The sequence below is a fragment of the Fringilla coelebs genome (assembly GCF_963513975.1).
Source record: "Fringilla coelebs genome assembly, chromosome: 2".
NCBI lineage: Eukaryota > Metazoa > Chordata > Aves > Passeriformes > Fringillidae > Fringilla > Fringilla coelebs.
In genome coordinates this window covers 89,080,851-89,218,585 of record NC_140029.1, presented here as the reverse complement: position 1 = coordinate 89,218,585, position 137,735 = coordinate 89,080,851, and the positions used below count along the sequence as shown (strand labels likewise).

General features: G+C 42.2%; 5 protein-coding genes across 6 annotated transcripts; 1 reads left to right on the top strand and 4 right to left on the bottom strand.

Moving 5' to 3' along the window:
* Positions 1-18,254: 18,254 nt before the first annotated feature.
* CASP2 (caspase 2) lies at positions 18,255-36,629 on the bottom strand. 2 transcript variants are annotated; one of them, XM_084226783.1, is made up of 10 exons: positions 36,413-36,629; positions 30,856-31,023; positions 29,288-29,363; positions 27,824-27,912; positions 26,247-26,423; positions 25,016-25,144; positions 24,518-24,608; positions 20,895-21,044; positions 20,693-20,802; positions 18,255-20,078 (listed from the first exon to the last, which is right to left on the bottom strand). In XM_084226783.1, the coding sequence occupies exons 1-10, from the start codon at positions 36,560-36,562 to the stop codon at positions 19,944-19,946; spliced, it is 1,275 nt and encodes a 424-aa protein (XP_084082909.1). In that variant the 5' UTR covers positions 36,563-36,629; the 3' UTR covers positions 18,255-19,943. The 2 variants fall into 2 exon arrangements, 1 of the variants encoding a protein (XP_084082909.1); XR_014617017.1 differs by lacking the exon at positions 18,255-20,078 and adding an exon at positions 24,342-24,403 and having other exon boundaries at positions 20,711-20,802.
* Positions 36,630-39,379: 2,750 nt separating this feature from the next.
* TMEM139 (transmembrane protein 139) lies at positions 39,380-41,425 on the bottom strand (the record flags this gene model as incomplete). Its single annotated transcript, XM_084200982.1, has 2 exons — positions 39,380-39,854; positions 41,178-41,425. 2 exons carry the CDS (start codon positions 41,423-41,425, stop codon positions 39,380-39,382), a joined length of 723 nt encoding a protein of 240 aa, XP_084057108.1.
* A 19,334-nt stretch (positions 41,426-60,759) lies between these two features.
* LOC311151040 (rap1 GTPase-activating protein 1-like) lies at positions 60,760-100,718 on the top strand. Its single transcript, XM_084201132.1, has 24 exons — positions 60,760-60,887; positions 65,747-65,840; positions 66,294-66,329; positions 71,494-71,541; positions 72,660-72,698; positions 72,823-73,014; positions 78,011-78,114; positions 79,573-79,651; positions 79,939-79,992; positions 80,083-80,166; positions 80,484-80,584; positions 81,225-81,354; positions 81,599-81,754; positions 83,973-84,044; positions 84,219-84,305; positions 84,985-85,119; positions 86,477-86,623; positions 87,827-87,930; positions 90,190-90,303; positions 95,015-95,141; positions 95,227-95,329; positions 98,373-98,458; positions 98,593-98,662; positions 100,614-100,718. The coding sequence occupies exons 1-23, from the start codon at positions 60,844-60,846 to the stop codon at positions 98,614-98,616; spliced, it is 2,160 nt and encodes a 719-aa protein (XP_084057258.1). The 5' UTR covers positions 60,760-60,843; the 3' UTR covers positions 98,617-98,662; positions 100,614-100,718.
* A 738-nt stretch (positions 100,719-101,456) lies between these two features.
* Positions 101,457-109,041, bottom strand: GSTK1 (glutathione S-transferase kappa 1). The gene is made up of 8 exons (XM_084201133.1): positions 108,877-109,041; positions 108,237-108,318; positions 107,340-107,468; positions 106,892-106,992; positions 106,449-106,484; positions 103,654-103,770; positions 103,073-103,166; positions 101,457-101,757 (listed from the first exon to the last, which is right to left on the bottom strand). Exons 1-8 carry the CDS (start codon positions 108,940-108,942, stop codon positions 101,717-101,719), a joined length of 666 nt encoding a protein of 221 aa, XP_084057259.1. The 5' UTR covers positions 108,943-109,041; the 3' UTR covers positions 101,457-101,716.
* Positions 109,042-111,295: 2,254 nt separating this feature from the next.
* LOC311166290 (antigen WC1.1-like) lies at positions 111,296-129,306 on the bottom strand (the record flags this gene model as incomplete). The annotated part of the gene is made up of 17 exons (XM_084226187.1): positions 129,179-129,306; positions 128,869-128,939; positions 124,279-124,593; positions 122,526-122,834; positions 120,971-121,285; positions 119,849-120,160; positions 119,235-119,552; positions 117,727-118,041; positions 116,732-117,046; positions 115,802-115,864; positions 115,401-115,715; positions 115,166-115,201; positions 114,738-114,875; positions 114,341-114,436; positions 113,696-113,779; positions 112,522-112,674; positions 111,296-111,393 (listed from the first exon to the last, which is right to left on the bottom strand). The coding sequence occupies exons 2-17, from the start codon at positions 128,936-128,938 to the stop codon at positions 111,296-111,298; spliced, it is 3,252 nt and encodes a 1,083-aa protein (XP_084082313.1). The 5' UTR covers position 128,939; positions 129,179-129,306.
* Between the last annotated feature and the right edge of the window lie 8,429 nt (positions 129,307-137,735).

The following is a 137,735-nucleotide window of genomic DNA, read 5'->3' as shown; positions in this document are numbered from 1 at the left end:
GTAGTCAGCTTGAAGATGTTTTTAGCAGAAAGGACTATCTAAGAATACAGACTCATTTCTAACTATCAGAATTTATTAAAGATATCTCTAAGCTAGTAAATTTGCTATTATTTCAGCACAGAGAATTTGTAGCTTGTGCCTTTCTTCCCCTTGTCCCTGTGGATTGCTTGTTGCACAGGTAAAATGAATGATTGCCTGTTATGTTTGTCAGTCATGCCATGACTCACAGCCTGACCAACACCACGAGGGTGGAAAGAAAGTGCAGTGATGAGCTGTGCAGAGCTGGCCTACCACAGGGTTTGAACTGGATTTGGCTAATTTCAACTGGAGAATGATGATTCTTATGCAAAATGTGGCCAACTATGAAGATGTGTGGCCATAGCTGAAAGGTTTAGGAGGAGAAACTGACTTGTGAAGGGAAGATTTTAAGGAAAGTTTCAAGGACATGTTTGTGGTGTACATGAGCTGAGGTTGGTCAAGAAGAAGGAGCCATAAGTATGGACAGACTACCTGCAGGAGGCCATGGCTAGGATTAAAGGTATGAAAGAATTTTTTTTTTTTCCTGATATACGTTCCACTTTCAAATGCCTGAAAAGTAATTTAGTTGAAGCCCTATGATCTATAGATCTCTATTAGACTGATCACATTGCCTAGTTTAGGGCACTTGAGGAGCAGACTTGTTGAAAAGGACAGTCCTAATTTTTTTTATGTACTGGAACTAGTGATCAAGAAGTTTGATGCAAGGAAAAAATTAATTTTCAGCCAGCTCAGCTCTCCATTCCTGCTGATGCATGGCCATGTAAATGTCAGTAAAAAAGGGATCAGGAACACACCTAGAAATGAGAAAAGGGACTGTCTTTTCTGATTGCGATAGAACCCTCATCCACCATAAAAATTTTCTCAGTAACACTTGGCTCTTGCTTACATTTCAGACTCTTGACATGGTTAGAGCAAATTCTATGAACTGCTTGCATGAGCCATGGTTGCTAAGTACAAGTTGTTGGCAGCTGTGGCTTGTCCTGTCCCATCTCAGACAACTGAGATACAGGATGTCAATAGAAGGGTTGTAGCACAGATGTGTTATCACTACCATTGAAGATCTTTAATATACTCATTTACTAGGACAGTTGTAAATCCTGAAAAGTTTTGACTAAGCTTCCTGTTTTCCTTCTCCTTCCCCTATTTAAATGCAGATACCAATACAAAAACACCTAACACTCCAGCACAGCAGGGGTCTTGCCTGTTTTCCATGAAACAATCCCTGGTGGTAATATGAGATAAAGACTAAGGTAAACAGAGGAAAGATAATATTTCTCTTGGCAGCCTGAATAATAAATCCGTCCCAAATGAGGGCAAAGAAATTCCCCTGCAGCAATAACCTTTGCTGTTATCATTGGCTGCTGATACAGGGATGATTGTGAGAGTCAGCATGACATTCACTGGACTCCCTCCCTCTTCTGTCTTCTAGCCCCTTGCTTTGACTTGCAGGAAGGTGCTGGGGGAAGGGAAGAAGAACTGCATCAAGCACGTACATCCAGGTTGAAGTACTGGGCCACTCTGTGGCACGAAGGCTGCAAAAAGTCTTTTCTCTGTCAAGCCTTATAAATTAGAGCTGCTGCACACCTATTAGCAGGAGCCAAGTTAGATTATCACGAGGGGGAAAATGGTGCAAGAAGTACACCAGAGCCATGAGGGGATCCAATCTCCTAGTGCCAAAGAGACAGGTAGCTTAGTATATTAAGCCCAGGACAAGATAAATCAGCAGAAGAAATTGCAGGACATTCCCCATAAGTGGCAGTGTCCCAGGGCTGGCATTTAATGTCTATGACATCTAAAAATATTAAACCTGGAACAGGAGTGCAGTAAGGGGCTATAGGTTGACACTGGAAACTCTTGAGTAAGGTCAGGAATGGTGGAGAGATGATTGTCCAATGTAGAGGAAAGTGCTGAGAACAAATGGTGGAAACTATTCTTACTTTCACATTTGTTGGGAGCTGAAATTAGTTCTACAAGGTGCTAAACTTGGACTGTTCAGGAGAAATTGCAGATTTTCGGATTTTGTGTTTGTTCAAAACCATTGCTCACAGTCATGCTCTTGCATTATTAGGTGTTCAGAATCAACAACAGTGCCCCATAGTACTTGTGGTGTCCTGTTCAAGCACTGCTTTTGGTCTGGGGTATATATCAACTTTTTCCTGTCTATATCAGAGCCAGATTCTATTCCACATTTTGTCTGCAGTATATTTTGAAAGGAATGAGTCAGTGACAAATAAAAAAAAAAGTAGAGATGGAATTTGGGAAATGTTTCAAATCCCACTCACTCTGCTCGGTTTTCTTGCATCAGGAAGAGAGTTGTTGGTCTCTGGCAGGTGCACTGGCTGGGCTGGGGACATTTACTTGGGAGGAGAAGGACAGAAATGCCCCAGACCACTGGCTGTTGGGCACCATGAGGACCACGAGCTCACACAAGTCTGCAGGCTCCTCAGACCCATCATGCTGACAGACAAGCTATGTCATGTGCTGAAGACTCATTGCTCTGGGAAAAAGATGCAGCTGACCCTTGCCATGGCAGCTTTCAACCTACCCTTCATCAAAGAGGAAAGGGATGCAGAGAGTATTGCTGTGGTGCTTCCCTGTACCACAGGGACCACAGTTCTGGCTACAGAACTTGCTGGTAGAAAGCACAGCTGGTCCCAGTGGCTCCACCACTGCCAGCCAACAGGTTCCTTACCCTCCTTCCCTCTCGCTCCAAATAAAACTGCTACAAATGGCATCATTAAATCCCATGGGATGGCAGTGAGGTCTCTGCAGGGGCAAGGTAATCTCCTTGCTCTGGGCAGGAGGGTTCTCCATTGTCTTCCTGCGGGAGATCTTCACCAATCTAACTGTACTTTGTGGAAGGACCATGAGCAGACATGTCTGCCTATACAATTTCATACAGAGTTTTGCCACACTGATCATTACTGTCCTGTCCTCCCTTGACCTATAGTCTTGTGTGCTGGGGAACATGATCATTGCCCTGAATCAGCTGCTGAGCATTCAGATCTGCTCAGCAGTGCATTAACATCTTCAATATCTGTGTTCTGATACCAGGTCTGAAATGACATTTCCTCTGTTTCCTCTGCAGTCCACAGTCTGTCCACAGGAGGGTCTGGACCCAGCTTTGAATTTTTGTTACAGTGCTGCATTGGAAATAAGAGGCATGTATCACTGAGAAAGCAGGAGGTCAGCACTCCCTAAAGGATTCCTAGTACACCCTCCAACCCAATAATAAGCATATCACCTGCCTCCAGGCAGGGGACAGCACTCATGGGAAGGATCTGAAGCAGACTAAAGAAGGACTGAGGCCTTTTTGTGTGGACCTGTTCTCTTTCGATACCAATCTGGTATCCTTCAGTAACCTTCATGTCTTCTGGAAATGTTTCTCTTTTGAACACTTCTCTTAACAGATTAAAAAGCTTCTTTGTTTTAATGTGGCTTTCCATTTGATCCATTCTAGTTAATGTTTTGACCCTTGCTGTTTCCATGGGGGTATTGACTCCAAGCACATTGTGGTCACCGTGAAGTCAGTAGTGGTTTCAGCTAAGAAGCTGAATCGTGGCATATCAGGTTAAGCTGAAATACTGTTATGGAATCAGTTGTGTCAGTCCTCCATATTCAGTAGCAAAAAATCACCAGATGGTGATTGTTCATTCTCTTTAGAGAAGATCCATTTACTACAGGACCAAACACACTGATCTGGAAAAGTGGAAAGAAGAGAGAGAAGCCTACGCACATAAAAAAGAGTCGTGGTTGAAGTGGAAACCACTAGAGGTTCTGAGAGTGAAAAAACTGTGTGGAAGGATTTGGAAAGGGTATCTTAGCATATTCTGTTAATCCACTACACTATTATTACACTACTTATTTGCTACATAGCATTCAAGTGGTTTCCCCCAGTGCTGGAAGAGTAAAAGAGAATAAAGGTAACATATGGCAGCTCAGGGCTAGAACTAATGGGGAGTGAGAAGTCCCGTGGGGAAGGACTAGTCCTTGTAGGTATTCTGACTCTTTCTGAGGCTTGCATTGAGGGGCTACTAGTGGAGCAAGATGCCGTAACTGAGCTCTGCACAGAAAAGGCTGCGTGTCACACTGTGCACCTGCCTAATCAAAAGCCAATGATGCATCAGGCCCTGACCTTCTTAGTCTCCCTTGTTCCACATTTCCAGACAAAGTGTCAACACTAGTCTTTTATCTTTTGGTATGAGGTAGTCATAAGGAAAAAAAAGAGATATTTTCTAGGGTCATGGCATAAGAGTAGTTGGTACTGCTTTTGAAATACAGCTGGGTTAAAGAAGAGAGAACACACAGAGATTCAAGATTTTTCAGCATTGGCCTGAACTGTTACAGCTGTCTCAAAACTGAGTGCCATGAAGAAAGGATGGTCGTATTCCCTTCCTTGCACCAGCTCTGATATGTCTGTCTGGGCAGTGTGAAAGGTAAACTGATGGAAAACACTCATGTCTTCATGCAGTTAAGTGCTCAGAGTCATGCCCTGAGCGAGTTCACTGCAGGTCAGGGAAGCAGCATTTAAGAACAGAGCTGTTCGAGTGGCTGTCAATAGATCATGTCAGCCAAAATGTTCATGCTCATACGCAGCGCTAAAACACATGTGTAGGCAAGAGAACTTTGCTTAGCCCTGGCTTCATCTTCCCAAGATTAAGATTTCCATGAATCTCTGGAATAAAGTTCCTACACCATGCTGACTGTTTCTTCTGCCACTACCCTGTTGCATAGCTGCCATGTGTTTAATCCTGCTTTTGCCTTTTCCATTCCTGGAAAGCTTAGGTGAACCTGCAGCTCTTCTGCCCTTTGAGCCTGGAGCATTATGGACTTCAAAACTAATGGAAATGAGGTTTCCAACATGCCCTATTTCTATATGGAATTGGAACTAAAAGTGGCCTGCCCTCAGTACCATGTCCCCTACGGTTGATAACAAACTCGATGCCAAGAAGAATTAATATCAAATAGCTCTCTGGTCTGCATAAGGGCTCACAGGGTGCTAGTAAGCTATTCAGAGGAATAAAAACAGACTGACTGAAGAATTGTACAGGGCTTTAACAGGATGATTGAGCAATAAAATTACAGATGAAAAGTCACAATAAATCTGAAGTGATTAAGGAGGAACAGACATTCTAGCTTTGCATACACAAGAACTGTTCAACTATGTAAGCTCTCAATATGTAAGAATAAGATCTTGGGGTTACACAGAATGATCATAATGACCTCTTTAGCATTTATTTAGAATTATGATTAAGAAGTAGGATAATAATACCTAATTAAATACAACGTGCAAGTACATCTGAGTAATGTTTGTTTTCTCTTTCCCCAATTCTCAAAAAGAATACAGTAGAACTGGGAGACTTTTAGTGGATGATCAGATTATGGAATAGCTGATGTATGAGGAACAGTTAAATGGACTAGAACCTCCCAAGCTGGAAAGGACAATGAGGTCTGGAAAATATTGAGCAGTATGAAGAAAATTAACTGAGAAGGTTAATTTGGCTGTATCTCAGGAAGTAGGGTCTTGTTCTATTGAAGTCAAACTCCTTGGAATTTGGATGCAGGCAAACAGCTTTAATTTGCTTTTCTGTAATAGAAGTAAATGACAGTTTTGCGTGAGTCATTTAACAACAAGGGTAGATAAGAGAGTTCATTACAGACAAAGAATTAAAAATACATTCTGTGTCATATTTAGAAGAGAATAATCTTGCAGACCAGTAAGTAATTTGCACTGCTGTTGCTTTGAGTACTTAAGTTAATCACAGAATTACAGAGTATTTGAGCTTTGGATGGGACACCTGCTGTCTTGTCCAATACCATGTTCAAGCTGTGTCAGCAGGAGAAAGTTGCCTTGGGCTGTGTCCAGACAGCTTTTGGATGTCTTCAAGGATGCAACGATCACTCCAGGCAAACCTGTGGCAGTGCTCAGTCATGCAAAAGCCTCTTTCTTTATGTTCAGACAGAAATTCCTCTGTTTCAATTTGTGCCCATTCCGTCTTGTCCTGTGACTGGGCTCTGCTGAGAAGAGAATGGCTCCACCATCTTCAGTCTTCCATCAGACAATAAGACCTCCCCTGAGCCTTTGCTGAACAATCCCAGCTCTTTCTGCCTTTCCTCAGATGTGAGATGCTCCTGTCCTTTCATCATCACTGTGGCCTTTTGCAGAACCCTCTTCAGTAACTCCATGGGTTTTATAAACTGGGGAGCTCATTCCAGGGCACAGGACTCCAGGTTTAGCCTCACCACAGCTAAGCAGGAGGATGTGCTGCTGATCACAACCTTTGGAGCCCTGCAGTTCAATCAGTTTTCAATCCACTGCAAGGTCCACTTGTCCAGCCTGTACTTAATCAGCTCACTATGAGGATATGGTAGGAGACAAAAGCATTGCTAAAGTAAAGATAAACATAATCCACTGCTCTTCCTTCATCCACCAGGCTGTCTCATCTCATCACTGAACTGTATGTTGGTTAAATGTGATTTTCTCTTCACAATTCCATGCTGGCCACTCCCAACCATGTTTCTGTCCTTCATGTGGTTCCCAGATCCTTCAATGTGTCCTTCAATGGTTCCCAGGATGAGTTGCTCTATCACGTTTATGGGAACTGAGCTGAAGTGGGTCAGCCTGCAGTTTGCTGGACTTCTTGCTCCTTTTGAACATAGGAGTGACATTTGTTTTCTTCCTGTCCTCAGTAACCACTCTGAAACCCTATGACCTTTGAAAGATTAACTAGAGAGTGGCCTTGCAATGAGATTGACCAACTCCCTCATGCTGGTGGGTGCATCCCATCAGGTTCCATGGATTTGGGCATTCCCAATTTGTTTAAATGTTTTCTGACCTCATCCTCCTCCAGTGAGGGTCCTTGGTCTTCATGATCTTCTTTAGAATCAATTTGCCTTGATTCTTTAGAAGAGGGCCCACGTTTTCCATTTCCTTAATTTTGCTGCTGATACACCTGTAGAAGCCTTTCTTGTTGCCCTTCATGTCCCTCACCAGATTAAACTCCAGATGAGTTTGATTTTCTTAACCTCATCCTTTAACAGGTGGCTGGTATCCCTAGATTCCTCCCAGGTCACTTGTCTGAGTTTTGTCAGGATCTCCTTTCTAATCATGCAGGCCTCCAGCTGCCTTTGCTTGATTGCTCATAAGGACGGATCATTCCTGAGCTTGGAGGAGATGATTCCTGTGCAACAACCAGCTCTCTCACACCCCTCTTCCCTTCAGGGCCATTTCTTATGGGATTCTTCCAATAAGATCTCTGAAAAGTCAAAGACTTTTCTCCTGAACTCAAGGATTGAGCCCTTATTTTGAGCCCTCCTCAGACACAGAAGCTGTCCTGGATGTTCAGATCCCTTATCTGTCCTTCCTCCTTTGTAAGTATCAGGTCCAGCAGAGCACCTCCTCTTGCCATCTCTTTGATTATCTTGTTATGAACTTGTTGGCAATGCACTCCAGAAGCCTGCTGGATTGCCTGTGCCCTGCTCTTACTGCTGCGGCAGGTTTGCTTCCAGGGACCATGAACATGACCTCTTCCAATGGTCTGAAGAAAGCATCATCTAATTCTGAAATCTGTTTGCAGGACTGTGGGCAGTCCTGGGCTCTCCACACACTCAAAAATGGATCATTACTTTTCTGTAGCTGTTAAAAGCAGTGTGTTCCTCCTCACAGTTAAATACTTTGTCAGCCTCTGTGATTGGTCTTCAGGCAAATTCTCTTCAGTGTCCCAGTAGAGATGTGGGTAACTCCCAGCCTCAGGGTATCGGCATCCCTAGTCACTATAGTAGTTTACACGTAATCAAAGGATGTGTATCCTAGACTATCCACAGGTAAGACTAGTTGGACAAACTTCCATCTGAAACAAGCTTGGGGGTGCACAAAGTAATGTTTCCTCACAGCACCAAATCAGACAACAACATACTGCATGTAATTTGTCAGAGTTTTTAGAGCTACGGGTATTTTACTTCCTTTTAAAAAGTGTGGGTGCCACTCGCACTCACAACAGCACAGTGCAGTAGATGAAGGTGCTTTGTATTTTTATGTGTTTCTAGAATCCACTCTCAGTGAGGATAGATGATGGGCAAACATTCCTGATCCATGACCTTTTACAAATAGGTCATGGAAATGGATGGCTAACAATTCCAAAAGCCACTTGGTTCCCTGAAGAATGAGTAAGAATCAATTTCTTCACCAAGAGGCAGGAATTTGTTGAAGAGATAAATGCCTGAGTTTTAAAAACATGAGCAAATCCTTTAACTCCAACTATGTCCTTATCAAGGTCCAAAGACCAAAGTGTTTGTTGCAGTCACAATGTGTGGAGGATCTCTTTGCTGCCTCTATGTTCAGTACTGAAAATTGTGTGATTAACAAATACAAAAACATGATATGCCTCCCCATGCAAAGAAACAGCAGTGAAATCTGGTTCCACCAAGAAGCTCTATGTCACTTAATAGTAAATATGAACACTTAAAATAAGCAGGTTCCAAGAAGGTAGTGTCCAGCATTATTAAAATTTCTGTCTGTCCTGCCGCTGCATTAACAAGTTAACAGTGATCATTTTCTCATACAGGTTCATGGAAGCTGTTCCATTGATACTGACAGAAGCAACTGCCTGCTACTTTGCTAAAGTACACATTGACAAAATAACTTATTTTTATGTCACATTTACTGCCAGCTTCTCTTCTGCATGCACAGGTTCTCTGCTGTGATTGTGTAGAGGTTCACAACAGTAGTTGACTTTACCCTGAGGAGTTTTATTTGCTGTGCATTTCTGTATTGATGAATTATTTCTCATCTACCATACTTTGTATGCCACCTGCTGTACAGCTGGGGCAGTAATCTCTGTACTCCAGTTGCACCTCTGTTGCCATTGTTGAGAATTATACGAGCAACAGGTCTGTCTTTTTCTAATGTTAGGAATTCTTGTACAAGGTCTTCCCACACATGTACCCCCTACCCCAAATTTGCCTGAAATAATTTAATCTGCTATATTGCCAAAGCAGCACACACCAGACATCAAAGCAATCATGTATTTTCTTTGTTCATATAAAAAAAAAAAACAACTTATAGCACGCAGCTGCCCTATTCGGTTTCACACAAATGGGGGATACCCCCATGTGCCATTTACACATTAACAAGTTTTTTTATCTTTTACAGCACAAGATCAATGGCAACGTGTAGACTGATTGGCATGCTGCCAGCCCTTGGAATTTATTTCTTTGGGCAGGAGGCCTGTACAATACATGGAAATGTAATTCTGGACACCTTCACAACAGAGCCCAACACCTGAATGATTCTGGAAATGGGTTTTTAAAAACACTTTTTTGCAAGTAGCAGAAAAGGCCCCTTGCCCTCCCTGCCAGGATGGTGCACCCCAGGGCGTGGTGTCTGCAGGCAACCTGCTCCTGTGGGGCTGTAACTGCTCCCATAACCCAGCACCAGGACAATGTGGGCAACAGTCAGGCAAAGTAAAGCCTTTGGTACCATTTCTGTTGCATGTGCTACTGCTAAATTGAACTTTCTCCATGGGAAAGGTATTTAAGTCAGGAATATACAGAACAGGTGTGCAGCTGTGGGTGTCACCTCAGGAAGCCTTGCCCGGGTGGTTGAGTGGAGAAGCTGAAGGAGCAGGGTTTATTCACCCCAGAGGAGAGGCTGATTTGCAAACAGCAAATGCAAATACACCCAGAGGGAGGGTATAGGCAAGGCAGCACCAGGCTCTCCTCTGAGAGGCACGAGGAAGATGCAAGAGCCAACAGCCATGACTTGAAACAAGGAAAATTCATAACTAAGCAGAGGGCTGGACTGGATACTGCCAATGTTCCCTTCCATTACAGATCCTTCTGTGATTCTTGGGTTTTTGCTTTGATGGCAACAAAACCAAAATACTGGCAGGTAAATTTCAATTACTAATAGAACGATGGAGACCAGACCCGCTAGCTATACAAACAGGAAATGAGAAAATTTCCTCAAGAAGCTGCTAGTTCTCACAGCAGAGCTTAAGACCCCAGCAAAATATAGCAAAAATTCCCATCCCCATCTTTTAAACAGGTAGGGTAGCCCTGAACATCTCTCCCATGCAGAGATGGACTGAAGAAAGAATTCCTTTTTTTCTTTTCCATTGTCATTGTCAGAAGCCTACATCTTGCCACGTACAACTTGGCCCCATGTTCATCTGCATCTTTTGTCCTCTCCAGCTTTGGAATTGGCAATACAAATCTGCACAAGTGATCTTTCTCATGACCTCAGTTCCCCAGGTCTCTTCTGCCTTCTAACATTACTTTCTGTATGATTGACAACACCTTCAAAAATAAAAAGAGGAGAGGGGAGCTGGGGAGAATCCCCCCTCTGCCTTGGGACAGCACAGGGAAAGGGTCACATGGGATATTTTTAGAACAGAATCCAATGGCAGGGATGTGAGGAAGGCACAGAGAAAAACACAGCTGTGAAACCTAACACTTGGCCTCATGTATGCTGAGAGCAAGAGAAGCAGAGAAACAAATTGAGGAGACCAGCAGTGCACAAGAGTGAGGAGAAGGTATGTGAGAGCAACAAGGGAATGGTAAAAAAGTAAGTGACTAAAAGGCATGAACACCTGGGAAACAAATAGTTAAAAGAAATTATTGGAAATGGCAAAAAAAGAAAAAAAAAAGAAGAAAAAAAGCCAGGAGCAGAAACAATAAGTAAGGTGGCCACAGTCTATAAACAAACACAGATACTTCAGTCATAGAAGGGACTTAAGGACAAGAAATGGTCAGTTGACTCATCAGCACTCTCATGTAGATGGTTTGTGACCTTGAAGGCTGGCCAGCAGCTACCTCACCTACCATCTCTCCTCATCCCAAGATGTACAGGCTTCATAAGTGACTTCGCCCGTGGACTGTGACACTGCAATAGATTTTCTAAATCAGAGGAAAATAGCAGTCATTCCTACATCCTTTGGAGCCAGGCAATGACCTACTGTCTGTCTCTTACAACCAAGCAGAATGCCCAGAGAGCAGTGGTAGCTTTATGTCTGAAAACTGATGTGTGCAGCATTAGTTCAGAAATGCTCTCTGCTTCTGTTCACTCACTAAGCAAGAACGAACCAACATGACTGAGTACATGGAGTGAACAGATGCAATGCTGATACTTGAGAGGAGCCTGCTCCTAAAGATAGCATTTTAAGGTGTAAATTGCTAAGATACTCAAGTCCTGAGAGCGTCTGGCAAAAACACTTGAGGCAACAACATCCAGAATTACAGTCCTTTTTTCATTTGCTACATAATCCTTGTAAATGTTCTTAATTTTGCTTGTTTTGAGAAATAATTTATCTCCAATTGAGATTAGTGATTCAGTGCCTTCTTAGCACTAATGCCTGGATTAGATCCAGCAAATAGCTTCTACTCTGCCTATGATCCCTAAGGGCTTCAGTATATATGGTCATTCTCAAAGAATTCCTAACTTTAGAGTCATCTCAATGAAACAGGTCCTAGCACTGCTGCCTCCTTGTCAGAAAGCTTATCAGGGATGGGAGTGACTTGAGTTCAACACAGAACTAGTCATCTGGGGATTACTAATGCAGGTACTCAAGGAATCAGATATAATTTGTTACACAATCCTGTCCTGTACAGAAGCCTAGAAGAGCTCTCAGAGGCAAATATATGGGATAAATTTATTAATAAATTAATATAATGCAATACATTGTATGTCTTTCTCTCACAAATAGCTATTTAGTAATGGGCAAATATTTTGTCAAAGATTTGCCTTAGCTCAAGTTATACAAATCATGCTCTTTGAACTCAAGAAATTTGGTGCTAGCTGTGTCTTCCCACAAGCATTCAAGAAAACTCTCATTAATCTATTTACTCTGACGAGTCTAGTTTCACACCAAAAACCTAAAACTGAAAATTGTAGAGATCCATGAGTTTGTTATAGCTGCAGAAGAAATATAGCCATTTTATCCAAGTAGTGTGCTCACTTCTTGTGCATCTTGTGCTGGTTCATGCTCTCTTCCTTACCATTGCTTTTGTTTGGGTTTGTAGTATTTCCTTACAGTTCAGTACCTCATGCAATCATTACTTGTCTGTTTATAGTGCAAACAGGTCATGGCAATCCCTTTCTGTCCTATATTAGGCTCAGCCTCGATGCTTTACTGTTGATACTACTCACTTCTGACATAAGGATGTTTCTTTTTTATATTTGAATGCAGAAAATCAGGCCAAGAGAGATGAAAGACATCTTAATCCTTTCACAGTACTGATTGGCTCCTTTGGCAATGCTAATACTTGATATGTGATAAATAGCATTCTTAATAAACCACTGTTGAGTTGAGGGTGTGTGCTTGTGATGTGCCTACATGGATCACTAAGAAATTTACATTTATTGCATAAGTCTGGATTTGAAGTTAAGATTTCAGTCATAAAGAGCTATATGGTCACACTGAAGATCCTACAGTCTTCATTCATCTCTAAGGTACTCTGTCATAAATGCAAGCAGTATTCAGCAGCAGAATATTTTTGACTGAAAGCTACTCTCCAGTTCTTCACCTCAGCCTACTGCTCCCAAAGACCATCCCTTCCTTCTCCATACCTTCTCCTTACTCAAATGGGTGCTCTAGAAACAAAAACCAGAATGTGTGGCAACAGCCCGCATCCAAATACCTATAGAACAAAGCAGTGCAAGACCCTACTCAGATATGCTCAAGAGATATCAGAAAGCAACATGTAAAATAGTCTCCATCTTTCTTTGCAGTAGCTCAAAGAAGATGAGATTTATTTTTTTCCTCAGCCCCAACAGACTCTTACTTCTCTCTAAACACTGCTACCAAAACTTTGCATGCTCAGGCACAAAGAGGCTGCTATTCATTTTTAAAGGCTGGGATTTCATTCATGCTGTTCCTTAGGCAATCTGGACTGTATGATGCCAATTCTCACTTCAGGGACCAAAGCAAGAGGCTTTTGAGGCACAGGACAAACTGCTGCCTCCAGTTGTCCAGTAAAGTCTGAGGACTCACAGACTCGCAATGAATCTCATTTCTGCTAGTTAACTCTTTAGAGCAGCTGCAGCAGAAAGAGGCTCAACAGTCTGCATCCAAACACCTATAAAACAAAGCAGTGCAAGACCCCACTGAGATATTCCCAAAGGATGCCACAGAGCAACATGCTCCATGTTCTCACAGCACCTGTAGACACCACTAGGGCAGAATCCTAACTGCTTCTTGTGGGAGCTGTAACAAAGGGCAGGGAATGGCTTCAGGGCCTTATCTGTGGTTGTCTTGATAAGAGAAACCCATTCACAACCAGCAGTTGCATTTCTGTGTAGCTCTGCAGACTCAGCTCTGAATCATGCTAGCATTTTTAACCTGCCTGGTGTTGTAAATTTTTCACTCAGGAGGATTAGGAATTCAAGGAGAACATGGCCACATTCTCTCTTGAAGGAAGCCACTATTGGAGCATGTGCTCAGGCACATGTCTCAGGCAGTTTGTCTAATGCAAGTAGGGGAGGATATTTGTAGGCAAAGAAAGTTTTCAGCCCCTTAAGCAGAGGAGGGAAGCCAGCTCTCACGAAGGAAACATTCTGTGCTGCTGCAGGTATCGTACTCACCAGAGTTTCTTGGTATCGGAAGGCTTTCGTTGGAGAGGCATCCCCAGTCATATCCCCAGAGACCACGTCCTGTGGAGCAGGGCTTGTTCAGGGCAGTGTCCTCCTGTCTGCCCTCCTCAGCAAAATCATGGAGTGAAACGGGCACAAGGCTTCAGCTGAAGTCCCTCAGAGCACCCTGAGAGAGAAGGTTACTGGTGAGGGAAAGACACAGAGGGAGAGTGTAACCAGAGACTCCCTGCCCCCTCCTGTTCTGTCTGCTTCCCTGCTTTAATCTCTCTCTGCTGTCCTGGCAATGGGACAGCTCAGTAAATTAACAGGAGGTAACGTTTCCTCCTCCTCTCTCGGGCAGTGTCATTCTTCACTCCATTTGGAAAGGGTGGGGAACCACAGAAAGAACAGGTTCTGATGGCAGAGAGAGAGTAAGGAAGAAAAGGATGGAAATGACAAATTACCAAAATTAGAGACAAGAGAACCGTCTTGCAACTTTGAACAGGATTATTCCTACAACCTGTTTCAGGGACAATTTTGTGAATTGTCAGCATCTGAGAGAGGAAGTTCTCTAGCAGGCCTTGGAAGACGATTCCTCACATGAATTACTGTTATGTTGTCCTCACATTTAACATCATTTCTCTTCAAGCATACCCATTATTGCTGGTTACCTCACCACAAATAAACAGCCCTCCTTGCAGCCTTCGTACCTTCGCGAACCCTCATCCACTGGCATAGCTAACACGCGAGATCTTTTATATCCAGAATCACAGAATGGCTGAGGTTGGAAGGGAGCTCTGGAAGTCGTCTGGCCCAATTTCCCTGCTCAGCCAGGGCCTTCTAGAGCCAGTTGCTCAGGACCATATTCAGATGGCGTTTGAGTATCTCCAAGCATGAAGACTCTGCAGCCTCTAGGCAACCTCCTCCAGTTCTCAGGCCCTCTCATGGTAAAAAAGTGTTTCCTGATGTTCAGATGGAGCCTCCTGGGTTTCAGTTTGTGCCTTAACCAAATTTCTTATACATAAAACCAATTAAAGCTGCTCAAGAGCATAGTCAGAAAGGGTTTGTGTGCTGTTGAGGATCCTGGAACATCTGTAGGGGTGCAAAGTAGAGAGAGGTCCTGCCCCCTGCCCTTCTGCGTGTCCTGGGCCTTTGCCACAAGAAAAACAAGGAGGAACTAACAGTGTAGAAAGGACAAAATCAGGGTGCTGCTGTGGGTTGCTGCCTTGAGACACAGAGCACTGAGCAGCTGTGGCAACAGCTACGTCCTCAGCTGAGTCACAGCTACTGTCTGCTGTACCCTGAGGCAGCAGCAAGCACAGAAGTTTCTGGGGAATGGAGCAGATAATGTAGGCCACACTTCTTTTCACAGACAACTGGTTTTTTTGGGTTTTTTTTCTATCATCTGATATCTGTAAAGCTTTTCATTGAGGGAAAAAGAAAAATTCTGTATCTACAAAAGCAGTTACTTAGTGCAACATCATCACTTCCTAAGCTGTTTCTCCCACTAAATAAAAATGAGTTATGTAAGAGCATGTGAAGGGTGCAAGTGTTGCCTTTATTAAGGTTATCCAGTCAGGGAGCTTTCCAATGCAGATGGGAAGCCAGAAATAAAGCCATCCACGACTCAGGGACAATGGGGAGCAGAGATCATGGAAAAGACCAAATGACTACAGTCACTGTTTGACAGGCCATTAATAAAGTACATTCGCAGCTTTGGAGAGGGCCAGCTTGGAGTTTGTAACTATGACAAAGAGGGAAACATAAGGATTTAAACTAGGTCTGTGGAGCTATGCAAAACTTGTTAAGGAAGATGCAGAGGAGAAATAATGAGGGGAATAGATGGAAAAGGACAGGCTTCATGAAAACTGAGGCTGGTCAGTGTCTGTTCTATCATCATTTAATATGATATTATGATATTCTTCTCAACTACCTTTCCATGAAATCTCATTATCCCACATACATGTGCTGGAAGTTTGAGGCCAAATTCACTCATGCCAGCTGGTGAGACTGGCATGAGTGAATCTGGCCCAGCAGCTGCAGTCAGGGACAGGAGCTGAAGCAAGTGTGGCCTCAGCAACAGTAGCTGGAGCAGCCCCAGCTCTCTGGACCAGCTAAATGAGTGTGTGGCATGCTGCAGTTCAGACCTGTGTGAGGGCACTTGGCACCAGGAACTGGTCACACCAGGGGTGTTGGCACCCTGATCTTAAAAACAGGAGCGGGGGAGCGTCTGCTCCAGCCTCTAGGATGGGACCAGCACATGTCCTGGGTCAGCTGCTAAGGCATGGAGCCCAGGGTTTCTGGGCTGGCCAGGAGGAATAACCAAGCCAGACTCGCAAGAGGCAGTGGCAGTTTATAAAATTCCTTAAGTGTTTATTTCTGTGTGAATCCATTTAGAAAACTAAGCCTATGCTCAGTGTGACCTTTCCCTCTCACTCTTTAAGTCACTTTACAAGTGACTGAATACCAACAGCTACTAAGTTTGTGCTTTCTTTACCACCTGCACCTAACAAATCCAGATCCAGATCCAAATTCAGATCCAAGTATTTTATCAATGCAGTGCGAACTTTGCCTTTGTCCAAACATGGTTTTTATGGCAGGTGTTACTGTTGCTCCTTTTTTTTGCAGCTTCAAATAAAAGCTTTTAGGAGTGCCAAAAGAAAATTAAAATTAAAAAACCAAACAACACAGCCTAAACCACAGCAGTTCCAGCTACTTTTCTAAGTCAGAGAAATCTGAGTGCGACTCTGAGCTCTTTGAAATATGTAGTAAATTACACAGATGTCATCTTAAGAATTTGTGCATGCAGGCAAAACGGTTTGTGCAAAAATACAGTCTGAAGACCAAGTTATACATAGCGATCCCATTAACAAGTAACAAATGCAGATGAACGGAAACAAAAGAATATCAAACTTCAACAGAAAAGAATTCTATGAGAAGCGGCAAAATCAGCAACAAACAGCAGGCCAAATTGCAGTGAGTAGGACATAGCTCTCATTCCTAGTGAAACAGACTCACCAAAGCTGCTGATCCTGTGACAACAGTTGATTGTAACTTCTCTGGAGATTTCCATTTCATTCCCTTCCTTTTAAAGAAACTGTTCTCTGTATGCATATGCTGATGACATAACCTATTACATAACAGTATCTTCTTGCATTTCCTCCTCCTAACTTAATAATTTACTGGTGTGATGTAGTGAAGAATTCTCATACCCTGAGGGGTAAGAACAAATTATACAAGACAGGTACAGTCCATGTCAGGAGTCTCAGCTTGGCATAAATTTTTTATGATGTATTATAGATGTTTAGCCAAACCTTTTGATGTTTTGGAAGCATACGCTCTCTTTCAATCCCATTCTGTACATCCTAATTTTTAAGGGGACCAATGACTATTTGTACAAAATCAAATCCTTTGACTATCTATTAATAATCACAAATAGGGAAACAAAACCAGTTCAGAATTAAAATTGTATTCACTGAATTGTTCTATTAATAAATGCGATTCTCATGCAACTCAATATTTTTAGGATACATCGGGTCCACTGTTTTCACTCCCCCTCTCAAGTAAAACCCTTGACCTTATTCTTCTGGTTTCCAGGCAAGACGTGAACCTGGTAACACTGCCCTGCTATCCCAGCTATTAAAAGTAATTCCTTAAACTATGCTAGTAGCTCTAAACTTACCTCTGAAAGTGCAAACATCTTGTTTACTTCATCTTTTGGCCTACTAGAATCACTTTCTGCATAGGCAGATGTTGGTCATTCCAGTGCTAGTATCATACTAGACTTCCCGTATCAGAATTCTGTATTTTTAATAAACCAATGCACTCTTTCACTAAAAAGAGATCACGGAAGACAGGAAACAGCTCTTCAAGGTGTCATGGTTGGAACAGGGTAAATGGCAACCTCTAGTGGATCTGGAGGCTGGGGATAATTTTTAGAACTTACAAGAACAGAGCTTCTACCTTCTTATTTCACACTGACTTTCTCACAGGTGCATTACTTTGATTTCAGCTTCCCTGCCCAGCAGTTAAGATCATTACTCATTTATGAAAGCGGAACAGAAAATTCTGTGTTGTACAGCTGCTCCCAGTTACAAGCCTTAGGCTTTGTGCATCAAGCCTCTAAGCATTTTCTGGGATTCCTTCCCATGCAGCTCTCTGACCCCCTGGCCCTTCCTCTACTTCCAGAATCTCTCTGACTAATGGTATCTTCACTTTCTTTTCAGCCCCTTCCTCCGAGACTCCTTTTTTCCAGGAACCCTTCAAAAACACCAAGCCCAAAATTTTCCCAATGTCAGTATTCTGTCTGTTGAAGCACAACATCAGCCTCCTACTTGGTGGTTCTGCCTCATCTCTCTTTATTAATGTATCAGTCTTTGTTTGGCCCAGGAGTTACCAAAATTTACAAGCAACGCACAGTGGTTGCAGCTGTAAGTAGCAGGCTTCTGCCTGAGAGTTCAAAACCCCCTCTGGGATGTGCTATCTCAAGAAATGACACAAAACTCTGTTTATGTAGAACCTCCATTTCTGCAGAAGTCTAATTCTCCAAATAGAAGACACCGCACAGATTAATCAAACAATAATTCTTTATTTTGGCACCTCAAGGCAGTAAAATACAATTGTACAAAAAGATATACAAAAGTGGCAGTGATAATGCAACTCGATGCAATCCTACAGAAATTTAATCCATCAGAATGGACTGCTTCATCAATAAACCTATCTGTAAAACATTGCACCACTTTGTAGAGGGAGCATTCAGGAAGACAGTGTTTATACTCCAGGGAGGTACACGAGCCCCTAAACTGGGATATTAGACTTCAGAGTAAGGCACCAATTGGCAAGTATGATTCTTGTTCTGTTCACCACATTGTGTGTAGGATAAATGCAAGACACACATTAATGCTGCACCTTTGTCAGCTGGAGGAAACACAGCCTTCATTTACCAGGCAGAATAATAAAAAGAGCACATACCTAGTTTTCCAGCCTCCCTCCATTTACCTTTGTGCTTCCCATTCATAATTCTATCCTGAAAAATATATTTTAAAAGCCATACTTACATTAAAAAAAAAGCCAGGAACTATGCCAACTTAGTGCTACAAAATGGAGAGAACGAGACTGAAGTGAGCCACCTGTGGTCCACATGTAATCCAGTATCTCAGGATTTAGGCTCTACCACAAAAAGAGAACAATGCCCATCTCCCACATCACATCAAGTGGGAGTAAATGCAGTTGGACACAGCAAGACACAAATTATAGCATGAAGAGACTCTGGAAGAAATTTCCAAAAGTGACAGATTATGCTTTTAAATGATCATGGATTAAGAAAGAAAACTCACAGAGCAGGACAATAATGTAAAATTTTTCCCTCTCATTTAAAAGGGAAAAAAACTGCAGTGATAAATAATGCAAACGACATGCTTAGACTGTAAAGAGCTGCCTTGAATATTTTTGTTAATTAAAAAGATCTTGTACGAGGCTGTAGAGTTTCAGGGCTTCAGTTGTACAGTGCAATTTATAGAGTCCTGAGAAGTTGGTGGAGTGAATGTCTGTTGTGACATATAAGTACTATGGCAAACAAATTCCTCAAAAGGAATATTCCATGCAGTTTCTCACTCTTGGGACTAAGAGAAATTAATCTAGAATTTCTAGATTCAAAACTATTTCTGGGGCATTTTATGCAGGCATATTTGTCCGGGTCTCTACATGTTTTGCTGATAATCTGGGACATCTTGTAGTTCTCTTGATAACTTGGCTATAGAAGGAATGTAGAAAAATAGACTTTAAAAGTGATCAAAATGGAAAGTGTTGAGTACTGAGAACAATAACCTTCCATTTTAGGGAGGGGGAAGATTCTCCTTCATAAGAAGCCCTTTTCTAATGTGCACAGGAGTCAACTGTCCTGTATGAATAACCATGCAGAAAGGACTTAAAATTGTTGAAGTACAAGCATAAGATAAGTAGCATCTTTTGACTGATTTTCCTTTCAGAAAGGCTTAACTTAAAAATTGTACTAGTAGTCCATTTCCATTTTCTCATTCACTTTGTTTACAAATGTCCTTATGTCTCCTTCCAAAGGATGCTCTCACTTCTTTCCAGTTCCAGTGCTGATCCTCTTTCCATCAGTTTCTATACATACAGAGCCAATTGGGATATTAGAATTTTAAACCCTGGACTGAGTCAGATTACAAGGAGAGTTGCCAGTTTATTTTAGAAAAGGACAAAGAATTAGACTGGCACTCCTTGCTTGCACATCTGAGGTCATAGCTCGTAAGAGTGAAAACATATATCCACAGAGTTCAGTTTTGGCAGTATCTCTCTTCAAACAGAGCTGGCAAGGTTATTTTCCTGGTAGATAGCCAGGAAACAGGTAAAGGTCCCGACAGAGTGTGCTACAATATTCCGACATTTCCTTGCAGCGGTGGAATTCCGTGCCTGGGGCATAACCTTCTCGTTGCTTGATTTGCCTATTCACCTAGATGTGAGAGTAAAAAAATTAAAAGTGACTAGAAGGATTAAAAAGACAGAAGAAAGAAGAATGTCAGTTCTTTCTGTACTCACAGACTTTTCTGTTTAATGCATTAAGTAGTCCCCTAATTATAAGAAGGATAAAGACCAAGGATGCACTTCCACAGCAGCTCAGTTTGCTGTGGTCACAATGCTTTTTTTCACTCCCTCTTCCTCCATTTTCTTAAACTTTACCTTATTATGAGTACTGCTGCTTTTGCAGCTGTGTTGCGTGCATGTTCAGGGAATGAATTCACCTGAAAAAAAAGCTATTTCTACAGAAGAAAAGTAATTCTTGGCAAGCAGTATGAACTCTACTCGCAAGTTCACCATGCGACCACACCAATGAAACAGAAGGAGTCAAAGAAACAGCATCATTACTTGGCTAAACTCCTGTGGAGCTGTATATAAATAAGTAAATAAGAACAAGGAAAGAATTGCAATTTTGCTACAAACAAGGCAAGAATAAGTGCTTTAATAGTACTAGATTAATCCTAGCATTCTGAAGCAATTGAAAGCCCTTCAAAAACCAGGTAGGGGTGGGAGAGTAAATGCCCTTGTGGGAGAGTAAATGCCCTTTACCTTCACCAGCATGTCAGCCACGTGGGTGTGTCGGGAGTCCTCTGCAAACACAGAGGTGAGAGCCTCGACGTACCAGGAGCCACGCTTGGTGTTGCGCATGGCCGCGGTACCTGGCAAGAGAGTGTCCACCATGAAGACTTTTGGGGAACACAGACACATGAAACCTCCTTATGCCCAAGCAACGAGGGGCCCAAACAATTACCTTTCAGACAAGCGTATCCACAGATCATATCCGAGCATGTCGGCAGCCGCAGCTTCAGGCTTTCCTCCTTGTTCGCGTCGCTCTCCTCACAGCCGGGAATATCTGACCATCCTTTGCCATCTCTTTGATCCACTCCCCGGTCCAACTCATCTGTGGTGGCAATAAATGAGGAGAGGGAGAAAGGGAGAAGAAATTATCCTGAATTACTGGATGTAGCTTTCCTGTACTTAGTTTTGTGGTCAGCAATGCCACAATTACTGTCAAGCAGAAAGCCTCAAGTTACGGCAAAAACTTTCTCAGCTGTTCTAAACTCATCTGAAATTTCTTCTGCACAAACTAATGCAGATGCTGCACCTGCTTAACCTAACCTGACGTGGTCTGCATGCTGATTTCTGCTCCCACCTCTTCCTGCACAGATCATGAGATAACCATGAAAGCAGGGAAGTTTCTGGTAGTTCTCCACCATTCATGGAAGGATTTGATGCCTACACATGTTTTATTTCCCACTCCTACCTACCTTGGAAACGTCTAGTGCACTTTGCAATGCTGTCTATTTACTGTAGAACTCAAACAAGAGCTGTAATTTTAGTTGCTAAGATCTACACCCAGGACATGTAGAAAACCTGGACCAAGTATTTCACCTAGTTCTAAAACCTGATGAAAATACTGCTTGTTTCAATTAAAAACATAAATTGTGCAGCAGAAAAATGCAAAATAATCTGAACCTAAACATGAGAGAGACCTACAGTCCAAGGAGATTAGTTTAAAACCTGGAGAGCATATAATGCTCTTTCCAGGATTCATTAGTGTGTATTATGCAAATGTAGATGAATTCTCAATTGGTTTTCTACATGATGCAGAGCTTCCATTATAATCTCAACTAATTGCTTAGTGGTGGTAACTTTGATAGCCCAGCTGTGTTGCAAGAAAATTAAAATTACATTTCACAGATTTTCCATATAATTTTGCCTTTTTGTTTTCTTTTGTTCTAAGATGAGAATCTATTATTCTTTCTTCCTAACAGAAGAATCAGAGTCTAGTGTTATGAGGCTTAAGTGTCCACTTCAGAGGCCTTCCTCCTAAGATGTTTCTCAATTTTTATTGCTAGCTCGGGCCTAAATAACACATTTGGATTTCTAACCCTTTAACAGGCAGTGGAACAGGTGGCATCTCATAATGCTCAGAAAGTGGTCAGTTCATAAGTCAGCAACATTGAACTTTTCCTCTAAAAAGAAAACAGCAGTGGGAGGGGTGTGATTGTCTGAAACAGCCTTGAATTAAAGTCTCCATAGCTCAGAATTTCATAATGGCTTCCATTAAGTTCTTTTCTCATCTCTTTAGGGCAGCAATGCAAATTTTTTTCATTTTTAACCCCACTTTTTTCATGCCTTTTATCACACTTCTCCAAATCCTTCCAGATCTGTCTTTCTAAAAATTAAGTGTACTGTTCACTGTGCATTTTATTTCAGAAGACTCAGGTAACTTTACTGTCAAACTCTATTACTCACACTGTCATCACCCCATTATGTATAAAATCAAAACTTTTTTGGATTAAGGCTTCAGAATTACACATCTTCCTCATGCATATCTTCAAACACCACTCCAATCAACTTAACTAAAATGTGTAAAGCACTAATCCTTTGCATACTTAACCTCTAATTTATAGAACCACTGCCAGAGATTGATCAAGTCTGTTTAAATTGTACTGCAGCTCCCACACAGCTGTTCTGCCAATTAATTTAAGTAACTGCTAACTACCCAGCTGTTAGCATAATTTTTCACTCTTTTGAACGGACTACATTAAACACAGATTCTACACAATATCAAAGTTTCATTTTAGGCCACACTGAAACTCCTCCCATTGTTTTCTGTTGCCACTGGTTTTTGATCCATGACTGGAGGAGGACTACTTAACTTCTTTAGTAGACTCCTGCAAAAAGCTGATTGGGAATTAGGACTGTACCAACATTTCTTTATCTACATTTTAAAAATGTGCCACTAATAGAAGATAGAGCAGGCCTACAATGTAAGGTTAGAGAAGAAGAATAACTTACGCATTCCTCATCTTGTTTCAACTAGTTCCAGCTAACTTGCATGGCACAGATAGATTGACTATTATTTCAAAGTTGACAATACTATTTATACAGTCCTTTTAGTGCTGTCTAAAGGGTACACATTTTTGTTGAAATCAATTACTTTGTAACTGGCTTTCCCCTCCACCTATTAATCAAGGTTTAAAAGAGGTTAGACAAGGCAGGGTTTTGTCTTTGCTGTTTTTTTATTAAATTGAGTTTTTGCTTCTGGTTTTTCAAGTATCTTAATCCTTTGTCTATTGCAATATCCTAGTTCTAAAGCATAGCAAGCTTTACCACTCTTCCTTAACAGCAAATTTTTTGGGAATACAAAGGCCAAGCTTGATTTGTTAGTCTCAACAGACTTATTGTGGTGACATCACAGTCAAATAAACATAATTACCTGATGAGGTGAGCTGAAAATTATGGCTTACACTTATTTCCACCCTGAGTCTGAACATTCACATTTGTTCAAGAGTATCTAAATGTTCATTCACATAAGGAAAGCAATCAGATTCAATTCCTATTGTAAACATGCATGTTACAATATTCCCAAATTATTAAAAGGATCACATATTTCTGATCACTGAAATACTTCATGTAGACTTTGGGTTTTTCCCTACATTGGGATTAAAGAAGAGTAGAGACTAGAGGACAAACTGAAGAGCTTGCTAAAAATGAGAAAGAAGGGAGACAACTGCGAGGAACAAAGGAAAAGCAGGGGGAAAAGCATACACACTAGGAAAACTCCTCTATTACAATGGAAGAAAAGAAAGTATAAGACAGAGCTTCACTTTGGAAGAGCTGCAGTTTCACAGAGTCCAAACACTTGAGAAAAAAAATTTGGTCATTAGCAGATCTGAAAGGTAGCTAGTTACAGATGTGCTTGTTTAGTTACAAAAGGGAGGAAAAGGAATAGCAGAATTAAGAAAAAAAAGGTACACAAAGCACAGAAGGAGAACAAGTCCATAAGAATAATGAAAAGGTTCTGTACAGCAGCATGTAAGAATTCAAAAGCAGTATGTGGAAAAGGGTGCAAGGAAAGGTCATTTGAGGATGAAAACAGGCTAAGGTAAAGGAAAAAGACGACCCTAAAAATAATTGGTACCAACTCCGACAGCTCAAGAGACCACCAGAAGAGCCACAACACATCGAGGACCCAGAGAAAGACAGGACCTCAGCAAGACTGCAGTGCTGGTGTACTGCTCCATGCTGTGCTGCTATTTGTGCATCATGTGCCCCACTCCCCCTTCTGCAGGGACAGCACGAGGAAGCCTCGGGGTATAAGTGGGATATGACAGAGCTTTATGTCACTAAGGTGCTCTGGGGTCTGCAAGGCAATGCACACACCTCATGCACAGCTAAAGGCACTTACAGAGCAACAGATGCAGTGGCAGCAGCAGGGCAGAGGGAGGTGAATATGGGTCCCACTTACACCTGAGAGAAGCAAAGAGGAAAGTTGATAGCAAGTTGAATGTGAGGGTGTGCATGTGTGCAAAATGAGCCTTAATGGCATGCCAAGTACATGGCTTTCAGTGCTTGGGCACTCACCTCCCCGGCAGGCCTGAATAAAGAACATCTTGGGCTTATTCTGGAGATTTGGGCAGTTTGCATTATCGAAGAGCCGGAAAGCCTCCTGCAACTGAGAGAAGAAAGAGAGGAAATTTCTTCACTGTAGCCTTCTGCAAACCAAACCCAATCTCATCTTGCTTCCCTGTTTTTTGCTTATTACCTCACCAGTCTTGGTAATCCTCTCCTTTATCTGCAAACTCAGTGTGTGACAAACACATCCGTTCTCCACCCTCTCCCCAGGTTCATACTTGCTTGGTTCATGAACTCTACCTAGTATTTATACAGAGAGATAGTTTCTCCTACCATTTTTAATTTTCTAGACCTCCTCTTGCCCTTTTCTTCCCTCCAGCCCTTATTTGCTTCTATTTTAAAATATGTGAATTCTCAGTCTTGCATAATTATTTTTTTTTTCCTTTTTGAACATGGTTACTTTGCTGGAGATAACCTACAACAAGAGATCAGGACTCTGCAACATACCTGTAGTAGTTTGCCATCACTGCCATAAACCCCACCCTCCACACCATGGGAAAGCAGAGCTATAATGCAGGAATCCACATCTCGATGATCTCGCAGCTTGGAGAATCTCTCCAATGCATTCTGCATCTCCTAGAACAGGAAAAAAAAAAAGAAGTTCAATGCTTTCTAGACTTCCATAGGGAAAGTGAATCGATTTTCTGGGAAGATCACAAATAGTCCTCCTGTAACAAAGAATCCCCCCCCCCCATCAAATTTACATGAAAAAGACATGTTCTATTAAAAAAAAAAAAGGAAAATATTCTTGTTCTTTTATGCTAAATATAACACCGTGAAGCAGGAATCACTTAGATCAACAGAGGAAACCAAGTGATATTTTGCAGAGGTTTTGCACTGACACTGGAATCTGGCTGGGACGTTGGAGCAACTTAACAGATACATACTCTGGGACTTCAGGAATTCAGACACTAGTGATCAATTCAAAATTTAAACTGGAAAACTTCAGGAACTCTGACAATATGGCCGATGCAAATATCTTCTATCAATGTTGCAAAAGCTCTGTTCTTGAATAAAACACTCTTTAACAGTCCTGTATCACTTGAATTCATAGGGATTTAAAAGGACTAAGGTCAATTGATGCTGGAGAAGACAGCAACTGCATTTCTAGGTAGAGGGGCTTGATTAAGTTAGTCATGGAAAACAACCAATTTTCCTAAGTGAAGCACATACATGTTTTTAGCAAAGACTGCAAGAGTGGAAGTGAACTGCATGGACAGACTGATGAATGGGATGCCAACTGACTTCACCAGTGAAAGGACATGAAAACATTACAATAGCAAAGACTACATCAAATATTTGCAAAGTTTAACTTTTAGGGAGAAGGACACTGGAAAAGTCTATCTATAGTAAATTGGAGATTTCATTCATTTGTGCTCTTAACACATATGCCAGGAGTGGTCTCAAAAGTCTTCCTCCTTGCACTGGGGTCAGACTAGAGTAGTACCTCTTGTAGTCCTTTGTGATACTACTATCCACTGGAAGAGCTCAGCCTTCCAAGCTTTCTCATGTTGATCAGTATGAGAGCAGACATCATCACGATCAGCCTCATTTTCTATTCTTAAGTGATAATTCGTATCTTCAAAGCTCAGCTACATACCAGAGGGAACCTCTAGAGAGAACTATGACACAAACTCTCCTGCACACCAGTTGTGAAGTCCGGGGATCATGCCCTTACCTGTGCAGTTTGATCATGAAAAACAGTGACTCGGTACCCGAGGTGCTTGAAGAGCATCTCCAGGGAAGCGCAGTCCACGTCTCCCCCTGCGCGATATTCCAGGTCCTTCTCGCTGCTGAAGCGGACATTGCTGAGGATCAGCGCTAAGCCTCGGGGCTCCGATGTCAGCTTGTATGCCTGCAAGGAAGATTAAAAATGGGTAAATTTAGACTGCACAAGGAAATAATGGTGTGTTAGAATAGAACAGCAATCATTCCACACCAACTTGATATGCCTGTGCTTGCCAGCCTCCACAACTGACAATGCTACGATACTATTATTAATAAGTTAGACCTCCTTGCCTTATTCGTAATTTTAAAAAAACCACAGCTTATCCATTTCAAACTGTGAATTAGATATATTGCTAACTTTTTCCCCTTTCCTCACCCCAGCAGGGCCCCATATATTTGTGCCACCCCCATCAAAGGACAACACTATGTAACATTTAGCTAGCGTTTCTTAATTGCTGTTGGGAGCAGAGATGTAAAATAGCAATGAGTGTCATTGTAACAGCAAGGGACTGTCAGTCATTGATCTTCAAAATTGTGCAACTGCCGAAAGAGGTTAACAGGAAAAGAACTAATTTAAGAGGGGTGCCTTCAGAAAGAGAAGTTCCTCTCTGTCCCTACCACTCTAACAACAACAAATCAATAGTAATTCACTTACTAACACTCCTGTAAATTGGAAGTAAAATTTGATACCAAAGGAGAATATCAAGTAAGGTGTATCCAGGCACAGATGTAAAAGGAGCCTAATTAAGCTTACACTGGCAATGCTTATTAATCAGGTCACCCCCACAGACAGTTTCAAAAATCCCCACAACAACAATCCCCAAAAAACTCAAACCCAACCCAAACAAAAAACAACACACAAACAAAACCTCTGTTTCGTTATACATAGAGCTTCTGACATTGTATAACCCTAACCAAGTGTTTATCCCACAACACAAAGTAATTTTTCCTTAAGCCCACCCCACCAATCTATTTACAGACAGAATCAACAAAAATGAATTAGATTACATATATAACTTCAAACACTGCAGCAGAAGATGACCAATTCAACTTGTTCTACCCACAGGTAGAATTCTAGCACGTAATCCTGATCTGGTTCTTAAGCCTAAGAATTCTACTGGCTGTTTTAATTGTCAACTGTTGAAAACACAGTTCTACTATCTTACAGTCATTTAGAGGGTTTGTCATCCTACAGAAAATGAGGACACAGAAAAATAAACTTGAGGCAATAATACTGACAGCTCACAGAGAGCAACACTAGAGAAGTCATTCCACCAAGCTCCTCATGATCAAAAAAACAGAGGCACAGATTTGTTTAGAGTTAGAGAACTTTTCGGGATTTCTTGACACTTGTAAATGAGAACCACATCAAATGGAGCACGACTGGTAACACCTTTCAGTTACACAAATAGCACATCTCTGTTCTGCATCCCAGTGAAGCATTTCAGCTCAATTTTAAGTGGCACATGTTCAGCTGATAGATCCAAACATCTCACATTGTAAAGACTTTCTCTGCCAACAACTTACCAAGTGCTGATGATTGTGATAAAATTCAGGAGTGCAATACTTCACTGGAGGAATTGAGGGACCATCTCCATTATCCATCTCCATTGGTTCTGTGCAAAGCCAAATATATTAATAAAAATTAAAAATTTCAGACACAAAGCCTCTGCATTAAGGTAGTAACTTGCAAATTCTGAACTATATTAATTTATGCATATTTCCCACCTCCAAAAATTTTCTTTGATCAGGGCCTACTGACACAAAATGAAACACAGAAGAGAAAAAAAAAGTACTGCAACGGTACACTTGTTTTATTTATTTTAACTGACAGCTTTTATTTTTGCTTGTATGTGGGTTAGCCTTATCTAACGCCTAGTCTACAGAGTATGAAAACAGAATTCTCATCTAATTTAAGATCTTTGTGCTTTCTGCTGTTTTGCACAGTATGTTCTTACTTTCAGAGTTTGGCTGACGAAATGTTGCTAGAAAATTTCAAACAGAATAGTTCTTTCCTGTCATAAAAGGCCTCCCATGCTGAACACATGCATAAGTGATCAAACGAGACAATTTTAACTTTCATAAAGTGCAAAGCCCTTTTCTTTTTTTAATCTGCCTCTGAACACTTTCCTCTGGATAACAGCAGATGAGGGGAATGATAATCAACTATTTGCCATTTGCAGACAAACACTCACTCCTCTGTACTGAAGAAACTGAGCTAATGACATTCACGAGCTCTTCTGAAATCCTCTTTCAGCCTTTTGAGGCATGGCTCTCCTGGTTGGAGGAACATATGCTCTAAAAAAATCAAAACAACCCAACCTAAAACCCTTGCACATAAATAAAAAAAGTTTCCAAAATTTAGACACTTGTTCTTTAACACCAGAGAGAGCTCCTAGTAACCAGCAGAAAGGTAAACCTGTGGTTAGGGAAAAAGTACTCCAGGCATTACCAGAAGCAACATAAAAACGAGCAAGGAGATTCATTCCCACCAATGTTTATTAGACCAGTCCCCTAGTCTAAGTTGGAAATGCATGTTAAGGAAAAGCTGATTTCCTGCACTTGACAGAAGCTAAAGAAAAGCAAGTTAGACTCAGATAACACATATAAGGCATTAAACTAATTTTTTAAGAAGGAAGTCTTGCTTAAGGAATTCTGCCTGAAGTCAGTATCTTATCAGAGCACTAGCTCAATGAAATGCTATTACAAATCTTAAAGAAAATCTTTGCAAAATCTAGAATTTTACTGCCATATAGTGTTTTAAGCAAAAAAAGTGTCCCATAAGAATACACAAAGCTAACAAGAAACACATATCGGTTGTCCCTTCCCATATGCTATAAAGCACCCTCTGATCATAATATAGTCAGTTTACTGTCAAATTTGCATTCCTGGGATGAGCAAAGTGGTGACAAACTTATTTCTACAATCAAATTAAGACAGCATTAAGAAATTGGCAGGAGCCAACCAGGTAGCAAATCATGTGCAACTCACCAAGCCAACGGGGTCTCTTTGAATTACAGGACTCACTGACAGGGTATGGAAGATCTGACTCATGACAGTGTTCAAGCTACAAGACATCAATAAATCCGTGAAAAAGAGTAGCACAAAATAGCTTTTTTTTTTCTCTACAGTACAGAGCTGAAGGTATCAAGAAAGAAAGGATACATGCATTTATATACACACATAAAAATGACTGAAATATAATATTATGGTCACTTCCAAAAGAAATATCATGACAAGACAGCAGCAGCACTTTCTCTCAATGGAAGACTCCTCCCCTTCTTTAATCATCTGCACTTCTACCCAAATCCTCAGTTTAGAATCTTTACACTGGGGTCATCTTAGCTTTCTCGGTTTTAATAAAAATTTGATTGTCTGATGATTCCTGTATTTTTGTTTGCTGTCAAGATTTCCTTGTTTGTATAGTAAAGAAAAATTGAAAACAAAAATTAAAAGGGTAGTCTAATAAATTTTACATTTTAATAAGGGAACACTTGTTCAAAAGTATTTGTTCTCCCTTCCTTTGCACAAAATATGTTTACTGAGAGTTTCCATCCTTGCCAATGCACTAAGAAATGGAATCCTTCCAAAACTCTTCCTTTAGTACAACACTAAGTACACATAGTGAAAAGTTGAAAAAAATAACAAAAGAAAGAAAAACAAGTATTTGCTTCCTTAAGAGTCTACTCAGACAATCACTGAAAACTAAACCAAAAAAACTTCAGAGAAAAAAATACTTTCAATTTCTGGATTATTGATTACACATCCATTAAGAACTTGCTGGATGTAAGAACAGTGCAGAAACCGTGTACAGTTCAAGAAAAAGAAGTGGAAGGCCCCGTGCCTGGGGCACCAATGTATCCTGGGGGCCACCCAGCTGGGAAGCAGCTCGGCAGAAAAGGACTTGGGTGTTGCCAAGCCAAAGAGGAGCCAGCAGTGCACCCTGGGCACAAAGGCAGCTGGTACCCTGGGCTGCATTAGGAGGAGTGATGCCAGCAGAAGAGATGAAGGGAGGTGATCCCTCATCCCCCTCAAGGGGAACTTATCAATCTGTATGAATGCCTGAAAGGAGGGTGCAAAGAGGACAGAGCCGGGCTCTTTCCAGTGGCGCCCACTGACAGACCCAGAGGCCATGGCACAAACTGAAACAAAGGAGACTCCCTCTTGAACATCAGGAAATGCTTTTTTATTGGGAGGTGCCTGAGCACTGGAGGAGGCTGCCCAGGGAGGCTGCAGTCTCCATCCTTGCAGATATTCAGAAGCTGCCTGGATGTGACTGGAAGCCAACTGAAGGTAATACTTGAGCAGGGAAGTTGGAAGAGATGACTTCCAGAGGCCCTTCTCAAACTCCACCATCTTGTGATTCTTTATGAAAATTCTCTTTCTCCCAAGTTTCTTCCTCTCTGCTTTTGCTAAGGCTACTACAAGTTTCAACTTACAACAAAACCATTCTATCCTTTGTAAACAACTGAGTTTTTCCCATTTGATAAAGCTCCTTTTGTGCCTAAACCCAATCGGAAATGCAAGCCATCCTTCCTATTTTTTAAAAACTACTGTACCCTTGCAATCCCATGGCTCAGGCTGGACATTGTCTTCAGGATCATTGCCTCCAGATGCTGCTGCTGGGTTTCTCGCAGAGCTTCACAGAAGGCTGAGAAGGCATTAGGGCCTCTCTTGGGCAGCAAATTGAGGAATTCCACATTTCGGTCAAAGCTCCCAGACTTGGCCTGAACCCAGAGGGGGAAAAAAAAAAAAAAATCCATACTCAATAACACTCAACATAATTTACTTCCAATGAATTATCAGAACAACTTTTATTTCAGAAAAATATTTCACCACTATGCTTAGCTGTGCTAGAACCATTATTACACTCTTCCTAGCTGATTTCATTCACACTCCTCTTTTCCTATTTGCTGAAGAATATATGACAACACAACAAGCCAACAATTCATACATGACCACACACAGTAATACACCATATTCTCTCTAAAATTTTACTTTGAGTTACTACTGAGATAGTATCTACTTCTCCTCATTGAATACACAAAGTCAAGAACATGCTTCCACTACTATTCAATTTTATGGTCTCACACAGATGGTCAAATCCTCCAGAAAACATTAAGTAAAACACTTACTATGTGCAGTCAGTTCCAGAATGGTATTTTCTATGCACAGATGAATACTTAGACCAATGAAGCAATATACACTAGCATACATGGAAATGTAGCCATCAAAAAATGAAGCAGTGCCAAGAAGTTCTAATTGTTAGAATATTAACAGGTATTTGCCAACAAAACGTATAATTTATACAATAATACCCTTCCCCATGAAATCTAAATCACACCAAAAATCACATACCAAAATACTAGGCATCAGAAATAAATGTTATTTATTTGGAATTAATCCTATATTGTTGTAATTATCACTTAGATCCAAGATCTCTACTTTTGGTGGATGATTGGGAATAGGTGATGAGTTACACGTAATTAAGGCTTAACAATACAGCAGTCACAGGAAAATCAGAAAAATAAAAAGCCTTGAGGTAAATGTGTAAATCTTCTGCTACAAAGGTATCACATCATCTGGTTTCACTCATAATTATCAAGCTCAGCATCAAACATAGTTCAGTTTTTGCCCTAACACATTGTTTGGGAGGATGTTGCAAAATCTTGTTGATTCAATGTTTATGAACCTATTTAGAATTTCAGACCTATATTCATTCATGACTAAGAGCATTTATTTTTATCAACAGTGTTCCCTGACTTCAGTGTTCTGTCCTGTCCCTTATTTATCAAACTCCTTTCTATAAATTGGTCTTGATTTGCTACAGGAAACAAGTCACTTTCTTCCATAAATGGCCTCTTTCCCTCAGCAGTGTATGTACCTTTTCCTATTCCCAGAGGATCCTGAATTTTCAGAGTACAATTGACTAGAATTGCCAGTAATAATGTCTTACTTGTGCCTTCCAGAAGTATGAAGGTTCCTTTCTCCTGGTAACACTGCTCCATTAGTCCTCGAAAATAACCACCTCCATATATTTGTATCTTGCTGTAAGCTCACTGAATTTTATTCTAACTAGTAAAGTAGGTTGAGACTTGAATTTTTATTTATCTAATGCATTTTTCTTCCTTTCTGCAGCTGTTTTGAGACAAGCTAAAGGTCCTTCATCTTTTTCACAAGTCTATCATTTAAGCCATAAATGATAGTTAAGAATACAAGCTGACCTCAAGAACCAGAATGTTAGTTTGACTGAAAAGTTAGGAAATTTCCAGAATGTTCACCTTCTGCACTTTGTATGCACAGCAGTCAGCTTTTAGCAGATTTCTTCCTTAATGCATCCTTAAACACTCAAAGGACTGTGCTTCTTGATGTGACTTCATCTTCAACATCACATTTAGGTCATGCTAAATAATGTTCAGCAAACTTTCAGAGGTTAATAAGACATTTCTTTCATTTTATTTCCCAATACATCCCTAATTTGGATTATCAAACCCCTCACAGACGGGTTTGATAATCTGCATAACAGAAACTAATTGTAAATAAATTCTGAAGTCCTGTCAAAATTCCATATTAGTCTTATCATATACCTGCAGAATCCATAGAAAATGCATATAAAACTCACAAACATCCTAATCAAATTTATGTCACTTGTCAAAACCAATGATCCTGTCATTACTGCCTAGTGATCAACAGAGTATTTAAGTCTTTGTATATGTACAATCTCAGTCTTTGATTACAGTACAGAGTATTCAACTTGTTTAAAAAGCAAGAAAGCTCTTGCTACTATATCTGCAATTTTAAAAGTCAATCTCAGAGCTCTGGAAGAACACCTGATGCTCCGACAAGCATTTATGCAAGCAGATGTTGGAGTTTGCGTTAAAAAGAGCTGTTTCCACTGTCCCACTTCACGGCCACAATAATTTTTCCCCTGTGTTTGAAACCCCCTTCTTCTGGGTTTTCACCTACATAACTATAACATCATTTTCACTACAAAGTAAACACAAGTTTTTTTCTTTACACTTTATTTAAAATGTATACTGTGGAAAAAAACTCACATGGTTTAATATCTTTCTGAATGACCCCAATTCAATACTCTCAGATCCTACTATCTCCCCACATTTCAGACATCAAAGGAAGCAGCTTCTATTTGCTGATTCTTCTACAATGTCGTATATCTATAAAATCTCTACTTACTATTCATATTCCTTGTGAGCTCCTCATCCAGTTCAACCACCTTTGCCTTCAGTGGCTCTTCCTGGAACACACTCCCCCTCCCATCTTTTTCTAACTTGTGGTAAAGTTTCAGAATTGGTTTGACGCCTCACACTTGGAAAAACTGCGATAGTCTACCTCCCTGAGCTCCTTGACTTATTTCACTTTCCTTAGAAGACAGAAATTTATTTAAGTGCTCTATTTCCAGAATTTTCTATTTCCAGAAAGTTTTCCATTTTCTTTTGTTTAGCTTAAATCAAGCCAACAGGACCAATGTAACTGTTGTCTTTTAAAGAAAAGATTATTTATAACATAACTATTTATCCAGATCTTGGTTTCCTGACTTATTGGGGGTGCAGAAGGATATATATAGAACCAGTCAGTTATGATATCCAGGAGAATCTATTCTCTTTCATCAGACAATGGCATTTGGCTCCTCCTGTTTCCATTAAGGTACCTGGCGATCAGCGTCACAATACATTTACAATAACAGGCTACTTAACAGCACTTCTAAGACCTGTGCTCACATTTGCCAGAGACAGGAAGAATATTAAAAATTCACAGACCTACTACAGGAAGATCAAAGATAAGACAAAGTGTTTTCCACTCGAGTGATTTTTTTTTTTAATGCACTTTTTCTCCATAGCACTGTTATGTCTAAGACTATCCAGTAAACATTCCCTTCATTTTATCCTTCTAGTACAATGCATATTCTGCAGATCCAGCTTTCCTTCTACCTCTGCCATATTTCTATTTTTGTTGCAATTTCCAGATCAATGCCCTGCAACAGTAGTTCAAGTCACTCTTTTTTCTTGCTCAGACTGCTACTGCTATTTATACACATTTAAGCACTTAGTTAGGTGTGCTTATTGTATCAGGCATAATTTTTCCACTAAGCTATTATTCTTTACCTGACTTCATATCCATCGTAACACCTTTCTCCTTACTGATAACCCATTACTAAGTATTGTTGCATTCTCTTTTACCCAATTACATCTGGAGGGGAAGATTCCTTTAGGCTTCTTCCTTTCTGTCTCAGTTCAATACTTTTGACCTACAACAGCACCTTGCCAAAAAGAGTATTTTCTCTGTCATTACCTTACCTTTGAGAGGATTTTTTTCCTTTTTTTCCCTTCTCCCCCTTAGGTGACAAAGTGCAGGCCACCAAAAGCCCACCCCTACTCACCACTCACACTTCAGCAATGCTGTTGCTTAACCCCTGTGGGTTGCTAAGCATCAGACACTCAGTTACCTCCACCCCAAGTGGAATGGTGGGGAGAATCCAAAGAACAGAAGTGAGGAAAGTTGAGATAAAGATGGTTTAATAGGTAAAACAAAACCCACATGCACAAAGCAAAACAAAGAATTCACCCACTAATTCCTGCTGGCAAGCAGGAGTTCAGCCATTCCGAGGACAGCAGGGCTCCATCACTCACAATGGTGACTGAGACTCACAGAATATTCTGAGTGGGGAGGGACCCACAAGGACCACTGAGTCCATCTTCTAAGGGAATGGCCTGTGCAGGGATTAAACCCAAGACCTTGGCATCATTAGCACCATGCTCTGTAACTCAGTTTCCCTTTCCTCCTTCTTCCCCTACCTTTACATGCTGAGGATGACACCAAAGGGAGTGGGATATCCCTTGGGTCAGCTCTCTCGGATGTGGCCCCTCCCAGTTTCCTTCCTGTGCACCTCCAGCACTGCTGGCAGGGTGGGGTGAGAAGAAAAGGCCTTGGCTCTGGGTCAGCACTGCTCAACAATAACTAAAACACCTCGACATCAACAACACTGTTTCCAGCACAAATCCAAAACACAACCCCGTACCAGCTACTATGAAGAAATTAACCACTCCAGCCCAAACCCAGAGAAGTCCTTGATTCACCCTCTGGCTTGCACTGTTTCATGGTACCTTTGCTCTCTTCCTCTAGGGATGGGGACTATTTCTGATGAGACTGCCTGGAGCTCCCACAATTCAGCATTGATATCCTTGACAAGCCCCATGAGGCACCTAATATTTCTTTGACACTGCGTCAAAGTACACAAAGTGATTCACATTATCTTTGCCAATGACTCAAAATTAATCAGGAAGTTATCTTTTCACTGCTATCAAAACCTTATCAGTCTCAGGTTTGCATTTTCTACACTCATACCCAGAAAATAGTTCCTAATCCTATTTTTCAGCATCTGTTCTTTATTATAGGATCATGAACTTTGCTAGAGGACTAAAAACCCCCTCAGTTCCTTACTTGAGCCCTGACACGCACTTGTTGTGCAGTTTCAGCCACTTCCTTTCCAGCCTGCTCTCTCTGCAGACCTGCAGTTCATCATGCACAGTGTTCTGTGCATTACCAGCCCTCTGGCAGGAATCCCAAGCTATTTCCAATGACTTCTCTCCACAGTACCCTCTGCACAAGGAAAGTAACACAAGCCTACAAACAGCATTTGTTATTTGTTATTTGAGAGTGAGCCTTGAGCCTTGCAATACAATTCATGCAATTTACAAAAACATACAGGAAGCACCAATTCTTTATGTGGAAGGTGCCAAAACAAACTGGTATATAACATATTCACAGTGTTATTTTGGAAGTACATATTATTCCTGCTTCTACACGTGGAAGGAAAAAGATAAGCACAAAACTACAATAAAGGACTGGAAGCTACCACCCGATGCACTAAGAGCAGCCTGCTGCAACTGCAAAACAGAACACAGGGAAATCGCAGGAGGAAATACACTTTGCCTTTCTACAAAAGCACCTTACAGCTCCCCTGCACGCTGCAGGTCCTGGCAGTGCAATCCCACAGAAACGTGCAGGTAACAGGTGAGTTTTTCCCATGCTGCGGCAAGGAACGACACCGAGCTCAGCCGGACACAAAGCTCTCGGCGCAGGCGACCACCCGCGTACCTGAATCATTTCCACCATCTCCGTGGTGATGATGTCTTTCTCTACCATGTGCTCCACCAGCACATTCAACACCAGCTGCTTGGCCAGAATCACCCGGTTCTTCTTGAGCGCTTCCTGGTGGCACCGCTGCATGCCGCACGCCGCCAGCATCCTGGCAGGAGCGGGGACACCAGGGCCGAGCGCCGCGGCAAGGAGCCGCCCGTGCCTCCTCCCGACTTTTGGCTCGGGAGGCACCGGCGGGACCCCGCGGGCCGCGGCCGCCGCCTGACGACGGGCGGGCGGGCGGGCGGAAAGGAGCCCTCTCCTTCTCCCGGCGGCCCCCGCGATTGAAAACGGCGGGACGCGTTCCCGCCCTCACGTGACCGCCGCTGGCGCGGGAGCGCCTTCCCGCCCCTTCCTGCGCGGGCCGGCGCGCGCCCCCTCAGGCGTGCGGAGCCGCGGGGGAGCCGGGGCGGCGGGGCGCGGTAGCGGGGCCGCGCCTTTCCTGGGAAGCGTACCGGCTCCGGGCCGGTAAAATTGGTTTATTTGTTTAATTTTTGCTTTTGTTTTCAACCTATTGTAGTTTCTCTGCCTCTGCTGAGATGGGTTTGTGCGGCAGTCATCTGCAGTCAGAAATGCTTAACAGAGAGGGAGGAATGGTGCAGAGGAATACGGAGGGAAATTCAAAGGGGAAATCAAGTGAGCACCCTAGCGAAAGCAAATTCACAGCTCCCATTACAGAATGAATTGGAAAAATCAGTTGGAAAGGACCTCTGAGGTCACCAAGCCCAACCTTTGACCGAACAGCACCGTGGCAACCAGACCATAGCACTGAGTGCCACGTCCAGCCTTCCCTTAAACACCTCCAGGACGGTGACTCCACCGCCTCCCAGGGCAGCCCATTCCAGACAACCCTCCGAGAAGAAACTCCTCCTGGTGTCCAGCCTGAACCTCCCCTGGCACAGCTTGAGGCCAATTCCTCTGGCCCTGTCGCTGGTAGCCTGGGAGAAGAGCCCAAAGCCCACCTGGCTGCAGCCTCCTTTCATGGAGTTGTAGAGAGCAGCAAGGTCTCCCCTGAGTCTTCTCCAGGGCTCCCACAGCTGCTCCCCATACAACTTACAAAAAAGTCACATAAAGCTTCAGATAGCTTCTGCACTAAAGGCTTGACAACCTTCACAAATGTTGAAGACAAAATTGTACTGATCATAGCTGGTGACATTTTTGGTCTTTGTTTTGGCTAGTTTTTAGTCTGTGCTGGCCACTTGAAATTCTTCCTGACTCCTGGCAATTTGATGCACTCAGGTAAGTCCTGAGTTGCCCAGTTTGACTCAAAGTTTCTATGCCTGTGTTACATACCTGTGACACCTTTTGGTGAGGTATTTGTCTTTTCTGCTGGCAGATACAGGAGGGAAATGCAAGTAGTCATTGACAATAAAGAAATCACATTGCCTTGATCAGCAAGTTTGTCTCTCCTAATACTTCTATGACACAGGTATCATAATTGCTTCATCAATAATGATAATAAAGTGATTCAGCTGTTGATTCAGAAATGGAACTCCTCTCTCTTTTCTAAGCCAAGATTATCAAAGCAGAATGCAAGCAAAAGCATGACTTTGTGGAGTGTTTCTTTTGAGAGGAAAAATTAATGATGCCACCAGGAATTTTTAATGCAGTCCTATTTATTTATAAACAACATAAAAGGTTTATTTTTTCTCCTTTGAAATATAACAAATCAAACATTAAGAAATAATTTATTTGCTTCTAGCCTTTGGTTTGATGGTTTGCCATATGAGTTAAATATGCAGTCATGAGCAAGGCTGGGATGATTGCTGCTCTCCTTCACAGGAGATTCGGACCACCATTTTTATTTTTTAATGTGGACATTCATCAGATGCAAATGCATCTCCTTGCATACTGCAGACCACTTTGACGCTGCAGAGCTGATCAGTTTAGCTCACCCATTTAAGAAGGCACAGCATCACTGATCAGTGAGAGCTAGAACCGGCCTACAGCCTAGAACCGTCATGATGAAGGCCAAATGTGTCTTGGGACTGTTGTCCTCTGGTGCTCCGCTGCCTTGGCAGACAGACTGGACCTTTCCAGAGCCCACAGAGAACTGGAGGAGCTTTGGCCTTTCTGTGCATGATGACAGCAAAGTGTCTCAGGCCATCTGAGTTAGAGTACATCTGTAATAGAGCAGGCACAAACCCTGCCATAGAGCCATGAAGTCCAAGCAGAGGATGCTTACATGTGTATATATCCCATCGCTGGCCTCTCTGGCAGGGGGAAAACTCATCTCCCACTTGTCCACCACTGGCAGTGTGGGATGAGAACTTTGTGAACAACAGAAGTCATTTGATGCATACTATCAGTTTTTCAACTCTAAGTGACTGGTATCAGGTGGTACCAGCTTCCAGATGCAGTCAGACCTCTCCCCTTAGTCAGACTCCCATGTAGCACAGTTGAGGATGGGGAGCAGGTGTGGCAGAGGGACAGTAACCAAAAGCTCAGACTATAAATTTGCGTTGCTGCAAAACAGCAAGGTGGGGAGTGCAGGCTTGTTCTCTCTGTGGGGATTTCAGGGGGGCTGAAGTGACACAACACTCAGCAATATTGCTGTTTGCAATGCACAGGCAGAATGTGCTTAATGTTGTTTCTATTCCTCCCCTTTTCCAGGCAGATTCTTCTGGCTGCATCCTACAGTCCTTCTTTGGAGTTTTTTCCTCAATCTTTTCTCTTCTCAGGATTTACTTCTCCTTTCCCATAAAGGTGTATCTCCAGTTTGAGAATGTTGCCGTACATAACACAACTTTGCTCACAATGGTTTTATGTATCTGCCAAGTCAAAGCAGTGTGGTATTGCATTGATTTCTATTTTGTGCAAAAAGGTTCTAGTAACACCAGAAGCTGTGTCTGTAGTTCGATTCTGGTTCAAAGAATGGTGAGACAAACGTTTAGGCAAAACATTATCAGCCATTTTACCATCCCTCTAGGAGCATCCTGTATTGGGGTGAGGGTTTGGTTCTGTATTCATGGAAGGTGAAATCAGTCCTAACACAGAGGGCTGGTGAGCATCTGCAAAGACCTCATCACTGATGGCAGTCTCGTAAGCAGGTGGTGGAGTGAGTGGCTCCAGTGGTTCAAACCTTTCTTCAAGGTCTTTGTCCTCGTGGATGTCCGAAATGAACCGCTGCAGCCTTGGGGGCAGCACCAGCTGCAGCTGCGGCCTGGGGCCCGTGTCTGTCTCAGAGGTGTGCGCTGTGCCTGGTGGCGCTGGCCCCCGCAGAGCCTCCACCATCATCTCTTGCTGGGCAGAGGATTCAATAACGACATTGTACGGGGGAGGCTCGCTCAGCGGCGAGGGCACGGAGCCTGGGTTGGATGTAATTGTCCATATTGCTGGAGCTGGAGCTGACATGGTCATCACCTCCTCGTAGGTGGGCGCTTCATAGGCAGCATTCACCCTGTGCCAGAGAGCAATGCCAGACACGCTCGTTGTTTGAGTGCATAATTTATGTTTATAGTACAGATCATGGACTATAGGGACCATGCTACAATCCACAAATGGGACTGAAACAGGGTATCTCATGTGGTATTGCTGTGTAGGATATTCTGCTCCTGGATCAGCTCACCTCTCCAGCCAACTGAATGTCTTTCTTACTGGTATAGAAAATAGCTCGTCTGACCATTTTCCCACACTCCACAGAGTTAGTGAAGCTACCCACACTGTTCAGTTCAGTGTCCTAGGCTTAACCTGGTGTCCTCCTACAGCTGAAATTTATCACTAAGGATTGCTAACTACTAGTTATCTCATGGAATAAAGAACCTAAAACAGCACCTATTTTTTTTATTATATTAGCTGTTTTATTTATTATATTAGCTCATCCATTTTTAAGAAGTGGAGAAAATTACGTAGTTTCATTTAGTTTGAACAAGGATTACTTATACCATGTTTAAAAGAACTATCTGCAAAGAAAAAAATGTTACATTGGAGACATTTTCCTTTTCAGGTAGTATTTTTAAATAAAAGGATACTACTTTTTTTAAGTATGTCCCCAAACTAGCAGGCCCCAATATAGACTTCTTTTTTTATATAGTCTTTCTAAAAATAAACATTGTCTTTGGGAACATCAAGTCATTTATGCACGTGGATAATGATTATCTGGATTACACAAGGAAGCAAGGCTACAAACAGAGTTAACCTCTTCAGTGACAGCAAGAAAACTGGGGCTAAATTAGCTGTTGCTGAGAACCCGCAAATGAACATGAAGGCCAAGAAAACGTGGTTGTATTCAGAGTCTCTAAAAGTCAGGGGTTTTATTAGTGTCAAGTAGGAATTTTAAGAGTGGAAACACACCCAGTTACAGGTTTCTCTCAAAGTTTGCCAAGAAACAGTCGCTCTAGAGATAAGGTTTATAGAGCTAAACCCAAATAAGATTTGGTATTGCTTCAACATATTTTCTTTTTCCTTGTCTGACTCATTGTTTGGCAAGCCTCGATTACTCAAAGAAAAATAAAGTGGGCCTGGATCGGTTTAACACTGGCAAGTTTTAGTGGATCAGTTCCCGGGGGGAAGAAAATACATATTATAAAAGGTACAGGACATGCGTGGCATTGACATTTGCAACCTCCACATCAGTAATGAGGGAAAACAATCTGAAAAGAACTTTTATCTTTGGGAACGGAGTCTGCGTTTGGTGCCTGAGGGGAAAGGCAGCAAAAGAGTGTTTAAAATGGCCATGAGTGAGGTGAGAGAGTTAAAGAGGAGTAACCAGGTTGCTGCTTACCCTGCTTGGCTTTGCCTGTTCGGAGGTATTTCATTTGCGTCACGCCGGTGTTGATTCCTCAGGTAACACTCGACAAACACACTCAGCAAATAGCCAACCAGGCACACTCCCCCTACCCCGAGGAAGAAGTAGCCCACTGGGTTGATGTTAGAGGAGATGGCCAGCATGGTGACCCCGATGAGAAGAGCAGCGGTGAACAGAAGCAGCAAGGTTTGGCGGATGTTCTTCCAGCGTGTCTCTAACAACATGGCAGAAGGGATGGTGGTGGCAGGCACTTGAGAACAGATGGGCACTTAAAGGGACAGACATCTGTGGAAGATGGAGCAGTTTTTTCAATGTGAAACATGAGCATCTAAACACATTTCTAAGCGTTGTGACCGAGGTAAAAACATAGACACTCGGGTACGTGCGTGTACATCATAAGCCTGGGAAATCTGGGAAACAGCACACCAATGTAAACATATTAGAATTTCCTGTGTGCATGCATATTGAATAGTTGGAATACTTGGGCACAGCTGCAAAGCATAAAATGTATAAATGGACCATCAGTACTTATTACCAGGCATATCTAAAAAGGCCTGGCTTAACAGGAATGCAGATTGAGGTTACTGCAAAAGCAATACACGGAATAACTATAAGGGTTAATTCTAGGACATTTGTGCCTTGCATAATCAACATTCAAATACTCGTTCAAATCCCAGAAGAAAAGCAGCATTATTTAATAGGCCTGTCTGCCCTGGCAAATTGAGCATCTTACTTCAGTGTAGCACTAGAGCAGTAATGTAACTTTAGGTTCTGGATGTAGCTAGGGTATGTGTGCTTTTGTAAAATGTAGGTGTTTATTTCAGTATTTGCCTGTATTCTCAGTTCCTTCTTGGTTGATGTGCTTTTTTTTCCTCTGTTCTCAGACACAAGTCTTTCCTGTCCCCCATTCCAAATACCATTTCTGTGAAAGAGACAGCAGTTGTCACTGTGTGCAGTCAGTACGGAATGAATACCAGGGATCTGTGGTATTCAAGAATACTATAATTAAGGAGCTGTCTTGCACATGTTGTACTAACTTACATCTATCCCACTGTTTTGGTGAAGACCTCTTTGAAGGAAAAAAAGCATGACACAATGGGCATATTTTAATGAATATGCTTCTCCAAACAAATAAATAGTTTTATATAGCTCCATGTTACATTGTGTGGTTTCCCCTTGTTACAGCAAAAGTAGTTAAATGCATATAAGCAAAAGAAACACATTTGTTTTAGCATCTACTTACCAGAAAGAGGTTTTGGCAGGTACGAGCAGTCATGTTTTAACTTCTCTCTTCATCACAAGGAAAAATGTGCGCTGCTGTTTCCCGTTCTGACCCGAGGGTAGAACACCAGTTAAAACTCTCCCTTCCTCCTTTTGAGTTTTTTGGTAGGAAAACTATGAAGATTTCTTTTGAAAATAAAAGTCAGAAACTAGTGAATATGGGAAGATAGCAACTGATGGGAAGATCCCATTGTACAAGTTTTGGATGGGAAAGTAGAATCTCTGTGTTCCAGGTTCTGAATCCAAAGCAGTTTCTAGACGATCGCACACCTTCTACTCTTTTGCAGCTCTTCTCGGTCTGTCCCACAAAAGCAGGAAACTCATTAGGAAAGAGGGCGGAGTGAGCAGTGGGGGAGTGCTTACCTGTGTCGTATCTCTTTGGTCTGCTTCACCTCAATGAGAGAAACTGCCCTGAAAATTCTGGGTTTTTCCCCACGTAGCAAAGGAATCTTGATCTCTGCCTCACAAAGCAGGAACAACTGCCTGCCCAGCCCACATCACGTGGCCCACATATAAATCTATTTATTACTTCTGTAAAATGTAAATTCATACATTTGTCCTGATCGACTGCCGTTTGTCAAATGTTGTTTTATGTCCTCTTTGATTTTACAAACAGAAGGGGAAGAAAATGGGGGGAAAAGGTTATTGTTTCACAGAGGGCTAACTTGAAAACATTTTTACTCCCCCATGTATCTGGGAATGGAATGAGAGGTAATGATAAGCAACAGAACTGAATTAGGTACTGAATTACTTCTGTTATCTGAACTTTTAGTGTGCGTCTGAAAATTGGAATGGAATGGAATGGAATGGAATGGAATGGAATAGAATAGAATAGAATAGAATAGAATAGAATAGAATAGAATAGAATAGAATAGAATAGAATAGAATAGAATAGAATAATTTCAGTTGGAAGGGACCTACACCTTCCCCAACTCCCCACCATCTTCAAGGCTGACCAGAAGCTAAAGCATGTTACTAAGGGCATTGTCCAAATGCCTCTGAAACACTGACAGGCAATCAAAGGGTGGGATTATTCTGAGCAGCCCTTGTTAGGACACACATGAAATACAATTTTGGTCCCCCCCAGTTTCGATATGGTCTGAAAAATTGGATATGGTCTGGTGAATGCCTTGAGGGTTGGAGAACTTTGACAGCTTAAGAGGCTGGATTTATACAGCTGAGAACAGAGAAGGCTTGGGCAGGTGGTGAGTGTCTGTTCCCAGTTTTCCAATAGTAGTAGGTAGTTACAGAGAGGAGGGAGGGAGTTTTCCTGAGGGTACAAGGTGACAGAATAAGAGGCAACAGGGAAAAGGGTAAGTGCCTCTAGATATAAGAAAAACAGTCTTTAACATGAAAGCAGCAAGATGCTATTACTTGCCCAGAGAAATGGAGGAATCCTCTTGGCTGGAAATATTCAAGACAGCTGAGTTCAGGGCCCAACTTTCAGTAAGAGGTTGGACCAGATCATCTGGCCTTCCAGCCTAGACTTGTCAATGTTTCTGTGTTTTGAATATTTTCTCCTTATAATTGCCTTTCTGGCTGCTGACAGATAAAGGACTTTAAGTTTTGATTGTTATCCATTCTTTGCTTTCAAGAGAATTCTTTTGAATATGGCAGGCTAAACACCCACATAAAGGGGAGAAAGTCGGGATTCTGGCGTGTAGCATGTAATTTTGCAATGCTATTATTTAGATGGAAAATATGATTTGCATTTTGGAGTTGCCTGGTGTTGAGAACACCTTAACTTCTAAGGAAGATTTGAGAAAATTGTTTTGACAGCCTCTTTACATAGGCATCATGACTGACCCATAGTGGAATCTGCACATGTCAGTACAAACAGCAACTGCTTTCTAACCAGGGTAGCTGGTGGTTGTTAGAACCGTTCCTCAGAGATAAGATTTACATTCTACTGATTTGAGGAGGTAATTAAAATTATCCTCCTGCCTGTTCTCCATTTCCTCCTGTCTTCCTTGCAGTGACTCAGTGCTCAGGTGATCTTTTGCTGAACCAGCCCAGCTGTCTCAGTGGGAAAGTATTTACATTTTTCCAAAGTGGATTCAGTGGGCTTAATCTAGTCCCTAGAGTATCACCTAACCATTAGTTCTCCATTAAAGGGAAGCAATAGGAATGCAGAGCCAGAGTGGTGGAGGAGAAGGGAGGAAGAGTGGGAATAATATCCAGAGCTGTAGTGGCTGTAATTTGATTGACTTGCCCCAAAACATTGTAGCAGAAGGAAATTCTTCCTTCTTTGAGGGAATAAGCCCCACAGAAAGCTGTAGAAAGAATCTAAGACCCATTTTTTACTCAGCAAAGCCTGTTAGATATATCATGGATTGCCAGCTCAGCCTGATGACTTTAGACAACTCCCAGCTCTGGTATGTACACTGACTACTGTCCAAAGGCCTCAACAATTTGACCATTGTTGAATCCCCCTTGTAAGTTCTTGCAGAAGGTACTTCAGCTGTGTGGAGGGAGCTGTGGCATTTTGCTTATCTGCACATTCTCCTGTGCAGATTCTCCCCAACTGCTTTGGGGCTAGATCTTTTTGCTAAGTTAGTAGAAAGTTACAAAGGTGAAAAAATTCTTCATTATTTGCTGGACAACTACTTCTGGGATTGGAAATGCTGTATTTGATTTGTGGATAGATAGAAAGATGTTGGTTTTGCTGAAAATCTGTATAGCAGTTTTGATGCACCATTTTTTAAAATGGTCTTGGGCATAGTTATGAAATATCCGGATGAAAAAGGCTAGAAATGGTAGGTTGTTGCTTGTATTGATTGCATCAATTTATTTCTGTTGAAGTTCAGGGTTCAGTAACTCCTGTAGATTTTACCCTTGCACTTCATGGATGACTGCTGAATCTTTAGGAATTATTTTTATTTACAAACATGCATAAAATAACAATACTTTATGATGCAGCTGTGAGTGCATTAGTTGAACATGTTTATGAATGTGATATATACTGCTTTGTGAGTCTAAGGATACAAAGCAGGATGAATTTCTATGAACTAACCTTTTAAATATGTTTTCTGGCAAAAAAGTGCTTCTTCATGAGAATTTTTAGCATTTCTGAAAGAGTTCTAAAATTTTTGTCTCTCTGCCCTTTGGTTCTCTCCACAGTCTGGTTCAGACTGTCACTGGGATCCATAACAAAGAAAAATTGATCACAAGCTGCATCAAGAAGTTTTTGTGATTAAAAGGCACAGAAAATACAGTGGGGCTTGGGTAAGAGTGGTGTTTGTTAAACAAGGTGTTGAAGCCTGGGAGAGTAAACAAGCACATTTATCCTGCCATGCTAAGCTGTCTCCCTTTCATGTGCACTACAGATTTTCTTTTCTACTGAAAGCTTTCTGTTCTCTGTTGTTCAGTCGTACTGTGGGAACCTTCATTTAACACTGTGTTTCTTTACTTAGGACTGTGAATTTCCCTTTTTTTTTTTTTTTTTTAGTTCTTTGTTTCTTCGCGTGTCTTGTTGTCAGCCTCTAGGAGGCATTTCACCTTTCCCCTGTTTCATCTCACTATCTACTCAACCTTCTGCCCCAACTGCTACTAATTAACTTAGTACCTACAGTAAGCTCAAGTTATCAGCTCGGTATGCAGAGAAGCTTGCTTTATTCCCAAGGGCTTGTGACGTGCACACCATGGCACGATTAATCTGACCGTAATCGCCAAGCCTATTCTTCCTCATAAGCTCGTCCTGAAGCAATTTCTGAGAACCTGAGCAAATACTGGGGACAAAGAGTTACTGAATCACCTTTTCCAGTCTTGTCTGTCTCCTTTTGTCCCCCAGGTTTTGCACAGTCACTTTTGTGACTAAGCATATTGCATCACTGCATTTATCCAGAGATCATGGGGCAATGATGAGCTCTGGTTGATGTTTCTGGTCAGTATAAAGTTCTAGGCAGGAGAAGGCAAAACCCCAAGGAAAGTGAAATGCCTTTGCTTGGATATTCAAAATATGTGTGTAACTTTGGGAAAATTATTTGTGTTTGACCTACCAGAGCTTAATGGTCATACATTTCTTGGGAACTCGCAATCTCTGTTTCCTTCCAGCTTATTCCAGTTCTTACAGGACATTGGTTGGAATTTATATGTGTAGTCACTGTGGGGTGGGTTTTTTTGGCATGTCTGTCTTCTACCTGCAGTGGCTTTTCTCCATAGATCAGGGCTGAGATGTGGTGACAGAAATACTGATATTACACAAAGAGCTTCTGCTGATACTCTTAATTCCTCAGCTGCCTGAAGGATGTTTGAAAATCATAAATGTACAGAGATTGAATCAGAGACACTTGTTATGTTGTGCAGAACTAAAGGATTTCTCTTTTCTGAAAGTGGGGAGTCACATTCAAGACGTGAAGTGTTTTTCAGGGCTGTCTGCACACATAAAGTTCCTAAGTATTTAAAATTAACAAAGCAGCGCCTCCTTTTCCTGCCAGGAGAGGAACAGAAAAATAGCAAGCATTTACCAAGATGATATGAGGGTCTTTATATCCTCTTACAGACTTTTAAATTCACATACATCATGTATGTATTTTGCTTTTTGTCTGGGGGAAAAAAAAGAAGTGAAAGCTAGAAGCTTCCACATCTTTTTATTCTGAGTTCTCCTTAGGGCAAGCACTTTAAATTTGTGAGGTTTCATTAGCACTGGTAAAACTTTCTGCAGCTGATTTATTTTAATGATGGAGCCCAGTTGGGTCTAAATTATTTACTTTTTGCCAGAAGACTTTCTTCACTTTTGTAGAATCTCTGCACACTGCAGTACTTCTACTGAGATGTTATTCTATGTGGGATGTAAATTAGCAGTATATGCTTCTCTGAAGGATTCCACCCTGGTGACTGAAATGATACTAAATGGGACACTGCAGTGACCTCTCTTTTGCTAATTTAGAGTTCCTAAAGTGGATTAGACAGAGGAGGAGACAGCCATGACTAAATGTGAAGAAGGAGGGCAGTAAAGATCCTACTGCCAGAATATGGTGAAAGAATCACGTGGAATACCGTGGAAATTTCCATAGTGTGGAAAGAGCAAATGAGCAGAAAGAAATAGTTGTAAGATGAAACTAAGGACTCAATTGAGGATAGTTCAAAAGAACCCAGGAAGATAATTTGCTGTCATTCTAGACTGTGCTAGATGTCTCTGGAAAAAAAAGAGAAAATCAGACCTGTGTATGCTGAGCATCTTTACTATGGAGCATTCTTTTTTTCCAGACATAATTTCACCATTCTAAAATAGGAAACTTTTCAGCCAAAGGACATGAGATGCAGTGAGAAAAGTTAATGTGTAATTGCCACAGTTTCTGTTCCTTATCTTCCTCCCTGGTCCTAGTGATATATTCTTGCTGCTTATGTTGCCAAACCTGTTATACACTGGAGCCCTCCCTGACATGTTCTGAATGGTTAACAGGGCATAAACAAGTAAAAAGGAAAAAAGTGCTATTTTCTCTTGTGTTCATACACTAACAGTCACAGAACCATGCAGGAAGTGCCCGTATGGCCACAGGAGAGGAGAAAGGACCTCATAGCCTATTTCTGTGTTGAAGAAAGGGGGATGCCCTTTTCCTTTCAACAGCAGTTTTGCTAGGGAACCACACCTGAAATTGTTGGGATTTACCACCCAACAGTAAAATACAGCCTACTTGGGTTGGAATTCAGCATTTGTGCAATTCGCTGTGGACTAAAATGTAATTGATGTGAAAAGATGAGAAAGAGGTTGAAGTGCCTGTGGCAAAATATAGATTCCTGAGTAGGAATTTGGCATTATTCCTGTTGCTGGTGGGACCTACAATGTCTCTCCATAAGATGCTCCTACATTCCTGCCATATAACATTGCACTTTCTTCAAATTCTTTTAGCAAATAGAGGGGTGGGAGAATGGGGAATGTGTTGCCAGACAGAGAAATCATCTAACCATTTTACTGATGAGTTGTGCTCTGGTGAAGAAGAGGACACTGCTGTTACTGGTCCTGGTCCTTCTCTGAGTGCTGTGCTTTGTAGCAAGTGAAGCACAGAATCCCACATGCTCCTTGATGCCTGTTCTCAGCCTAAGGTGCTCATAGTCTAAAGCCAGTGTGACAAGGCCACAAAATAATTTAGCTATGGAAGACCAGAGATAGATAACTTAGTATGAAAAGAAACTCTAAGAAACAAAAGGAAAAAAAAAGAGTAAAATCTATTTTAGTAAAGATACATTTTGCCTGAAAACTAGATCTGTAACTGCGATACTCTTTTTTCCTTTGTTAGATATTTTCTGCTCAAAGGCAACACTGTTTCAGCCTAGTTTTACCACTAGTTTTTGCTCCAGCCACGTGCCATTAAGGCAGCACACCTCCGAGGGGGGAAACTCAATCTGGTTCCTTTTTCTGCCTCAGGAAAAATGGGTGTTATATTTCAGTTACATCCCTGCAAATAGGCATTCCCAGGGGTCAGTGAAAGAGCAAATATGTTATTTTATGAAAGCAAATAGTCACGTGAGCTGAAAAGAATGTAGTTTTTATCTTGGCATGGTTCCTCAGTCTGAGATGTCAGTTTATTTAGTGATACAGACAGGTTTTGTCCAGTTCTGACATGGATTTGCATTCCTAATGGACACTGCCAAATTAGCAAGAGCACATCATAATGCATTTCTGGTATGTGCCATTGTCATGCCTCGTAGTGTTGCAGTTTGTATGGCATTTGCATTGTCATTCTGGTACATTCTAGAATGTCATTGTGACCATGTTTTGGATGTTTGTTCCTGTGGGGGCAAATGACTGCTTCCAAGGTCAGCCACCAGCTGCAGGGACAGTCTTCTGAAAGTACCATGCCACATCACTGCCAGCCCAGCCTGCTCCTTGTAAATGAGCGCTGTGAAAGCAATACACCACCTTCTGTGGCAGCACCAGTGACACTGCAACTGCTATTGTTTGTGAAGGGGAACTCTGCGTTATCAGGGCTTCTGCTGCTGAGAGATAGCTTTCTTGTTCTCTGTAGGCAACAGAAAAACAGGACACTCAATATGTGGGATTAACTGCATATCTGGTTGAAATGACGGCTTTGAGAATTTATTAATGATGATGACTGTGCAAGTTTGCTTGTTCCACACTGTACCTGTTTCAAGAGAAAGTGTTGACTGGTTGTCTTTCTGTGAAAATTAGAAGATTGCCATGGAAAGGAGAATTTCAGGGTAGAGTGGTCATAGTTTCCAGACATTTGTGTCGAAGTGAAGTCATATTTGATGCTGAAGATGATCCTTGTGATAGTGCCTCTGTTTCTTGAGAAGAGTTTTTAAGTTTACTTGCTATTGGCAACCTCTGATTCATTGAATTGTTCTGTGAAATCCCTTGCAGATGATGAAAGATATCAGAGTGATTCATGAGAAGGTGTTAATGATTTGAAAAGCCCTCATTGATGCTTGGGGCATGAGAGATCACAGTCTTGGGTGAAGAGATTTCTTTGACTATATTGGAAGTACTGATGAGGTACATATTCTTGTCCACTGCCTCCTCTGTTCCTCCCTGCTTCCTCCAAATATTGTCTTGCTTGATTAAAAAAAGAGAGAATAGTCTTTTATCAGAATTGCCATTATATGACCTTTCCTTCTCACACCTGAGTGTGTGGCAGTGTGCAACACCCAGAGCTCTCACAAGTTTTCAGCCATTGATATTGACAAAGTCCCTGGGTCCCATTAATATTGATGAAGTTTACAAGTCTCTGATATATGGTGGTGCTCCTTTTAGCCAGGTTCTCCTGCTCCTGAAGCTGCTCAGCAACAAGTTTGACCATCACGAATAAATTTGTACTTCAGGAACTGTTATGGCACGAACATTTGGCCATCTGAAGAAAAGATAAAGGGCCTCCACGATGAGAACTGACTCCTCTGCTTCCTTGGCAATATTATGTTCACCTGCTGCTTTTAAATGATATTTGCAAAGCAGGGGCCAGGGTGGAATGGGGACTGTATGGAGGTGATCTGATTTTCAATTTCCTATGACCACTGTAAAGGTCAGTGGATTTTTATTTATGCAAAATCCCTGACAATTGTTTGCCTGTGTTGAGGACTACAGCTTTCTGCATGTCCTGCTTCTGCTTGCTGCTTTCCTCTTGCAATCCTACCCTGAAGTGTAGCTCCATGGCAGCCCAGCTATGGTAAACTTTGTTGAGCCTGTCTCGCAATTTCAAAAATTCTGAACCTCAAGTACACGAAACTGGCATTAGAGTGTCTACCATGTCAAAACACTTCATTACAGGGTTGGAGAAGGCAGAGATATGTTCCTTTCCATGCAAAGGCTTGTTTCAGAGATTGTTTTTACGCTGCTATTTTATATTTCGTTAATTTGGAGGCTGAATATTTTTTCTTACAAGTTGTGTGGTAACTGATAGGTCATACAAGCAGTGTGGAATTTGGCTGTAAATAAAAACCAGACAAAATCAAGGCTTCTTGTGAATTGTGGCTCTCTAAATGGATAAGTTCTGGCTAGAAATTGCCATAGTAAGAGGTTTTTGTGGTAGGTCAGTAAGAGACAATGGAAGTGGTAGAGCTTGAGGAACATAAACAAAATGGTGAAAAAATCAAACGTGACATCCTCCAGGTTAATACTGGATGTATGCTCTTGAATGAGTCAAAGGGAAAAGAAATTACTGTTTTGGGGTCATAGATGAGATACTGATAAATAACCAGGCTGTGGTTAGGTGATTTCCCACATTTGTCATGCCTATGCAAAACTCCTCAAGATGAGAGAGTTGTTGTTGCTGATCCTAAACTCTCTGGTTTAACTGTTGACCCTTCTGAGTTATCTCCATAGCATTCACACCAAGCCAGCTGGGCTGGTTAGTTGAGCACTAACGAAGTGTAAATATTTACTGCTTAACAAATCTAACTTCTCTCCTTTTGGTAGAGTCCCATGATTGATTGCAGCTCTGCCTTTCATTCTGCAAATATATTTACATCAGTTATATAAATACATTTATCAATTCTTAATATTCTTTGAGAAGGAAGTAAATATCTTGCCCTCCTTTCATTACATTTTAGTTTGTGCAGCTGTACTTGCTCTTAAAAGATTGCTGGACTTTCCCTGTTCCCAGTTTTATGTCACCAAAGTATTGCTGGCATTCTTTATTTCAGGTCTACAATTTATTTAAGACCACTTGCTTCCTGAGAATGCATGGATGCTTTTTATCCCATGCTGTGCTGGTTTTGGCTGTGGTAGACTTAATTTTCTTCAAAGCAACCGTGACACATGATGGAGCTCTGCTGTCCTGGGAATGGTTGAACACCTGCTTGCCCATGGAAAGTGGTGAATGATTCCTTGTTTTGCTTTGCTTGCGTGTGCAGACTTCTTTACCTATTAACTATCTTTATCACAACCCATGTGTTTTCTCACTCTTACCCTTTTGATTCTCTCACCCATCCTATCACAGGGAAGTAAGTGAGCCAATTTCACTGCAATTGAATAGAATTTTTTCTTTTACTGTAGCAGTTCAACTCCCTGCAGTCTGGGAATTATACTGGATTGTTACTAACCAAGGTGCTCTATGCAGGCTGATTTTCCAGTGGTGCTTGTCCTCTTAGTGCTACCCAGGCCACTGAGGTGCTTAACAAACTGGCCATAAAATAATTTTTTATTATTTTTTTGTGATTTAGTTTTGATGTGGAAACACTATTTTGTGAGACATATTTTTGATAGTACTCCAAAACGTTTAGGGGGCACTTCTCTGTAACAAGTAAACTTGAAGCCATAGATTCCATTTTTACTGTGTGTCTGATACACAGAATATATGTATTTGATAAATGTGTGTGTACCTATAATCCACAGCCCACACATGCTACGTAGAAGTGTATGTAGTGTGTAATGTGCAAATACATCAGGACACATATTTAGTCATTCACAGAAGCAAAATGTTCTCCACATTCTTCACTAACAGATATTGTAGATATTTAGGGTTAGTGTATGGTTCCTAAGTGGTAGACACCTTCTTACAGAATATCATGAAATGATTCTTTTTAAGTTTTTATATATGCCAAGTATTTGTCAAAGCAAGTATCAGCTGTTCTCTGCTGTTGTACATGCTTACACTGTGGAACCATCCTTATTCTCTATGTGTCCTTATTATCCAAATAAATGATTTTGTCTCCTGATACTCCACATAAACCCTTACCACTTTGCAGTTGGCCTGTCGATGTGGAATAATTGCTAGGTGTTTTCCAGTGAATTCTGTTGGTTAATTAATTGTGAAGAGTCTGCACATTGTTTGTTTAACTGTCCCGATTCCTGTAAGTAACAACATCCTTGTCTTGCCCTGACTGGAGAAAGGCACTGCTGTATTGCAGGTGGGAAGGAAGAGGGAAACAAGGAGACTGTTCCTGTAACTGGCACTTCTGATTCGGGTCACCTCAGATCAAATTCCAGTTACTACAAAGCCTTCAGCTGTGACTTTAACCAAATCCTTTCGTTCACTGCAGGTCTCTCAGAGAATGGACTCTTTTAGAATGGGGACTGACTCTTATTTTGTGCCTTGGAACAGGGCTGAGATTTTTCCTGAGCTACCTTGCATCCTCCTTCAATGAAAAGAAAACAAACAAACAATATTTCACTGAAGTACAAATGTGTCACTGAAACAGATAATTTCACGGTATTTCAGGTGTTGATCGTGTCTAAGAAATTGTCAGCACGACCCCCCGCCTGTTTGAATGTCCCGAGGGTGTAAAGCCCTGTTGAGCGTCCCTAACACGCTCCGGGCACAGCCGCCTGCCGGCTGGCGGGCGCTGCGCTCCGCTCCGCTCCGCTCCCGCTCCCTGCTCCCGCTCCCTTCTCCCGCTCCGCAGTGGATCGTGCCGTCCACACTAATCAGCCCCGGCTCCCGTTATTAAAGGGGCCGCCGCACCGTTCTCATTTCCCAGAGGAGGGGGCCCGGGTGTTCCGTCCCCGGGGATTCCGCAGCTCGACACGGTCTGACCGGCGCCGCTCCGCCACCCTTCGTGCTGCAGGCTGCTTTAACACCTTCTGCGCTCTTCAGAGTTTCAGCAGAGGTTTGTAGGGAAAATTCCCAGCCGGTCCAGATTATCTGGACGGAAGGAAATTGCAAGCACCTTTATCCCTAATTCTGCAAAAGAAATTTACTTGTCCGATTGCCTTTTCATCCACACGTTGTCCTTATCTGCACGGCATCTAGTTCTGACCTCCCTTCCTCCTCTCCCATGTATCTTTCTAGCAGCCAGTGCCACAAAAAAATCCTTGCCTGTGCTTCCTGTCCTTTTGTTTGGATTAAGCAGCTATTATTCCCCTTGTTTGAATACCATTTCATTACTGCAAATTGTTAAACTTGTTGATCCAACCTAGGCAAGGCCCTTACCTTCACTCTTGTGCTTTTCAGCCTTTCCTCAGCCTGATGACTTGCCTCTTTGCTGTCCATCCATCCATTTTTACATGACCCTTGTAATCCTTTCACTTCCCCGCCTGGGTTTCACATGTAATTCACAGATGCAAACCGGCTTTGTATATTCATATAACACTGCTTTTAAAGGATTATGCTTACTGAGAGTGTAGAGAGTTTTCCTTTGTTAAAATCATTCGTTAAAGTCCATGATGATGTTAAGGGTGCAGTAAAGCCTAGAAACTAAGTCCTTTGTCTTAAGCATGATTATTATATAGGTAATGCAGTACTGTTTGCAAAATATGGTCTTTAATTAGAGGTTCTTCCCCTGCTAGAGCTGTCCTCACATCTTGATCTCTGAGTTATCTTCTCGTTGAGCCCCTGTGATATATGGCCAGGGCAAGACTTGCCCTGGCCTTTGCTGGATGATACAAACTTTGATTTTCCAAGGACTTTCATATATCCTAAGAAAATTTTTACCCGCTGAATGATTAGAGCACTTGATTTCTGGGTGGAAACGATCAGTGACAAATTTTGACTTGGATAGGATCTGATACACTGCAAAACTTGAAGCTCTTACATATTATACTGAAATGATGAACTTTGACCTTTGGAACATTTCATGCCACAGATTTTCTAACATGCAGTGGATAAAACCATAGAATAAATTAGGTCTCATTTAGGTCAACTACTGTGCACTAAATGGTCAACTTCAAAGTTAGAAGGGCCTTGTATATATATCTTCTGAAGATCTCCAAGAATGATATTACTCAGTCTCTCTTGGCACTTCTTAGTACTGAATCACCCTCATAGAAAGAATGATTTTTTCCTTGAATGTAGCTGAAATTTTCCTTGGTGCAACCTGAATGTTGTCACTGGTCCTTTTGCTGTGTCTACAGTGATGAACCTAGATGTCACTTCTGTGGAGGAGCTGCTTCATCTTTTCTCAATTGTGGCCGTTCTAGTCTTCTTTGAAATTAGCAAGCAATCTCATAATTTCCTTCATAATGAATTTTCCCTGTTGACAAATATCCAAAGTTATACTATCAAAATCCACCCATTTCCCCAATTCATACAGTACTGACAGACAGATAACTTGATAAATATTTCTCATAAAATTACGGTTTACTAGCAGGCAATTTTGCTCAGAGCTTGAAAGTAAACTGAGTTGTTATCTAAGGGCCCTGCTGAGAGATTGATGCTGCACTGATGTCATGGGCCAGTTTAAAATTCAGTTGCTTGCAAAGGAGTCCTGCCATATCCCTTTTCCATTGGCCACTTGTTCCAGTCCCCCTGATTGCATCAGTACTGGCATTCAGGATGTCATCTGGACCCACTGGCTGATCTGAGTGGGGCTCTCCTGTGTCAGCACGGTATGGAGGCATCTCAAGCTGTTTTTACAGCTGTACTGATGGACTCGGAGCTCTGTTTCCTTTCTGTGGGAGATAGTGAGCATTAGTATCTCTGAGGCAGTTTATCCTTATGTGGGGCAGTGGTAATAACGGGAACCATTATCAGTAATGCCTTGGGAGATACGCAAGTAAAGGTGGCAAGGAAGTGGGAAGTGTTTGTATTTACATGGAAACAATTTCTTCTGGGAAGACCCAGTCAGTTTATAATCTAAGGGTGATTTTAAGACTTGTATAAAGGGCAGGATGTTATAATTGTATTGATCAGGTTATGAATAATACTAATTTTTAGTATATAATACTAAATTGTATGCAGTATATAAATTGTATATAAATTATATAATATGAATAATACCAAATTGTAAGGTACCAAAATAGTAATACAATTAGTCCAGTAAGAGTCTAATATTCTGAAAAAAATGCATATATCTATGCTTCTATATCTGTAGGTAGATGCACAGGTATTGATATTTGCTGCTAACTGAAAAGCCAAAAATGACTGTTTTCTAATATTTATAATTCTTATTTTCTTACTGTTATTGAGTTTTACCATGTCTTGTTTTTAGTCTGCTTCTCTGGAAATAAAAATTACTTTAAACAGTCTGTCTGTGCCTTATATACCTGTATACCATTATTCCTATGTAACTCTGGAATAGCTCTCTTTTACCAAAATTAGGGTATCAAGGTCTCAAAGATAATTTGTTGATCTGATAATTTTCTTAAAACTATGTTCTGATAACTTGATAATTATCGCTTTGATAATTATCTCATTGAGCCTTTTTTTTCTGTTATCTCAGAGAAAAGGCTCCTTTAAATTTAATTTAAATGTCCAACCAGGAAAAAAGATCCAAAGGAGGGAAAAGTTTCAAAGTGAACCTCATTAAAGATCTAGCACAAGAGAAGGGTCTTGTAAATGCTCCAGCAGGCTCAATTAGATTTCCTGGACCTGGAACAACTGCACAAAACAAATCTTTGGGAAATTTGTTGTTATTCCATCCATAGAACTTGGTGGTTCCAATGCTTACATGAAACCAAAAAGGTGATGACTTTTTCTTAATTTAAATTAAAACATTTCCAGCCTGCAGAATTGTGGAGAAATGCTTGACAAAGCTTGATCTGTTAAGGTTTGAAAACAAGAAGATAATTGAAAACAATCAGAGTATCCTCTTAAAAAGAGTTGCTGATTTTCAGGAGTTTTACTCACAACTGTAGTTGCAATACCAATGTTTTCTATTAGGCATTTTATTTTTAATGTGATTTCAGGAAATTCTTCACTACTTCTGGTAAAATTTCTGCAGACTTTTTTTTTCAAAAGATGGGAAAAGTTAATGGGGCAAAAAAGCCATGATGACCTACTGTTTGAGCACTCTGGATTGTTTTTTTTTTTTTTTAATTTGTCTCTCTGGTGACTCTGGCACAGCTATGGTCATGGGAAGAATTAACAGAACAAATTACTGTGATGTTTGAGATGACACAGCAGGAGGGTCCCCAGCAAACTGATGGGGCTGGGATGATTCAGGGTGAGTTACTCCAGTGCAAAATGGAGCAGTTAATTTGTCCTGGGATTTCAACCTAATTTTGCTGTGAGGCAGATCTAGAACATTCACCCAGTTGTGGGCAGTAACCCTCTACAAAGGCAAAATGCTTTAAATGTCTTGACCCAGGTCTGCCAGAACTCATTTTACCTTTGCCTAAGACTGGTACCACGTAAGAATCCTTTAATTATCTACAAAAATTGTGACTGAAGAATCATTCCAACCCACAGGTCAGTCTCATGACTCATGATTACCAAAAGCATTTACAGAAAGTAAAATGTCATCCTGCCCCCTTAAATTATACTCTCCCCGTGCCTTTGTTATGGGACTAAATCAGTACTACGTAATCATGTTTCAGATTTTTCTAGTCTTCTACTTTCCCTTCCTGCTCTGATCTATACACATGAATCGGCATGACCCAGTTCACTGTCACCAAATAACTGTCATTATACTTGAGAGGACTAGAAAAATGTGCTTTTCTCTGGTAAAAAAAACCCCAAAAAACCAAACCTAACAAAACCAAGAAACCTTTTTTCATTTTTAAAGGTCATCTCTGCAGGTCTGAGATTAGAAGCGCAGGGAGCAGGATGTGGATGTACAGAGCTGCCTGTCTTCCACCTCTGGAGCTGCCAGTCTGTCCCCTTCTGCCAGGGCAAATCTTCTCTGCTTAAGAGCACAGCTGCTCCACAGGCTGGCTGTTCAATCGACAATGATCTCTAGTTTCAAGTGTGACAGCACCGACCTGCTCGATCTCCATTCAGCTGCAGGTGGGGGCAGCGGAAGAGAAAGGGAGGGAGGGAGAGGGAGGACACTGCAACCTACGTGAATAATTGATAGTGCAAGGAAAGGAGAGCAGCTGGGTTCCCTGTCTCCATCTGCTCACCAGCTGGGGATGAGAGATCCTTGCTCAGGTAGGGGATGAACAGCTTAGCTGCTTTTATTCTCGTCTTGCTTGCAATGCCAATTAAAAATATTTTGCATCTAGAAGGAATGGGAGCAAAGATAGGTGGGGGAGGGTTGATCCAGATCTTCTCTGCTGCTTGTGGGGTGTTGTGTAATGGATAGAGTTTGGGGCAGTTTCAGCCTCATCAGGGAAAGTCTGTGTGCTTTTTAAAAGACATTGTGCTATTCTGCATTGTGTAAAGAAGCAGTTGCAGAGAGAGAAAGGGAGAGTGGAGGTGGGGAGAGCGGATGCCTGTGTAAGAAATGAAACAAACTAAAGGGATGGAGGGGCATGAGAGAGGGTCTGCCCAGACTCAAAGGAATCCCACCCTGATTATGTCAGTCCTGGACATAAAATGAGGAGTCCAAGTGCGCTGCGGGAGGTGCTGTCTGTGCACACCCGGTGCTATATTTAGAAACTGTGTGCACAGATCTGTGGAAAGAGCTGATGTGAGAACATGTGTGTTTCTGTCTGTGGATGCAGCTATGAGTTTGTGTAATATTGAAGTAAAACTTAAAAAAATACAGGTTTTGCTCTGAAGAGTTTACCCTTGAAGGATGTACTGCTGTGTTTATGTGGTACTGCGCAGCCTCTGTGGAGCTGCTGATGTTCTCATAATGACTCAATTAACAGAATTGCAGGGACCAGTTTCTGTGTTACAGCTAATACAGACTTCTCCTACGTGAGCAAGATAAAATGCTAATGAAATGAAACACATTGAAAAAATCTGCTAACAAAAATGGGAAAATACATAGCAGAAGGTATAGACAGCAATTACTGTAATTATATTAACATATATTAATGTGCCTACAAGGATACCTGAAAGAACAAAAACTTATATGCCAGTCCCTAAACCATGCCATAACTATAAAATGCATAACAATCCATGCAAGTATGGACACATACAGGGATTAAAATCCAAGACTGTAAGTACACTGTATTAGTCATATAAGAACACAAGTATTAATAGGAGCTGAATCTACTTACTACAACAGAAGGCTTATAATAGGGAATATTTTTGCATCAGCAGGGTAAATAGTAACAATCACTAGCTTGATTGTAAGTTGAGGAACAGAAATCAGTCCTGTGATTTGCTTACATGTGATTTATTCATATTGCTATTGCTAAAGGAAGTTAATTAGAACAGTAATTAGGGTATTTAATAATTGTTTGCTGTTTTGCTTATGCATGTTGAGGGCTTTGTACACAACTGGAGTTACACAGAAGGTTAGGTAAAGCTGCGAGGCAGCTAAATGAAAGCTGAGTTCAGTGTGGTTTTGTATGTGAACAAAGTTGGCTCTTGTCTGTAGTGGCAAGCTGCCTAAGAACAAGAATGGCAGAAAGACCTGAGCCTCTCTGTATGCTTTGCTTTCATCATGGCCAGGCTTGATAGTGCCGCTGATAATGACCCTGAGATGGGGGAGGGCAGTAGTTACTGCTGGCAGCCCTCTCTAACAGCAAAAAATAATGTCTCTTCCTCCTTCCTAGATGCAGCAGAAATGGCAAGCTTGGCTCTTTGCCTTGGTCCAGTCACATCTCTACTCAGAGATTCAGGTGAATGAGTAAGACCTGCTTGTGCAGAGAGCAGCTGCTCTATGCAGTGCCCTGGGTCCATTTAGGAGGCATTTGAGTTGGAGTGAGGATGTATGAATTGGCCCATGCTCCAGCCCCAGATCTTCTGGGGAATTACAAGAGGTAGACAAAAGGAAATTAAGTCACCTTGGCTCCATGCAAGTTACTAAAACCAGCAAGTGGACCCTTTCTTTGTCCATTCAAAGTCATCACCTATCTTGATTCCTTACTCCTTACAGACTCTTTGCCCACCCACAGATCCTTGAAGTCCCCATAATCATTTCTATCCAGGTTTTTCAAGAGTAGAATTTATAGAAAGCATTAGGATGAAAATGGTGCATTAATACTCAAAACTTTGATATAACTCCTTGCTCTCTGCATTTTTCTTCTTTTCCCCCATCTCTATCTGCTAGCTCATATTTTCTGCCTGGTCTGTCTGCATACCGTTTGCACTCTTCCTTTACATCTTTTCCTAGCTCTCTGGCAAATTCTGTCTCTTGTTCTGTGTTTCCTTATGTCCTCTTCATTAGTTAGAAAAAACCCAGTGTGAGGCTGACATTTGGCGTAAGGCTGTAGTTGCTGCTTTTATAGGTCTTGATGTAAAGAGAATAAATGACATCATCCTGTGGGAATGAAAGTGAGAAGCACAGAAAAAAATACGTGTCCAGAAGAACTCTGTGTTCTCATTTAAACACAGGTATATTCATATTCTTTCTGTAGAAGACCATGTTCTCATGCTCAGTTTTTTTAAATCAGGAATGACAATCTGTTGATGAGTGAATCTGTTGATGAGCGAATGGAAATACATGTGGTTAAGGCATTTGTGACCTCTGAAAAATTGAGCCTCCCTAGTTTACACATTGCATCAATGAGCTATTTCATAAGGGGTGCAGAGCCAAATCTCTGCGGTACTCGATGTACGTCAGGTCCAAATGACACGGATTTGGATTTAGTGGATGCAGTATCTTCCTAGCCTTCCCTTTAAAAGAATGGGGATTTGTGGAGAACTGCTTTGATGCTCACTTTCCTCACTGGCTACTGAGAGGCTGAAGATGCGATCTTGTTCTACAGCAGAGTTGAATAAGTGAAACCCCTCTGCTGTCCCTGTCTAACGCTGTGCTTGTGTTACCCTGACGGACAGCTGGAGAGCAGCATCCCCGGCTCGGCTGTCCCAGCAGCTGCTCCTGCACGCTGTGCTCCATCTCCATCCGTGGGCTCCCACCGCGGGGGGCTCCAGGGGAACCGCTCCGCCACGGCGGAGGAGGGGCAGAAGCCATCACCCCATCCCCCCTTGTCTCCTCGTCCTCCATCCCTCCTCCTCCTCCTCTCCGTGCTCTCCGGGGCCGCTGCCCGCCGGGCCCGGTCCCGGCCGTGCGGGTCCGTTCCCTTTCTATCCGGTGAATCCCGGCCCGAGAGGAAGAGGAGGGGTGGGGGCGGGAGCCGCGGCTTCGCAGGGGGCCGGGAGGGAGCCTGTGCCCTTCTTCATGGCGAGGCCGGGGGAGAGCAAGCTCCCGAGGAGGGAAGCCGGGAGCTGACTCAGCGGAGCAGTCCAGCATGTTTTCCCGGGAGCACGGCTTCCCTGCCGGAGCCGGCGGAGGGTAGGTACCGGCACCGGGACCGGTGCCGGCGGCAGTGGGGCCTGGGGCCCTGCCTTTCCCGGGCGGCCCGGGGACGGGGCAGGGCAGCGGCTGCCGGCGTTGGGATCGCAGTGCTGGAGCAGCAGGAAGAGCCCCGGCGGGTCGGCTGGAAGGGCGGAGAACCGGGAGGGGGAAGGCGATGGCCGTGCCCAGCCAGGCGGGTCCGGCTCTGGCTGTGGGCCCGGCCCTCGCTCCCTCCCTCCGGCCCTCCCGGCCCCGCTCCGGCCGGGGGAGGCGGGCCGTGGGGCGGCAGCGGGTGCCTCTCTCCCTGGAAGGAAAGAGGCAGGCTCGGCAGGCTTTCTCCTGCTGTCCTGGGAGTGGGGGACCTCTCCTGTTGGGACTTCTCAGGAGGTGCGGGTTGGGTGGCAAGATTTATTTCCCCCTGGAGTTCTCCTTTCTCCTCCTCCGCAAGGAGAGCTGCCGGGGTTCTCCGGGCCCTCCCGGTACCCTGCCCACCCCTTTGTGCATGCACGAAGTCCTGAGCACGGGCTGCCCACGGGTGGGAGCGGTGCCCTCCACGGGAGCTGCCCAGAAACCAGAGGGGAGCGTGGGTGGGAGAGAAGTTCCTTGCTGGATGTCAGAGTCTATGGGCAGAAAGTTTGTGGCCAGCTGAGAGCAAACCACCTCTCATCTGTAGTGGTAGCTTCCTTTTCCTAGTTCTGCTTCAGTAATTCCTTCTCTTGAGCTCTAGGAATCCATGTGTAAGCAATTTTCAAAGCTGTACAGGTGTTCTGAGAGTAGGGCTATTCCTGTCATGTTTTCAGCTGTCTCCACCGAATATCTGACAATTTTACATGGTAAAGCAAATGCACCTCTCTAAAGCAGAAATAAGGGAGTGAAACAGCAGAAGCTGTTACTCAAGAGAAGTGGTTGCCCACAGTTTTCCTTATGAGCATTTCAGGCCTGTCCTTGTCTCACATTACCTTCAGTTCTTCTGAATTTCCTGTCCCTTCTAGTGAGGGATTTAAAAAACATTAGTGTCTCCCTGTAAGAAACTCTTATCAGGTTGGGACACCAGTTATTATACTGACTGTTGTTCCATAGATAGCTCCAAATCGTGCTGTGGTGTTTCTCCTATTGGAAGGCTTCCAGATGAGCAGAAGTATTTACAACAGGTACACCTGCTTCCCTGTGGACTTTCAGGAAAACAGTTATCTGAGGATTTGGGGCACTTGCCTTTTAGAGTGCAACAAATCCCCATATGCTCTGGAATATTTATGAAAGGGTGTATGAAATTCTGTCCAATTTGTGTTTTTCTTAGAGAAAATACTTGCATTGACTTGGTTATTGAACTGGCTCAGCTACAGCAGATAGCAATGATTTTGAAAGCTGGGTAGAGAGATCCTATGACTGAAATAGCAAAGGATGCTGCGAGACAGGAATACAAGGCATGAACAGAGTTGTAGTGGCTTGGAGATCTTCAAAGGTTCTTCTTGTTCTGTTTCAGAGTTGAGAGTGGAATTTATCAGTGGATCAGCAGTACCTAGATTTAGTTTGGCTGCCTGCTTGAAATTGATGTACTGGTTACTGTCACTAGCAAATCACAGTTTAGCCTTCAGCATTTTCTAGGCCCTATGCTACCCCTTATTGCCATTTCCTAAGAATAAAGCTTCAGCAAGTATACAATGGCACATAAATATTCCTCTCCCAATCTGCAGAATTGCTTTCATTTTTCAGAAGGATGATTTTTCAGAAGTTCTTCTTTTCTGTGGTCAAAGAGTTTGAAGTTCCAATTTGAAAAGAAGTATGTTCCCTTTTTATAACACAGTCTAGTGCTTTTCATTCCAGAAGTACAAAGTTCCAGAAATTGAATGTGGACTTCAAAGTGATAATTATAATCGCCCCAAATTTTTGAGATATTTTATAAAAGATAATGTAAAATATAAGACATTCTCTTGCATTTTCAAAGGCCTGTGGCGTATTCCTAATTTGGGATAATTACAGAATTGTGAACATCCCTAAATCTACAGTAAGACTGGTGATTTTGGCAGTTCTACTGGGCTCATTTGGTCAATAGAACTTTGCTAGGATTCAGTAGTAAAGAACAGTTTCTGCCTGAAGTTTTCCAGTCAGTCCAGAGTTTTGAGATGAATTTATGGTGAGAGGACAGGGGCAGGACTGGCCACACTGACCATGTAGGAGCTGCCAGATTTCCATGATGCAGGCGTGCATTTAACTTCTCTGAATGATTCAGCATTCACCTCAGTGACATGCCAAAGAAAACACTAGCATGAAGCAAGGCCCCAGGACATCCACTTACACAAAAGGTTCTATTGTTACACTTCTTTCTGAAAACAAGAATTTATCAAATTAAACTCGTGCCTTTTTAGGGCCTAATGAAAAGAATCTTCAGATTTTTAAGGGACAGGGAAAATGTTTCATGTACTGCCTTGGACAAAAATTTTGCTCATCCCAAACATTCTTCAAGTAAATGAAGAGGATGATAAATAAAGCATGTATTAGTATAGTATTAATATTAATTTAAAATACATTTGCCATCAAACTATTTCAATATTTATTTGAGGTTGTCAGGACTAACTCCTACGTCTTCCCTTGCAGACATGTTATGGCATTAATTTCTAGATGCATTATACAGATCTCTCTCATTTGAATTTCAGGAGAAAATTGTGGGATGGAAGCATTGTGTTATTTTGCGTAGATGAGCCTATATGCAAGTTACATTATGCCACTGGGCCACTAAAATGAATTGTGAATTGTCAGAGAACTGGTGAACATTATGGTTCTTGGAGCTTGTGACAGAGTAGTTTAAAGATTACTGAAATACACAAGAGGGAATGTAGTCACTGCTTTCAAAGCAAGGGTTTGCATGACCACTCCCTTAGCATGGAAGCAGCAGCAGTCATGCATCTAATAGCCACAGGACAGCAATTCTTGATTGCCTTGTAGGATTTTATATCCCTTGTATGATGATTATATGGCCAATGGTGAGTGGTGTCTCTCGGGCTCTGTCTTGGGACTGGTGATCTTTAATATCTTTATCAATGATGTGGGACTGAGTGCCCCCTCAGCAGGTTTGCAGATGACACAGAGCTGAGTGGTGTGGTTGACACAGCAGAAGAAGGGACCATCCAGAGAGACCTGGACAAGCTTGATAAGTGGTGGTCCTGTGAGAATCTCGTGAAGTTCAGCAAATCCAAGTGCAATGTGCTATATCTGGTTTGGGGTAATCCCAGACATGGGCACAGTCTGGGAGATGAACTCATTGTGAGCAGCCCTGTGGAGAAGGACTTGGAGGTTCTGGTAGAGGAAAAGCTGGACATGAGCCTGCAGTGTGTGCTTACAGCCCAGAAAGCCAAACATACCCTGGGCTGCATCACAAAGAGGAGTGGCCAGCAGGTTGAGAGAGTGATTTTCCCTCTCTACTCTGCTCTTGTGAGACCACATGTGGTATACTGCATCCAGCCCTGGGGTCCCCAGCACAGGAGAGATGTGAACCTCCTAAAGTAGGTCTAGAGGAGGCCACAAAGATGTTCTGAGGGCTGGAGCTCCTCTCCTACAAAAATAGGCTGAGGGAGCTGAGGTTGTTCAGCATGGAGAAAATAATCTTGTACTTAGAAGGGGCTTATTTAAAAGGGAGAGTGACTTTTTACAGGGCAGGTAGTAACAGGACAATGGGGAATGGTTTTAAACTAAAAAAGAGATTTATATTATGTGTTAGGAAGAAATTCTTTACTCAGAGGATAGTAAGGTGCTGGAACAGGTTGCCCAGAGAAACTGTGGGTGGCCCAGCCCTAGAAGTGTTCAAGGCCAGGTTGGATGGGGCCATCAGCAATCTGATGTAGTAGGTGACATCTGGCAGAGGGGTTGGGACTAGGTGACCTTTAAGGTCGCTTCTGACCCAAACCATGCTGTGGTTCTATGACCACCTAACGATCATATTCCTGATTTCATTACAAAGTGGATGAGTCCTGTCTCCTGTAAACCTGTGCTGGGCCTTCACCATGACTTAACCCCAGTTGTGACTGCTAGTAAAAACTGTGAGAGGTGTGGAGTGTTTATAAAGTAACAGTAGGAGAGGTGCAGCTGACTGTGTAGTGCCTTGGGCAATGTCTTCTAAACTACAGTGTAGTGTTTGTGTTGCTTTTTATTTTCTCTTCTATGAAATCAAATAAAGTCCTGCCACTGTTTGTACCCACTGCTGCTCCAGCAGGGACCACAGTAATAATATATTTTCCATAGCAGATGTGCAGACAAAAGCTCACCTAATCTCCATGCTGGCTGTACCAGCAGTGGTAACACAAAACGGTGCCTGCATCTCTGCGGGGTGTTATCGGTTCTGTTCTAGTGCCATCTCTGTTATGCTCCTCTCTTTGAGATTAATACCCAGGCTGTGGCAGCTGGGGCTGTCCTTTTGGTGCTGATTTCAGTGATGGTTCAGAACTACTTTCATCCTTTTTAATACGGTTCTGTTTTGACATCTGATAACAAAGCTTCTTTTGAGACATGTTTTAATTCTGCTCCAAATCCATGATGGAAGAGGAACTTGGCTAAGAAAAATCATTCAGCACTTCCATGACAGTTGTGAGGAAAATATTGTATGTGAGCAGAGACAGAGCAGTCAGAAGCCAGAAAATTTTTTCTGTTACATCCAGGATGTTTGAAATTGGCAAGTGGTAAGTTCAGCCACCTCAGGGATCCTCACAGGTAATGACAGATTCCTTATAGGCAAGAAATGGCCTGGGGAGAGGACTAGTATGCAGAGGGCAAAGAGGCACTGCAGGCAAGCACTGACATCTTGAATTCTCTTAAGAGTTAATTTTTTTTTAAATTTTTTTTTCCCTCTTCCACCTCTGTTGCAGGAAGTCTGAGGAGGTGGTGCAGGATTTTAGTGATGTTATAGACTCTCCCACTGAAGGCTTTCCATGTGTCCTCACTCCTGCTGTCCCCAACAAGGTAAAAGCAGTCCATGTTTGGCTCAGGGCTGGTGTATGCTTTGAGTTATGTGTGCAGAGGAATTGTCCGAAATCAAGCTTGTGTGCATGTATGCCTTACAGCTATAGTTGCCTCCTTCTGTGAGAATCCTAAACTTGCTTATTTGACGAGTTGTTATGCCATACTATTTCAAGTCAATTTGACCCATTGAAAGAGAGAAATTCCTGATACCTGACTGACCAGGTTTCAGGTCAGGCTTTTGCAACACAAGCAGAAGACAATTTGGCCAGTTGTTTTGTCCATGCTACCAGTTAAGGAAGAACAATTCCATCATGTCTTCAGCAAGCAAGTAGTTTCTTTGCCAAAATATGGAGGGGGCTGTTGGCTCATTCAGTATCTGGGTTACCACAGAAGATACTGTTAGCTTTTGCAAATGTCAAATTGTTTTTCTCTGTTGTCTTTTCCTTTTCACAGACTGTGGACTTGTTTGAGATGATTGAAAAAATGCAGGTAAGGAGAAGTAATTCTGTCAGACTTTGGGATCTCCTAATTTTTTGTAGCAAACAAATAATCAACTACTATTTGTCCTATTGCTTCACTCACAATATCCTTTATTCTGGGCTTACAGAATGTTTGGGTCTTCTAAGCTCAATCTCTTACTCTTCAATGGGATTTCAAAAGCATTTTTCTGTGTTCATTTTTACTGTCAGCATGATGGAAGCAATAGATACAGGTTATTATAATTCTGTATGTTCTTTGCAGAAGTGTGATTCTGAGAGAAAATCAAAGTTGCAGTAAGTTATCTCTGGCATCTTCTTCAGGAAACTCTGTTCTGCTGGGTAGCAGATATAATGACAGGTGATTAATAGGATGTTAACCTAACTACATTTAGCAAGGTCAGACAGTTTAATAAATAACTGCTGTAGGTCCTGTCTTTAACTTGTGCAAGAAGAAAGGACTCTGGTTTAATTCTTACACAGAAATACATGCATTTAGCTGCTTATATTTTGTTATAAACTTAAAACAGGGCAGAGTTGGTTTTTTTTCCCTTTTACCGTATCAGATAAAGAAATAGTAATATGTTATGTGTGTTAAATATCTAACAATGAAATCTTCAGATTTTTCAGATTATGTGTTCTCAGAGCATCCTTGCAGGTTACCAGTATTTTCCCTGAGCGGTGCACCTTCTTTAATGTGCTGTGTTTAACCTTGACCTAACATAACACATAGCATGGCACATAACTCCTGCCTTTTATTATGTGCAGGAATTAAACTTAGCAAAACCATTTAACTTATTTTCTGGAATTTGGGTGATCAAATTATGAATATGAGGAAATGCCAGAATTTAGTGAGACTACAAAGGTGAGGAGGTGGAAGGTAGCAGCAAAATGCTGAATTTAGAGTTACGAGGCTGAAGTACTTTTTAGCAGACTGGAAAGGAGTGTGGGAGGGAGGGGCTGAAGGTGTATCTGCTATGTATCCATTTGCAGTCAGACACAGACTTTGCAACCACTGTACTGACATCCAAACTATGTTTGGGATGTGTTCTCAGTGCTTTAGAGAAGAAAGCTCTGTAAGTGTGCCTGGCTCATTTAACTGTGGGAAAGAAAGCTTGAGCAAGCAGTGCTGCTTCAATTCAAGCACATGTTCAAAGGCTGTGACAGTCCTTCCCAGGCCTTTTGAAATATGGATAAGGAAGACTCCTTACCAGGTGTCTCTCAGTGAAAGACTGCTGCTTAAGATTGTCGGTTTTTCTCAGCTCCCAGTTTACCATATGGAACGTCTGACTGGATTTGCACCTCTTTAGTTAGAGAGATAGCAGGGAGCTGATGGCAATCTCCAAGGCATGCAGACTGCCTAATTCTGCAACTATGATGTTTTCTTAGCTGCCCACTATCAAGACTTTATAGCTTTTTTTTTCTATTTAAGCTTGTTTTGTCACCTAAGATGCACTAGGAGAATCAATAATGGCTGTTTCAGTATAACAGTTTTTTGGAAAGTTAAGTGTTTTCCAAAAGAAAAAAAAAATCTAATACTTTTTATTATCTTTGTTTAGATTTTTACTAATTTTTTATTCTCTTTTGTTTGTTTTTGCTTTCCCTTTCCTTCCATTAGTCCTTTACATTTGTTGAATTATTCTTTTAAACAAAATCTGGGATTTTCCTTAGCAATCAAAGTGAGTGAAAACGAAAGCAAGAGACTTGAACATTTCTTCTGTAAAATAACAACAAAAACCCCTCAGGATAGCATTGATTATTGAATACTTTACCATTGGATTGGAATATAACTGTTGGACTGAAAATTAGGATAGCCATTTCACATTCTGTGTGATAAATTAACAGGTAAAGTTGTACTCTTTTTACACTGCAACAAATCCCAAGATCTGGGAAAGAAGTTAACCTTTTTTTTTTCTTTCTCGTTTTCTTTTTGTTTTTCTCTTTCTCTTCAATTTTATTAATAATTTCTTGGGAATAAATGGGCTAGTGGTCACTTTGTTCTGTGCTTACAGATCTAGTGAAGTCACTGTATATACTCTCTTAAGAGCATTTAGAAACATGTTGTTCCTCGGTTGCTGTGCAGTGTAGGCAATTGAAAAACAAGGAAATATTCTTTCATCCAATAAGCTCAGTTATTTCAGGTCTTTGTATGTTTGCATAGCCAGTCCCTCTTCACTTGACTGCTTTTGTTCACTCCCTCTGTTCTGCATTCTTACAATTTCTGCATATTCAGTTTTATTTTCTCACATTCTTGTTTTTTTTTCCTGTGTCCCCTTTTGTATCCAAGTTGTCTCTTTTGAGCTAGTCCCCTCAAAGCAATGCTCTTTCCCCATAAAATAAGTGTATTATCATAGCATTGTTATGCTACGCTGGACCCTGACTCTGGGTCTGGACACCTTTTTCTCTGTCATTCATTCTTTTATCCTGCTCAGCCCAGGTGTTTCCCCTGTGCATACCTTGGGAATATGAGATTCTCAGGCTGATACGAGATTCCCAGAGTGATGCTGTCTCCAGTTAGCTACCCAGGGAAACTGGCAGTGCTGCAAGCCAAACCAGATCAAACCAGAAGGATGTCTGAAGGGGTGGCTGAGACTGCTGCAGTTTATTCCTCTCCCTTTTGAGGAATGACAGTGATCATCAAGCAGTTGCCCATGCTTTGATGCTTCAACGACTTAGGGTGCACGTTTCTTGTGGTCCTGGTTACCCTTTAAAGAAAAGCTTTGGTCCGTACAGCCCAGGGTTGCATTATTCTTACCTTAAGCTTCACTCTAGAGGAGAGGCTGGTAGATTTAAACTTGTCTTCTGCTTCCAGGCTACCAGGAACTTCCTTAGCAGTGCAGAGTCTTGGAATGTGCTGGTGCATTCCTTTGCTCTCTGTAGAGGCTCTGATGCAGAGCTCCTTTACAGCAGCCCAGAAAGTTTTCCCTCAGGCTTGCTGAGATACTGGTCTCCTACCAGGACCTCCTTTGAAACTGGAAAATTCTTGCAGTTATCAGATCTGCCAAAAATGCCAAGGGAGGAGAGAGAAATATTAGAAGATTGCAGTTTCCCAATCTCCGTTTCTTTCCCGGTACTTCCCCCAGTTTGTTGCGGAAGTCTGTGGCTGTTTTGTACCTGTGTGTCCATCATGCCTCAGCCCTGTTTTGACAGTGCCCAGGAGTTTCTGGTAGTGACAGGACTTTCTGTCTCTTTTCCAAATCCCTGTTTCAGAACCTGGTCTTCCTTGTGAACCTCAACTCAGTAGGTTGACAACTGAAACTCGAGACCACATCAACAAAACACTTTTTAGCACTTATATTCATGAACTCAACTTTTTCACCTTTACAACTTCCCTAAATGCAAAATGGTTACTAGCTACTTCTGCAAAAGATAAAGATCACTTGTCAACCTGTGTTCCATCTTAATTTCACAACTCACCACATCCTGGTAATGGGTTATTCATTTTGTCAATGCTGTGTACTGACATCACAATTCAAAACATATTCTGAAGTTTTCCTATGAAGAATGTTTTCAGGCTGGTATTTGTTTAGTCTCCGTTGTTGAAAATACAAAAGGAAAACAATTTTTTTGGGGAGGGTATGTAACTGTCTTTAAACTCAGCTTTTGTAGTTTGATCTTGTGTCACCCTGTAGATAACATGCAAAGCTTCTTTCTCCTAGTAGAGCTAAGGAAAATAATTTGGTTTTTTGTTATCTGCTCATCATTCCTCACTCACTTTACTGTGTTTCTATATTCAGCCAATTAAAATTTGTTGTTACTGCTACTTTTTGTGATTGAACTCAACTTCAGACTTCTGAAGAATGATCTCATGCACCTACTACTAGTCTCCCTTACCCTGGAGCGTGGCCATACTATTTTACTTCTGATGTTTCTAAGAGTATTTTAAAGGTGTTAACCATTTGTTGTGTACTAAAGGTCTGGCTCCTCATGATTTCATGAAGGTGTAAGTTTTTTTATGGCTCCTTCTTAGGTTCTTTTAATAAACTTTCTCTTTTTCCTAAAAACTTGTTTTTATGTGAAGTAGGTTTTTTCCTTTCCTTTTTTTTTTCTTTTGTTGCTCCTGCAAACAGCATCCTGATTATTATGAATCCTCAGTAGTAAGGTTGCTGTTGCTCAGTGTTAGTGGTACTATGCTAGCAGTTTTTGCACCCTGCACAGCTGGAGCATTGCCCAAAACTTTTGTTCCTGAGCCTCCTAAGTCTCCACTGTAGAGCTCCTCTGAGATTTACCTATTTCTACCAGAATCTAGTTGACAAGCTAGTTTCGCTGTAGAATATGTGCACAGGAATAGCTGTTATAAATACAATCCTGCTTATTTTCACAACAAAGTCAAGAGCTCTTATCCTGTCTGGAATCCCTAATTAGCCACGCCAGTAACTGATGGGATATAAAAATGTAGTCTCAGCATCGTGTTCCAGCATGAGAGTTACAAGATTTAGGTGACAGTAGTTGAATGCTCTTGTACTGTGTGTAATAGAAACCTACGTTTTAAATTCTGGTTCTCATCTTCCTATCTGATGATGCAAATTTTGCTTCTTACTCTTCTGTCTGTGATGCCCACTTGGACTATGGCCTGTTAACCCTCATATCTTCTAGTCTGGGCCTTTGCTCAGTCTATGTTGGGACTCTGCTCACTGAAATTGTCCTATTCCTCTGTGCTTCTGCTGCAGAGGTGTGGTGGAAATGAGCTACTTTGCCAAGGTGAGAAGGCAGAGGATGGAATAACCTTAAGGAGGAGATTAAAGTCTGGATGCCAGCTCCTGATTCAGGAGGAAACTAGGCAGCCAGTAGCCTTTTGCCCTGTTGTTCCAACCCAACTTGTAGTCATTCCATTTCTTCTTTTTATTGCTTAGGATAGGAAGGAAGGTAGCTGGAACAGATTAAAGAATCAAGTAAAAGAATCAGTTTGGGAGGTTGTTTTTAATATCTGCCAGTTGTCTGCTTTTTAAGAGGTGTAAGCTTGGGGGTAGCTTTTCAGTTTTAATGCCAGATTAGGGGACTGGCCAAGTTCTTGCTTTACTTTTCCTTTTTATTCCAATCTTCCAAAGTTGCTTAAAATGGCAGATTTTATAGAGGGACAAAATATGCATATTAAGGATATGGAGAAGGACACAAAGGGTAAGTGAAACAGACATGCTGAAATACAGGATTCACTGTCTGTGACTTTATGTTTCCAGGGGAGTCGTCTGGATGAACAAAGATGTTCCCTTCCAGCTCCTCTCAAGGTCAGGCCAAGTTGTTGTTGCCTCCTAAATTGCTGAGAATGGCAGATAATTACTGACCTACTTTGCAGTGTACTTTCATACTGGAATGAACAGGGAGTCTGCAAACACCCCCAAAAACACATGCTTGCTTTTTTTTATTTTCTTTTTTTTTTCCTAGTTGCTGCACAAGAGGGTGAAACTATGTAGCTGAAATAGAATTAACTTTTCCCTATTTCTAGTTTAAGTGGCTCTAATAAGAGTTTATTTATTAAAAGTGTTAGTTTTGACTAAGTAATTTCTTAAATTTATTCAATTCAAGAGCTGTAATAATATTTATGAAACCACAGAGTATTTATTTCAGTAGTCTGCTTGATGACTCAGAGATGCTACTAGAAAGTTGATCTGTTTTGCCAATATTAAGGCAGTAAGAACAGATTCCTATCTTTAAATCCTCAAGCTGAGGATTAAACTTCATTTCATCAGTCTCAGCTCAGGCCTACTAACCTTAAAATCAAACCTGACCTTGGCTTTTATCTTGGGATGACCTATAAAATAGCCACATCAAGAATTGATACAGCTTTAGTCTGACAGAGATAGTCAGTGCTCTTTGTGGTGATGGAGGGGGCATCCAACTGGCATAAATTGGCTCAGTTACTGCTTCTGTTCTCTGAGTCACACCTCGGCATTGCTCAGATGCATACCACAGAGCAGCCATGGAGCTGACACAGCCTCACTCTCACTGTAAATAACAGCACTTTTTCTACCATTCCTACTGTCATCCCTGTCAGCAGAAGGACAGCAGCTGTCTAACAGTGTGTGCAAGGAAAGGAGAGAGGCTGCCACTCCTAACCACATCAAGTTTGCCTATAGTTTGGCTACTTCCTCATTTTTCATGCCTACATTCCCTGTAGTTTGGAGGAGGAGGGTGGGTAGAATCTGACTCCTAAGTTTATTGTTCTCAGAGTTCTTTATTATAGTGCTGAGACCTTGGAAATGGAGTCTAACTTCAAGTCCTGAAGTAAAACTCTAAGGATGACCTAGGGCAGAGTAGAAGCTGAGGGCACAGTTTGCACAGTCATGAGAGCATAACACTTTAAAAGATGTCACATGTTTTTGCTAATGGCGTGTTCTGATTTCAGACAGAAGAGGAGTATATTCCTTATCCCAGCATCCATGAGGTGAGTTAGTACTGCTCTTTCCTCTCTGTGTTTGTCCTTGGACTTCATTTGTTTTTCAGCTTATCAGCTTTCCAGCTTACAGACCTCTCAGCTTTAATGCTTTCTGTCCTTCTGAAAAATCCAGGTATTACAGAAAGGGTGGCCATATCCTCTCATTATCCTACCCCAGTTTGGGGGCTACTGGATTGAAGGGACCAGCCACAACCTTTCCAGCTTGAGTCCAACCCTGTCTGATGTACCCTTTTCCTGGAGTGGTAAAGTGAAACTGGAAAGTGACCCTACAGCCAAGCTGTACCGCAAACATTTTCTGGGAAAGGTAAGGGTGACCTTCAGAACCTTCTTTGCCCACCCAACCACAAGGTTGAAATATTTCTCAGGCTTTTTCTGGTGGACTTAAAAATGTCTGCACTGGTGCTGCATTTCAGTTCCTTATGATGCCTTGAACTGTTGTAAATGAGGCACATACTAAGATATGGTCTGTAGTGTTTTCAATTGGTCGTGTCCCCTTGTGAAATGTGCATCATCCTGTGCATGAATAGAAAGATTTGCATGGGAAATGCTTTTATTTAGTTAAGAAGGTCTTTTGAGGCTCCTATACAGATACCAACCTTGGGATAACAAGTGGACAAAAGTGTACTAGTACTGGAAGTGGAAATGGCATTATTTTTAGAGGGGACTTCAGCACTGATAGTGCAAGCTCCTCAGTAGGAAGCAGAACAGTCCATTTCCCTCAGTGTATGGTCATTACAGAATGTGTGTATGGTCATTACAGAATGTATGTGATGAAACCACACCATGTGTTTTATAGTTGTTGATATAAGTGAGTTTGGTGCTAAATGTTTCATGAATTTAAAAATTCCAGTTTGACACATAGGGAAACAGAGCTAGGCCTCATAAAATGAATGTTTGCTGGCCAGCCATGAAGGTCCATCTGGGTGGGCCTGTTTAGGGAACTGGCTGATTACCATACTGAATCTCAGGATGATATTAGCCATAAAGAACAAGTGAGAAAAACCCATGATGTTTTTTGCTATTTGGTTCATGGCATAAGGAGGAAGCTTGACAAGTATGCTCACACTGTGAGATCACTCATACTTCAGTGATCTCCCTCAGCAACTGCTGAATAAGTTCAAAACCAGGAATAGGTGGTGCTTTGCACAGTGCTGGGGACCTGTTCTGCAGTAGTTATTCTTGTCAGAGTGATGTTCTGTAGTGAATCTTGTTCCACAACACTGGAAAATTATATTAATATGATTTATAAATAATTAGGGAAAAAAAGGAAGCCTTCCTGGAGGCTTCCCCTCAAGACTAACCGATCTGCTGTGCAATCTGTTAATGGACATTTATCCTGTAACCTTCTGGAAGCTTTCAGTATGCCAACTGTAATTATTTTTCTGTCATGGTAAATTTAGGGTTGTGCTTGAAGGCTTCCAGATCCAGATAGGACGAGAGGCAAATTTGGATGTGATTTTTTCAGTCCAATTGTAGGATTCACTGCTGACCTGATATCACAAAACAGTTGAGGTTGGAAGGGGCCTCTGGGGCTTATCTTGTCCAGACTCCTGCTCAAGCAAGGCCATATCATCATTGTTCCTTCCAAGTGAGATCCAGAACTTCCTCTCTTGTGGAGCTTTGCATTTGCCAAGTGCCCAACTGTTAGTGCCTCTGTACTACAGGAAAACTCTCTCCTATATTCTTCCTTTTCTGGTGCCCAGTGTTTTATTCTTTGCCTTAACTGACACAAATGTGTGTCCATGTTCAGTTAAACATGCAAGTTTTTGAGCAAGCCATTGTCAGAAAAGATCAAGGTGAACAGGACTCTTGTGTCACTGAAAGTCTCCTCATGGCTAGAAAACTTCCCCCATGGTTTAAAAACTTAGTTAAAGAGAGAGCTCAGAGCTTTTCCACTAGAAGAGTATTTCTTCGGTGCAAAGTTAGAAGTGATTTTGATGCTGTGTTGGATCTTTTTCTTGTTGGTAACATGGGAAGGTTATTTCAACAATGTCAGGAAAGGTCTCTTTCATGCTTTGAATAACAGCAAACAGTTCTTAGCTGAAGAGGAGTCTGAAAGCATCACATGATGGGAGAGGCATAGCCAGTGGTTTAGGTAATATCCTTTAAGCCAGGCAGGAGATCAAAGTATTGTGTGGTACTACAAACTCGAATGTGCATGTCTGTGTTGTTGATGTGTGTATTTAGATTGCTCAAATGTGAACAATTCTGTGATACTTTTTACAGAATATCTTACAGCAGACCCTGTAAAACAACCCCCAGAAAAAGTGCTAGAACATTCAGGCCATAGCTCAGTTCCTTTTCCTTTCCTCATGACCTGTATTTTATATGACAATTGTAGCATAAGATTTATTTAGCCTTTAGGATAAAGGCTGTAAATTCTTATGTCTTATACTGTGGGAATTATTCAATGTCTATGTTGTTTTTCAAGGCTGTAATAAAGAGAAATAGCCTGGAGCCAGGAAGGATTTTATAAAGATGAACATTGTAACTGCCATTCGAATAAACTTAGGGTCCAGTTTCTGAAGCACTTGAAGCTCTCAGTGCTGAGGGAGGAGCTTTCTTGCTATGCATTCGTATGTAATCATGTATTTCTCCTTTATGCTGTCCTTTCTTTGTGCTGGTTAAAGTTGTTGCAGATGGCAGATGTCTTAGTAGCTTTATAACTTTTTAGGCAAACTGTCAGCATTCCTCGTGTTTTCTGTTAGTCTTTTCCCTTGGCCCATGGAAGATACTTAATTGTTTTTAGAGAGATTTATTTGAAATCCAGAACTACCTTTCAGACTATATTAAATGTTACAGAAACTGCTTCTGTGGCTGAACAAATTTGTACTTAATACATAGGTCATCTTAGCTCCAGGGTATCTTGTCATCACTGACTTGCAATCTTCAGTTTCAACTGCAAAGCCTTTTGATGGTTCATCTCTAACTTCAGGACAGCTAGCAATAAAGGCTGCTGTCCACTGAAGGAATATGAGTCTGATGTATGTTACCTATGTGTTTTTACAGAGAAAGAAAATCATAAGGAGTAAATTATAGGTTTATTCATACATATGACTGTTCAGATCTCAGTTTAAACCTCAGGCTTACATTCAGGATCCAGCTACATAGCCAGAGTGGCTTTTACAAAAATTCAGTAGTTTTAAAATCTCCACTAATTCTGGTACCCATTCCCCTGTGGAGACTGCACCCATTTGTGCAGCTCTGCCTAGCTATGTCAGCTGCAGAGCTGATGGCCCAGTCTCCAAAGCAATTGAGATCCCCCCCGTATCGGACCTGCTGGGGTCTGGCTTAGAAGTCTCATCAAAAGGCATCTTAATTTCTGGTCTTTGCAACTCAGTGTTACTTTTAGCTGCAGCTAACCTCAGGCTTTGGCCCCTCTTCCTTGCTTTGCCTTCTAGTTCTGATTTTTGTTGGCATTATGCCATCTTTTTCCTTAACAGCCTGTCTTGGCCATCCAGCCTGGCATTTGACTTCTTTGGTTTAAGGATTTGGATTCTAGACTTCGAACTGACCATGGAAAACATGGTCTTGCTTTGCTCCTTGAATCTGTCTGTTCCTCGGCTACCCTGTCTTTTTGCCCTTGGTCAGAGTGACTTACTGCCCCTGATTCTTGTTCACATCCCAGAAATCCATTAGTATCCTGAGATTCATGGTCAGGAGAAATTAACTGTTCTGTGTGGCTTCCTTTGATTTTAGCTTTTTTTCCCATGTACTGTCACTGACCAGTGTGACAGATCACACTGGACTTCTGTGATTTGGACACTGCAGCTAGAAGCCATATTATTGTGTTTGCCTCTTGGCTGCTCTTAGACCTTACCTTTTTCAGACTGCCTTGTTTGATCAGCCATAGAACCTTTTGCCCAGTATCAGGGCAGTTCTGGGTGTTGGGTGTTTTCTGTCTCAAAGAGGAGGTGAGGACAATAACATCTTTAATACTTTAAAAAGTTAGTTACATCTTCACATTTTGGTTTAGGGTAGTGACTGTAGTCTTACTTATGCCTGTTTTTTGTTTCAAAGAGAGGATTGGTTTATGTCTGTTAGCTTCAAGTTGGCTGTGTCCACATAGCTATCAGAATATTTCACTAGATATATCTTTACTTCTGACAGTGAGTCAGAACTATGACGTATACAAAAGATTTAGACAGCAAAAGACAATCTTACCAGTGTTTTGAGAGAAGTTTTAATCCATCAGAGCCAGAGCAGACCTCCTAGGCATGTATATATTCTATATATTCTAGGCAAAAGAATAAGAAAGGAACTGACAGACTAGCAACCATTTTTTATCGAGTTACACTTTGCTCTGATTTCTTCGCTAATTTATTGTGCCTGGAATATTCCTTTCACAGAACATATTCTAAATCATGCAAGTTTTGACTGTACAACTGAATACAACTTGCTGTCCCACTTCTGTGTCATGCATGAGGGTGCTTTTCCACTAGGATGATGAAAGTGATCAAGGCATTTCTGCACGATTTCACCTTAATGTTATTTTCATTGTGATTGAGGTTTCCATTCACATCCTGTGTCAAGAGGCTTTAACCTTTTGAGGTTAGAGATTATATAGCAATATGTATGATATAGCAATATACAAAATATACATTGCTATACCTAGGCCACTGGAACATGGCTGTATAGTACCCAGGAGAAATGTATGGTTACAGCCATAGAGACTGTGAGAGTGTTTGCAGTATCTTTCATTGTTTGACTTCATGACTGTTCCAGGCATGCTCCACTAAAGCTCAGGCAGTGTTAGTGGCACTGCTGAGACCAGTCTTCCTCTGCAAAACCTCTTTGCTTACTGACTGTATCCTTCCTGACATCTGAGCACTCTTGGAGTTCAGCCATTCCCCATAATCCTGCCATTGCTGTTTAGATAGAAAATTCCCATGACCACATCCAGTTCAATGTCTGGAAGACACTGCTTAGTCAAGCAGAACCTGAATGGATACAGGGAAAATCCATGAAAGAAACAATTTTATTTACAAGAGACTCAATTTCTTCAAAACATGTTGCTGAGTGTTCTAATACTATTCCTTCTCAGGAGCCCTTGTGATGTTGGACAGGTGAGGAGGAACTGAACTGACTGGATGCACTTTGACTGATATACTCAGGCACTGATGATCAAGTGGGCTGGAAGACCCCATACACACATCTGGAAGCATGCTACTCCTAGTTGAATTAAAAATTTGTTAATCTTAAGTGACAGGTTGTATGCCAAAAAAAAAAAAAAAAACCAACTTGGAAAGCTTCTCCAGGAAGCATGTTGGGGATAATGCATTTTGGTTTCCCATTTGCAGGAGCACCAGAACTTTTACTCCAGTGACATGTCCTTGGGCTACCTAGTACTTTCTGTGAAGTATGAACAGATTGAGAAACAGGAAAATCTACGCCTGTTGCTGAGGTAACAGTGCTTGTTATTGAAGTGTATGCTACTGTGCTGTGTCTCTTGTCTTACCTTGCACTCCCTCTGCACAGATGTGGGTGTGAATTTCATGTCTTTCTTCTGGAGAGAAACGAAACTGCAAAAAAACCTTTGAGCCCTTCTTTCTTGCCTTCTGCTCTTGAGTTGCTCTCAGCAGTTTCCTGAAAGAAGATGATGTGCTGCTTACAGGTGCATCTTTGTAGTACCTGTGTGGAAAATACCTGTTCTTTCCTCAAATAGAAAGTTTTTCTGTTTATTCTGTCTACTTAGAGACATGTGAGTATTCTCTAGGAGAGTAGGGATTCCCTAATGGAGGACGGCCTAGCCCAGGCTTTGTACTTGAGACTAAGGCTCCCTTGAAGATGATCTAGAACATTCCCTAGATTCCCCAGGCAGTCTATGAAGCCATAACCCTTAAAGAGGGTTATGAAGAGAGACATTACCTAGAGACAGCTGTTGGATGAGCTACAAGAAGAACAGAGAAGGATCCTGTGTAGGTGAGAGGCCACTGCTGAGAAGCTTTTTACCACACTCTGGGCTGGGTGCACTCCCTGTAGGCAATGCTACTGGAGCCAGGTGATGTGCAGTTGCCACTGACAAGGATTTGTCCAGGACTGAGGGGGAAAAAATGATTGCGTAGGAGTTAGCTACAAGAAAATCACTGTTGGGTTTCCTCCAGTGTCTGCAGAGAATGCTTCAGACTGCCAGCAATAATCTGGGAATAAAGAGAGAGCCTGTTTGTGAGCTGTGCCTGGGAATGTTTATCTTCCTATGTGGAAGAGACCAGGGAAGAACAAAAGGGGAGTTATTCCTCTATTAAGATATTTTATTCTATGCAGTACTTTTTGCTCAATAGCTTGTTTATAATGGTTTGAAGAGGCTTTTGACAGCCCAATATTTCTTCTTCTTTAGAAAGATATCTCTCCTTAAATACACATACAAAGAGGAATGCAGCTTTCCTCTGTCAGCTTTCTGGAACAATGCTACACCAGTTTCTACCTCCTTTACTTTGTATAGATGTGCTTTCCCAGGCTGTTTCTAACTGACCTTTTAGCAATCTTTAAAACCCTCACTGATCATGGGAATCCCTTATTATTCTGTGTCCATGAATTGTATTTTGACACCTAGGTTTCTGTGAAAGAAAACTGTGGGGGGGAAAGCAAAATACTTCTTCAAGGCAGACCGGAGTGCAAAGCAGGAAATACACCAAGGACTCTGTTTTGTCTTCCTCTGGTCACCACCACAAATGATGGGTAGTAAGAAGTGAAAATACCTTGCTTTTCCAGTGATTCTATGCGCCACGGTTAAAATTAGCCCTCTGGAATTAACTACTTTAACAGTACTCTGAAGAAATGGCTCCTCTTTCTTTAAAGATCCAGTGTTGCTTGTGTCTCCCTTCAGCCATCAGTCTCTAATTCCTTTTTTGTTCTATGTCAGGACTCGTACTGGCACCAAACATGATCTAATTCCCATTTCCTGTCTCAATGAGTTTCCCAATGCTGTTCAGATGGCAAAGGTGAGATTCATGCTTGCCTATTTGTCTTAAGGCCTCATCCTTCAAGTTATTTTCACCTCTGTCCTTTCATTTCCCTCTTTCTACTATTCATCAGTAGAACTGTTATATTGTTCCCTTTTACCCTTCCATTTTGCCTTCTTTTCTTTCTCTTCTAATTTTACCTCAGAATTTTTGCCTGAAGGGGCTCCTGTCAGATAATTATATACAGTGCCTACACTGTCATGCCTGCCACAAGCCAGGGCACGTGATAATCACACTTCTGTTTCCCTGTCTCTCTCACTCAACAGCTACTCTGTGAGGATGTGAATGTGGAGCGCTTCTTTCCTGTCCTCTATCCCAAGGTACAGTGTTCTGATTTGTCTGTATATCACTTTTCCATCAAGGTCTGGCTAATGACATCCAGGTGACAGCTTCTGTTTTCGTTACCTCAGGCCTCGCAGCTTATTGTTGCATTTGATGAACACGTCATAAGCAATAACTTCAAATTTGGGGTCATCTACCAAAAACCTGGACAGGTAAGACCCATCAGGTCCCGTGGTTCTTGGGGCAAAATTAAAAGAGTCAGTTTTCCTAGCTTAAAGGATGTTATAGGAGGGTCTACATTGTCCAGAAGCAGTGGCACGGAGGCAGCAGTGTTTGTGCTGTGCCATGGTTCCCGTGGCATGCTTGTTCCACCCCTATGGCAGCTGAGGCACAGGACCTCAGCACCATGGGGGGCTCAGATCAGAAATGTATTCAAGCAGAGATGTTTGTTCGTTGAACTGTCTATAGAAATTACCACCTGTTCTTTGTACTCCTTGTGCTTCTTACTACTTCTGCTTTCCTTCTTTAGACAACTGAAGAAGAAGTCTTCAGTAACACAGTAGAGAGTCAGGGTTTCCTGGAGTTCCTGGATTTCCTTGGTGACAAGATTCAGCTGCAGGATTTCCGTGGGTGCGTACACAGGGCAGCTGGAAAGCCAGATTAAGTTAGGGAAGATCATGTGTTCAGAGGCTGTGACTCTATTACAGCCCAGCTTCCAGAGAAGTGCTGTGTCTTCTGAATCCCAGTGCAGGTGAAGAAGCCCCAGATGCTTTTGTCAGCAGCCATCATGTCTGGGAACTACTTGGAGCTTAGGTCTCCGCTGGTGTTTTCATTTAAAGGTCTCCTGGTATCTCAGTCTGACCCGCAGCATCAGCAAAGAATAATTTTACTTGGCAGTGCAAATACAAGTTTGTTTCGTAGTGGTATGGGGCATTATTGTTTCAGTCTCTTTCTGTAAGGCATCCCATCCCTTCTGTAGTTCTAACATACAGAGTGTGTTTCTCAGAGGAATGCCAAAGAAGGCAGCTACTTTGAGGATCCCTGGTCTAACTTCATGGTTTTTAACAAGCTGGTATGTTCACCAGCACAAACATGGTGCAGCTTCTGTCATTGCATTGGTTTGGGGAAGACTTGGTGCCTCACTATCACTGATTTCCTAAAAATCACCTTTGATGGTCCTGATGTAGTACTGTTACTGATACTGTCTGTCTTCTCTCTGCTCTCTCATTCCTGTACTGCCTGACCTGTGGCGTGGTGTGGCTTTGCTCAGGTTCCGGGGAGGCTTGGATGTTACCAGAGGTCAAACAGGCACCGAGTCAGTCTATACAAATTTCCGGGGGAAGGAGATCATGTTTCACGTGTCCACAAAGCTGCCCTTCACAGAGGGAGATTCCCAGCAGGTATCAGAAGGAGGAATAAGGATTACAACAGTGTGGCTGGGAGAGGAGGGGTATTTGAAGAAGGACTGCATAGAAGGGACAGTGATTGACTCTATAATGTTGGGAATTAATGGCTGGAGTAATGATGAGGGGTTTGGTCAACAGATGGTTTTGACATGTCAGGCAGACTGAGGTTTGAGGTCTCATTGTACTGTTCTGCTCTTTTTCACCTGCCTTCCCTCTTCATTATTTCTTTCCTCTCCAGCTTCAGCGGAAGCGTCACATTGGGAATGATATTGTAGCCATCATTTTCCAGGATGAAAGCACACCTTTTGTCCCTGATATGATTGCTTCTAATTTCCTTCATGCTTATGTGGTAGTTCAGCTCACTCATAGCACCACTGGGGACACTCTCTACAAGGTAACCAGGATCAATAGATTAACCTGTACTGATTTTGATCTTTGAAGTGGAAATGGGTTCTTGGGCCTTTGGGAGAGGTGCAGATTCAGCCAGATGACATCCTGATTTCTTGAGTATCTACACCTGAAAGCTGAGTTAAGTTGTAAGCTTTTCTAAGTAGCTGATTAATTTCTGAAGCTTAAAGCTTTGGAATTGAAGCAGAAAGAATTCAGGTAAAAATTTTTGTTTACATCACAGAGCATGAGCCACAAGTGATCACACTTTGAGGGTTGTCTCGCTTACATTGTGTGAGTCAGGTAAAATTCATGTCTGCATTTCCTGTGCTGCACAGCACAGTGCTTGCAGCTTGCATTGCCAGAGGCTGCAGGTCAGATAGAACTGGTTGGCCTAACTATGGAATCCAAGCCAGCTACACCTGCTTTTGGGGATTCCAGAGCTGATGCCCATCTGGCAGGGATGTGTTACCTGTTAGGGCTTTCCAGCTGAAAGAAGCCCTGCTAGAGCCCAGATTAATTATCTGCGGCCTTTGGACACAGCTCGTTCTCTCTCTGACATGACTCTGTATGGGTATCTGTATAACTTTATGTTCAATTCTCAGTGATGCTGAGAGAACAGAAAATGCAAAGAAACTTGGATTTGTGATGGATTTTTCATTGTAGAAGCATGTTAATCCCAAGTGCCATGTGTTGTATTGGTAGGGATTTTGATATGGTGATGATGAGTCCTTAAGCCTTGGAGGTCTATAGGAACACCAAGAATATCATAATTAGGACAGTATCCCCATCTCCTCTTCCACCAAGGGGGTGTTGGTGGAAGCTGCCACCCTCCCTTGTTCCCTATGCTTTGGGCAGCAAGGCTTTCACTACAAACCAGCTGGGGTTCCAGTTCTCCTCTTGCTCTCTGTTTTGTAGGACACAAAAATTCACTGGACTTTTTAATGACAAGGAAAGAGCTGGAAAAGCTTGCTGTTTGTTGTGTGTCTTCCTGCCATTGTTTTCATCTTTGCCTGTCTGCAGTACGTTTGTTTTTTTTTTTTTTTTGTCAGTGTAATTGGGCTGCTTCATTCCATGATAAAGAAATCATCCCAGTAATCACCCTAGAGCCAATGCAGTTTTTTGTAAAGGCTTTTCTAAAGGGGCTTTAACTGATGCTGCCTTGAGAGCACTGTAGTACACAAAAGACTGCCATTTGAAAGATTTCTTTGCCATCCCTTGTTCCATTTACTTAAGCTTTAGTGCCTCCTGTTAAATTGGAGTATTAATGGAATTTATTTCACAGAATCAATTTTTGCAATCAGAAAACTAAAAATGCAAAGCAGGATTTTAACTGGTAGATATCTATTAGGAGAGAGATGGAGGCTTTGTAATTAGGGGAAGTGGCCTAAAATGTGAGAAATCTGAATTAAATCAAGAGCCCATTTCCTTCTTCCTCTCATTAAACTCACACCTCTCAGTGGCTCTGTGACATTTATTTGTTGGTTTGGCAGCTGTGGTTGTTATGACATCATTCCTTCTTGTGTGAAAGCACAAATAATGGTCTTGTTTCATCTCAAACATGATAAAAAATCCCTGTGAAATACTGTGAAGTACTGTATGTATTTGGTAAGATAGCTACATATAATTCTGGGTAAGTGCTGTGAAGAAACATGTGACCGTGTGAAAACTGGACTGCATTACAGTTACTTCTTTAGACATTGGTATGTCAGGTGGGAGCATGCTAAAAATAAAGCAAATGAAACCTATCTCTTACTGGGAAAATGTGTTTGCATCTTTACCACCTGTGACTCCCAGAGGCAGAGGCACTGAGATACTCCCCTCAGTGTGCAGTGTGTCTCCACCAAGGATTGCTGGAAAAAAAAATAGGTCAGTACATCCACACTGACAAATGTTCTTTAGTGGAGGTTAATCTTGCGGGCTGAATAGGAGTATTTTTTTGTTCCTAAATATACTGGTTATACTAGTTATTAAAAATATTTTTTTAAAAAGCAGTCAGTTCAGCTTTTTTTATTGCTCTTACTGTGTGCACATCTAGCTGGCTGAGTTTCTGAGATAAATGAGCACATCCATCCACTGAGTTCAGGAACAGAGGGGCACACAGGACACTATATTACATCTCTTTTTAATAAGTAAATTATTTAGGAGGAATAAGATCTGTCATAGTAGTTTGATGGTCTCACTTGTGCTCTGATACTCATTTTTTTCCCCTTATATTATTTCAGGTTTCAGTCACAGCCCGAGATGATGTCCCCTTCTTTGGACCGCCGCTGCCAAATCCAGCCATATTTAAAAAGGTTTGTTTCTCTGGTCCCGTGTGAGTTGAAACACGCTTGTGTTCTGCTTTGGTATTGTCAGTCTGGCTAGAGCACTTTGGAGATTCAAAGAGTAGTAAGCAGAGCTTTTATAATGTGATATTTTTACTAGTGTTTTCATCCCCAGTTTAGTCTAGTCTTCATCTTGTCTTGTAGAGTGCAGAGTTTCGTGAATTCCTTCTGGTCAAGCTCATCAACGCCGAGTACAGCTGCTATCGAGCTGAGAAATTTGCTAAATTAGAGGTGGGTCTGTTACCAACCTGCTTCAATTAAAAATAATACTTATATAAATATAATAAATATATTATTATCAGATAAAGAAAATAAAATTTCTGACTTCTAGATTTGTGTTGCTTAAGAAAGGAAGATGAAATGTGGTTTTATACTCAGTTATGGGATATTTTCTTCAAATTTCTTAGCATGTGTGATAGAATATGAACAGGTACACTTTAATATAAAAATCTAATCCTAGAGTAAGGATGGGAATATGATGCATATATTTTGCTGGAGGAAGTTCTGTATTAGCTGAAATTCAGTATTATGCTACAGGATGCATGCTGATATCACTGATTTTTGGTTTAAGGTACCAAAATTCTGTTCCAGACTCTGTTATTGCCTGATCTAGGAAAAAACATGTCTCTGTTTCATCAGCCGTAAAGAAGTGTCCTTTATGACTTGCTTTAGACTGAGCTTGAAGGGGCTGGGTGTTACTGCAATGTATTCTGTAACTGTGCAGTTAAAACCACTTCATACTGTTTAAAGTGATTTTGGTGGGGTTCTGTTGTTGTCATTGTTGGTCTTCTGGGGTTTTTTGTTTGCTTTTTGTTTTTTTTTTAAGGAGGATGTGAGACATTGAAAAAACAGGAAAAAAAAATCTCTCTGCTCCCAATACAACCTGTTCTGATTCCCAATGTTGATGCAGGAAAGAACACGGAGTGCCCTCTTGGAGAGCCTTTTTGAGGAGCTGCAACTTCGCAGCCGCAGCATGATGGGATTGCCTGTAGGGGAGGATGACAAGATAGAGAATGGCAGTGGGGGCTTCCTCGAGAACTTCAAGGTGAGCCTTTCTACAAACCTACAGTGGGGTCTAGAATTCCATACTGGCCCTTAGAAGCCAAACTCTCTATGCTTCGTGCTGGTCTCAAGTGTCAGATGTTTTTTATTCCATGATTTACAGAAGAAGGAGTCAGTGTTTGCAAGAGGAATAACTAGAAGCAAGGGGCTTTCAGTTCCTACAGCAGATCTCTTTCAATTCATTTTCATTATAACTGAAAGAATTGCAGGAGCCATTGCAAAAGTTTCTAACTTATCTCTGAATGTACTGTCTAGAAAAACTGTGTTGCTTTCCTTACCCTCTAAAAACCAGAGTTAATTTACCTTTTTCAGTGTAGATGGCATGTTAGGGAGTTTTTATTGTTGATTTTTTAAAATAAACCAGATGACAGAACTTTATTTTAGAAGTGATAAAGATAATTGATATGAGAAAGCAAAGGTTTTGTATGAATGGGCAAACTAAGTTTTGAACTGGTTATACAGAGAGAAAACTTTATTGCTTTCCTATTCTATCTACTTGCCCTTTCCCACTTAACGTGGGAAGTTTCTTGCCACTTCTTTTATGTAATAAGTTATCTCTCTGGAAAGAGAGATGTGTTATAAATAGCATTTCTTCAGATGACTTTATGGCTTTATATGGTTGGTCAGTTAGAGTATTAAGGTCTGTAAAACTAACCTGCTCACAAATAGGTTTGGTAGCTGTGTATGTAGCTTTGGTCAGCTCTGGGATGCTTTGGTGAGGTTTTTTTTTTTTACATACAAACTGCCATTGCTGCTAACCATGAATTTTAACCCATCCATGTCTTACACTAATTCTCCCAAAATGTCCTTTTATGACTTCTGGCAGATGCTGGGATTTGCACATTGTATACACAGGTGACATTTGTAAAAGGCTGGAAAAGGCTGAGTTAAGTCAGAAAATGGCTTTTGCCATGCTGCAGATTTTGATATGGCTGCTTTCCCATTGAAGCCAAAACTCAAGTTCATACGAGACTGAACCTTACAGCCTTGAACAGGAGTTTGATTTTGTGTTTTGTAGCCTGTACTGGATAGGACTGCTCTAGGTGATGCTGTTTAATCCAGTATGCTGGGATACTGGTAGGAAACCTCTATTCATTGCAATAGGAGAAGGGAGGTGAAACTAGAGAATATACTTGAAGAAGAGCTCTTCCCAGAGCTCCATGAATCAGCTAAGACCAATCTAAGGTGCTGCCTTCTAGGAGTTAGGATCTGTGTGGTTCCAGTGTCAGTCTGTCACAACTTCCCACTCAATCTGTGGTGCTTCTCACACTACCCTACCGTGTGCATGTCTATATGTGTATATCTGTGTTTGTCTGTTTCCCTGCCTCCCTCCTGTTCAGCGGGTGATCAGAGGCCGCAGCCAGAGCCTGGATACCATGGGGATATCCATGAGAAAGCAGCAGCCAGCCACCCTGCCCAGCCGCCCGGCTACGGCTGGCCTTGCCCTCAGCCAGAGTGTCGCCGAGGGCCCTAAGGCCATTGCTGCGGTAAGGTATTCGGGTGGGCTGTAAGAAGAGAACCCGGCATACCTTTGTAACCACTCATACATTTCCTTCCCCTATTAGTTTGTCCTCTTGTCCCACAGTGAATCTTTTTGTTGTATCATCCCATTTCACAAGTGGTGACAGCATGTGTTGCGGTCTGTTTTGTCTGTGCCCATCTCTAGCCCCAGTTCATGTGTAAACTAGAGCTGAGATTGATGCAGACTGGGAGAAAAAAGCCAAACATGATTCTACATCAGACATCTGTCTCTGATATCCTGAATTAGATCCTGTACGGTGCCATGTGTTAAAAAATACATGCACTGTGGTTTGGCTGGAATGGTACTGTATTGTCATATGGCAAGACCTGAGAACATAAGGACACTAGAACTGTTTCATTTTCTTCGACTTCACCAATCAGACTATTTTCTGTAATATAAACAAGTGCACAAGATATTCAAGGTGCTGTTTTGCTTAAATAGAATTTGCATGTTGGGAACAAACAGCAGAATTAATAAAGTTTGGGGTGAGAAAAAGAATGAATATTTCTAATCACTATCAAAGCCTTTCTTATTTGATAGGGATACTAAATATATGTGACCATTGAATTAAAAATCTGTCACAAATCTTTCCAGAAAAGGATCCATCAGTTTCTGATACTGAAAATATGGTTACCTTGGCCAAAGTGCATCCAGCTGGTTGTGGTCTCTGCACTAGTGATGTCAATACAGGCAAACTACAAAAAAACCCATCTCTGAGTAAGCCAAGAAGGTGCCCTTCAGTGTGAAGATTTCTTGGTGACAGTTTACTTGGTTGTATGCATTCTTTATGTCAATGCAACAAAGTCACAGCGTACTAATGACTTGGGTTTGCTGCCTCCTTTTCTCCTTTAACTTCTGGTTTTCTTTGTCTTTCTGGTTCTGCCTCTCCTCATACCATATGGGGATACCTCCCTTCCCAAGCCTGTTTCTCTGTATTCTGGCTGTGTTCTGCCTTTGTTTCTTTATAACTCCGTCCCTTTCTCACGCCACCTTTGTAAGCCCTGGCTGCTCGTGCTCGCTGACAGAAAGTAGTCCTTGCACAGGTGGAGCTGAGCTCTTGTATTGCAGTAAAGGAGAGGATCTGGACCCACATTGCACATGCTTTCAGCTCTCCACAGCTTTTCCTGTCTTGTTCCTCTCCTTTCTGTCATGCTTTCCTTTTTTCTAGTCTTTTGCCTTGCCTGGTAGGAGCCCATCACGTACTCGAGCCAGCCGCTTCCACGGGCGACGGAGTAGTGCCATTGGCATTGAAAACATACAGGAGGAAAAGAGGTATGAGCTGTGGGGAGACGAGAGAAAGAGGGTAAACAAACCAAGAGGAGATGAGAAAAGGAACATAGAAAGGCACATACAGGCAGAGGGGGAACCACCAGGAATGAGAACTAAAATGGAAATTGTTCAAATGGGAAGAAAAGGGACTGATTATTGACTGATGGAGAAATGGACAAATAACAGTAACAGAAAATTAAAAGAGGGTGTTTGGAATTGGAGAGATTCAGTATTTGAGTAAGAATGGGGGAACATAATAAGATCACTCTTAAATATTGTACATTATTATCCAGGACTCTTGAATTTCCTGCTCTTCACTGACCACTGTTAGAAGCGAGTCAGACGAAAGGCTGGTATTTGGGAAGGGGATGCTTGATTGTTTGTTTGTTTTCAAGTTAAAATATTCAAATAGGCAAAACTTCTGGTAACTTACAGGATTTATTAAAAAAAGCTTTAAGTCCAAATGACTAGTGTTTAAGTTAGATCATCTCAGAAATAATTATAATTAATGGATAATATACTGCTTCAAGGAGTGATTTGGCATATTTGACAGAATTATAAGCATTCAAAAGTTGTCTACTGGTCACGAGAGATTATTTAGTTAAATTATACATTTCTCTCAGGTCTAGCTGAGACATCTTTTTAATATTATACAGAGTCTCAAAAGTCACATGAATGCTCTGCATCTAATATGCAGTTTTTCCAGTTGCAAGAATTCCAGGAAACAGCTTAAAGACTGGGTGCAAAAGGGGGAAAGTAATCTCTAAAGTGGAAACTAGTTATTTAAGGAGGAAATTACTGCATTTTCCCTTCTTAATGAGGTGCCTGTGACATAATCTGAATAAAAATAGAACTTTTGAGAAAAATTAAATCTTCAGAGACAACTGCCCTGTAGTAGTCTAAGCTATCACAGTAGCCACAGCTTCTCAAGACTTTAAATCCTTTTGTACCTTAGGCAGCTGTGTCCTTCAGTCCATTACTTTGTGTACAACAACTGTTTCTATCCCCTTGAAGGATCTGTAAAACTTTCCTACTACAGGGAAAACCCCTGGATTTATTTTCTTTTTTTTTTTCTCTGCTCTTTGCTTGGAGGGATCTGATGAACTAATTGGTTTATTTAGCTTTCCTTTTGCTTACTTGTAAACTTAGATGTGAGGAGCAGGGAGCCTTAGTTTGTATTTTCTAAAAGACTTTTTGGGTCATTCTTGAAGGTGCAGTTTCACTAGCAACTGCTTTAACAGTTCATTGTTATTGAAAGCAGATGTGATACTTCCCCTCTGTCCCTTTCATCTACCCAATCCTGACTATTCCTTGTGATGATTGCTCAGATCCCCAGTGGCCCTTCCATGGAACTGATTCAGCCCATTAATAAATAGAAAAAGTATCAACTTTCTTTCACTGGATTAATTGTCTGCCAGGTTCTGCCATGAACTGGCTCGTGGAGAAGTCTGATGGGTGCCAGGACTGGTGGAAAGAGCACTCAGCAAGAATGAAGGAGGCTGGAGCATGCTCTCGTTCTGGGAACAGTGAGCGCAAAGTGTCACATGTGACTTCTCCCTGAAGCTGTAATTTAATAATAGGCAGGCTTTGCTCACAGAGCTGACCCAGCCCATCCCCCTTGTTAGTTTGTTGTAGGAGTTTCAGGATTGTTTTAGTTTTAGAGTTATTTTCTGTCAGGGTAATTTCTAGTCTCACAAACAATTGTATTAGCATAAGTGAGGGTGTCAGAAACTGTGATGTGAGCTGCACAGGGTCAACTGACCAAGAGAGCAGAGGAAGAACTTTGTGACAAACTCCACCACTGAAGCCCTAAGAAATCCCCCAAATTCTCTTCTTTTTCCTTTCTTTAATTAAATGTACCTCTCATTTCAGTTACTCACCCAGACAACTTTCTTCAGTGGTATCTTGACAAGTCGTATTAGCAATAACACTTTTGTAACCATCGTATTTACACTCTCTATTAAACTCTGTAGCTTCTTAAGATCAGTGGAATGGGGAGGATAGAGGAAAAAATAAATAAAGGTGAATACTGAAATTAATTCAGCTCTTTTTATCAATTCAAAAGGAGCTTAAAGTTGGCCATTTCCAGATGTCACATGTCACATCTAAGGAGTCTGCCCTTTTCAGCACAACTGTGTTTCCTTCCCTTTTACATGTATACAGGAGATACAGCTTTCTACTGTATCTTGTAAGGGAGTGTTAGAATAGATGGCAGTTAACTCTGGCCCTGGAGTATAGCTGGTTTCTCTTTTCTCCCAGCAGAGACACCACAGAGAGAATACAAAGGGTGTTGGACAGTCCAGGAACTTTCTTTGACCTGAAGTCTGATGGATCATCTAGTCCCAGCTCTCCAGAGTTCCCCAGCAGGAAGAGCAAGTGAGTTGAAAATAAATTTTAGTATTTGAAAGATGCTCACTGTCTCTGGTATTGGCTTAAGTGTGGTGCATGTCTTGCTCTGTTGGAGGCTTTACTGAAATTTTCCACATCAGGCATTGTAGCATCTCAAAAGTTGGATGTCTGGCTGTGGCACAGTAATTCAGAGCCTGTCAGGAAGGTGGCTTTCTTAAACAGACCGTGATGAAAGATTGGACCACTTGATTTTGGTTATATCTTTACTGTAATGTGAGCTTGCATCCAACAGGATACACATAATCCTAGCTGTCCAATTATCTGTGTTTACTCATGTGTATGTTTCCTCTGTAGTTTGCTCTGGAGTGATTTTGGAGCTTCATGGAGAAGCTTGGACAAGGGTATGTTGGGATGTTGGGTTGTACTCAAGTTCCGCCCCTTTAAGCAGGATTCATGCCGCTGCTCCCAACCAGCGTGAACTAACTGTCTTCAGTCTCCCCAAAGTGTTACAGCAGGATCCCAGCACGGTCCCATGTGTTGCACCTATGTTTCATTGCTAAAGCACGCCATACCACACCCAGTGGTATGTGCAAAACACTTCATGCAGTGGTCTGCAAGTTAATTCTCCAGTTTCTGGTTGTCAAAAACTGGAAAAATGCAATTTCCTGGTAGTGGAGCTTTGCTGCTTCTAAGCTGTGTTATACTGGGATGTGATCCTACCTAGAACACTTCAGGGGAACCACCCATTTACATTTTGAAGACCCCAGAACAGCCTGTCTTTAAATCAAAGGCTGTAGCTGACTTTCTGGAACATTTTACCACACCTAATTTTTTTCAAGAGAGCTTGGATGAGACCTGTGGCAAGAAAGGTAGCAAGTACTTTGTATTAGGGCATTTCCCTTTCTCAGGACTGTGGAGATTCTTAAAAAATTTCAGGAGGTGCCCTAGGACCAGGCATCTATGGTTATAGTTGCTTCAGGTGCCAAATTTGCCAAGGAAGGGCCGCCCTTCCAACTACACCCAATGCTCTCTGAGAATTGCAAGCTGGTGACTATCTGCTTGTAATTCTTAGGGAGCAATTCTTAGTTTAGCTACCCAGTTGCGTGCTGTAGGACTGCTCAGACTTTTGTCACAGCCAAGGTGCAGTGTTCTAGTTTCTGTGTGTGTACTAGTTTCTTGGTTGGATGAGAGCCCAGAATTTTGGTGTGGAGGAGGATGGGAGCACATCTAGGAGATATAGAACATTTAAGGTGCTAGCTCTGGCAGCTAAGGACTAGAGGGAATGCAGGACATGGAACTGCTAATTAGTCAGCACCCCCCATCTTCCAGCATTACCAAATCAGTCCACCTTCCCTTCCTCATCCTGCCTGGGGCCTTGTTAGTGAACTAGAAGTTCCTGACAGGCATGTGTGAGGGACTCTAGCTCTGATTAGATGACTGATTACCTTGCATAATCACCAAGAATTCTGCTTCCCCCACTTCCCAACCGCCATTCTCCATCAGCTGAGGAGGTGAGCCAGCTGCAATGGCTGTTTCAAGTTGGTATCCACATGCTTTCAGAGAGCAAACATAGCATGGGATTTTACTAACAATACTTGCATGAATATTGTTTATGCACATTAGGCATGACCTGTATGATTTGTCAGTTTGTCTAGTTCCTTTCCCAGGATGTTTTTTCAGTCATGGACTCAAAACCACTTAGGATCACCAGAAAAAAGAAGTATTTTCATATCTGTGGTGGTTTAGCCCATTCCTGGACAGTTCATTTACAAGGTGGGATGCAGCATGGAGTTTTCCACAATTAGTGGTTAATCAGAGTTAGAGTTGTGATCCCATAGTTAGGGACTAGCCCATGTGCAGCCATACTTTTTGCATGACATCGGGGACAGGGAATTAAGCACATGTAATTCCACCATGTAAAGCACACCATTTTCAGCAAGACAGTATTAGCACAATATTGCAGGAGAAGGCTGGGAGTGTAAAGTCTGTCTTGGAGACAGTTTATTGGCATTCTGCTGAAATAGCCTACCTGGTGTTCATCAGCTGTGAAACCAGGATCAAGATACAGGCATACTTCCAATGCAGAAGAGTTCTGCCTCATTCTAGAATGATTTATGTAGTCCCTATTAGATAACAGAATGGGCCGTCCCTGGGAGTATGTCATCAGTCTATTCCTGGTTCTCTCCATAGAGTCACAAGAAATTTTTGTTACCTCAGAAATGTCCAGCATGATGCTACTGGTGCTTACATAATCATTTCAGATTCAAAACTTGGAATGATCAACCTCTTCACCTGTGTTCTACTAAAAGCAACCTGGAAATAAATGCAAAGGGAACACATAAGTAATAGATTCATTGTTTTACAGTAGAGGCAAATTAGCACACTGCTGTGTTTAACAGACATTTATACAGTGATCAGCCAGCAATCCATGAAACTGCATTGTTCACTTGAGCTAACGGTGTCTTCTCTCCCACATACAGGGACAATTGTCCTTAGTTTTTCTGCTTTACTGTCCAGGTAGCCTTCCAAATAATCCTTCTTCTCAAGGGACAGACTCAAAAGAATGAACCCAGCCTATGTAACCAAGTAGTAGAACTCCTGAGGATCAGACGACTCTCTGGGTTGCATCTGAAAAATCAAGCAGTGTACTGTGTATGTCCATATCCTAGGAAAAGTACATGGGTTTTTTGTATGTGTGTTTTCCCTCCTCAGACACATCTGAGTGGGGACATCAAGCCAATCAGGAGTGGACCGGATGCTACTCAGTCATTGGGTACCTCACTGAAGACACTGGCAAGACTTTTGGGGTGAAATCAGAGTCCTGGCTAAGAGGAGCATGAACGTACTTAGAGGACCTCAAGGACTGTGGAGAGACCGAGTGGCACCAAGTAACGCTCCACTGGCAGTTCCTGGAGCAGGAATTCTGTGAAAGGGAGATGGACAGATAGCTCCTGTTGGAGCATTTTGGCTCTGTGCCCTTCCCATTGCCAAATCAGCAGCCACTGAACCAACCTCTACTAGTGATGGGGAGCGGAGGCCACCTTGAGTGCGACCCCTTCTCTTCCCTTCCTCTCCCCTCAGATGAGTGAGAATAGTTTGGCCTGCAGAATGCAAGAGCAGAACACAACTCCACTTCTGTCTGTAGTGCCTTGACACGGGTCAAGAAATGCAATGCAGAGAACAAGGATGGAGAAACCTGCTGAGGAAGGGTGCTGAGAAGGAGATACTTTGTGGAAATCTAGATCCCACTTCACTTAGATTCATGTTATTGATTTGCTCTGCTAAGGGAGAAGCATGTTGGCCTTCATTTCCTCCAAAATATATTTCCTAATCTCTTGAGGAAATATCTTTGGCCTTTATTGGCCCTGTCTTCACTGTTCTCCTTGTTGCATGCTGGCATGTAATATGCCTGGGACTTTAGGTTTCACAACTGCTTGTAGGTCAAGACTGGCCACATTTTGCAGTGTTTCTGAAGGAATAAATATATTTAGTATGTTAAAAGTGTCTTATCTTTCTTGCCTTTCTTAACTTTTTTTTTTTGTTGTTTCTTAACATTTTTAAGCTCTTAGTCTCTCTCTTACTAGCTGGTTTCTTTTGCAGGCAATGAGTATTTCACCATAAATTTGGGGCTTACATGCGCAGTGCACCTTCTACTATGTAAGAGTGTCAGCCTCATGGCTTGTTGTATCTCCTAAATGACTCTAAGCAGTGGATCCCAAATTCTCAGCTGGGAAGAGCTGACCTTAAGGGTCTTCTTTGATAGATCTAAAACATACACCAGGCTACCTCAATGTCTGTTCCATTTGATAGAGTGGTGGTAAAGGGATCCAATACAGTTTGCTTTGAATGTCCCCTTTGGGAGCTAAATTTTAGTGGGGACAGACCTGTAGGAGTCAGTCTGTTGGCAGCTGGGCACATGGAAAATCACCAGGATGGGAATCCTGACCTAGGTGTGTTCCTGTCTGTAAGCAGGAGGAAGGCTCTGACTTGTCTGTGCAAGCGCTTGGCACTTGGTCCTACATAGTTTTACACTGAGATGTCCTGCAATAATACAGATCTCAGTAATGTGTTCCTACCTCCCCACTGCTTCCTTAAACTTTCTTAGTTAACTGTTCTGTAATACTGGTTAATGTGTGTCTGCTTTCCTGCTTCCTCCTGTACAGAAAACAGCAGTAACAATTTATAAGCTCTATGACATGAAAAGTATGCTTTTTATGGTCCCTTTGTTCTGCCCGGAATTTCACATCAGACAAAACACGATAGCCTGAGAGCGGCTGTGGGAATGGTTGGTCTAGACTGGACTGCACCTGCTCTTTATACTCAGTTTAACACCTCTTCATTCTGTATTTAGGCTCTTAAAATCTCTGATCTCCACAATAGGGCATTTGCTGATTTTAATGAATGTCTAGATGTATTTAATACCTAAATGCAGGTGGTTTGAGTCACTCCACTTTATTACACTTAGGTCTGTGACTTAAAAATTTGTTCAGACTTGTGCTTTCATACAGTTATCTAGGATGGAGACAGAGAATTGGTGTTTCTCCTAAGTGATGTAGCAACTAGAAATTAGGGTATGCATGCCAGTTCACCTGAATTCTGTTCCTAGGTAGAAAAGCTAGCTGTGGATGAATAATATATTCTTACTGTTTCTGACTGCTACATAATAAAGCTATGCCTCAAGAAGTTAAGCCTGTGTGTAACAATAAGCATGATGATGTTGAATGCTTGCATTTCACAGAATGTTCAGGAGTCAGACTTCAGGATACTGTGTGATGCAGCCACTCTCACGTTCATCATCCAGTGTAAGCAGTTGTTGTAGTGGATTGAGGGAAAATGGAACATCTGAGGAAGAGGAGAATGACAGGGTGGGTGTATGATCTCTAACAAACAGAGGCTACCCTCTGTTTTACCAGGTGCATTATTAAAACACATCTTCTTTGCCCTCTCCAGGAGCTGACGTGCTCACTTAAGGGCCCTCCAAAACAGGATTCAATGGTTCAGAGTATGTGGCTGGATGACAGTGACTGCACACCCAGTACTTCTAGCTCACCAGGTAAAAAAGAAAGAAAAATAGAAAAAACCCTCTACTTACGCTTCTAGAAGTGTATGAGAGGTTGAGCCAAATCTTTTGTATGCTGTACCTAATATTTTAGAAGCACAGGTAGATGATAGCCCAGGAAAATGGGGAGAGCAGCTGCCATGCAAAGTTTAATTGGGAAAGAATGCTTCAAAGCTGTGAATAAATAGTGCTGTACGTACTGCAAAAGGACTTACAGTAGACTGCAAAGAATTGAAGTGTTCATGTTTTTTCTGTGGAGAGCTATGGTTGCATTTCTGAATGCAGTCCCTGTATAAACTAGATAGTTTGGATATGGGATTATAGGAACTGCTTCCTGAACAAAGCAGTATGCTCCTGAGAAGGTGGGTAATCAGGAAGCTAACCTGCACTGAGAGTTTTTTGCCAAGGTTGGGATCTTAGTCTAGTACTTGATTAAAGAGGAGTAGTTGATTAAACTCAGCTTGGATCCATTCACAGTGCAGAGATGATTATAGTCCTTAGAAGTTCTCTTCAGTCCCGTAGCAGGGACACCTGTTGTGTTTCCTGCTGTGGAGCTGGATCACCTGAGAGCCCTGATCTCAGACCCTGTTTGCAGTTGCATTTCACTTTTGTTAAAATGAACTGGTTCGGATTGAAGCATTTCTTGTTGAGCATCAGCCTTAAGCTAAAATTAGGGAAAATTTCAATCAGTTTCAGTCTGTTTCTGAGAATGAGGCTGTGTAAGATTTTGGGAAAGTATGATTGAAAAGGCTAAGCTTTTGAGTTTGGGAAGTCATTAGCAACTGTGAAAGGCAAAACATTTAACATTTTTTGCTGGAAGACTGGAATAGGAGCATGTTGAGGTGGTAAGAGATACTAGGGATTATGTGTTTGGCAAGGAAGAAAGCTGGTTAGAATGAACCCTGAAATCTTCATAGGAATTGTGTGAAAAAGAATTGTTTGTAAAGATTACATGGGTCAGAAAGTGGAGTCACCTTACTTTGAGGATAGACTTAGGTCTCATTCCCCACAGCTGCCGTATATGAGAGATCAAGAGTGGCCATCAGACAGATCCCTGCCTAAAATTGTCTGTGTCTTAGCAACAGCATTGAAGATGTGATACTGTCAGATATTCTGCAGAGATCTCTGTTCTGCCAGATATTCCTCTTTTGTTGTGGATGCTGGAGGCAGGGATGCTTTCCATTGGCCTCTTCTGCTCTTCACAGATAGTTTCTCTGTCTGCTGACTCTTTATTATCTTACACTATATAAATCATTAATATGCATCACTGAGATTAATCATTACAGAGAATGTAGTGTAAAGGTCAATGTAATTTTTAGATTTTACAACTGTGGGGACAGAGAGCAGTATCCTGATGGTTTAATTTTGCCCTTTATTAAGTTATCCAGTAAGTATTTAGCCACAGTTAATGCACTGTGTAAAATCAGACCAAAAGGATTTTTTTTTAATGGAGAAACCTAAGACAAGCCCACTGTTAGTCTAGATCCTACACGGAATAAATCCAGCATTCCTGACCCATGTACACATTCCTGGCTTCTCCAATTTGCCTTTCAGATTGAGAGAGCAAAGTTACAGGAAAAAAAAAAAGTCAGCAGTCTGTGGTCATTATGCTCCCAGATCATGACATAGAGAACCACCTTTGCCAAAATATTTTCTGAGTTGGCTTTTAAGTATACCAGTGTGTCTCATGTGCCAGTGCATGTCACATGAGGCAGAGGTGACTTTCTCCCTAGACTCAAGGGCAGGATAAAAATTCAGCTATAACTCTCCTTAACAGTTAGACACTACCAGTTGTGTTAGGTATATTTTTATTTAGTTACTTGGCTTGTTAGTCACTTCCTACAAAAAACATACATCATGATTAAATTTTAGCATAGTGGAACTGGGATATATACAAAATAAAGAAGAACCCTCATATTGTAAATTCATGTTGTTTAAAACCACAGTTTAGCAGCATTTCACAGTGATTCATTCACTAGTTTTGTTTTTAAGTCTCAGTTTTAAATTACATAATGGCACTGGGAAAGGGGATAGTCTACCTTAGAAAAAATAAAAATGCTGAAACAATAGTTGCATCTTATCTGTTTCCTACAAAATACTGCTGTGATTACATATAAGTCAAAAAAAAAAAAAAAAAAAAAAAGGAAATAAATGTTCCTGGGAAAAGCATCTGAGGTTACCACCTTAGCAGAAATTCCTCATTAGCTTTCTTCACTTTCCTGATTGAATGGTGGTTAGATATGCCATCAGAGGTTTTAACCTGCCCATTCTACCCCTTAGCACATTGCACACTAAACTCTAATTCAAACTCTTTCCATTTTCTTCTGATTTAAAGAAAATATTTACTATTTTATAATACAGATTTATGTTGTGATGCAGCTATGCATAAACTCCCACAAACTGTACTGGTTGGAAATTACCATATTTAATAATTTTAACCATAGAATGGATAGAATGGAGGATCATCTAAGAGTAAATGTAGAATGGTTTAAGAAGGCTGTTATGTTAAAGACATCTTACTCATTTTTTGAGAGATGTGTATGGTGTATATAAGTTGATTACAGAAAGCAGAAGAATGCTTTTAATTGAGAATTTTGCAAGCATTTAATCCCTGGTTTTGCCATGGTGTTGATATGTGATGGGAGGCAAATTCCTTAAACCCTGAGGTCAGATGTGGGAATCTCAAGGGAGGGGTCAGAGAGAGAAGGAAGAGACATACTGTGAGAGTGTAAGATTAGAGTCTGCTTCACAAATGTGTATCCTTGAGAATAAGGCATTCAGATTGTCTGGAACCAGTGGCTGATGACTATTATTTTAATGAAATTAAAGCAGTCACTTTCCTCATGTTTCAAGCTGGAATGAGAAACATAGGTGAAGGTAACACTAGTCAATTTGGGCAGAGGTACACTCCTTTCACTCTTACCTGTGGATGAGCCACAGATCTGTGAAAACTTTGGGGTAAAACCAGCTACGTGTGCAGCTCCTGGGATACCCTCTTGATTATTTTTGTATTGTTCTGTGCTTGGTTCCCTTCTAGGAAGCAGGTTGCTTCCTTCCAGCAGTGTTGCTGGCTCCACTGGAAAAGGAAAAGGCAGCAAAGCAGAGGCTCAGCACCATAATCCAGTAAGTGCTTTAATAAAATGTTTCCTTCTCGCTTGCACAGAGATGAGGATGGGAGAAAAGAGAGAGGCTGAGGGTTGAAAGGGCAGTAGGAAGGTGTTTGCAGGGGGAGGTTAAAGCGGTGCCTTGTTCTGCAGGCCTCCATTTTGTGCTGTGTGTGATGTCAGCGCTGGAGGATGTCTGCTGCACTCAGAGTGAGGAGCACAGGTAATGGACACGGGGGGAGGAGAGCCACGGGCCCCTGGCCATCCCTGCCTCTCTGAGACAGTGCAGCAAGTGCTGTAGAGCTTCTCAGCAGACAGTTAGTCCTTTACCTTCCTCCCCAAGCGATCTTCCATGGCCAGCAACTCTGGCCTGTCTGATTTACCTAAGCACTCCCTTTTGTGGCTGCCTCCTCCCTCTCAGGGAACAGCATTTCCCACTGAGATTCTGTTCTCTGCCCTAATCTAGACACAGTTTCTTTCTCTTCTTTGTCTTTGGTTGTTCAGCTGCCTTTGCTCAGATACAACCCACCTTTCTCTGTGCCTAACCTCTGCTTTTTATAGTGTCATTACTTTGCAGAAGCCCTTTTTGTTGCTCATTTTCTGATGTTGTGCCTCTCTGTACACTTTGCTTATTTGCTTTCAGCCTAGCATTGGTGGGACCTACTTGTCCATGCCAGTTTCACAGCTTTTCCAGACACAGGAAGTGGGACTTGATTTCCTGGTGAGGGAAAAGGGAAACACAACTTCAGGATTGTTCCCTAGAATTCAAAGTCCAGTTTTGCCTGTGTTGTTGAGAGTCCTTTTGCTCAATGTCCCTTTCCTTGCCCAGTATCTTCTCTGGCCTGACGGCTAAACAGCTGCCTTGAAAGTGGTGGGGATGTGAGGCTCTCAGGAACTAGTTTGGTATGTAGCTGAGCAGAAAAGGTATAATCTTTATGGAAGAAAATTCTTCCAGCTGTTCCTAAATAGCTGATAGTTCTTATTGTTGCTGATCCTCAGTGCTCAAGTTTTATCTGCCCTGCCACCTTGTGGCATTCAGAGCAGCCAGGTGAACAGTTCAGCTCCATGTGGTGGTGGCCACTGGTGCCACAGCAGATCAGAGGGGAGCTGATACCACTGAGGCTGCTTCAGTGTGTGCTAAAACAGATCAGAACTGAGCGTGACAGTGCAGCTGCCAGCCACTGTTTACAGGGGTCATCCTCACAGTTTTTGCCAAGAGCTTGTGCTCACAGCACGGCTCTGTAACACAGGAGCAAGATTGTCTAAATGAGAGGCAGAACTCCCTCCAAGTTCTGCTCCCAAACAGGCACATTTTGCTCAGAATAGGTACAGAGTCAGAATTGCAACAATCTGCAAACCCACTGATACAAAGGCATAGGCTGTGGTTTTGCATTTACTGGTGACTATTACAGGCAATAAGCAAGGTATCTCAGTAGAACTCAAGTATGATTTTCATACCTAGGGTTTTGAGCATTTACTTTCCACTGCTTTGAAGTAGGTCAAAGAGCATTTAAGATAATTTAATGAAATAGATTGCAGTTTGTAGGATCCATGTCTTTTGGTCCATCTACCAAATCAACAACATTCTGCCACAAAGGCTAGTTATTTTTCAGTTGATCTGGTTCAAAGAACAAAGTTTCATAAGACCCTGCTTTTCACTGTGAGATTATTTCCAGGTGTTCTTTGAATTCTCACCAGCTCCTTACCAGAGTTTATAATTTCCACAAGAGACCATTTTACCCACTCCTGAGATAGCACTACTGGCTTAAAGTGATGTTTTAGTCATTCCATTTGACTAAATTCCACAACCTCTGAGTCAGTTTGATAGCACAGACTGGAGACTAGCAAGTTTCAGGGGAGAAATGGTAAAAAATTTCTGTAACGTGGCTTCAAGGGACTCAAAGAAACCTATGGCACCCACATCCATGGTAACCTCCTTGTCATTCTAACTCCACTTATCTCTCACAAAATTTTCCTGAAGTTCCAGGCTGGATTTGCCCAAAGAGTAATGGGTGTGCTGGTAAAAAGGAGGAAGGACTCCTCCAGTCCTAGGGTATTTCCCGAAGAGCTGAAAGAAGTAAAAATTGTAGATGGGGGAACAAATGATACCCCCACAACACTTAGAGCTGTAAGAAAATGAAGGATACAGATTTTTTTCTGATGCTTTGTTCTAGGATTTGCTGTTCAAGTGAAAATATGTGAATGTGCTTTACCCTAAAGTTCAGAAAAAGACAAAAAAGGGAATTCCAGCTGCTGCTGTTTCATTCAGTGAAATGCATCAGAGAGTGTGGAATCATGGTGAAATCAAACTTCAAATAAATCAAATTTCTGTGTGTCATTCCAATTCAGCCAATACAGAGCCAAGCTCAAACTGTTTCCATGTGAAATTTCTTATTTTAATTGTTTGCATACCTTTCCCTCTGCAGACTTGGAAGTCCCTCACAGCCATATCCAAATCACCTTTGGATAGGCAGCAATTAGGGCATCCTTGAGGAAGCAAAACATACTCTACTTCAGTTACCAGCTGAACCTACAGTGGTGTTCACAACCGTCCTCCAAAGACATTCCTGTAAAACTTGCATTAGTTAAAAACCCCTGCAAGGTTTGGGGTTGGTGCCCACGAATGCACATGTGTGGTGGTTTCCTCAAATATCAGTCACAGCAGAGCCAGGTGTATCAAATATTGTCCAAGATGGGGACAGTTCCTTTTAAAATACTTGATTGGTTCCCTAGACTCTTCTTTGGGCTTAAATTGTGTCCTTCCCAGCTGCCATGATGCAAAGTAAAAGGAAGCATTAATGTCTTACCTGTGCTTCTTATGTCTATGTAGTACAATGGACTTAAAATAAAAGGAGAATGTGGCCAGCTTCTCTTAGGTTTTATGTGTGTGTGTGTCTGTGTGTGTTTGTAAAGGACAAGCAGGAAGATATAAGAAACCCAGAGACTGCAGTCCAGTAACTATGTAATCCTCATGTTTTTAGGGTAAAGGAAAGAAAATCAACCAGGGAAGAAGAATGTTCACTCTTCAAGAAGTTAAATCTTTAATGTTAATCTTTGATCTCTTGAAAGAAAGGAAGCACATTTGTATTGGTAAACACCTCACCAGGCTGGTAATACTGGCAAACCTTGATATTTTTCAAAATTAAGAGATGAGACCAAGCAGTAAAATTAACTGTTAAGGATGAGAAAGCCATCTCTCCATAAAACTAAATACATTCAGATAACTGCTGAAGATTGACATATATATTTTCCTTCCTATATACTTCCCCGGGACTTTTCACAGCTTGGGGCTTGGAACTGGTCCCAGCCATTTTTCACCTGCCAAGACAAACCAGCACAAAAGAGATATGTTAAAATGTAATCCATACAAGTAATTGGGTGGTCATTTTTCTGCAGCAGGATTATTGTTCCTACTCTGGTGAAAGGTAACTACTGGTGATGGAATACAGATTTATATCTTGTTTGGTGTGCTACAGCCAGCTCCATAAATCTTTCACTGTCTAGTCACTACTGAAACTGTACAGAAGAATTATTTCCTCCATTACAGATGAGACATTCTGCAGGTCAGGGAGAAATCAGTTCTTTTTAGGACTCGTTTTGGCGGGGGGGGGGGCTGGGGGTAAAAAAAAAGCCAAAAAAAGGGTGCAAGGCTGCAGAATCAAAAAGAAAATCTGATTAAGTCCCTGGAGTTGAGACTAGAAACCAGGCCACAACATTCCAGTCAGTACTAGTGACTGCTGTAGTGGGTGTTTGGTACTCTTCTTCCTCACTCTCATGTTCATCAAGAATATTTTATAGAATCAGAAACTCATCCAGAAGACTAAAAAACAAAACAAAACAAAACAAAAAAAAAAAACCCCACCAAAAAAAATTTCCCTCATGCTTAAGCCTATGACTAATATTAATTTGCATTAATTCTTTCTGCTGAACGTTTTCCACAAATGCATAAGCTTATTATCTGCACAACTCTTTCTAGAGACACTCTCTCAAGTGGCAGATCTTGAGATGAATAGTCTAATTCCCTCTAACTCATAAAAACAGGTGACTTTAGTTTTATTATTTATCACAATCTACTTCAATCTCTTAAAGAATTTAAAGTGTGTATTCTGTTAATAGAAAAATGAAAAGAAGGATGGTCACATATATGAACAACCTAAACAGCTGTGTAGGTAGACATAAGTTATGGACTGGAGAGCTGTAATAATGTGCTTTTCCTAACAAGGAACAGATATAAAATGAAAATGTTAGAATGACCAAAAAAAAAAGAAAAAAGCAGTGGCAGCCATAGTCATAATCTTAGCCAAGGCCTACTGTCCAGTACCAAAAGGTTACATATGAATATTTTGAGAACTAAAGAGTTTCAGTAGTATTTTGAGAATGGCACATGGAGCAAAAGCCTTGAAACATACCAAGAGAGGATGGAGAACTCAAGTTACTTCTGGTCTGGAAAAGGATCATTTGGTCATTTTAAGTGTACTGAGACAGATTTCAGTTAGCAGTTTCATTCCAGGAAAAGGATAACCAACATTTAACATCTGAAAGTCCTTAAGAGTGTTTTACTCAGCTGCAATATGTATTTTGTTCCAAGAGGGTGAAAACATGAAACCAAAGTGATGAAATGAGGGATACTCACCTATAATGCTCCCTAGCAGCTCTAAACGATCAGAGCCAAAAAACAGATGTGGTTTCCCATCATAATGTGCCACAACAGCAGGCATCCCAAATGCCTATTGACACCATGGAGATGAAACAGACAGTGTTATAATGGGAGAATTTCTTGCAGTCATATCATCAATGTTCAGGAATAAATCCCAACAACTTTTAATTTTTTTCCTCCCCTTCTTTTTACCTTCCTTGTACTTAAAGATAAGAAGCCTACTGAAGCCCTCTGAAAGTAGGTGACTCTCCAGAGCCTGTGTGCCCCTTTTGAAGGAGCATAAAAACAACCTGATTAATCCACAGTTCTATTTCAAGTATCAATAAATGTATCTCTCAGCACTGGTCCTGTCCTTGCTGTCCAGCTGGAATGAGTGGGTCAGCCTTATTTTCCCAGATGACAGTGAGATAAACTACCAACAACAGTGAGGTGGCTTTCACACACTGGAAAACAATTAGTGCTTTCTAATCATCACCCTCATTGTTTCCTGCTTCCCTGTATTCTTAAGAGGAAGGAATGCACGGCTGTGAAGCCCAGTGCCATTGGAAGCATCTCACCCCATGTTTCAGTGCTTCAGTTGTTGTGTCTTTCAGTCGGTCCTTCACTGGGGGGGATGAAATCATTTCAAGTGCCTTCTGAGAGAGCTCTGCTGGGAGCCCAGCCTGTTGGGCAACCTGTGAAAAGATCATATAATTAAGAATACTCTAAAAGTAAATATTCTAATTCCTACGCTGGTCTAAATAATTTAATCTTCAGGATTATCACCTAAGTGTATTGACAAAAAAATTTCAAAATACTCTTGAAGCACTTCTTGCATAACTGACTTGCTGTATTCCCAACCTAGTCATCCTTTAACAACTCTCAGATACAAAGTAGAAGAGACATTTTAAATCTTCTAAGCCCCAAATCTGTACTTTTTTTTCCAGGAGTTCCTAAACCAAAGAAAAAGAAAACAAAAGAACCTTTGATACAATGACACATCAGATAACTTACAAAAAACCTCAAATTGGTGTTATGAAAAGTAAAGTCTCACCGTACAAGCCTACCAAGACAAAAACAGTTCATGTGACAAATGTGGCCACATGGGATCTGTAAGTGACACTGCATGAAAGAAACCAAATCACGGAGGTTTAACAGTTGCTGGCGTTACTTCCTGCTGGATCTTTTTCACCTTCCCTGAGCCTCTGCCACACAGGAGCAAGACAAAGTAGCCAAATTTAAATGTCCAATGTTTACCTGGTAACAATGACTTTAAAATACTCTTTGATTAAGTATTTCACAAAAAAAAAAAAAGGAGAAAAAAAGGCAAAAAAATAAAAGAGAAAGAAATGCAATATTGCACATGGACAAGAATTCCTGCACAGGTAGGTGTTAATGACTCTTTCAATTACTTTTTGTGTTTAGCACCCACATTTCCATGTGTCTTCCCCTATTAACACATAAGGGAAATGAGGAGCTCTTTTGGACTGTGCTTGAACAAGAGGTTAAAGAAGTGTACCACTGGACTAGAACAAAATGCTTGGTAGCCACAGTGTTCAGACTGCAATATTTACACTGTGATATAGTATCTGGTCCTCACCATTTCAGGGCAGAAAGAAGATTTAAGTGCACTGGGACAGAATTCAGACCACACATTGTTGATACAGCAATTTATGTGAAGCTGCTTTTGATTAAATAAAGAAGTAAAAGAATACTAAGGAATTATTATCGAGTTTTAAAAGTACCATTTTTCTGACTGATGTCTAAAATAAATCCACCTGTAAAGACTCAGATGATTGGCTGAGACCTCTCAGCCACTTTTGGATGACAAATTTCTAGAAAAGTCTAGTACTTGTTGCAGGAGTGAATGAAGACAGGCCCAAGCAGACAAGGGGACACCTCCCTCTCTGCCTTGATGCACGGGGGGGATACTCATCGACTGCCAGACTGTGACTAAATTAGAGATTGTTCTGAGTATGAAGTTTGTGGCGCTGAAGTTCTGCATATCCTTGCTTTATTTAAATAATGATGGATTCAGAGACAATGTGACAATGTTCTGTATATATTTATGTACAGGAATGGAGCTACTTCGCTTCACAGCAGCTTCTATGGTTTTGTGTTTCAGATCTGTGACCAACAATGCTGATAACATTCTTATTATTTTAGCTATTGATGAATGGTGTTTGCAAAGTGTTGAGGCAGTCTCTGGTTCTCACTCTCCCCCCTCAGTGAATAAACTGGGGCTTCACCAGAGGCTGGGAGATGACCTGAACTAACCCAAGATACAGACCATGCCATATGCCATGCTCAGCAGTAATTGATGAGGAGGGGGTTTAGGCAGGTTAACCTTTTTCTTGGGAACTGGCTGAGCATCAGGCTACCTGTAGGTGGTTCTTTGTTTTCTTTCACTTTGCTTCCACTTCTCTTTTGCTTATTAAGTAATTTTATCTCAACCCACAAGTTTTCTGGCTTTCATTCTTCTTTTCCTCTTCCCCTGTCCTCCTGGGCAGTGGGAGGAAGCAAGTAAGCACTTGTATGGTGCTTGGCTGCCTACCAGGGTAAAAGTATCATTTTACTTATATCTTTGGATATAAAGATAGTTAATGAATTAAATTATATCTTTAAATTTAATTTAAATCAAATTATATATTTAAAGAATAACTTTATATTCTTCAAGTCTTGCTTCTTAAAAAGGCAAAGTGCAAAGCTTTGCTGAAATTTTGGTAAAAAAGCTACACTAAGATGAAGCTGAAGTGCAAGGACTAGGCTTGGGGGGGGAACAGCAAGACTGCAAGCTTCAGATTTCAGGTAGGGATGTTGAAGTCATGGACAACGCCTCTCTTTTCTTTATATTCCAAGAACTTATAAAATAATGAAGGAGAGACCTTCAAGAGAATCTCCTGGTATACTACCTTACATGCTATTACAGCTTTTACTGTAATAAACAAAATTGAAACGGCAAAAGAAAATACATCAGGAGTATAATTTCCAGGTATATAAAAGGGCAATAGCACTGAGCTTAATAGAAAACCTGACTCCATCACTCTAAGGACAGTCACCTTCCCCAAGTGTTGCATTTCACCTGAACACTTCATATAGCAGCAATGCCTCAATGCATTCTGCAGAAACTGTTTATACTTTCATGACTGTTAATAACACAGTATCAACAGGTAACTCATTGTCCAGTCTGGGTATCTTGCCACATGAATTAACCAAACAAAGTGTATTCTGGTTCTGAGTGTTATGTAGAACATGATAAGAAAAAAAAAATCCAAACAGAGCTTCAAGGGAATTTAAATCCTTTTTTCTTCAAAGTCATCAATAAGAGTATCTACCAGAAATGCAGAAGAACCAAGAAAAAAGAGTCACTTACAGCCAATATGTTCTCTGGCTGACTGATGTCTTCATACTGGTAAAAGAATAAAATAAGTAAATCAGTATTTATGAAACAAAAGCTCATCTCTGGATTTAAAAGCAAGTTTTCTAAGAAAACAAAAATAAACCCAATACTGGTTGCTGGAGAAATTACCTCCAAAAAGGTCTTAAGTCACCTAATCTAGGAACGTATTAAAGTGTTTTCTGATATGAACCACTGATCCGTTGGTCCAGCCTGCTGGACCCATCTTACATACCTAAAAGAAGACAAATTAAGCTGATTATAAGCTTGTGGCTTCTGAACCACTCTGGCCTTAAGTTCCTGCTTTGACTTTTCATTAAAAGACATTTTCTTACTCTTGCTGGAATTCCACATTTGAATGATGTGGGACAGGGAATGTGACAGAAAGGGTCAAGAAGCTGGCTGCATAAAATACTGACCTGTGACCAAAACCGCATCCAGAACTCCCTGGATAAGGGTTCCAGGTACTGTGGGTTTGTCATGTCAATGGCTGTGATAAAGCGCATGGCCGTCAGGCTGCCTGGATTCGTGGGGAGACAGAGGAACACTCAGACAAGGCACAGCAGCAGGAGCAGGCGTGGTCGGCATCACTGCTACCTAAGAAGAGTGTGACCTCCCCTGCAACAGTCCTGAGAAACCCACAGTCTGTACAGTAAAGCTCATGCTGATCCACAGTTATCTCCCATGGTAGTATTCACAGCTGTATTTCTCCAGAAATTTCTTTCATGGCTATGAATGCACAGGCTTCATACTGCTCTCACAGGTTCAGGAAAAGGCTGCACACAGGGAATTCATCTTCACCTTTACTGGTAGGGAGGACTGGAACCAGAAGTGCTAGGGATGAGAAATAGTAGCTAAGACTCTTACTTGTGCCCAGGATGTGCTGGAAGGCATCTGGGGTCATGCGTATAGGCACCTGGTAGTACTTTGCCATCCTTTTCATATCCTTCAGCAGGTATTCACCTCGCTTTGGTAACATTGCTGGCGGCTTGTTACCTTTTAGGGAAAAGTTCTGTTGAGATTTCCAGCTGTATTATACTAACACTGAACAAACCAACACTGGACAAATTATGCCTCATATGTACATGTACCTAAGGAAGAGTATAATTTCATAGTATAATTTCATTTTGGTTTACTGAAACATACTCGGCTTTTCCAAAGATAATGCTACAATTTAAACATGGTTTATTTCAGTTTTGCACAGATCAAACCTTTAGGATAGCTGAATCAGTTTTAAACCAAGGTATAAATGTCCTATCAGGGACTTATGTTGATTCAGACAGATGACTTTTAAGCTAGACTACTCCTAATGCATGGGTAAACCAACATAAAGACTTGTTAATTCATGATTTATGCGTTGTAAGTCTTGGTGATCCAATTAAGGCCATAAGTACTGTCTCAGGACATACTTGTATCCTTCCTGCATATTACAAAGTGCAAGTGTTTCACAAACTCATTCTGGTTTAAAATCTAACTCTAGGAAAACCCTCCATGTCAAGTTATTATTATTTATTTTATTGTGTTTTAGAACAGATGGGCTTTGGCACGGTTGCTACAGTCTGTGTAGTTGCAACGGTGTGAAACTCCTTATGACTAATTTCTCAATCGCTTTGGGGCTCCACAATCCTGAAGTTAATCTGGTGCCACAGCTTAGTTCAGAGCTGGCTCTGTGTGGGCTCTGCACACACCCAGGGCCTGCACACTAAGTGCTCTGCTAGTGAAGAAGGTATCTCCCTGCAGAGCCCATCTCCCTGTACTCCATACCGGTTTGTTGCATTATGCCGCTGAGGAAAGCTGGACGGAAGCGCAGGTCAATATTCCAGATGTGCCGGTACCGGCAGAGAGCCTGCAACGTGAAATAGTGAGGGAATCACAGTCAGGGATGTCTACAGAGCTGTGTGCAGCTAAGGCAGTAAACGCTACAAATAAATCCTTTCCTATTGTATTAGGGCTACTCCTAAAGCCTTTCCTGGATGCTGCCAGAGAACTCTGATCTCAGAAAAGCTGAGGGGTCTCTATTCGTGTCACCACTATCCAAGGCTAAGCAGCGGTAAGTATGGGAAAGGTCAGGCTCACGTCATGATCAGGACACCTCCTCCTTTTAAACAGGAAAGCTATCCCCGAAGCAAAATGTTCAGCACTAACTCCTGCACTGCCGTTTGGCTCGGACACACCGCCCTGGTGTCCCTGGATTTCAACACGCGAGGGAGAAGCCCAGGCACCTCTCAGAGGCGAGAGAAAAATTAGCTTCGGAGCGCAAAGGGCGCTGCCTGCAGCCAGCCGGCCGAGCTGCCCTTGAGCGGCCCTTCCGAGGGGGAGGCGGCGGCGGGACCGGCCGGGTCCCAGCGCCGCTCCGGCACCGCGGAGACCCGGGAGGGGCTTCCCTCCTTGTGCCACCTCTCACCTCAAACGCCAGCCAGGAGTACGGGGAGATCACATCGTAAAACAGCTCCACGAGCGTCCGGCCCATCCTGGCCCCGTGCCGTGCCGTGCCACCGCTCCGCAGCGTCCGGCGGCCGCAGCACCGCCCCGGGCAGGGAGCGGGAGAGGGAGCGGCAGCGGGGCGGCCCTTCCGCCGCTGCGGGACGGAGCCGCCCCCGCCGCCCCTCCGGCTCCGGCTCCGCCTTCCCGCGGCTCCCGCTCGCTCGGCACGGCCGGGCGGCTCGCCTCGCTGGCTCTCCGAAGAACGCCGGCCGGGGAGGAAGAGCCGCGGTGGGATCGCAGGGAGGGCGCCTGTGCCCTTGGCCATGGCGAGGCCATGGCGGGAGAGCAAGCTCCCGAGGAGGGAAGCCGGGAGCTGACTCGGCGGGGCAGTCCAGCTTGGTTTCCCGGGAGCAGGGCGTCCCTGCCGGATCAGCAGGCGATTTACGTGCCACTGGCCCTTTTATCCCCCTACCCTCCGTTTCCGCCACACTTGTTCCTCCTCCATTCACCTAAGCCCTTCCCTTTCTCCGCCTTTAGTTCCTCCCTGCCCATCCCGCAGAAGCGCTGTGCAATCCCAAACCCGCTCTAGTTCTGCCACGGTTCCCTCCCCACCGTAGCAACGCCCTTCAGTCCTGGATGCTATCGGGAACGTGCTCCTGGATCCCTCCTTTGGCTGTAAACTTGATTTTTTTAGCAAAGCGGCTTTCTGAATTATGAGTAACTTCAACTCAACAATGAAAAACATGAATGCCAACAACAGTTTGTGACCCCTCCCTGAAGTCTTCCTTAACACCTGAGTACTGGACAGGGAGCCAATCGTTAAGAAAAGATTTGGAAGAGAGCTGGGAAACTTAAGTGTGAAGGATATTGGGGGCAAAAAAGAATAAATGAGTGACCGAATAAAAATTCTATTTAGGAGAATTGGCACGCTTTCTCCAAAGGGGAATCCTGCCTTATGATTTTCTCAAGGGGTGAAAAATACTGCAGAGTGGGACTTTAAAGAGTTGCAGTAAGTCACTGCCTCAGGCATCCTCTGGGGTCTGTGGGTTCCTCTCTTCGGGCCACTGGAGCCTGAGGATGTGACTGCTGCTTTCCCAAGGGACGGTTCAGGCAGTAGTGAGGCTGTGTGTCCCAGAGAGATAAATTTGTACACACAGAGGTGACTCCAACACAACTGGCTATGCCGACTGCAACAAGCACTGCTGCCTGTAACCCCATCACAGACAACTTCCTATTGTACCTGCTTTTTCAAAAGTTTGAAAGATAGATTTGTCATGAGTTCAGCTGTAGCCCGATTCTCTAGGATTTCATCCTGCACACATCTCTTTTCATCCCTTAGAAGAGAAACTTTGCCTGACAGATCCCACAGTTAAGCCATTTTACATCTTTTATTAATCTTGTTAATTGTAATATGTTTTTAATCCAATTACTCCAATTATCCTAAATATTTCCTTGTGCAAGTGCCATTCAGGTGCAGGCAGAATGCTGTAAGAGTTTGGCTACGAATTTTAACACATATTTATTCCCAATATCAGTCCACCTAGTCACACTGAGGATTATATAACCCAGTCACCTGGGGAGCACTCAGCTCAACTGGATCATGCCTGTGACATCAGTTGTTGCCATCTCTGAGTCTCCAGGGATTCCTTCTTCCTGGTCACTGCCTGGTGCACCTGGAGAGGAGAAGTTCTGTCCTCTGCACGTAGTTCTGACAGGGATAAATAGCTTGCTACACCTTTTTTTCTAGCATAACATTTGTTGCCCCTGATGGTTTCTGCTGCCTTTTACTATTCCTTGCAAAAACTTTCTACTCCCCCAATTTTCCTGTTAGTGAACCAGGAAAAGTAGATTGCATGATGCAGTTAAATCCCATGGGTGTATGTGTTTCCCTCCTTCTGTGCCTCACAGCACACCTGTCAGATCTTGCTGATGTTGCTGCAGAAGCAGTCAGCAAGAATTCCTTTCTCAAAGACTTGGCTGAAACAGAATTTTGATGATTTTCTTGCAGTTTAATCTCCACTCCAAATAATTACTAGAAGCTGTCCCCATATATCTGGGAGGAAAAGCATAAATTTGAGATCTTTGGACAGTTTCTGATAAGAAAAACAATAATTTTTAAATTAACTCAGTAAAAAAAGAGAAAAAGGAAAGTATTTAAAATAAAATCAAAAAGTTTCCACTAAGTCTTAACAGCAAGAAATTATAAGAGAAATTTGAAAGATTTTCTTAACTGCCATGCTTCCTTATCTTTTACGTATATAATCTCTTCTCTGGAAATAGCCAAAACTTATGGTAGCTAGTCCTAACTGCAGGTTGTTCTGGTTCTGCTAGTACAGGATGAGCGTTTCATGAACAGTGGTGTATTTCCAGAAGAAGTCAGTGCAGCTCAGCAGTCTCTGTCAGTGCCCCAGCTCTCCAATGTCGTCATAGCCTGTATCCTCAAGAGCAGGGGATGAGGATCTCTCCGCCTCAGAGGTCCTGTTTCTGGGAGTCCAGTCTGAAAACATGAAGGGAAGAACACTGAGATAGATGAATGCACATCCTCTATGTATTACCTCTGTGTGGTTGTGCAGCTGCCAGTTGTCTCCTCCAGAAATTAGAACCTTAGGTAGGAGTGACTGTGAAAGACCTGAGAAACTCTTATGTCACTGCCTTCTGTGGCGTGTATACATCTCCAAGGATCAAGCTTTATACACAGTGTTAAAAGGAATATATTCATGGGCTGTCAAAAAAAAAAAAAAATCTCTTTAAGGTCTCTCTAGTTACTTTGAGTCCTATATTTTGATTATTTTTCTACATCTCCAATAGGCCAGAAATATTTATCACTACCCCAAAAAGTAGAGTTCAGATCAGGTGTTCCACAGTTATATTAAATGCACTGATAAAGAAAAGTCTGTCTTAAATATTTGTTGTTAATTCTTACTGAATTATATGGGCCTGACAAAGTTTAGTGCTAGGTTAAAAACCTAGCTGAATCCATCCTCCATGGACATAGAATGAGATCTAATAAGGACTACAGATGAAGGGAGAAACAGTCAATTCATAATTTGAAAAATCCTTGTCTAATGATATACATATCAGAATCCTCTCAAGACTATCATGTTGCTGGAAAAAAGGGAAGTATCACACTAGCATCCATAAACAGAGGGATATGGTGTAAGAGCTGGTCCTTCTGCTCTACCTGACACTATTAAGATCTCAGTACCATGCTGTAAAGAAATACCATAAACTTTTGGGTTTGAAGCCATTTTTGAAAGATATGGACCTACTGACATGGACTGAGTGGAGACACATCATGGGCAGAGTGTAGTCTACAAGGCCTAAGTAGAAAGTTGACTAATTTAGGTTGTGGCTACGTAGAGAAACAAATTTCAGAACAGAACTGAAGATAGGTATGTGAACAAACTGTTATCAGTCTTCAAGTACTTAAAAGGCTGTTACAAAGATGACTGCAACCCTCTGTCCCCATGGTCATTCTAATGAGAAGTAACAATTTTAATTTGCAGCAGTGGAAACTTAGATTGGGTTGGCCACAGGCAAGAATTTTATGGCTGTAAGGAAGGCAGAGCAGAGGTATAGATTAGCTGGATGTAAGAACAGAACAGCACTGCTCTTCTTGCCTCACCTGTCTGGGAATCCTTGTTTCTGTCACTTTCTCCAGGGATCCCAATGATTTCCTGTTCATTCTGCTCAGAAAGAGAAGCATCTCTAGGTCCAGGAGCTTCTGTTGCATCATCATAATCATCTTCCAGGGCATTTTCAGGCAGTGGAGAGGCCTCTGGAACAGTACAGGTATTAATTTCCACTAGGGAAAGCAGTAGCTGATAATCCAGCAACACAGGGCTGCAATACTGACATGTCTGTACTTAAATGAAATCCATCCCTCAGCAGATGTTACTGTGCACACTTTTATTGTAAATACATATGCTTACCAATAATACATGTATAAACAGAAAAGTAAATTAAAGCACTCCTGTTTCACTTTTTACCTAGAAATCAGTATTCAATCTGAATAAGAGAGAGAAATTATTCAGAATAATTGTCTTCTCTATAAGTACTTCAAAGTTTTAGTTTGTTTTTTAACTTTAATAAAGTCCTTAATATAAGAAGAGCAGTAGAAAATAAAGACATGGTGCAGCAGAGTCTGGGATATGGGCAACTGAGGTCCAAAACTGCTAGTGCCTTTGGCAATTGATCTCTTGGACACCAGACAATGGCTAACAGAGCTTTTTGATCAGCTCTAGGAAAATGCAGTTCTTCTCCAAACACTTGCTCTCCCTCACCTATTTCAAATTATAAAAAAACCCCAACCAACAGACCACATGTACCACCCAGGCAAACCCCACAGCTAGGAATCTGTATTTTCTTCAGATCACTTGGATTAAGATCCCTTGATCAGCTCAAATTGTACACCAGTGTTCTTCTCTGGAATATGTCTTTCCTCTGTTTTAATTCTCCCCATTTGTCTCAGAAATAAGGCAACAGTTTACAAGCTATTACAGTTGCAATGTCTGGGAGAAGCAGTTGTCACATTGTTGGATTCATGTGACTGGATCCTGTGAAGTGTCTGTAGAACTACCAGCAAACACCTATTTTGAATTTTGCATAGAGAAGAGAAAACTAGCACTTCTATATGACATTGTATGACACTCTTCCACCACAAGAGTTACACACAAGATTTTGTATCACAGGGAAACATCACTAGGACATGAAAGTCTTAATCACTCATAATGGTTTGGATATTAAAAGTTACCCTGATTTGGGATCTCCTTCTTTGTACAAACCTTTTCTCACATCACCTTGAGTTGTTCCAGGACCATTCTCTTCATCACTGTCTGCTCTATAAAACTGTTCCTTTGGTTTTGAGCTCTCTGAGTAAGAATCTAGGCAAATGAAAAAGAGCATGATACCAGATTAAACTCTCCTTAAGTGCTAAAACTGCACCATGAGAAAAAGAGCAGTAATAGCATCCAAGTCCAGCACATTTGACAGTCAGTATTACTTCTGCAAGGCTTACAATGGAATAACCAAGAATCCCTCAGGGGGCCCCATAACACCTTTCATGGATCAGGGGGGAGGCAAGCCACAAAGGGAGAAAAGCAATCCATGGGAGAAAACCTACAGGGACCCAGGTGCTGTGAGGGAGATGCAAATTATTCCTTTATTTGTTCCTGCTTTAAATAACTGCAGCAAACCTCTTTTGTTTGTTTGTTTGTTTGTTTGTTTGTTTGACCTATACTGATCTGTGGTCCGTGGCTGCAGTGAGAGCTGCACAAAACAAATTGTCCCTAGGAAAGGGATTGACAGAGTCCGCTGGGCAGGATACTCCTCTCCTCAAATTCAGGAATTTTAAATTTCCCAGTAGATTTGGGAGCTGCAAGGTATCAGATTGGGATCAGAAAGGGGGAGCTTTCCTTTGAGAAAAGCAAGACACACACACAGACCTGAGAGGAAAGTCACGCCCTGCTTTTCCCTCATCAGGTTATAATCAATCTCTTCATAGACAGCCTCGGAGAAGGGGTCATAGGATAGTCTGGAGCCTGAAAGGAAAAGGTAATGATCACTTTCACAGTCTCTGCTTATATTCAGGCGGGAGTCTTGAAAAGGAGAAGTGCCTTACAGGGGCCTATGTGGCCTGGTTGGTACCAAGGAAGGCACCAAGAGGTGCTGACTGAGGATAAGCACCTCTGGGCTCTTTCACTGCCAGAAAATAATGAAAAATCTCAGTGTGTAACAGATTCAGTTCATCTGATCAGTCACCCATCCCCGCTGCCTCCCCAGCCAACTAAACATCTGGGGCCATGTAAAGGAGGCATTTCTTACCAGTCCTGAGAAACCCACCTCTCTGCTGTGCCCTGGCACGTCGCATCTGCCCAGCAAGAATGGCAAGGACCAGGCAGAGGAGGGTCCCCAGGATAATGCAGAGGATGACAGGCACTGAGAGTCTCGTGCTGCCTGTGGCAGGGCGGCGGGGGCGATCTGAGTGCAAACCAAGAGGAAACAAGTAGAGAATCACGTGTCCCAAAGGGCTGCTCCTCTGCAGCCCCTTGCTGTGCCCCTGCTAACAGGGTGAGGCAGGGCACCTGCTGCTCTGCCATGGGTCCTGCTCAAGCAGATAAAATTCAGCAGCTGGGGGTAGTGCCTCTCAGTGTTCCTTTGTGAAAGGCTGGGGGAAGTGCTTTCAGATGAGCTGCTGTTTTATCTGTTAAGTATCAGGGACATTAAATTGTCATTTGATGGGGGAAAGAAAAGAGAGAGAAAGAATTTACCTGGTCTCGTGGGTGATGCTGTTGTTTCTGCCACACCTGCAAAAGGAAGGTGAGTCCAGATTAAGAGGGAAGTGTGAAAAATAAGGAGAACATCTTCATGATCTAAAACATCACATCTTGTGATGTTTTAGCAGTCAAAATTGTGAAAGGGCTAGTCACTGGGAAGTACAACTGGCATAATGCTCCCCTACCCACCTCCTTCACAGACCTGTGTAATAAAGGACCAGTCACTAACCAGAGCAATTCACAGCAGCATCTTCTTTATGATCACAGTTTTTGCCAAACAAAGGTTTGGCAGGACAGTCCCACAGAGACAGCTCTGTTCCTTTACAGTGCACCTTCTCCAACCAGATGGGACCAGTCCCTTCCCCAAAGGCGGCCTCACTCAGAGCAGACACAGCAGATCCACAGCCCAGCTGCCTGCACACAACATTGGCATCTGCCACATCCCAGGAGTCATCACAGATTGTTCCCCAGGAGTCTTGGTGCCACATCTCCACTCTGCCTGAACATTCATCCTCTCCTCCCACGACTCGTAACTTCTCCTTGTCTGCAAAGCACAGAAACCTCTTGTTTTACTGAAACAGCAGGAAGGTCCACAGGGACCGAAAAGGAAAAACAAAGACGTGGAGGTACCTGAACAACTTGTGGAGTTTGGACACTCAGCAAATGCAGCTGGAGATGTTGCCTCTTTTCTTCCTGCAGAATTTAAATAATGAAGTAAATAATTTAATTATTCTCTGAAAAAAGAAGAGGGAGTATAATAGCTGAAAATTAACCATCAGGTTAATTATTTCCTGAAATATGTGTATCGCCTGTTTAGTTCTTGGCAGATGGCTGTTTGGCTGTTGCTGTGAGTAATAATCTTCCTGATGGTTATGCTTTCCCTCTTCTCATGAGGCAGCTGCAATCCCTTTCAGGATATCTGAATGTCATGTAGATTTCTTTTTTATTATATTTTATATTATATTTATTTTCTATTTTCTATTTTGTCTTTTATACTTTATATTTTATCTTTTATATTTATATTTTGTCTTTTATATTTTATCTTTTATATTTCCTTTTATATATTTTATTACGTATTAATACAGATATTGATACCCATAGGTGTGAAATACTGTCATAAGAGCAGGCATTAGAAATGAGCCTTTAGAACCAAATGGATTTGTACACTTGTCCACAGCTATGTTTATACACAGATATGCCTCCTTACATGCAGACACATAGACTTGGCTCTAGACCTTTTGGGAAGTCTCATCCTAGCTCACATCCCACAGACTGACTGTGTCTCATAGATTTTTGCATTAAAAAATATGCAATGGCGCCATCCTGTTAGGGAATTCCGTAGGATTTCACTGGGCCACAGCACTCTGATAATCTTGTAATTTTAATTCACTCATTTAAGTCAATGATATAGACAAAACAGAACGTTGCTGCCATTTTCATGAAACCAGAAACAATGTGCACCAGATAACGAGTGCACACGAAGTAATTTCTGTGACATCCATAGGTGCACCCATAGGTTAATGTGCATGTCTGGCCTCATACAAATACATTTCTGATTACCAGTGCAGGTAATGTGGGTCTCTTCAGCGCGGTTGCTGCACGACTGAGGATCCCAGGGGTCTGACTGACAGTGCCAGAGCGAGCTGTGCTGCTCAGCGCACTCAATGTGGTCCAGCCAGGTGGGCCCAGACCCTCGGCCGTATTTGAGGTCCGTGGCTATTCCTGCCCTGTCTCCGCAGCCCAGGTGTTTGCACACGGTTGCTGCGGTGAGCAGGGACATGCGGTTGGAGCAAACGCTCCCCCACGTCCCGTTGTAGAAAACTTCTACTCGCCCGGCACAGTCGTTGCCGTTCACCAGCCTCAGAGCCAGGAAATCTGCAAGTGAAGGCACGAAAAATGGGATTAGTGCCACAGACTTCCTGTGATGCTTCTTTCCTGCTTGTGTGATGACACTTTTTTTCCAGTGCTAACTGGCTGTATTGGTTCTGCCTGCATTGTGGAGCATGGATACTCCAGAGGCTGCAGTCCTTTCAGGCTTTGTTCTGGCTCCAGCATGGGCTCTGGCAGGCCCTAAACCCGCTTCAGGGGTCACCTGTGTTTTTTCCACTTCTCTGTCATTTCTCCTCTCTCTCGCTGCTGCCATTCTGTCTTAAATATGCGTGAGCAGAGCCACCATAAGCTACTTGGATTGTCTGATGCTGTAGTGCGCAGTGGGTTGTTCCCATTGGTTTCAGAGCCAGCTGTAACTAACTGGAAGGAACACACAGCCCCCTGCTGTGGAAATCTTTACAAACTCCTAAAATTTATCCTCCAAATATCCTAGTACACCACAGACTTTTGTATATGTGTGTGTGTGTGTGTGTGTGTGTGTGCATAATATGGGCTTCTGTAGATCCTCTGGATCTTGGTAGGACCAAGAAGATGTGCTGACCAACTGTGCTTGTCATCAAGACAGGAGGAGGCTTTCCAAGCATGTCCCCACTATTCTTGACTTCTCTTTTGTACAACTCTCCTGTTTGTACCCACTGGCTCAGGAAAGGGTTTTCCAAACACACCTGAGCACAGGACTCCAGCATCCTCTTTGTGTTGGCAGTTGTGCTGGCCCCACGCCCTAGAGGCACACGCCCAGAGATCAGATTCAGCCCCAGTGCAATTCACGTCGTCCAGCCAGATCTGCCCTGACCCTTCACCATAATGAGCAGAGCCAAATGCCTCGATGGCATGGCCACATCCAAGCTGTTTGCAAACAACATTGGCATCTGATAGATCCCAGCTATCATCACAGATGGTGCCCCAGATGCCATGATGATAAAGCTCTACTCTCCCGGCGCAGCGGTTTGTTCCATTCACCAGCCTCATCTGTCTGCTGCCTGTGGGAGGAAAATCCAGCTGTCAACATGCAGCACAACTATAATGCACAGGTCAGCATAATGGCAATGTTTTTAAAGCACTTTTAAGACATCATGTTCTTGTTATATCCGATTCTTCTGCTATGGTTGCTTGGGCAGAAGTTCTGTGAGGCTAAACTGCATAAAGGGAAAGGCCTACTCCTGCATCAGGTGAGTGTTTGAATAGTTCTGGTCAGATACTGCAAGCAAGAAGCGTGTAATCATACCGAGTATATGCAGAGATCACCTTATCTTAGAAAGCCAGACAACCTGTTTTCTGTCTATACTCCTTTAGTTAGAGACAGACACAGTTCCTGTTACAAATGGGTTACAAAATCAGAGAAGAGTAGAAACAGTTGTAATATTCTGTAGGATAGCTGCAAGTATCTATAAATATAGAAGTGTCACAAAATGAAAGCTATTTAATTCTCAAGTGACAGTAAGAATTCTTGACAATTATAGCCAAATTAGTGTTCTTATGGCTTCTGTGTTGTAGCATCCCATGAATTCTCCCCCCTTGGTCAATCCCCAAGCCCTCAGCCCTGGAAACATGAACTACTTACCATAGAGTCATCCCTCCCAAAGGGAAAAACAGTCTCCCCCATGGACTTGGTGTCACGACTTCCTCTGGTTTCTCCTTCCCCTGTCGCTGGCTTGGTACCCCTGGTGGCCAGGCCCCTCTGCCCAGCCTTTAGGTCTTCCCCCCCACCCCTTCCCCTTTATAAGCTCCCTACTCCACATGGTTCATTCTCTTTCCTTCAGGGTTTTTCCTTCAGTGACAGTGTTACTCTGCTGGAATAAAACCTTGCAAAAGAGCCTTTCTTGCCTCTATCGCTGAGCCAGCTGCAGGGAGTGTTGAGTGGAGGTTTGACTGCATTGCCTGGTGTTAACTCAGCCTGCTTTTCCACAGGAGAGCCTTGCTGGGGACAGGAGATAGGCAGCAGCACCTACCACTTTAACACCCGCATTTTTACTGTGTTCTAATAGTTATTTTTGACTCTGGAAGATAATTCTGTAAGAAATTCAGATGAAGAAAGCATTATGTAAATTACACTTGCTTCCTTAACTATCCTCTAGCTCAGACTCATGCCAGCTGAAGATCTGTGACACTACAGCACAACATGGGCTGGAGAAATCCTAGGTAAACCTCCTGTACCTTTCACACAGCAACTCACCTGAACAAATCACACCAACGTCCTCAGAAACTCCCGTCGGCGCTGTCTGATGATGGGAGGTGCTGCAGAGCATCAGCTGAGTCTCGTTTCCAGTACACTGGACACTCCTTAGGCCAACAAGACCCATGCCCCGCTCAGACTTTGGAAGGTAATAGGCTTTCTCAGCAGTTCCACACTGGAGCTGTCTGCACACCACATGGGCATCCCTAATGTCCCAGCTGTCATCCAGGACTCTGCTCCACACACCATGGAGGGAGATCTCAACTCGCCCGTCACAGCGGCTCTCACCCCCTGAGAGTCTGAGTGATTCAGCAAGACCTGGGCTCAAGAGAGTTGGGAAATATATTGAGTGACATCTACTTATCTCACTGCAGTAGAAATAACTTGCAGGAAAGCCATGGAAGACAAATTTCTGGGCTGACAAAATATTAATTCTCACCACTGATTAAGGGGATTGCCGCCATTAAGGCTTTGTTTGCTTTCGTGCACACAAGGGCCTGCAAAGGGAAGCAAGAGAGGCTTCCCCACCCCAAAAGCTAGATCCTGCAAGTGAGATCACCAGCACTGCTTTGGTCTGAAGTAACACCACCCATAAAAGGCCACTCCTGACTTACCTGAGCAAGTTACAGTGGCTGCTTCTTTGGCTGAGCAGGTTGGGTTGCCCAAAGTCACTTGAACACAATCCCATAGGCAGGACTCTGTCCCTTTACAGTGAAAAGCATCTCTCCATATAGGCCCATTTCCACCCACAAAACCATCTTCCATCTGGATTGATTTTGCATAGCCACAGTTCAGCTGATGGCAGAGAACACTGGCAGCTTGCAAATTCCAGTGGGAGTGGCAGAGTCTTCCCCATGTGTCTCCGTGGCGGATCTCCACTATGCCAGAGCACGCAGTGCCATTCACCAGCCTGCCCCCTGGACACCCTGAATGTAGAGAAAGGGAATATTGGAGTGTTACATTTGCTCATGGGCAGGACCTGGAAGTGATTGGGAAAGGGGAATGAGTTTTCCTTATCATTCAGTAGTGAAAAGTACTTAACTGGGCCATACTCATTACTAGAAACTTCCATACTCATAACTAGACTTCAGTCCAGCCTATTTTACTGAGAAGAATGACTAGAACTCAGGCTCATGTCCCATTTGCAATTTTTAAAATCAGGGCACTAGGTTTTGGGGCTTTGGGTCAACCAATAGACCTTAATTTTTCAGACCAATATCACTGAGGGCTTACAGCTCTGCATCCTTCAACTGCTGGTCCAAGTCCTCACTTAAACCTGGACTGGGAATTCAATCCCTGCCTCAAGTACATGACAGGCATAACCATCTCCAGTCTTGTCTCATGCTGTGCCTGGCTGTTCTCTCCAGCCAGACCCTGCACCTCTTTGCTTTGACTTCTCTGGGACTGCTCATAGACCTTATTACCAACACCTTCCTCTGTCCTCTCTGCAGATGCTCTGGATTGCATCTTGGTGGCAAGGACTCTGCCTGTGCTGTGCTCAGCCTCTGAGCCCAGCTCATCCTGGCTGTGCAGCAGCCCTGCTCTTGCTGTCACCCTACACTAGGAGCATTTCAGAGAGACCAGCCTTGTGCTACAGTTGAAGGGTAGCCTTGTCTCTTGTGGCAGCAGTCAAAAGGCAGAGCCTGACTCCACATACGCCCTCTGAATTTTGAGTCTGTATTTTTCCTCAAGGAAGGAATTTTTCAGTTCTCTTCTTAGATCTTCCCACTGCTCACCTGAACATACCACATGAGCCTCTTTTCCAGCAGGGCATTCATCCTGAGCGAGAGCACGCACGGGACAGTCTCTCGGGAGTGACCCATTCTTCTGGCAGCTGAATGTGGCGTTCCAGACGGATCCATTTCCTTCCCCAAAGGACTGTCCACTTGGGATCAGTAGTGCAATTCCACAGTCTAGCTGCTGGCAGAGGGTATTGGCAGCTGGCAAATCCCACAGGTAGTCACACAGGGCTCCCCATGTGCCTCCGTGGAGGAGCTCTACTCTCCCTGAACACGTGGTGTTGCCCTTTGCCAGCCTGTACCCACCATAGCCTGCAGAAAGAATGAAGGAGCTTTGCAGTTACTTTTGGGATTTTGTGCTTCTGCACTGAAAACTGTAGGAGCTCTCTCTATCTGCAAGAAACTAGCATTCATTCATGTGCCAGGTTACTGGAAAGCATCTTAGAACAGGATGCTGATAAGCCAGCTCTGAAAAACGTCTTTATTGTCCACGTTGTAGCCTGTACTGTTTGACTAAAAGTCTTTTGACTCTTTAAGTTCAGTGTCTCCTCTCTGCTCTTCTCTCTCCTCCCCTCACAATACTGCTGCTACCTTACAACATCTTCTCTTGCAGAGGCAGTTTCAGCCCTGCCTTGCATGTGAGGAACTCAGGGTGGGAGCAACTAGTATCACGCTCTCTCCCAGTCGTTGGTCATGTCACATTTCCTGGTCAGCAGAAACTGCAGTGGGGAATCCTCAGCTTTCATCCATGCCCCAGAGCAAGACTCTGAACACCCCAGGCCGTAACCATCAGCCTATGGACAATAAAGGGCAGCTGTGGTGGATGGCACTGTGGTGTCCTACTGCCAGCTCCATGGAGTCCCTCTCTCTTCTCACACTGTTGCATTCTACCCTTACCTTGTCCTTGCATTGTACCCCTAATGGGTGCAGGATTCAGCTCTGAGCTAAGACTCTTGCAAGACAGAGGCAGGAGCCAAGGCCTGTTAGATGCCTTAAGTGAGGTTTGGCTGCCACTGGTCACAGTGCCCAAGGCAGTCTTGGAACAGACTGAAGCCCTTTGGGCAGGAAAAGGACATGAGCTCCAGCCCTTTTCCAGGCTTGTTTTGTGTCAGACTGTTGCCATCAGCTCTGCCCCAGGTTTAGTTTACCCCTTTAAAACTGTGGCCTCAGGAAAAAAGTTGTGTTTGTTAGGCCTAATCTTCACTTTTTCTGTGGTGGCAATACATAGCCGTATTCAGAGTCCCCAGCAGCCGTGACTATATGGAGTTCTTAAGAAGGGTTGGCATAAAAGAAATAAAAGCGCTTTTGAGATATCTGTGTAGTAGTGAAGTGATTAGAACAGCCCATGTTAGATGCAGACTCTCAGTAGAGTGACTGAGACATTGTGGGACTGCTCTCTGTTATTTTCTGGTCCCCCTTGAATGGCTCATGGTAGGGGAAGCATCCAAGGATCCTGAGGACACAGAAGTGTACAGATGCTCTGAACTGTGGGTTAACAGGAAGAAAGCATATAGAATAGGGGTGAATTATGTCCATCAGTCCAAAGTCTCACCTGAACACACAACAGTGGCATCATGAGAGCATGTGTTAGTATGGTGCATGCTCCTGGGACAGTCTGCAAGGTGAGCCTCATTCCCTACACAGTGAAACTCTTCCTGCCAGATCAGCTCATGTCTGTCTCCAAAGTGAGTTCCTCTCAAGGTGTCCACAGCCTGGCCACACTTTAACTCATTACATATAACAGAGGCGGTTTTGAAATCAATGTGTGAGAAACAGACAGTGGCCCAAGTTTCTTCTTTCTTTACTTTCAGATGTCCTGAGCAGGCAGTGTCCCCTCCAGTCAGATGCATATCAGAGAAGCCTGGAAAAAAACCCAAAAAACAAGAAATCCAGCATTCAAGGGTTGGTTGTACTGACCTATTTTTATAACTCCTTAATGGGCAAAACACATTTCACTTCTCTGAGGACCACTGATACTTTTGAATTGTGACTGGGGCAATTCCTGTATGGCACTGATAAAGAAGAAAATGGTGTATGAGATTGCTTATTTCTCAGCAGGTGAAAATACTAAATCCTTGGGAAAGAAGGAAGGAAACTTTGGGCATCTGCCAGTGACTGAGAAGTAGCAATCCCCAAACAGGTAAATAGAAAAATAGCCATTTACTAGTGTGTGTCCTTGAGACCTCATTATTTGAATGAACAGGAAGCAGAAGCACCCCAGGAAGAGGAAACAGGAAACGTTGCACCCAGTTTCAGAATTTCTAAAAAGACAGTCTAGAGATCTGCAGGCTGGCCAGCCTCCCTTTGGTACTTGAAAAAAAGGATGGAGTGAGACTTGTAGAAATTCATTTGTGGGCACCAGGAGATAAATGGGAAGAGTCAGCATGGTTTTATCAAGTGTGTATCCTGCCTGTGGGACTGTAATGCTTTCTCTGATTAAAATGGATTTATGGATGAAGGGACAGCAGTGCATGTCATTTAGCTGACATTGATCACTGCCATTAACATGGTCTTGCACAATGTTCTGATGTCCAAGATCTAGGAGGTTACTGGCTGGCTGGAAGGACAGCATGGTTAAGCAGCTGATTGAATGCTCAGGCTCAGTCAGCAAGTGGAATTTCCCTTGTTGGGTCTTTCCAGGGGCCTGTTCTGCTCAGTGTCTTATCTTCATGGAGGTGGTGATGGAGTACACTTATGATTTTGGGGGGTAGGGAGATAACCACGTGAGCAGAGCTGCCATTCAGAGAGATCTAGACAGGCTAGACTAATGGGCTGACAGGAGCCTTACAAAAATCAAAAAAGGACAAAAGTCCTGAAGCTGGGAAGGAAAAACTTCGTGCAGTGGTTCTTTTTCCATGCACATTTTGCACAGGAAGAAGACAAACAGGTATTGGTCTTTTTTTGCCATTGGAGAATGTCCTGTCTTAGCCTACCTGAAAAGATCTGGTGAAAAAGGGCAGTTGTATGACATAACATTGCATTTTCTTGCTTCTCTACCTGCACCTGCTTTTTTAGCCCCAATTCAATGTCAAAGGCAAGTTCAGTACTGCTCTCCTGTTGCCTGGGAGAGCTGTGGTAGAAACAAATAGTGTGTTGGTTTTTTTTTTTTTGTTCTGTGTAATTTAATATGCTCATTTGATGTCATTGCTGTGCCCAGGCAAAGTCAGCTTGCACTCAGATGACTTAATGCTGGAGCAACTTGCTTTGGATGAGTAGAGGGAGTACTTGGCTTTATCCAGCTAGGACAAAGTTTGATCCCAGGCTCATATCTTTTTTCTATTATACAAGGCTGGATCACTTCTTACCTGAGCAGATCACTCCAATATCAAAGTAATGAGAGCAGGTAAAAACACCCCATCCTCCGTGAGAGCAGTTCCAGAGAGCAGATTCATTTCCACGGCAATCAACTCGGTACAACCACGTTGGTCCAGTTCCTTGTCCAAAAGGAGCTCGATTTAGGGCCTTAACAGCAAATCCACATTGCAGTTGCTTACAGACAACCTCAGCATCCTTTATGGTCCAGTCACCATCACACACGGTTCCCCACTGCTCCTCATGTTTTACTTCCACTCTCCCAGAACAGGGGCCAGTTCCATTTGACAGCCTCAATTCATCAGTGCCTTCAGACAGAGCAAGGTTATAGAAAGGACAGAGTTTAATCATGATTATCTACTGCAGATGTTAATGAGATCATTATTGCTCTTAATTTACTCTTGCATCAGACTTATTTGGTTCACCTTTCTAAATAGTCCAACTTAAAGAGTGTTTTTTTGCAAGGAGTTATGTCTGTATTTACAAGTTTGAGCTAACTGCACTGCTAAAATGTAAATTATTTCTAATGACAGGCAAACTTTCTCTTTTACTGACTCACCAGGGCTGGAAAATGCTGAGTAATGTCCCTGCTTTGTGATTCACAAAACCTGCCACAATAAACACTGGCAACTGGAGTGAGGGGACTGCCTATCAGAGTGTGATTGCTACAATAGATCAAGCTGCATTATCCTGTGAGTTAATTGACCTAAAAGCCAAATTTGTGTGTCTTTGGGAGTGAGGTAGCTGGAGGAGTTGGCTACCAGAGGGACCAGAGGGGCCAGGCCAGCCACTGGAGAGGTGGAAAGATCAGGGGGTCTGCTAGAAGGCTCAGCTCAAAGTTGGCTGTGAGGGCACATTGCCGGCTGATGTCCAGTTTGTACCCACCAGTATCCCCAAGTCCTTCTCCATGGGCTGCTCTCAAGCCATCCATCCTCCAGTCCGTGCTGATCCTGATGGTTACCCTAAGCCAGGTACAGCACCTTTCACTTGACCTTGTTGAACTTCATGGGGTGAGGTTCATTTTTCAAGCCTGTCAAGATTCCTCTGGATTCCTTCCCTCAATGGCTGCACCACTGAGCTTGGTGTCCTCTGGAAACTTGCCAAGGGTGAACTCAATCTTGCTACCAATGCCAGTAAGAGGGATTTTGAACGGTTCCCATCCCCTGAGGGACACCACTTGTTACTGATGTCTATCTAGACATTGAGCCATTGACTGTAACTCTTTGGATGCATCCATCCAGCCAATTTCTTATCCATTGAATAGTCCATCCAACAAACCCATATATATGACCAATTTAATGACAAGACTGTTGTGTGGAACCATGTCAAAGGCCTCACAGAGGTTAAGGCAGATCATTGTAAGGCTGCTGCTGCTGTTTATGTTGGTGCCATGTGTGTTACACGTCTCATGTTTCCGGCAGTGTGGGCAGCCAGGTACAGCTGTGGTGTGTGTGGGTGTCTGTTTGTATGTGGGTATGACACGTGTGTGACTGCTTGGGCTAAAAGCTGCATCAAAGGCACTGCTGTTTGAGGTATGAAAGAGGATACTCATGAAATGGGTTGAAAATCAAGTGGTAGGAAATGACATGCAGGACTGTTGTATTCCCAGGTTAAGGACAGACCAGAAACTAAATGTGCAAAGGAAACAGGAAGAAGTTGGCCACTACATCTGATTTTTGTCTTCAGTTTGATCAGGTTTGCATTTCAGCATGTTATGGAACAGGTAAATCCCTGAAGAGGGCTGGCAACTTCTTTTGGGCCTGGGGCATTATTCTGATTGACCACAAAGCTAAAGGAAATTTACAGGACAGTCATATAAGAAGCCTAATAACACAAATTTTTACTGTTTCAAGACCCGACTCACTATGGAATATTAAAGCAAACATTTACAGGAGAGGTTCAATCCAATTGTCAATGTCTTGAGTGTACCAAGAAGCCTTGATGACCTTGGCCTTTCCCACCTGGGTTTTCCACCCACATGCTCTGCCCATGGGCCCATTGAAGCGCAGACCTGGACCTTCTCCCACCGCCTGTGCCACGTGGGAGGTGCACTTGTGTTCCATGCCTGGCCATGGGCCCTGTTGATCTGCACGCACAGCCACAGGGACCAGGTGCCAAGAGAATCCTGCAGTACTCATCCAGACCCAGCACTGGGCCCTGATGTGGAGGGAAGGCAGAGCAGCCTGGGAAGATCATCTCCTGTCAATGATGCTGTTTGATAAGCGACAGAAGATAATTTGCACAAAGAGCCTTGGGTTTTCCTGTAAGATTTTTTTTAAAACAATCCTTTATGTAAAATTTCACCTTCCCTCTCTTCCTCAAAAGAGAGAGGCGTTTCTACATATCACACATCTTGCTGTCATCTGACATTGTGAAATAAGAATATTTAATTTTTATTTGCATTTGGAAACAAATCTAATTCTTCTCTCTACTCACTGCAAGTGTGGGAGCCTCAACCCATGAGCTGGTGCTAATGCAGCCATGGGTTTTTCTTTCCAAAACTAGCCATTGTTTCATTTTTTATTGCAGAGTAAACTGCTAGCAATGGTGAATTGGAAGGCAATTTTGCCTCCATCTTCATGTGGTCTGTAACTGCTTCATCATACACAGACAATGTGGCTTTGACACATCATCACCTCCCATACACAGACAAAGGCTTTACGTCTTTGCTAACACTGCTGGATTTCCTCACAATTTCCTGCCTATCATTTAAATTTAGAAACAACACCCAAAAAAAAAGGTGGTTATTGAAGTGACTGACAATTGGTAATTTCCAAAACCTATTTTTTCTGCAAAACATCCTCTCTCCTCAAATCTCCTGAGTGTCCTGAGAAAATCACATGCATGGTACAATTCCCAGGTAACTAGAAAACCACTTTGTGCCTGCAACATGTTGTCTCAGAGGGGGCATAATCTTTCTGCAATAAGTCTTGTAAGTCTCTAAAAAGATATTCTGGAGAACAACCCCCTGGGTATTTGAAGAACACAGTTCAAAAAAAGAGTTTCCTCAGCTATAATATTTATACATTTAAAAGGGTATGAATTCTAAGAAAAGTTGAATTCTTAAAACATTTTTAAATGAACCAGATAACCAACTTCTATTAGCCATATCCAGGAACAAAGCCAAACAGCTCTTCACTCAACTGTACCACCTCTGTGCATTTGAATTTTTAAATAATTGTACATCTGATGTTTTCAACATGTACAGCATGCAAGACTGTATGCAGAGATAGGCACAAGCCAATCGACAGATTTAAATATTTTTAATAAAAGCTGTCATTTGCTGTAATCACTCTTCTGCTAATTTTTTATGATACGTACAGGTACAATCTTGTATTTCCTCACATTCCACAGCATGTCCTGCAAGTACCTTCACTGAATTCAGTGGTTTGGTGTTCTGCTTGGCTGAGAAGGCATCAGATTTTTGCTTGCTCCAGCTGAAAACCCGCTTCTTCTCACAGGAAAAGGTGAGGGTGCACCATGCAGTCCTGTCCCCATGCCCTGTGAGGAGGTTTCCAGCCCAGGCCAGCTGCCTCAGGGGCAGATTTCCAGCTCACTCCCAGAGACTTGGGACTCCTGCACTGCTCTGCACAGTGCTCTGTGCCTGGGGAACATCAGAACACCTGTAGCAGCATGGAGAGTGCAAGTGCTGCGAGGTCAGAGATGAGGGTGGTAGAGTGCTGCTGATGGTGTCATTGTAAAGCTCCTGATGTCTGCATCTTCCCGTCAGTTACTGTTCCCTGATATTAACAAGGAGTTGGCAGACAAGACATTTCTGCAGTACAGCTCAGCTGACACTAAAATGTCACTACAAAGGTATCTAACTAAAAAATGTTTCATATTATCAAAATGTACATCAAGAGTGCCTCCCATTCCCTACCCTGTGAACTTTGACTGCATCCACACAGCTGGTGAGAACCTTCAAGACTAGGGCCATGCTATAGCCAAGCATTGACCCTGAAGTCTTGTTCTCATCATACGAGGATGCGACCACCTCCACAATGCCTTAATGTCACTTCCATGTGTAGAGAGAAAAAAATAAGGTTTCCAAAATCTGTCTCATCACCAGCATCAAGCATGTACACATAGCTCCAGAAGTGCAGAGAGACAAAGAGTGATAAGCCTCATGTATAGAGGAACAACTAAGGAGATGCTGTGTTACCCAAACTCCACACAGGGTAGAGCTCCCTGGGCACACAGGATAGAGCTGCATCATTTTAACTAGTGTTGAACAAAGACCTGGAATTATTAATTTCATCTACAAAGAGCTCAGCAGGAGAGATAAGGCAGTAGTAAGAATACCCAGTCGGTTTTTAGTACAGCTAAACTGTTTACAAATTTTGGACTTGAATTCTTATGAGAATGGCCAGTCACTGATATCTGAGTAAAACACCAAACTTTTAGAAAAGGCTTACCCTTCCTTATCAAGGATTATCAAGAAGATTGAATCAAACACAGGAACATAGTTAAACACCATTTTGTCACTTTGCTTTACAGGTTGGTAGAAGAACAACCTATTTATATTAAATTTGCATGCTTTTTCTTTATCGCACTGTCCTATGCAAAATAAAGTATGTACTTACCCAGGGAGACCTGAATGGAGAGGAGAATCAGCCACAGCACTGGAGCAGAAAGAAGTCCTTTTATTGCCATCCTGACCACAGATGGATGAAACTTTACTCTCCAGGCACTGCCTAGCTAAAACTCTGGCTGGACATTCCAGTACCTCACAAATGACTACAAAGGAGGAAATATATAGATTCACGTGCTACCATGAGCTACCTGAAGGAACCAATAGAAATATTGTTCACCTTTTTAGACGTTATCAGCAGACTAATCTCCAATCTGAAGGAGCCAAAACCTCCAATAAAATTCAAAAAGTGCACTTGTGACCTTATATGAAGGATGATTGCGTATCTGATGTCATCATCGGAATTGTTTTACTGTGGGACCAACACTGGTGGCACAGGCAGAGCACTGTGAAAAGTGGCTATTTCTCACCTGAAAAGGAGTATGAAAGTGCAGAACACTGGTCATTTATTAATAACTTCAGAAGAAAAAAAGGCAAAGAAAATTACTTTAATTTGTAGCTTACCTGTCACATTGCAAGAATTTTACTCCAATCAACAGAAACAGTGTTTATCACTAGAGGTGAGTAAAAAAATGATACTGTCTCTGTCTTTGGGGTAGGCTTAAGTCTTCCTTATTTGGTCACAACTCTTTGGACAGAAGCTCTTTAAAAACCATCTTCCTTAGGATTCAAATTACAGGATTTAAATTACAGGCCTTCCCATTTCCTCTTCTGAGTTTCTTTTTGTTTCAGGTGACCACTGCCAGTAGTTCTACCCCCTCTCTCATTCACTCTAGAATGGCAACTTTAGGGAAATAAAAGCCGCTGTTAATTAAACAGGGGCTACTTGACTCATTCTGACAACTGGAACAATTTGCAGAATGCTGTTTACACCAGTCTAAACACACATTTTTTATGACACTCACAGCATCCTCCTTTTGTCTGATGGTATCTATCTGCTCTTTATCCAGAATTCTGAGTTCAGTAACATCCATGCTGTTGGGTCCTTAGAACACCAATCTCTGCAACCTCTTCCCCTTCTCACTGGGCTTTGCTTGTTCAAGTTCTGTGTAAATTTGCAGCAGGATAGCCTTGGGTCAGACTGCTGCGGAAAGAGATGAGAGGAAGAGCAGAGAGCCTGGCCAGAGGCTGCCTGTTCTTGCTCAGGACCTGAGACACTTTCCTGTGGTCTCTGCTAGAGCTACAGGGCAGCCAGGCTGGGTCTGGCCATGAACTTTGCTGATACCTGACCCTGATCTGCTGACTTGACTTTAGGCTTGATCTTGTCTTTTTCTGGATTGCCTGCACTACTGGCTTAACCCTGCTGCTGTTCCTGACCTGTTCTGGAGGTTTTTTGTTCAGTTCCTATGGGATTGCAACTCCTGTGAGGACCTCGCTTCATGGCTGGTTTGCTGTCAGCTTCAGCTCCATGCTGACTTTCCTTTGCAGAGCATCCTGCTTCTGCTACCTGATAGAGACCTCTGAAAACCAGAAAGTCACTGCCACTCCATTGGAAATGTGGTCAGGGTGGGGGAAATCCCACTACAGATGTGCTGTGAGAGATTGGTAAGGGATCCATGGTCATGTCGGTTCCTATACTGAGGTTCAGTGGTTTCACTTAGCACTATTCTTTGCTGATAGGTGTCCGCCACCAACTGAATTCTCACTGACATTTTAAACCCATTCCAGGAAGCCTTAGAGTAAGATCTGTTTCTCAGCATACAGGCCCTTGATGACCAGAGCCTCTTTTATGGGCACTGTGTCCGTGTAGCCAGCTGTGTGCCGGTGCCTATGGATGTTAGAACAGAGAGCATGAAAGAAAATTCCCTCACGTTGTGCTAGAGGAGGCTCAGGTGAGATATTGGGAAAAAATATTTCACTGCCAGGGTTGTCAAATGTTGGGACAGGCTCCCCAGGGATGTGGTTGAGTTGCCATCCACAGATTTATTTATTTCAAAGATATGTACATGAGGCACTTAGGGCCACAGGCCCTTAGGTTTAGTGCTAGGTTAATGGTTGGACTTGATATTAACATATTTGCTAGCTAAAATGGTGCTATGATTCTGGGAAAATCATGCAGGAAACAGCAGAACAACTCTGAGATATTTTGCTTAAGAAACTGAACGCAATACTTCACTTACCAAAATGATGTGCTAGAATTGGAACAATAGAAAGAATGTCTTAAGGGATGATCAGATGACTACAAAGTCCATTTTACAGTCAGAGGGCAATGCAGAGACTTCAAAAAGTTGTCGACCTAGCAAAACAAACTTTTGCTTTTAAGTATTTTGAGACACTAGCTGGAATAAAGTATATCACAAGGGGGTTTCTAACAATGAGAAAAATAAGGCCCTGGAATTAGGTCTGAGTAAAAATGGTGACAGAAACCTTCTGCAGTAATGACCAAGGTCATACTTACTGAAAGGAGCTATTGGGCATGTTTCATTCTGTTAACACAAGTGTAGATTTGGTGACTCCAATGGTCCCCTTAAATCCCTTCTCCATTGTTCCTACAGACAACAGACCCTCTAAATAAATCATCCTTTTGCTGCAGATGCAAGAAGAGATTCTGTAGAGCTGACAGAAAGGCCTTACTCCATAGTGACCTATATATAGCATTTTAATCTGGTACTTGACAAGGAACTCTGCCCTGAGGATATGCAACATCTCAGACTTCCCTATGCTATGATCAACACAGTGCAAAGTATTCAGGTCAGTGAAGGGACAATGAGCAGGATTAGTGGAATATTTATTGGTCAGTGAGGTACAGATGGGGCTCAGGCAGGCAACCATTAATGTGTCTGCAGTAGTCCTAGAGAATCAAGCAAGGGTGTGATGGTTTCGTAAGTAAATTTGCAAATTTTCCTGGTTGGTATTCAAGTCAGGAGAGAAAAAGATCACAATTACTAGATCTATTAGATCACTTCTTACTAGTTAGGCTATTAGTAGAACCAAGCTGTTATTATTAATAGCAGATCCAATTCACACATTATGCCCAGTTATTGACTCACACTCAGACGCTCACCGACTGTTACCTGGTTTGACAACGTGCCTGTGGCCTTGAGAGACTGGAGAATCTTCATGTTCTGAGTTCTTCTGTTCTTGTGAATCCACAGGACTGAGAATCTCCTGACCGTATGTATTCTTAGGAGAGTTTCACTCGTCTCTCAGCACCCACCCATTCTTTCTTTGATCTGGGTTCTGGTATCACATACACAGACCCTTTCATGCAAATTCACCCCAGGAGGTCTTTTATGACAGAAATGCAGAGCCAGAGTTGGTCCAAAAGCCATCATGTGACCCACAGGACACTGTCCCGTCCCATGAGTTCACCTTGCAGCAGTAATCTTGACCTCCAGTCCCTCTGAACACAATTCTTTTGCATCTAGGGGAAATTTATACCTTTACTGCTGCACATTATAAATAGAATTTTAAAGTACATCACTCACTGCAAGATAATGAAGAGAGAAACCATTCTTGCCTAATTCTTTCAATTCAGAGTGTGAGCCCTTTTGTGCAGAGGCTGTGCACATTTCTGAAGGCTTCCTCCAGGTCCTGCGGCCGTCAGTCCCATACGCCTGTGAGAATGAGAAAGATAAGCACACCCAAATGCATCTCTTGTGGTCTGAAGTTCATACAGGCTGCTTCAAAACTTGGTTTGGGGCTGTGTAAGTGCATGTGCCTTTGAACTGCCGTTATCTTTAAACAAAACATAGATGGAGTTACGAGATGAAGGTGACACACTGAGTGCTAAGGTAAAGATGGGGCTGCCTGAAGGAAAGCAAACAGTTAGGAAGGAAACCACTTTCTTCCTTACTCGGGCTGTGCTGGAGGGATTTTGACTTTCAGAGAAATGAGATGTATCCTGTGGTTAAGATAAACCTGAGCTCTGGGATGGATTAATCTCTGTATCTCAAACTGACAATGGTTTAAACAGACATCTGAAATGAAGTTACCTGGAGTGGTATTTACCTTTGTGTTATCTTTATGAATGCATTTGTCAAAGCCTTCCAAAAGCTAGTTATATATTTACTGTCTTGTGAGCCCAAATGCTTTTGGAGAAGTGTCTGTCAGAAATTTTTCAGCAAAAGTATCACTTGAAGAAAGTGGACTCTAAAGAAATATTAATATTTGAGAAAATTTGGTTTCAGGGAGACTTCAAAAGTGAGCCAATATTATTTTTATTGTAAGAAAAGAGAAGATGTATTCAGTTTCTGAATAAACTACATTTTGATCTTGTGACCCATTGAATGAAGAGTTAAACAAATTGAAAGTAAAGTTTTAATGATTTCTTTAAATTGTGGTCTAAGGCATATGTTTTCAGTGCACTTCCACTGAGATTTTAATTTATACATACATTTATACGTCAGATTTTTGTGACTGTTGTTGCTTTCTGTACCATTTTTCCTTAGTAATTTTAAAAAATCTTATTTTTATGATTCTCTGTTACTTTTTCCCCCTCAAGTGTGCAGTCAGCTAACAATGGAAAAACTGATCCAATGGCCACTGAAAATTTGCATAAATTATGGCAGATTATTCTCTGTCCTTTGCTTGATTTGTGAAGACTAGTTTTTAATTAAATGCCAGCATCTCCAAAATTATTCAAGTTTGAGTGGGAACCAGGTGACATGTATATTTGTGTTTATCCTTTTTTGTAAGATGAGGTTTCTAAACTTTTCCTCTGAATATTTAAATCTTTCATCCCTGAATTTGAAGATACAAGGTAAAAACAGTGGACCAGGTATCGCTGGTAGCTGGTCTGCAAACCCATAATTTCTTCAGACCAAACCAGCATAACACCACAGTTCTAGCTTAAGAAAGGGATTTCAGATGTGTTCTAAGGGATGCAAATCACTCATTAATCAACATTGCTGCTTGCAATGTTTGCATATTTTCTTCCTTCAGCACTGGTGATTGTTTATTGCTAATAATTTAAATCTGTTTTCCTTTTGTAGTTCAATTACAGATTACTATGAGAGCGTGTGTGGGCATGTAAGACAGAAAGAGGGAGCTATAAAGTGTATTTGCTTTGTGAATAGCTATTAATTTAAAATGTGTGGTAAAAAATAGCCTCTTAATTAATAAAAGACATAGAAGTAAATATTTTTTGTGCTCTTTCTGCATGGCAGAATCTTCTGTCAAGGAAAATGGAATTTGCAGTAAACGTTATGTCTCATGCCTTGATACATAAAGGAGAAAATCTGTTCAAGAGTTGCCAGATCTATTATCATGTACAGCTGATTTAATCCTTAAATTTTCATATGTGGAAAACAGAAGAATGGCTATATCTTTACAAGGAAATAATTTCAAAACTGAAAATTTAGGCATCAGATGTGATTAGTCACTTTTTACTAATGTTTGGAGGGTTTCATAATTTTTTATTATAATAAATGTATTATGCATATTTTTAATGTGCTACGTTAAAGTTATTTGTTATATCTCACAAGTATCATCTGCATACAGGCATTAATCAAACTAAAATCAGGATGATAGTATTGCTCTTAAGGTATATACCCAGAAATAGACAAAGTTGTGGATGTCCAGGAAAGCCTTAAAAATGCAATAGGATTTTCCATTTCTCATAGCTGAGGATAGAATGCTTTGATTGTAAAAGCCCAACCAGTAATCACAGAGATGCAAACTACATGCAAACAGTGAATAGCTGTTTGCATGTTCTGTTAATTGCTGCATTTAACTCTTTCTATGTTAAATGAATAGAGCATGTGGATTATCCTCCTTTACATTTCCATATTGTGCCCAGAAATAACAGGCAATAAAAAAGCAATTAATTCAGGGCAAGCTGTGTCAATTAACCTGCATCAGCTTTGTGACTACGGTCTGAAGAGATTTCAAAAGAAAAACCAAGCATCATACACATAGAATAGAGTCAGCCTAAGTATTATCGATAACCAAGGCTATGGAGATTGTGTGAAATTGATTTGGTAAAGCAAAGTGATTGGATCCCCTTAGGGACACATAATGTGTCCTTATGCTCCTGCCTCTCATTGGAAGGAATGTGTCAAACACTGAAGACTCTGATGATCTTGCCTGTCCAGAAGTTGAAAATTGTGGTTGTATCCAGCATAAATGATGAAGAAACATGTAGTTGCATGCTGAGATACAGCAATGGATAATTAAGGAAAGCTACACCAATTAATTAGTTAATTAATTCCCCTTGTACTACTGGTGTCTTGCACTTATACCCAGTTATACAATAGTCTATGTTGCTCCCTTCATTTTTTCTCTGACCCTTTTGTTACCATGTGTGAATGTGGAAGAGAGTTTGTGTCACATTCAATCAACTCTCTTCCCACTTTTGAGAATGCAAGTTATTCCATGCCTTATTCTTGCACAGTGGGATCTTCTCCGCGTTTGTTCAGACAAGGCTGGGAAAGAATTTGGTAGCTCTTTCCTCTTAGACCATTTAGGCTGCTGTCCATCACTTCAGCTTTTTACTGGCTGTGCTGGCTTGTCCAGCAGCCCCTGCCCTTTCGGCCGCGCTCTGGGATCTGAGGAATGCTTGTCAGGCCTCGGCCTTGATGAGCAGCCCCTCCTGAGCTCACCAGAAGCACCGTCTGCTCCCAGAAACATGTGCTGCCTAATGTTATATATTAGAGTTAATTCATGCTATTTATATATATATGTGTATATAAAATATTGTAAAAATCCAACTCATGTCTTTGACCACCCTGGCTGGGAGCAGAGTCTTATTTCTATTCAGTTAGTTCCCAGAAAACGTTAAGATAATATCAAGTCCATTAACTTAAGAATGAAGTCTTCCCGGGCCATGACTGTCGACTTCCCAGGAATGAACCTTTCACGAGGACCTGCGCCTGGAGCAGATTGCATAGTACTGGCACCACTCGGTGTGAAAGAAGGCTATTCCAAAGAAGTTCAGACAGCCATTCGGACACCTGGACTGGCTTTTGTATCCGTATAGTCCCAGCTCTACATGCAAAGGGACACAAAAGGACCTTCTGTCATTTCTGCCCCAGGCAGAATACACAGGATATAAGCTGGCTGTATGAGACAGTCGGGGTGAACCACCGGCGAGACGCTGGCACTCTGTCAGTTGGATCCAGGTTCACCCAGTGCCAAATTCCGGAGTTGACGCTGCCTTGGCTGTGGTGGGTTTTTCTAAATTATATTTTGTTATTGATCGAATAAATCTTTGTTAATTTTTTTTTATAATTTGGCTGCCAATTTGATCATTTATAACCCTAACAAGCACCTGGAATTTTTATGAACAGCCTTGGAAACTGTTTTTCATGCCTGAATGGCATAACATCCTTATTCTCACAGTTCCAAAGGAGGGGTACTGGCCCGGAGCGTGGCCAGGATGGAGCATTGTTATGACCAATGCCCGCTCACTTGCAGCCTACACAGCGCTCCAAAATGAGACCCTTGGAGCTCTCCTGGGCTGCAGCAGCTCCCTGGGATCAGCAACCTCCCTGTGAGCCAGCAGACTTTCCTTTGCTCAGCAAATAATGATGGATCCTGGGCTGATACCCCCACTTCTCGAGGCCCCTTTCCCCGCTGAGGAGATGCAAGGGCATCCAAAGTGAGTATTTCCTCACCTTTGTGTAGGAATGTGCCCCGTTTGTCTCCTCAAAAAGGAAAAAAGCCCAGAAGTTTCTTTCCTCGATTAGGTAAAAAGGCACCTCATAAGGCCTGGGGGACTTCACCTCAAACTTAAGGATAGCCAACTGGACAGGAGCCAAAAAGTCCCGCCTAAGCAATTTACTAGAAAAAGAAGAGAACAAAGAAACTAATGGCTTTTGTGAGGTGTTTTACCAGGAGCAAGAACCTCTTGCAGCTGGCTCGGTTTTTCCTCTGTAAAGAGGTTTGTTATTTTGCCTTTTATTAAAACTTTTTTGTTTCCAACACTACTACAGAAGCCATCCTGCTGATTTTATGCCTTCTAAGGGAGCTGAGCTATCTTGGGTGTGGTACAGATCTCCGTGAGTTTATGAGACCTAGCTCAAGGAGACCGTATATCACCTTTGAGAGGAATTTTTCACAAGTATCTTGCACTGACTCTTTATGTCTGCGTGCATACAAGTGTGCATAGCTATGGTAAAACAGGAGAAATGCTGTTGTCTCAGATGTTTAAGTATCTTAGGTATCGAAGTAAGTTGGGCCTGTAAGTAACTTTTATTTAAGTTATAAGCTAAGTTAAATGCTGTTGAGTGCTATTCCCTTGCTAAATTGTTAAGTTTAAAGTATAATTTAAGTTAAATGCTGTTCAGTGCTGTTCCATCACTAAATTATGACGTTTAAGGTACAAATAAAGTTTAAGTACTGTTGAGTGCTATTAAGCTTTTAGTCTGTGTTTCTTTTTATCCTTGCTCTTTCTATCCTTTTATCACACACAGCTAAACACACACACAGAAATAGACAGTACTTGGTTAATTTCTGTTTTGATGGAGCAGATTTTCTTTGTTGTTTTTTTACCCTTGGTGTGCCTTAACCATCCAGTAAGTAGTAGAGTGAACCTTGCCAATGACCTTTGTCATGCTGTTGCTTAGTATTAAACCTGATAACCTGATTTTTACTGATACCCTTGCTCATGATTTTTTAAGCAATCTCAACTTTCATAACACTGAATAATGAAGTTTTCTATTCAGGTCTCCTTTTTTCCCTGTAAAATAAGTGATCTGGGAATCCATGAGTGTAAAATGTACTTGTAGATACAACCTTTCTGTGGCTGTGGTAAAAACAGTGATTTGCTGACAACCCCCTTAAGCAGAAATTTCCTTCGTTTTTTGAGCACCTGGCATTAATTCCTCCTGGACTTTCACAAACACATATATGCTGTCATGGCTGAACTGAAATTTCTGCCCACCATGCATTTTAGGTTAATTCAACACATATTTACAT

Bases quoted from the DNA above. Each gene is read 5' to 3' on its own strand.
- CASP2 (XM_084226783.1), bottom strand. From the start codon at position 36,562: ATGCTGGCGGCGTGCGGCATGCAGCGGTGCCACCAGGAAGCGCTCAAG. The intron at 21,045-24,517 runs GTGAGTGCCCAA...TTGCCACCACAG, and splicing joins TATTCAGGCCTGCCGGGGAG to ATGAGTTGGACCGGGGAGTG. The intron at 20,803-20,894 runs GTAATTGTTTGG...CTCTCTTGCCAG, and splicing joins TGGATACGCTTGTCTGAAAG to GTACCGCGGCCATGCGCAAC.
- LOC311151040 (XM_084201132.1), top strand. From the start codon at position 60,844: ATGTTTTCCCGGGAGCACGGCTTCCCTGCCGGAGCCGGCGGAGG. The intron at 65,841-66,293 runs GTAAAAGCAGTC...TCCTTTTCACAG, and splicing joins CTCCTGCTGTCCCCAACAAG to ACTGTGGACTTGTTTGAGAT. The intron at 79,993-80,082 runs GTACAGTGTTCT...TCGTTACCTCAG, and splicing joins TTCCTGTCCTCTATCCCAAG to GCCTCGCAGCTTATTGTTGC.
- GSTK1 (XM_084201133.1), bottom strand. From the start codon at position 108,942: ATGGGCCGGACGCTCGTGGAGCTGTTTTACGATGTGATCTCCCCGTAC. The intron at 107,469-108,236 runs GTATGGAGTACA...TTTCCCTAAAAG, and splicing joins CGGCATAATGCAACAAACCG to GTAACAAGCCGCCAGCAATG. The intron at 101,758-103,072 runs GTGAGTATCCCT...TTGTCTTGGCAG, and splicing joins GCTGCTAGGGAGCATTATAG to GTGAAAAATGGCTGGGACCA.